General features: G+C 47.5%; 3 protein-coding genes and 3 pseudogenes across 6 annotated transcripts; 2 read left to right on the forward strand and 4 right to left on the reverse strand.

The window, feature by feature from the left end:
- Positions 1-323: 323 nt before the first annotated feature.
- Positions 324-76957, reverse strand: LHPP (phospholysine phosphohistidine inorganic pyrophosphate phosphatase). 4 transcript variants are annotated; one of them, XM_054637343.2, is made up of 7 exons: positions 76792-76954; positions 64517-64704; positions 62645-62798; positions 59856-59919; positions 58869-58961; positions 52931-53022; positions 324-1041 (listed from the first exon to the last, which is right to left on the reverse strand). In XM_054637343.2, the coding sequence occupies exons 1-7, from the start codon at positions 76917-76919 to the stop codon at positions 951-953; spliced, it is 810 nt and encodes a 269-aa protein (XP_054493318.1). In that variant the 5' UTR covers positions 76920-76954; the 3' UTR covers positions 324-950. The 4 variants fall into 4 exon arrangements, with proteins under 4 accessions (XP_054493318.1, XP_077038907.1, XP_077038906.1 ...); XM_077182792.1 differs by lacking the exon at positions 52931-53022 and having other exon boundaries at positions 76792-76955; XM_077182791.1 differs by lacking the exons at positions 52931-53022; positions 59856-59919 and having other exon boundaries at positions 76792-76957.
- A 2526-nt stretch (positions 76958-79483) lies between these two features.
- NKX1-2 (NK1 homeobox 2) lies at positions 79484-82429 on the forward strand. Its single transcript, XM_077183570.1, has 2 exons — positions 79484-79785; positions 80706-82429. The coding sequence occupies exons 1-2, from the start codon at positions 79554-79556 to the stop codon at positions 81272-81274; spliced, it is 801 nt and encodes a 266-aa protein (XP_077039685.1). The 5' UTR covers positions 79484-79553; the 3' UTR covers positions 81275-82429.
- Positions 82430-93485: 11056 nt separating this feature from the next.
- OAT (ornithine aminotransferase) lies at positions 93486-104374 on the forward strand. The gene is made up of 10 exons (XM_054637555.2): positions 93486-93641; positions 96733-96959; positions 97414-97638; positions 97765-97860; positions 98432-98559; positions 99839-99961; positions 100690-100818; positions 101469-101582; positions 102360-102504; positions 103554-104374. The coding sequence occupies exons 2-10, from the start codon at positions 96761-96763 to the stop codon at positions 103712-103714; spliced, it is 1320 nt and encodes a 439-aa protein (XP_054493530.2). The 5' UTR covers positions 93486-93641; positions 96733-96760; the 3' UTR covers positions 103715-104374.
- A 9446-nt stretch (positions 104375-113820) lies between these two features.
- LOC143694808 (E3 ubiquitin-protein ligase PHF7-like) lies at positions 113821-115456 on the reverse strand (annotated as a pseudogene).
- A 3116-nt stretch (positions 115457-118572) lies between these two features.
- On the reverse strand, positions 118573-120207 carry LOC129123485 (E3 ubiquitin-protein ligase PHF7-like; annotated as a pseudogene).
- Positions 120208-123700: 3493 nt separating this feature from the next.
- On the reverse strand, positions 123701-125335 carry LOC143694809 (E3 ubiquitin-protein ligase PHF7-like; annotated as a pseudogene).
- Between the last annotated feature and the right edge of the window lie 17194 nt (positions 125336-142529).

A 142529-nucleotide genomic window follows, 5' to 3' on the forward strand; every position in this document is an offset into this window, starting at 1 on the left:
TCCAATCTAAACCTGCCTTTTTGAGGCTATTCCCCCTTGTTCCATCACTACATGCCCTTGTGAAAAGTCCATTTTCAGCTGGAACTGTGTCTGACTCAGCCCCAACAGCTCAGGGACTGCACATCCAGGACTTTAATGGGGAGAGGCAGGAAACCCACACTCCCTCCTACACAGGCTGCTCACAAACCCCCCCACACAGAGGGAAGGCAAAGACCATCAGTCCCATGGCCTTTTCCAGCTTTTCCAGGCAGGGAAAAGAATTTCAGGTCCTGTAAACGCCTCTGCCAGTGCTGATCCAACAGAACACAACAAAACAGACCAGATCCAAAGGACAGGGTTTATTCCTGACAGGATGGTGCAGTTATTCCCTAATGTGTTACTGATTCCTGTGCCCCCTCCTGGGGCTGCCCCAGACAGGCTTGTCCTGGCAGAACCACAGCTCCTGCCTTGCCAAAGCATGTGGGGCTGTCCCTCTCCCCAGGGCTTTTGTGCCACCCAAGGCACACACAGGAGCTTGGTGGCCTCCAGTAGCCCCCAAGGACATCCCCTGTCCCACACAGGCACCCCAAAAGGCACAGGACATGGGGGTTAAACAGGTAAATCTATTCATGAGGGGATGCCCAGGCTCCCTGTTTCCCACCTCCCCAGTGTGAGCAAAGATAAAAAGGGGGAACAGCCCCCCAGCATCACCCAGAGGAGGCTGAGGCCCCTCACAGGCACCAAGGGCAGCACATTCAAGACTTGCCAGAGGACAGCAGGTTTGGTGTTCCCTTGGATGGGAGGTCAGTAGATCATTTTAGTACCATTATGTGAAATATTTCAGAAGGCAGGTGCCCACCACCCTGCAAAAGGCTTGGCTGGGTTCATTCAGGTGAGATGGAGGTGGGATAGGATGAAGTGGTTCCATGGAGGGGCTGCACGTGAGGGCTCATCCCTGCTCCTGCTGGGATTTACAGCTCCTGGAGGATGATGTCCACAGCCTCAGCCAGGTTGTTCACGTAGGCATCAGGCTTCACCTCGGGGTGGTTTTCATCGGACGGCCTAGAAGGAGACAGAGGGGCACAAATGAGCAAGGGCAGGATCCCCAACAGCCCCCATGTCCCTGGTGATCCTGCTGCCCACAGAGCCCAGGCAGTGCCAATGGAGCACCCCTGAGGTTCACAGAATTCACAGAATCACTGGGTTGGAAGAGACTTTCAAGATCATCGAGTCCAACCCATCCCCAACAGCTCAACTCAACCCTGGCACCCAGTGCCACATCCAGGCTTTGTTAAACACACCCAGGGATGGGGACTCCAGGACCTCCCTGGGCAGCCATTCCAGAGCTTTATCACCTTTCTGTGAAAAACTTTTTCCTGCTATCCAACCTGTATTTCCCTTGAGGCTGAGTGCTCTGGTTGTGTCAGTGCTGCTGGAGACAGAGCCCAGCCCCAGCTGAGCACAGGCACCTTTCAGGAGCTGTGAGAGTGATGAGGGCAGCCCTGAGTCTCCTTTGCTCCAGGCTGAGCACCCCCAGCTCCCTCAGGGCTCCTCACAGGGTTTGTGTTCCCAGCCCCTCTGGATGTGCTCAGTGTCCCAAGGTCCTTCCCAAGCTGAGGGCCCAGCACTCGAGGTGTGCCCCCAGCAGTGCCCAGGGCAGGGCACAGTGACCTCCCTGCTCCTCTGGCCACACCATTCCTGACTCACATTCCTCCCTCTTCTGTTTGTTTTTCCCCTTTCTCTCTTCCACACCCAGGTCTTTCTCACATGCCCAAGTGGATCTGGATCCTATGTCCTTTGTGCAAATGAGCTCAGCAAAACTTTGCAAAACCTCAATTGGAAGAGAATCCCCAATTAGTTAATTAACTAATCCAAGTCAATGCACTGCATTTTACATGGCACTTCTTCATCCAGGCAATAGCAGCACCAGACAGGGATTGCTGTAAGGACCTCACTGCAAGCCTGGGACCCTACAAAATTACAAATAATTATTCTCCCAGAGTTTTTATCTAGAAATAGGCAGAGAAAAGAACTATTCCCTTTCAACCTAGAGACACAGAAAGTCTTCACACCACTTCAGTGAAAAGGAAGGTTCTGCCAGGAATTTTGCAGGACCACCATCTCTTGCAAACCCAGCAGTGCTGGTTTGAAACTCCACCAGAAGAAGGTTCAGCCTCACCCTCCACCAAATCACCACCGCAAAGCAGAGTGACTTGAAGCCATTTTTTGCCAATACTTAATTAGCAGCACTGGCCTAATGAGGCACAGCTGCACAATCCCATTTTGCTGATTTAGCAGCGCTGCTTCTGGGGAGGGGGGCAGATGTGGGAGGCAGAAATTTTCCAAACCTCATGGTCCTGTTATGGCTCTTGGGCTGAGAAACTCAACAGCTGCTGAAGGGAAAACATATGCATTTTATACACTTAATGACCTTCCTTTGGGAGAGAGATGGGAGCCCAAATGTCCACCTCCCACCTCTCCTGCTCCCTGGGAAGGGCAAACCTTTATTTAGCACAGCCTCTCCGTGGGGAAGATGCATTTCCCACAGGATGCAGGGGAGGCACAGAGATGATGATTATTATTATTATTAACGATGTGCAGGATTTGGTGAGCACTTGTCTGTACAAGCACCAAATCACTTCTTCTGTCCCAGCACTGAAGCTCCCCAGGGCTGTTTCCTTCCTGCTCTTTCTCAGCCCTGCTCCTCACAAAGGCATGGCCTCTTTTGGAAGCCCCCACTGTGTGCTTGAGGCTCTGCTTGCTGCAAAGTTGGGCGATGAACTAGGAGAAATGAAATAGTTTTGTATTTTCAGCCGATATTCATCTTTCCTTGTGTCACCTGCAAAGCCATGCCCAGCACCAGGCTCCAGGAAACAAACTCTGCATCTTATTGAAAGGGTGGATGGGCCTTTCTTTAAATATCCCAATTCCTTCTTGTTACAGGGCTAGGGAGCAATGAGAATAATTATTATTATGTTTTTTTAGGTTTTTTCTCAACTGAAAAAGAGTTTGCTGATGGAGAAAAACCTTCACACATAAAGCAAGTAAAAATCCAGTGTGTATCCACCCTTTCAGTGGTAATTATTGCTCACTCCTGATTTAACCAAGGGGCTTTGATGAACACAAAAATAACTTTGGGCATACAGTAAAATATCAATTTTTTGTCACTAATCCTTAATTTGAGTGGAGAACTAAATAAAGCAACGAACAAAACTCTCTTTGCATTTTACACCCTGAAGAATGTTCCTTTCCTAGATTACACATTAGGAGAAAATTCTAAGAACTGCCTGAAATGAACGCTTCTACAAGAAATTTTCAATTACACAGCACTCTTTGATCTATTAAAAGGATTTTGTGATTAATATCTCTGCTGACTACACAGAAATCCATCTGTAACTCAGCTGCTAAATGCCACTCATCAAGGGAAAGTCCTGTACACACTTAATGTGTCCTGTGAAAAGGGAGTGTGTGTATGTGTATATATATATACAATATGAATATATAGAAATATTATATATATACAATATAAATAAATAAATATTTATATTAAAATATATGATATATATTTAATACATACAATATATTTATTTTTATTTATTTATATAAATATATATAACACACATATATTAATTTTTTTTTTTTTAACCATTTGCCCAAATACCATGGGATCACATCACACTCCTGGCTCCACTGAAGTTAACATTAAAACACAATAAATAAAGCTGTCTGAACTCTGCAGGAAAGCAGAGAGCTGGATTAAACACACTTCCCTGCTCTGCTGCCTTTTCCTAGGGCTGTCTGTGCATGGGGCTTTTGTCCCTGTCAGTGCCACCACAATCCCTGTTTCATGTGGCCCCTTCCTTTGTCTCACAGGCATTTTGTGGCTCACAAAAACAGCCAAGGGATGGCTTTGCTCCCCCCTCTGGCTCAGGGCTGCTCTTGAAGCATCCAAAGAAAGGGAACTGCAAGCAATAACCCCCAAACTCTGAGGCCAAGAAACAAAGCTCCAAATGCAGCAAAACAACTCAGGAGCCCAAGCCTGGGTGCCAGAAGAGAGGCAAAAGAGAGAGCTGTGCCATAAAACCTCTGGGCAAACCCAAATGCTGGAGGATGAGCCCTTATTCTTTTGTCCAGAGGGAGCAGAGACCATGGCTCTACACCTGCCTCTTCCCTGGGCAATTTGGGCTTTTCCCTAAGAGAAACACCAGCCACTGGGAGTTTTAAGATGCCCTGAGGTGAAGCAGTGCTCTGGAGCTCTGCCCTGATGTCCTGGGCATTGCTTTGATGGCTCAGAGCCTCCCTGGACAAGGGCACTGGGTGCAGGTGGAAGCTTGAGCCAAGAGCAGATTTTGGTCTCAGGGGTCCAGCTCAGCTTCTCTCTCAGTGACAACAACCCCATGGAACTGCAGGTCACAGAACTGACACTGAAGGTTACCTTTTACTACTTTCTTATTTCATATTCCAGAAATAAATAATAATAATAATTTTTTTAAAAATCTAAAAATATCTTTAATTTGCTAGGTCAGTTGAAGAAGTTAGCATTGAGCTAACTTTAGGACAGACTCCTTCTGATTTTTTTTCTCATATGGGACTCTGGTTACAGAGAAGAGCATAAATCAAAATGACAGAAAATTATATACTGCAGCTGAACATGGAGCTGTCAGCACTCTTGGCCAGTGCACAAACTTGCTTGTGAAAAATCAACTACAGCCTTGGGAAACAGTCTCTTCCATAGAGCAGGACTCCTTGGAGTGGCTGAGCACCACAGCCTGCAAGTGCACAGCATTTCCCAGCCAAACTGGCCATGGCACTGTGAAATGTGACACCTCTGCACTGCCTTTGCTGGCCACCTTGATGGCATACAAAGGGGTCAGGGAAAGGAGTGGCTTAGCACAGGATCCCTCTGAAAGCCAGGGTGGCCCTTCCTGGTCCTCATGGGCACACAGGGTGATGTTAGGAGAAGAAAAGCCACCCAAAAGGGCCAGTGCATGGAGCACACGAACAATATGAGCTGGTTTTAACATGATACAGCTCAGACAGTGGTCCTGAGGCTCCAGTTACTGGTGTCCATCAAATGCTCCTCAGGAGATGCCTGAACATCCTCCTCTCCCAGGGGTTATTTATCACTGTCAGGGCTGCAGCAGCTCTGTGGCCCCCCGTGCCCTGAACCAGACCTCAGCCCACACTAAACTGGTTAGTTCAGATCAGTGCTGCACCTGGAGACCTCAGGGAGGAGCAGGGTGCTGCAGGGAACTGGCTCTGCAATTTTAACTCTTCACCTGGGAAGAGAAGCTCCAGTTAACAGGGAAGCTCCAGCATCAGAGCTGCTGCCTGCCAGAAAGTGATGGCTTCCTCCTGCTGGAGCATGAAACCAAACTGTACAGGGCTGGTTTAAACAATCAGCTTCTGCAAGAAGAAGAAGGTTCACTTCCTGTGTGGGTCAGATTTCCACTGCTCTGACAGGCTGGATTCTCTGCCTAGACTCAGCTCTCAGGAATGGTCTTGAGTTGTCCCAGCTTCTGGGCAATTTTCTGGGATGGCTCCCCCAGCTGCACCTGAGCATCTCTGAGGGATGCAGGGATCTATGCTGGCTTGCCTGCTCCTTTCAGAACTGCTAGGAGTTTGAAGCAAATGCAGAGGAAAGGTGACCCCAAAGCCCAGGCTTTGAGTCAATTCTTTTGTTTCCCACAGCAGTTGGGATTCCAGGTGTGCTCTGGGGGTTGGAGAGGATTGGATGGTGCTGCCAGCCAGTTCCAATGGCACTGCCACAGGGAATCACTGCTGGGGAGGGAATTGCACCTGCACAACGTGGCATGGGACTGATTCTCTATGAGCTGGCAGCAAACCATCCCACCAGGAGCTAAGAGGGGATGTCTGAGCTCCAGGCCCTCCCAATGCTGTCCTAGGGACCCTCACACACAGCCTGGAACAGCCTCCTCAGCACCCCACTGGTGCCCTTCTGCAGCAAACCATGGGAACAGAAAGGAAACAGCTGGGTTACTGCATGGGCAAAGCATTTAACAGATCAAAGGCCAAGTGGATGTGATAGATCAGTAATGTCATGACTGACTCTCAAAATTAATGGACAAATATCATGTGTACAGGTTAAGAAAAGTTTTATAGATTTATAGTTATGTTGTACCCCCTCACATGGTTATCAAGGGCCAGCTGGAGTTGGGACACCTGGGAGGGCTGGCCTGTCACTGTGGTGACATCTCACCTCCAGTCAGGATCTGAGGAAGAGATCCCCACAACTGGACAGCAAAGAAGGGGTTCAGGGACAGAATTTGGGAGGAGTTAAAGGGAAAACCTCCATTGTGAGGGGGCTGAGCACATGGTGGGGAAAATCTTCTGCTCCTGGTGCTGCAACCTTTTTTCTTTATTCAGTCTTCTGCTGTATTTTTGATAAGGTTTAATAAACCTTCCTGAACTATGAAAAGTGAGGAGCTATTTCTCACATGGAGGTGGCTGACATTGGATAGTCGTGGTCACAGGGGTGGAAACAGCACTGGGATCCAGCTCAGCCTGCTGAAACCTGCCCTGAGAGTGAGAGCAGACAGGCATTGATCCACACCTGGTTGGTATCACAGGTTAAAATTAGCTCTTACACAGCCCTTCAGAAACTGGGGTAGGCAGGAAAACACCAAGCAGGGCCAAAGCAAAGCACCAAAGTGAACTTGAAAAAGACAAATGATCCCACATTGCAGTGCCACAGTCATTGGCAAACCTGATCCCAGCTCTGCACCACTTCTGTCACACAGCAAACCCCATCCCAAAAGTCACCCTCTGCTTGACCAAGGCATCTCTGGGTCACCCTTCAGACTCCCCACAACAGCACCAATTCCTGCTCCATAAAATGAGATAAAAAAAGCCTGAGACCATTTCTCCTGACAGCATATTCTTCAGGGGCTCTTAGCATGGCTGTAAAATATGCAAGACTGGGTTTAACAAGGTTTTCTTTATGAGGAATGCAGACACTGTAACCTTTGCTGGTTGCTTTGGAAAAATGCAATAATTAGACTTGGTGCCACGAGTGAAACTCTGTTTTTTTTGTTTTGTTTTTTTTTTTTTTGTGAAACATACAATTTAATCAGTTTGGCACTGAAAACCCAGATAAATCACAATGACTGACAGGTCCCTGATGGACAGCTGAGGCATGGTTGTAAAGCACATTTCCTGATCATACAATTAGAGAAAAACCTGCACCAAAGTCAGTAACAGCACCCAGGGCTGGAGCAGCTCCCAGAACTCCAGGAAATCCCATACCTGGACCCTCTCATGTCATGGACGGATTCCTGGGATAGGAAGAGAGGCTTTTGTGGTTAAAAAAACTGGATTTTGGAGAGCTGCAAGCAAAGCAAACCTGTGCCAGAGCAAACCAGCATCTTCCACTGCTCCTCTCCTGCCTCCCAGAATTTCACACGGCACTAATTGTGTTTAATTGTGACTCATTTAAATTCAAGCATCCACAAACGGGTGGAAATTACAGCCAAATTGTTTGCTAACACCTGAAGGAAGTCTGTGGGCTTGTGACTTAATTGTTCCCATTTCTGTTAAACTGCTGCAGCTTTAACTGAGCAGAATAAACCAGATTAAGTCCAACACTTCTCCAGGTAATACATCTCAACATGTGGACAGTACTAAGATTGAGGGCATAGGGAGTTATCCTTCTGCATGGTTTACCTAAAATTAAAATTAAATTAAATTACCAAATGCTAGAAATAACAGAATCATGGAATGGTTTGTGTTAGAAAGGACTTAAAGGTATCTCTGCCATGGGCAGGGACACCTTCCACTGTCCCAGGGTGCTCCCAGCCCCAATGTCCAACCTGGCCTTGGACATTTCCAGTCCAGGGGCAGCCACAGCTGCTCTGGGCACCCTGTGCCAGGGCCTGCCCACCCTCCCAGGGAACAATTCCATCCCAAAATCCCATCCAACCCTGCCCTCTGGCACTTGGAAGCTGTTCCCCCCCATTCTGTCACTCCATCCCACATCCAAATTCCCTCTCCAGGTCTCCTGCAGCCCCTTTAGGCACTGGAAAGCTGCCATCCCCCAGCATTTTGTTTTTCTGAATTTCAATACGCTTCTTGGGGTGAACACTTGTACTTTTCAAACATACATGTGCTGAGAATTTAATTGGAAGTGTTTAATTGGAATTTGTTAGTTTGTCATCAGTTGGCTGCATGGAGATGCTCTAACCAAAGCTCTCAGATACACAATTCCAGAAATAACTGCTCAGAAGAGGGTGCTGAGAGCACTGGTAGGGCTGGAAGAGGTGTGTGAGGAGTGCCTGGTGTCCCTGCTGCACTCTGCTCTACCAGGTTTTCCACCAGGTCTTTGTAAACTGCCAAGATCTGGAGCAGGACATCACTCTGGGAAACAAGGAACAGGTGGCAAATGGGGATTGTAACCACAGGTATGAAGAGGTTCAGGAAGAGCAAGTGGGACTTTGTCAAAATGAAGAAGTTAAATGACCAGAGGTGAGAGAACATCAGGAGCTGGAGGCTGGCAGGAGCCAAATTCCATGGGTTTCACATAAAAAGCTTGGGAGAGAGAGCACAAGTATTTCCCATAGTCCTCTCCACAGGCATGACATTTACTCGTGGTGATTGCAAATTAACCCTTGAGGAACCCCAGTTCCTGGCATCTCTGCAGGCTGCAGTGCACCCTGCACTCTGAGCACGCAGAGCTGAGGAAGCAGATGATGGCAGCTGCTTTCCTCCACCCATCCCTATTTATTTTCTCTCTCAGGAAACCCAGCACATGTGAACATGCCAGATTAAAAGCTCTGGAGAATAGAAGTCCTGAAAGTCTGTGCAGAGGATATATACACATCTACACAGTAAGAAACAGGCACAAAGGAAGGCAGGATGGTGATGGGAAGACGTGATGTGAAGTGCTGCTGCTGGGACAGAGGGTACTCCTGGCTAAATGCTCTCATGTCATTACACCAGAGCATGAGATTTTATCAGCGCTGACTTCTTTCCCTTACCTCCAAAACCCCTCATGGAAAGTGAAGCTGGTTTGAACAAATATTTAAACAAGCACAGCACTGGTGTTCCGGCAGCTGGGCAGCAATTTTCCTGTCAAAACTGCACAGCTCTCTCATCTTGCACAGCCAGAGCAGTTCAGCAGGGGCCAGGCATTAAAAGTGTGCATACCAGCATTATGGTGGAGGAGAGGGAGCAGCACACATGCCTGATCTGGTTTTGGACTGGTTCCCAGCCTGCTAATCCCAAAACAGCTGCACACGTGTCCTGGGAACAGCTGGCATGGCAGGGAGAGCTGGAACCTGCTGGGCACAGGATGGGGGACACCCAGTCAATCCCTTCTGCCTCAAGGGGCTCTGTCCCTTCTCCTCTGCCCATAATCCAGGGATCTTGTGGGCTCTGAGCTGCTGTGGTCCCATCAAGCCTGAATGCAAAGGTGAAGCCACCATGGCTCCAGGCTGGGTGGTGGAAGACACAGGTGGAAGGGAGTTACTGCATCAGGAACTGCCATCCTCAGCCCCATGGAAACCACTTCAATCCATCTCACACAGTGATGGAGTGCACTGCAATATCTGTTCAATGTCCTCTGTTAGGCCAACCAGAACAGCCAGAGGAAACACAAACATCCGAGAGCACAAAATGCTCCTGCTACTGCAGAGCTGAACATTCACCCTCAGCCACCTGAGGTTCCCCAGCAGGCTGGCCCAGACCCATTTCACCCAGAGCTGTCTGTCCAAAAACAACATGCTCTGCCCAGGGTGGTCACCTGGACCTCTCCAGGAGCCTCCTGCTCAGGACAGACAGGAAAGGGGAAAGGGGAAAGTACACACAGAACCACAGAACCACTTAGGCTGAACCTAACCAAGAACCACAGAATCACTAAGGCTGAACCTAAACAAGAACCACAGAATCACTTAGGCTGAAAAGGCCTCTGAGATCACTGAGTCCAACTGTTCCCCTAGCCCTGCCAAGGCCAGCACTGCCCTATGTCCCCAAGTAACACATCTACATGTTCTTAAAACCCCTCCAGGGATGGGAAGTCCACCACTGCCCTGGGCAGCCCCTTCCAAGGTGTAACCACTCTTTCCATGGAGAAATTCCTCCTGGTGTCCACCCTGCCCCTCCCCTGGCCCAGCCTGAGGCCATTCCCTCTCCTCCTGTCCCTGTCCCCTCCTGGCAGGAGCTGTGCAGAGCCACCAGGTCCCCCCTGAGCCTCCTTTGCTCCAGGCTGAGCCCCTTCCCAGCTCCCTCAGCTGCTCCTCCTGGGACTCATGCTCCAGACCCTTCACCAGCTTTCTTCCCCCTTCTTATTCATCCCATGTTCATCCCAGTTTCTTAGATAACAAGTCTGGATAGGAAATAACCTCTGGAAGAGATGATTCTTTTCCCTACTGACTCTCTTTAAACCAGATGACAAGCTCATACCCCAGAGCCAGTTCTTGGACAGCCAGAGTTAGGGTTAGGTGTAAAGAACCTAACTTTTCATAAAATACAGATAAAGCTTAGTGAGATAAGTCCAACCCCTTGTTGGAAATGAGCCATGAATGCCAGGCATGTTGTTGTCAGTGCAATGACCCCCTGGCTGGCCTGGGGTGCACTGGGGACCAGAAGCTCTCACTGCACATGTGGATGCACCAAGTGCTGCAGAGCAAGCACAGCACAGCTGTTTCCAATAAAAGCAAAGCCTCCCTCTCCCCCTCAAAAGTGAAACAAGCACATTTGCTTGTTTTCTGAGAAAATCTGAGAATTGCCCCTGCTCTGCCAAACTATCCAGTCTAACAGGGTGTTTGCAAGCACCCTGAGACTCAGCTCTGCCTGCTTGGATTAATTATTGATGACCTGCTTGGCTTTGCCAGATGACCTTAGTCAATTCAGTAGAAAATAATTTTAAACGCCCCTGAGAAAGAATTTGGACATAAATATTTTCTTTGTGCATACACACAAACAGATGTGCATCTTAAATGGAGCTGATGCATTAGCTATTAATCAGATTTAATATTACACAGGAGTGAGAAAGATTAATTTCAAGGGTTGAATGTAAAGCTCAGTGGTGCTCAGACATCTTACTCTGTTAGATACTTTTAAAGACCTTAGCCTAAGAGAATATTTCATTGCTTTCCTTTAATATATCACTTACAAAATCCCTGTGTGAAAGGTGTAAAATGAATGCTGGCTTCTACATTTGCAAAGCATCTCACGGAGATTTAAGTCACAGAACTCTGGCAGATGCAGATTCTAGCAAGAAAGGAGCTTTGCAGATTATAAAAGAAAGAAGCCTTAATTTAAGGTTTCAAATGCTGTTTGGAGAAGTTTGACTTAAAAACTCTTGGGCCAGATTGGCACTGATAATGCAACCCTCGAGACAAGACACTCCAAGTTACAGCTTTAAAAGACTCTTTCTCACCAAAGAAGAATTTGAGCTACCCTAAGGAGAATAATATTTGTCTCCAGATGCTGCTCACTAAATCAGCTTTAATGTTAAATGAGAATGAAACTATGAGCTATCTGTGCCACTCCCAGGAAACCCAAGCAGACAGACATGCAGCCAGTTCTCCTTCCAAAGGGCAGGAACAGCCAATTCACACACGTGTTGGGAACCAGCACCACCCTGCTCCAAAGCCCTTCTCACGTGGGAAGCCAGAAAAGCACCTACACAGGAAAATTAAGGCAAAATTTATATTTTTGTCTGCAAAATTGTTCAGCCTGGACAAGGCAACGGCATGGGGTCTGTCTGACTTCCCTTCCCAGAGCAGATTCCAGATAGGAATATTGCATCCAACCACACTCAAGGATGTCAGGAACACTCTAAATGTGCTCATGCTGCACTGATATAACAAAAGGGAATATGTATTTGGGCTAAACCCCAGGAGTTCTGCCTTGGCTTTGAGTCAGTACATGACTGATGCCCTCTGGAAGGGCTCAGAGACACCTGAGCATGCAGAGACACCCAAATAACTCAGCCCTGCTCCTCAGAAACTCCTGTCCCTTCTAAAACAGAAACTTTACTAAAGTTATTCCAAATTATGGCTCACTTGCTTATGCAACTCTGTAATTGAGATCTTCACAATCTTCTCTTTGGAACTCTGCATGGCCTGAATGTCTGCCTGCCTTCCCTTCCATGACCACAGTGCCAAGGAAATGAAACTTCATTTGCTTGGGAGATATATTTACCAATAGCTGGAAGTGTTTGAGAGGCTTGGAGCAACCTGGGATAGTGGAAGGTGTCCCTGCCCGTGGCAAGGGGTGGCACCGAGTGGGTTTTAAGGTCCCTTCCAATCCAAATTATTCCATGATTCTATGAAGTGATGGAGCTGGCCAGGTTTGCTTTTTGCTTCGTTTCACAGATGAAAAAACCCAGATTTGCTGAGCTGTTGAGCAGGTAATGAAGGAAACTTTGTGCCTGCAGCCTCCAGGATGCTGAATGGGGTCGCTGGGGCGTAAGACCCTAAACCCAGCAGAAAACAACACAGTTCTGTAGGGACCAGCACAGCCAGCCCACACTGGATCCCTTTCATTTTTTACCTGGCAATGGGGACCCCTTCCCTGCAGAGGAAGGCAGGATGTCCTCTGCAGATGAGGCTCACAATGTGGGAAGCTGCTCACAGGATGAGGACACGCCGCGCTCGCAGACCGCGCTTGGCCCGAGGATCCCAGGGCTCCTTGGAAGGGCTGCAGGAAATGTGCAGAACTGCTGCCCTGGAAACACCAGCGCTGCAGGGATGGCTCTGGGCTCCTCCTCCTGCTCCTGGCTCTCCTCCACCCCAGCAGGATGCAGGAGGGAGCCTGGGCTGAGGGAAGGCAGCGAGCACATTTTTCAAGGTGTCAAACCACAGCTAGGCTCGTGCTTAAGCATGGATTATGGAAAGTGCACTGAGCTAACAGTGTTAGTGCAGGGATTAAATCCCCACGCTCCTGGCAGCCAGCCCTTGGGCTGGACACAGAGAACAGGCCAAGGTCTGTACCTGCTTCCTTCCAGCTCTGACTTCCAGCTCCTCAGATGGAGCTGCTCGTGTGTCCCACTTGCTGTGTGCTCAGAGCAGGCTCAGAGCCAGCCCCCGGCTGAAGCCTTCCAAGAGTTTTGTCAAATACCAAGTCATGTCAACAGGGATTTTGCTGCATGTTGTTAAAGAGATAATCCCAAATTTGCAACAACTGAGTGATGAATATTTGGGTTTGGGATTGGTTTCAGTGCAGGGAGTTGCACAGGTTCAGTCTGTGTCCTGTGCTAACTTACACATCCTCCAGCATCATTTTCTCTGTCAGTCCCTTCCACCTTCATAAATACAATGGTTAATTCTGTGGCCACCTCCCAACATTTTTAAATTAGTTTTTGTGGGACTGAGAGGACATTTCCCACAGCAGTTTATTGCTGGCTGCTATCACACGTGCAAACCACAGCCTGGAACCACAAAATCATCCAGCAGGATGAGTTTGTACCACTCCTGGCACACTCAGAACAGCACCAGGCACCACTGCTGCTTCCAAACCCTGCCACATTCACCCTCATAGGGCTGAGGTGGTTTCTGAGTCAGCTCTTCATGAGCTCCAAGACCAGATCAGCTGTGCAAGGTGCCCAAGAGGGCTGGGAATGAAAGGGGTGCCCAGGGGCTTCCCCACCTCCAGGGCAGCTGACAAGGCTTTCCCATTTTTTAGGATCAGACTGAACTTGGGACATTTCTTAACCATGAAATCAATAAAAAAGACTCAACAGCTTTAGAACAGAGGAGGAAAAACCCCAAACAAACAAAAGCAGTGGCATGGTAACTGCTTCACCTTCTTGGTATCTGCAGTATTTGCTTTTATCTGAGCCTTGTGGTTGAGACCAGCTTCCTCCCTTTGCATCAGCTTCAAGTGAAGACTGATCCTTTGTAGAATGAACAGCCCATAATGAACAGCCCATAATACTGGTTTTAGCTGTGCTTCTGTAACCCAACCTGGCCTGAATGAAGTCTATTTACATACCATGCTCAATACCTTTGAGAAAATCTAATACTTCAAATACTTCAAAGGTCTACTTTGTACTGGAGGTGGGACAGCCAAGGCTGTGGTCTGCACATATTGCTAAATTCCAAAGGCATTTCAGGGTGGAGTTTGTGTCTATTTGTCTGTGGAGTTAAAAACAATCCAACAATAAGCCAGTCCCCTTCAAATTGCATTCAAAGCAGCACAGAGCAATCTGTGGAGGGCTGATCAATCCTCTGATGTTTTTTTCTCAGTCTAAAATGAAGCAGTGGCTTGGGGGTGTGTGCTATATAAAATATATAAAAATATAATAAAGAATTTTTTGAAACGAACCACCCAAGCCCTTGTGTGGAAAGGGCTTTAGCAGATCATAAAGGAAGAGACTTAATCAAGTAAAACATTAAAGGAAATGCTCTAACTTACAGCACCATACATTAATGCCCAGCAATGTAAAGAGTTGAACTGCCTGCTGCTTTCCCACCATAAATTACTACCTGCAGCTAATGGAAAACCTTCCACCAGACTTGTTTATGCACCTCACTCTCATTTCATACACTCACATGGATGGAAAAAACAGCAAGGCAGCCTGGAGTTGTCTGAAGGCCCAGCAAATGGGCATGTCCTGAGAAAGCAAGGAACATTTAAGAATACCACATGTGTTTGGTACAAGTTGCTTGAGCAGCTCATCACATATGCAATACTCTGCAGGTTTTATGATTGTTTATATTGAATTTAATAATTAGCTTTAATGTTAAACCATGCTGCCACTCACACACAGCTGTTTCCTCCTCAGGAAAGGGCACTTCCTTCTTTTGGGGGGGGGAAAAATATTCATAGAACCATGGAATGGTTTGGGTTGGAAGGGATCTTAAAGACCACCTAGTTCCATCCCAGAGAAAGGGGCAGGTGGCTTAAAGGAGGAACAAAAATTACCCATCAGAGGGATGCAGAAATGCAAGGTGACATTTGGACCTGGGTTTCCCTACTCTGCATCTGGGAGATGCTAGTTAGATACAAACCCAGAGCAACAAGCCAGAGTCCCAACCACTTTCCCAAAGGATTAATTAAGGAATCCTCCTCCCAGCCCCCATTCAGAAAATTCTGGCTGGAAACTAAAAGTACCAGCAACTGTTTACCCCATTAAAGCTGTGCAGTATGAAAGGACAGCCTCCTACAGCTTCCCACAACTTGGGGCAAGATAAACATCTTTGTTGTAAAGCAAGAGCCTCTCCAGTTTTATTGATGGAGACAGAAAGTGCCAGAGAATGGGAGCTGCTGAATCCAGCCTCTGATTAGCAATTAAGCTCTTGGAGAGGGGCAAGGCTCTGGGCACAACGTGCTCCCCAGTGATTCATAGCAAACCTTCTCACATAAATTAGCCATCCCTGTGATTTCACTGCTTGGGTGTGCTCGTGACAAAGGAGCCTCACAGGGCTCTGTGCAGCCATCAGATCCAGCCTTTCCAGCCTGAAAATCTGGGGGAGGCTCCAAGATGGACCCATGCCCCCCTCACCACGTGTGGACAAGCCCCAGGGTCACAGGGAGCCTCCAGGATGCCACAGTGCATTGGGCATGGTCCCCCTGGCTGGAACTGCCACCAACACCAAGAATGGGAGGGGAGACAGGCAGGGGCTGTGCATGGCTCTGTGGAGCTCCCTGAGGCCACAGCAACCTGGCCTAGTGGAAATTGTCCCTGCCCATGGCAGGGGGCTGGAAATAGATGAGCTTTAAGGTCCCTTGCAACCCAAACCATCCTGTGGCTCCTCGTGCACCCTGGGCTGGGGTCCAGCCTCATGCACCCACCTCCACAGCAATGCTGTGATCTACCCTGGCACATGGAGGAGAGATCAGACCAGGCATTTTCTCTACAAAAGGAGTTACATAAACTCCAAAGGCTGCTCACATGCACAGTCCATGTCCCTAATTGAAATCTGCAAGGAGGCTGGGCTGATGGATCCTCCTGACACAGTGTGCCCAGAGAGGTTTGCAGAACTCATCTGACACTGCTGAGGGCTTGGCTTCCCCACACACCTCCTTCCCCCACAAAAAACTACAACTGAAAAGTCCTCCTGGTCCTTGGAGGGAGCGCTGGTTTTTATCAGATGGTAACAATGAGTACATCATGAAATCATTTAATAGTTCTCATTAAATGCCTTGCTGGAGAGCAGCCCTGATTTATGGACACTATGCTGTGGGTATAAATAAAGCTGCAGTTTGCTTGTAACACAGCTGGTCCCGAAAATTAATGTTTTGTTTTCCATAACCTTTGTACTCCCCCCTTCCTCTGCTACTATGGCAAAGCTCAAGGCGCGTAACGCGATCGCTCTGGGGAAGAGCAGACACATCCAAGGGCTCTGCCCTGCCTTGGGATGCAGCTTCCCAAGGGCAGCCCTGCTCTCCAGCTCTCCCTTACACGTGGATGCACCTCCCTGTTTCAAAACACAGCCCTCAGGGGCAGCCCTGCCTCTTGAGCTGGAAGTGCTGCTGGAACAGCCGATCTCCCTGAGCCCAGGTCCAAGAAATGCTGATATATTTAGCACTGCTGCATAACTTTCCATCCTTAGAAGCCCAGTGTTCCTTTTTCTTTCTGTGGCCAGGGAATAGGACAAAAGCCACCCAAACCAGATGTACATCCGTCTCCAGAGCAGAGGAAATGTGAGGCTGCTGTGACACAGGACAGTGGCCAGAGACATTTTTTAATGCTTATATTAACCACGGCACCTAATCCTAAGCAAACACTTCATCAGCTGCACAGTGAGTTTTTTTAAAAAGACTTTTTAGCCCCAGCACAAGGTGTTCACTTAGAGTGTGACTGAGCACAGGGAAAACTGCACTTCCAGGCCAGGCAGATGTTGAGGAAGCTTAGGAAAGAGTCACTTTAAACAAGGACGGGGAGCAGGGCTTTGCAATCATATGGTTTGCAGCTGGAATTTACAGGCATGATAATTTTATAACCCTCTCCTTGCAGGTTTGAAGCAGTGCAATATTCTTTGCTGCTGCAGGGACAGGGCTGCAGGAAACATCGTCCTGCATCTGACAATTTAATGTGGCCCTGAGCCTGCAGCCTGTGCTGTAAAACAGGCAGTGGGAGCTGGCAGAGCCAGGGGAGTGCCAATGGGCACTTGAATTACACAGGCATTGAAACATGAAGTCTTAAACTTGACCAGTTTACTTGTGCTCACAGCCAGGCCTGTTATATCTGATTGATTTTATGAGTATACATGAGATTTTCTTCATAAAAGTCGCTTTCTAGTGACTTCATGTAGTTCTTTTCTGGTTGAAACCAAGAAAGCTCTTACTCAACCAAGCATTTTTCATGTGTACATAATACATGAGGCTGCAAACTGATTGCAAGAGGAGACTTTCAGGCAGGAGGACCTCAAAGCACTGAGACAGCTGAGAACAAAACAATGAGAAAATCACCTCTAACCATAGCAGGAAATGTGGGAAAGATTAACTTCTTTTTAAGAGTAATATTTTTACATTTCCACAGACACAGCCCCAGTGCATATTCCAGGCACTAACTGTACATGGACTCACAATCTGCCCAAAACCAAACCTCAGCTATCATCAAGCTTAGTTTAGCCACATATTTGGCCTCTAAACACAAAGAAATTAAGAGTTTTTCCTTGGGAGGCAATGCAGATTCTGGCAACAGCTATTGAGTTTCAAACATTTGAAAGTAATTGCTAATGCACAAAGAAGCTGGAATTGAGCAGAATTTTCCCCAGGTTGGAGATCAGTGCTGGTTTCCACTCCAGCAGCTATTGAAGTCACTCAGACTCAGTCCAACATGCCCTACACAGATGTCAGCACTATCCCCAAAACAGAGATACTCACAGACACCTACATGCATTTGGAAGTCCATTTCTCTGTAGAAGGAAAAAATTTATATTCCATTACCTTCCTTTAAAATGATACATAAAGCAGGAAGACAACTTGTTACAACAGGAAAAATGTATTAAACTAGTTTCTAGGGTGTATTTATTCGTAATATAAATTTTCACTGGGTGATGGATTTAGATGAATCTGACCCAAAGACTCTGGCTCTTTTCTTCTACCAGTTCATGTCTTGATAATGAATAAAGATTTAATTTTCTCTTGGAGTTTAGTTATGTAAAAATACATCAGTTTTGCAGAGTTCATTAACTCCAGGGTTTGTACTGAGCCACGGGGTCTCCATGGTTGATCTTGGGCTGCTGTAGGTTCCAATACAATTTTTCTTGCCATGAACCTTTGTTTAACTTTATTGCTCTTTGGGTTTATGAGACAGGCTGGGAAGGAACAGAGGACATGGAGAACCTACTGCTGCTTCTGACACTGGTGTGTGACCTTGGGTACATCACTTGGCCTTTCTTGGTTTCCACAACTGAAAAATGAGAATAACAACACCTTGCTTCTTAGCCTGAGCACCTCAGAACTTCCTTAGGGAAAAAACAGATATAGAAGAGTGAGGTGTTTCCAGGCCCTGCAAGACTAGGCAGGGAGAAGATTCAGAGTGATGGATGTATCTGTGGCCAAAAAGAGAATGAATCAGCCACAAACTGTTTGGGAGGATGCCCTGAGCAGCTGGGAGCCATAAATGGATTTTGGAATTGACTTCAAGAATTTCAGAGTCTGACCTTTTACATTGCAGGACCTCAGGTGTAAACCAGAAATAGCAGAATTTCTGTCTTCCCATCCCCTCTCACCAACATGGATTTTGCACCCCTTAGGGACAGACTGTGTCTTACCTAAGGTGTTAAACTCAGATTTGGTAGGAACCTGGAGGAAGACTGAAAGGCAGTGAAACAACCCTGCAAGGAACACGACCAGCAATAAGAGGAAGAAGAGTGAGACAAAATAAGGAGGAGTTGTTTGTGAGTCAGCATTGAGCCCCTCTGGGCTGCAGCAGCCATGGGGTGTGGGCACAGCAATTTCAGTGATAAATTTGTATATAAACTATGGGATAAACCCTGGTCTCTCTGAGCAGCTTCCTTTGACTTGAGTGGGAATTGCTTCCTTGCAGCTGAGAGCAGGATTTGTCCCTCTATGTGTAATGGTAAAAAAAAAGAGGAAGAGCCTTCTTAGATGATCATCACAGAAATGATCTTGGCCTTTCTAACACTGATACCAAGAATTCAACTGATAAGCCCCCCTCGTGATTGCATTTCTGCCAGAATAAATTTAGAAATTCAGGTTGTTGGCTCGTGTGCAAGAATGTTTGCACAAAGTTTCTACTGATTGTATACAAGAAAGCAATGGACCTGGAATGGATGGAAAGCTTCCTTCCATCCCTATCCATGGAATCACAGGATTGTTAAGACTGGAAAAGACCCAGTGCAAACCCCTGGCCCAGCAACACATCAGGTCCTTCCCCCTGGACAAGGGGGGTGGCAGCAGCTACTCCTCAGAGCAGGTCCTTACAGTCACTGCCCCAAGGAAGGGAGCTGCTGCCAGGAATTAAAGGCAGCCAGCCTTTCCTTGCTTACTGTAAATATTCTGCAGCCTCTTTCAATCCTCCACACTGGAAAATGCTCGCTGTTCCCAAGGCAGGGGCAATCCAAAGCTTCTTCAGCTTCCTTTTGGGGCTCTTCTGGGGTTCTCCAGCCTCCAAGGGACCATGGCCAGCAGTCTGACTGTCCCTGAGGGAGGTGGCTTTGGCTTTGGCCTCAAACAGGCTGAGCCACTTCTTGCCCAAACAAGAGAATCACAACAAGCATCCGCCTCAGGAAGAGTTAAAACGAAAGTCCCGCTAACGCCTAAGCGTTACAAATCTTTCCAGTTAAAATAAATTATTCAGGAGATGTCAGCCTCCCATCAGCACCATATGAGCTACATTTTTAATAGTTCTGTGCACTGAAGACATTCTGTCACAATATCAGTGAGACTGAGCTGTGAGACGAGGAAGACGAAAGACGAGCTGCTCTCTCCGCAGGGCCGTGGAGCACACGTCGCTCCAGGCAGAGTGGAGGGGACTCAGACAGACAGAAATAATGCTCTGACTTCAGCAATCGTGGCTGCAGCCTCTTAATTTCCCTCAAAAGCGTTGTCCTGATGGATAATTCACCCACCACCTTCCACTGTCTTGAGGTTTCATTTCTTGTGAATGAATCCACTCTGTGGCTCCACCAGATTTTTCCAAACATAAGCAGGAATCGACACCTGCCTTAAAGTCTCCTGTCTTAACAATGAAGAATCTTCTGCTCCATGTCTCCAGGTATAATAATAAAAGAAGGGAGCTTTTCTCTTTGCCTCAGATGTTAAAATAACCACCTATCAGCCCAATGACCCATAAATTAATTCATTTGTCCAAATCACAATCCACTTGGCCAAACTCTTCTATCTCCCTCCCATCTCTGTTCCAGAAGAGGGGAAAAGGACCACATTTCCCACAGGGAAGCTGTTTGGGGTACGTAACCCAAGAGCAGAGTCTCTTGTCCCATTTCAAGGGAAATGGGCTGTTGAGGAAGGACCCCAAATTCCCACCCTTCTTGCTTCTGAATAGGAAAACAATTTTGCCTGCAGTGCTGCAGCTTCAGCTGGTTCAGCTTTTAACTGAGCAAGGAGACACAACGAGCCACAGCAAGGCTCCTGCAAACCAAAGGAGAGAAAAGGGATGGGGATATGGGAGACCCACAGCCTGTTCCAGCAGCACTGGGAGGCACATCAAATCCCAGCTTCTGAGGAACAAACACCTCCTGTGTCTCCTCTCTTAAAATGAGAACAGCTGCTGACACAAGTGTAGCAGCACCTCAGTAGGTCTGGTCTGCTTTTAGGCTGGACCCAGCCAGGTTAATTAAGGATGTTTTACCAACTGGTTCTCCCCAGACAGACTTAGATTAAGAGATGGCTGTTGAGGCCAACAAGGCAGCATATGGAGGATGGAAGAAAGGACCAAGGTTTGGCAGGAGTTGAGGAAAAAAACGCAGCCTCCTGTTGATGGTTCCGATGCGTACAAGGTGTGAAATCCCTCTGGATGCCCTCACACACTGCCACTGCTCACCCAGCACCTCCTTGGGACTGGAAAGAATCCTACAAAGCACAAAAATGCTGTGGTCAGTCCTGAGCAGCCAGCAGAAAGAACCCGTACGTGCCCAGGCTGGAATGAAGAAAATCCAAATGCAAATATGCTGATGGATCACTTTCAGGAGTCAAGTCCCCTGGGGAGTGGCAGGATGAGCCAGCATGGTGGTTTCTGAGAGTCAGGCCTGTGCCCTGGAGAGCTGAGTGATGCCATCAAGCCCAGGGAGTGCAGGAAGGGCACTGAAGCCTGAAGGTACAACTGAACTACAAGCTTGGAGCAGCAATGCTCCTGCCTGTGTGAAAAGGAGAGTAACAGCCCCTGCAATAAAGCCAGAACTCCATCATTTCCCCATTTTGATTGATGCCTGCTCCCTCAGCTGTAAACAGCTTAACTCCACTCACCTGCAGCAGATGGGTTTCATCTGCCATGGCTTTGTACCTCATAAACTTGGATGCAAGGGGGAATGAGCTGGCCCTGTGGTCAGCAAGAGAATGCTTGGTAAAGGCCAATCCATCATCCAGCCTGGAGCCCACAGACACAGGAGTGGGCTGGAAGCCAGCTACTGTGTGGATGCACCCAACATTTGGTGGAACAAGGGTAAATAGAGAACAGGAAGAGGCAGGGATTGGAACAGTGCCTGTCCTCACAGCATACAGTGCACGTTCCTGCAAGACTGTGAGGAGGGACACCTGGGGAAATACTTTCCTTTGGATACCTGGGAGGGTGAGGAACCTTCATCCCATCAAGTGTGAGGTGAGCAGAGCACCAGGATGGAGAGGCAGAGCAAGGGTGGGAAAAGCCAGCTGCTATTTTTTGGGAGCAATGCTGCCCAAGGTATCAGGGAGGTCAATTCCCTTCCTCATCTCCTACTCATCCCATGGAAAAAATAGTTTATCTGACATTCACAAAAGAAACACTGATCTTTTCCAGAAGTACTGAGCAGGGGATTAGCACCAAGATGTACCACAATGAATTAATTCTGGGCCAGGTGCAGTACTGGTTACAGTTATGGTACCTCCAACAGGAATTGTGCTCTCCTAAATGGAATTTTTAACAAGGATAAAAACTGAGCCCCTGCAGAACTCATCTCCCTGAGAAAAGCACATTTCTGAGTGCCCTCTGGAAAGGTGCTCCTTGTCATATTGCTCTCCATCCACTCTAGCAGTCCCACTCATTCCCTGGGAGGCTGAAGACAGTTCCAGGTATTTCCAGACCTGGTCTGTGTTAACCAGAAGTTGACCATAGTGCAGCAGCCAGAGGTGCAAAAATGCAGTGACCTTGTGAATAGCAAAGACAGACCTCAGCCAGAGCAATTTGTGTTGTTTGGAGCCAGCCTGGCAGTGGCTGCATTAAGAATGCAGGGACTCCAATGTGGAACATGTGTTTGCTGAGAGTAATAAAGCCTGAGCAGGAAAGCTGGGGCTGTGCAGCCTCCTTCCCTCTCTTGGCAGCCTCAAAGTTGCTTCTGGTTTATGACTCTGGGGGTGAGAGCACGATCAGACAGGTGGGCTGGGAGGAGAGCAAGGGTTTGTCCTGCCATCTGTCCCCAGAAATTGTGTGTCAGGAATGACTGGCAGCAATGGGAGCAGCAGCATTTGGGAACATCAGCAAAGCTGGGGTCAGGTCCAAGCTGCTGCCTGCTCTGGCCAAGCCTTGCTTTTTATTTAAACTCCTAAAATCAGTTGCTGCTAACCCCCTGAGCAGCTTTTTTAGATTCTGTGAAACACTGATCTGCTCCAAACACCCCATGTGATGGCTGTGGCAGCGGGGGCCACTGAGGGTCCCTGGCAGAGAGGGCTCCCCAGGAACACCCAGACCTGGGTGACTGCTCTGCAACCCCAGGAGATTTTGGGGCAAAGCCAGCCTGGGAATGCCCCAGGGAATTAACCCCAGAAAAAGCCCTTGTGCTGGGGAGCAGGAGGATGCACAGGTTCAGGTCCTGCCCCATGCATGAGGCTGCCAATGTGGGAAGGGTTAAGGTAACCACAGTCCCAGGCTTGTTTACCCCAAGCATTAGAGAGGGATAGTTTGCTGTGAACACACTGATCAATATCTCCCAGCTGCCAGTTTAATCAGGATTAAGTGAGCAGCTATTAATTCTGCTCTTTTCCAACAACATTTAGCCACCATGTGAAAACATTTCTTCCATCGCAAACAAATTAACCTTGATATCATCTATCCAGACATCTTAAAGGGACTTAAAAAAGAAAACCCCAAATCAAAACATTAACAAGAAGGGCCAAGACCAATAATCTGGCTTTAATTAGAAGTTTTCCAGCTCACAGCTCCATGGAGGAGCAGCAGGGATGCTTGCTCAGAGCCAAGGTGTGCTTGCCTGGCACATGGAGCTGGGTGTTGAGACAAGGCTGGATGGACACCTGCAAATTCTTTTGGAGTCCTAAAACATTCTGGAGGAGCAGGGAGCAGCCACCAGGTCCCCAAAGCCCCTTCCAGAGCAATGTCAGAGCAGAGGCAGCTCCCTGGGACGTGGCCAGACACAGGTGCCCCCACGGCAGGACAGGTTTGACTCTAGGGTGCTAACAAAGCAAATCCCTGGAGTGCCCAGCCCTCACAGCAAACCCCAGGAAATATTTACCAGCCTGACTGGCACAGGCTGCAGCTCACCCACAGGCACTGGACATTTGTGTACGTGCAAAGTGCTTCTCCTGTGAGGCACATCCACCTTGGGTGAGGGGTGGCGTGCGGCCACGCATACAAACACAGCACAGCCATTCAGCCCTGGGACTGAACTCCCCAGGCTAAAGATGACAGATGCTTCCAGAGCCACCAGCAAACGGCCACAGCACAGCCACTCTGAAGAGCCAGCTTCTATTTTGTCTCCTTTTCCCTAAAAAGTCTCTTGTTCTCATCCACGGGGTGACTCATGGAGGAAGAGAACACAGCTTAGGAAGAAGGGAAGCAGGACACACAGAAGCCCAGCTCTGAGCTTTGTAAAAGCCCTTTCTCTCAGCTATTCTGCACATGGCAAAGGCACCAGAAGTTCTCTGAAAAAAAGGATGACAGACGGGGCTGGACTTTCTTTCCAAGCTTCCTCTGAAATCACACTTGGCACAGCAGCCCCGGCCTGTTGAAAGAGCATGGGAACGTGCGTGGCAAGAGCTGCTCTCAGGTTGGAGCTCTCTGGGCTTTTCTAAGCCATCTGGGCTCTGATTTAGCTTGCAAGTCTGCCAGTCCCAAATGAAAAGTCAGCTCCTGACCCAAGGGTTCAGCTCAGGGTCGACAGCTGAGGAGTGTCTGAAGCAGTCACTCTTTAATCCTCCTGGTTAACAGCAGCGGGGAAAGGCCTTTGCCAGGGCAGAGGAAAGCTCACCTGATCCTTTCCCATTTCCCAACTCCACTGCCTCATCTAGCTGGAAAAATTGTGCTGTTTCCCCTCTGCTGGCAAAGGAGGGAGAGACCCAGTGCAGGCAGAGCTCAGGAGCTGATGATTTTCACAGTGCTGGGTTACACAACCCTTCTTCCAGCCAGCAGAGCAAGGCAGTGCTTGAAAGGCTGGAGCTCTCCCTCCAACCCTGAACCTGAAATCCCACCTGGATTAAGTTTCCTGCTGCTATTCCCAGGTGAAAACCCCAATGGCCAGGTGAAAACCACCATGCCCAAGTGGTGAGCAGCCTTAGATCAAACAACTCCAGTGCAAGCTCCATCTGCTGCAAATCCTCATTCTTTATGAACTCCAAAGCTTTGGGAGATGCAGGGACCCCTGTCTCCCTCCTTCCCCAGGGGGACCCAGGGAGGTCCTTGAAGAAGGGACCAATTCCACCATGATTCACCAGCTGGTGTGAATTCTGCCCTCTTGGTGAATCATGCAAGCCACAAAGAGCCGGCCTTGGGGTGGGGAAGCACGTCACGAGTGGTGAGAAGCCTTTTGAGAGCAAACCTCAGAACTCTTTCATTGCAGAGCTCGGCTTCCTTCCTCACAAACCATCCCTGAACTGCAAAGTGACACCCAGCCCTGATTAATAGATGTGTGGCTCCGGGCCTCCACCCTGCCCACTGTGTCAGGAGCGGCGCTGATATGGATTTAACTGAGGAGCCTTTGTTCACAACGGGCCAGGCCGGGCCATATTTCATCCAGGAGAGCAGAGATTGGAGGGAGGCTGGCACATGGCAGGGCAGGTTCAGATAGCACTGAAGGTCAAGCCAGCTGCACTGTGCAGGGCTGGAAGCTTTCAGGATCATGGATAAAATCCTGCTCTCCAAGGACTGGGAATAATGCGGGTGACAGCCGTTACCCAGAGCTGCCCCTGGGAATGTTAAAATAAGGCTTTGCAGTGCTTCTTGAGAGATCTTAGAGAGTTTTACAAACATCAGGGGACCAAATCTCTCGGTGCTCCCAGGGTGCAACACAAACAGGCTGGGATAACCCACCGAGGCAGGTCTGGAAGTGCCAACGACTCCTGCATTTGTTTTACTGAAAGGGAAACTGAGGCCCCAGGGGGAATTGAGCCAACATTTCCTAATTTGAATGCCTGATGTTAGGCAACTCATCTGCATGATGAAATAATTTATAATTTTTACTACTACTTCTTTTTTTTTTTCTTCTTTTTTTTTTTAAATCAGATTAAAGTATTACAAGGTTGATCCCCTTCCAGACAGCTTGGTTGGCTTCATTGTGTTTCAACACTTGGATTTTTCCCACAAAACCACCACCACTATATTGCAGAAATTTGTCATAGGTCTGCACATGCTTACACAGAGAGCCTTGAAAATGGCAACACCAAATAAGTTTTTCCCACAAAAACAAAAATTCCCTTTGAATATTACAGCTGATAGATAAAATATATACTCACTACTCCATAATTAAAAAAGCCTCCACAATTTTATTGCATATTGCCCTTGATCATGTGGAAGCAAGGAAGAACAAAATCATTAGAAGCTGAATTATTCTCAAAGCCTATTATCATGGTATAATCTTATTAAAGAAAATTCATGCTGGTGTAGCCTCTTACCTTCACCACTTACAGAAGAGCCATGTGGCGTAGTTCTGAGTGCACAGAGATAATAAAATTACAGTGAATTATGTGGCCTGTGTATGGCCAAAGGAGCATAATTCCATCCCTTCGAGGAGGGCTGCTGATTTTTCTCAGGGAGGCGACACCAGCACTCCTCAGTTAGTGTGCATAAAAGGACTATTCATCATTATCTGCAGACAAGCAATTTTGGAGAAGATCTCGTGGCTGCCAGGGCAGAAAGGCACAGCTTGCTGCCACGGCTCGGCCAGCAGCCAGTGCTGCCTTCCTCAGCTTCCATGGCTGTGGGTGCCTGGACTGCCCTGCCAACAGCCCTGAGAGTGTCCCCTGGCACACTATGGGAGCTGTGGAATCAGATGATCTATCTGTGTGTTAGATGTTCCTTCCAACCCAAACCATGCAGTGAGGGAGGGCAGTGCCACTGCTCCGGCTTCCCCTCGCCCTGGCTGTGCCTGCAGCTGTCCCTGGGATAAAGCACCCAGGGCAGGGAAACCCAACCTGCACCGGGCTGATAACGGGGACAAAGGATGCCTCAAGAGCCCAGGCACAGCAGGAGGCCAGAATAACCTGTCAGCACTTGTGGGAGAGCTGGACTGGCCCTACAGCTCCACTCCCCACCAAAACTGGTGAGATGTGAGCTGGTCCAGCCCACCACAGCACCTGCACAGCTCCATCCACCTGAGCCAGATATCTGGGGACAGGATGGGTGGCACCGTGGGGTTTGGGGCCAGCTGCTGTCTTTCCTAACCAAGCTCTACAAAGGGAGTTTGGCTGCTCATGAGTTAGGGACACAGTACAGGACACATGAGGAGAGAGTTCTTGCGTTCATTGCCAGGCGTGAGAGGTTTGCTGTAAGAGGCTGGGATTATCCTGCTCACTTAACTTTATGTAAACTTTTCAGAACTAACATTTCATTTCACCCTTTTACTAAAAGAAACATTGGCTTGCATTCCTGTTTTGCAGATGATCACACTTGACACTCTTGGGAACGAGGAGCTCATTTAGTCTTGTGAGGTGCCTCTTGCTCTTTTGGGTCTGCACATGTGTCCAGGTTCAGTTTATCTCAGCTAAAGTGGATTTCCTTTGTTTTGTTTTTCTTTTCCTTTTTTATAATATCTAGTTTATGGATCTGTGCTTGGCTGCAGTTCTGTTAAACACTTGTAGATGTTACTCAGCTCCTCTGTTTTCAGTGGAACTCTAATGCATTTATTCTGCTTTAACAAAGCCTTAATCTTGCCCCCTCCTGAACCTGTGCAGGGTTCAGTGTTCACCATTACTCCCTGGAACAGCCAAAACACCAAATAAATTTGGCTGCTCCTGCTTGGTTCTCAGCACAAATTGCAATTAGTGAGCAAGGGCTTCACTCTAAATAATTTTTCTCCCATTGTCTGCCCCGAAGCTGGAGAGGAGCAAGAGATTGGAGGAGATTGAGCCTGGCAGCAGTGTAGTTGAAGGCACATCCCTGCTCCCTGCTGTGCTCCCTGAGGATGTGTGTTCAGAAAGCAGGAGGCTTTAGCCATGAGAGCCATGTATTATCACCCTTTGAATGGCCTGCATTGCTGGTCTCCTATAAAAACCCAGGGAAGGCTCTTTATCTGAAACCAGAATTGCATGAAAATTAGCTGAGGCTCATGAAGTGGCATCTGTGGTATCTTTTTTTTAACCCTGCTTTACCTCTCCTCATCCCAACATGTAAATCCTGTCACTAACGAGATGAATGGCACAGAAACCTCAGGAGCTTTTGGAGGAACACAGAGCTGGAGTTTTCTCAGTAAATCACATTCAGGTGCAGCTCTCAGGTGCCTGCTGACTTCCCCAGTTCTCCCCAGGGTTCCATGGCCATGTTTGCACACACACAGACACAGACCCACATGGATTTGAGGCTTCTCCATGTCCCAAAGCCCTGAATTTATCCTGAATTAGACTGAATCACCTCAGAATCACAGAAGCATTTTTAGGTTGAAAAAGACCTCAAAGAGTCCAGCCCCACCTGAAAATCTTTTAAACCCCTCCAGGGACGGTGACCCCCCCACTGCCCTGGGCAGCCTGTCCCATTCTTCTCCTTAACTTTATTTCAGGGTGTTGAGTTGTTTGGACATTTCAGGGTGTTGAGTTGTTTGGACATTGCAGGGTGTTGAGGACTTTGGACATTTCAGGGTGTTGAGGATTTTGGACATGGCCTCTTCTGTGTGCTGCCACAGGAGTGACATTTTCTCATGTTCATGAGTTCCCCTTACAGCATCTCCTGTCCCTCCAGCTCCTGGCAGCCTCTTTGGCACATCCTTAGCTTTACCCACTCAGTGCTACTCCTGCTCCCTGCTCAGGGGGTTGGGTATTTCTCTTTGCAGAGCTGAAGGCTGCACTTCAGCCCTCACTGGGCTCAAACCCTCTCTGCCTTGCTTGTGAACTCATACCACAGACTTAGACATCAGGCAAGTAGAACTCCTAAATCAACCTCCAAATTCTGGTGTAAAATCCCCTGCTCTATCAAGGCAGGGCACACCCAGGCCTGCACAGCCAAGGACTTGATAAACTGAGCAAACACCAGCTACTGACTGGCTTAACATGGCCAGTTAGGGCTCTCTAAAATGAGATTATCCTGGAACTGCAGAACTCACAGGAGTGCCACCGCCATGGCAGGGCTCAGCAGCTCTGGAGTGCTGCCAGGGGTTTGGGATGATCCCAGACCTTTCAGGCACTGATTTGGGCAGAGAGGGGTGACCAGAGCAGCCATGAAAGCAGAGCTGTGTGGGGAGAGCTGTGTGAGGGGAGCTGTGTGGGGAGCCCCAGTTACAGATGTGTCACTGGAGGTGCTGTGACCAAGACCAGAAGGGTTTGCACTGCCAGACTTGCTGCAACAAGGGCCACACCTCAGCCCTGAGCTGGTGTGAGGAGCTGCTGAGCTTGGCTGGTTTCTAGTGTGACCCAGATGAGATGTTCTGACTGGAGGAAGCCTTTGGTTCTGGTCTAGGTGTCACCTCACGAGCTGCCTGGTGACACCCTGACTCATAACCACAGGCTCTTCCTGAGCTCACACCTCCTGCTCCCCAGCCCTGCCCCTGAGCAGCTGCTGCTCTCACAGAGCCTCTTCCCTGCTCCTCGTGGCCAGCAGAGCACGAGGCATTCCCAGCTCTCCCCACACATCTGTCTGTCTGTCTTCTGGGGGAAAGCCAGGTTGGAGAGCAGATCCCTTCCACCAGCTTCTGTCCTGACCATGCTGGGGGCACCTGGAACACCTGCTGGGCTGTTCCTCAGAAATCAAGCCCTGACACCAAATTCACACAAACGATGCACCAGCCTGTCAATGCCTTAACTGCCCATGTCTCACTGGTAATTTTGGGATGCTGCTCCCCTTCAGAGGTGAGTTTGCATTTCCCCCGTGCCCTCCCAAGGAGCTCCAGGTGGTTTAGAACCAGGAAGGGTTACTGCAGACAGCTGAAGGTCATAGCTGGGAGAACAGGGATCACAGATATTCAAAAATACTTTTTTTGGTGGCTGGAGAGGCCTCGGAAGCAGTGAGTGCTTGACTTTGCAAACATGTCACTTCTGGTGGGAGCTGGGTGGAGACACCACCTCCAGCAAATGGCTTTCTCCTGCCCCAGGCAGCATCCAGAGAACAAGGAAGGGCTGTGTTTTGTCTTAAAGAAGTGCAGAAACAGGTACTGCCAAAAGAGTGGAAGAAATTAAATCCAGTGCTTTCCAGGGAGAACACTCTGTTTGCAATCCCTTCCTCATCTGGCACTAAAAATTTGGATTAAAGTAGGTCAGTTCCTCTAGAGCTGCAGAGGTGAGAGGCAGAGCTGAGAGCCCTTCCTGACCCCCTGCATTCTGACATTTCAGCTTGAGCTCTGCTTTTCTGAGCACAGCCTTCCCTGGGCATTGCTGCTGTACCAACACTGAGCACCTTCCCCTGTGGCTGCTGGCAGCAAAGTGTGCTCTTTAATCCCTGTCCATCTTTGCAAGGAAACAACAACCTCCTGGCCCTACTCTCTGTGCCCAGAACAAGGCAGAAAACGGTGCCTCTTGCTCAGCAATTAGATATGCAAAAGGTTCAGAATTGCAAATTCCCCTCTCGCCCACAGGGCACAGGGCTGGAGGGCACTGAGGAGTCAGGATCCAGAGCTGGAGGGGCAGCATGGAGGAACAATCCAGATCTGTATTCCCTCTGTTTCTGAGAGAACAAGAAAATGATGAATGGATGCATCCTTTGAAGCAACCCGAATTCCACTTGGATGAAGAATTTAATTAAGTGCTGCAGGCTTTAGACAACACATTAATATTTTCAACAGTTTGATCCCAAACAGCAATTAAAACTCTTTCTGATATGTGCTAATATGTGTTACACGTTTTTGTTTTAATTAGAACAAGATTGTAATCCATACTTCAGTTAAGTTCATTACACTTAGAATCTTAATGCAATCAAAAGATCAATCAGTCATTAGCTAAGTCCATTTTAATTAGCATTTACAGAAAACTTTCAACTGTGTGCCTGTCCTTCACAGTAGATGATGAGATGAAGAATCATCTCAAGCTCTGTATTTTGTGTCCCTAACTCATGACCAGCTAAACTCAGCTTGCAGAAGTTGCTTAGAGGCAGCAGCTCTAAGGAGGCCCCAAAACCCCAAAATGTCACCCATTGTTCCCTAAACAGCTCAGCTGGGCTGGCTCAGGCCAGGATGGCATGGTCAGACCTGGCCATGGAGGTGTTCTGGGGGTGTTTCATGGTTGTGTTCTGGGGCTGTTTGATGGTTGTGTTCTGGGGCTGTTTCATGGAGGTGCTGTGGGGGTGTTTCATGGAGGTGGTCAGAGGTTGTTTCATGGTTGTGTTCTGGGGTTGTTTCATGGTTGTGTTGGGGTTGTTTCATGGAGGTGTTCTGGGGTTGTTTCATGGAGGTGTTCTGGGACTGTTTCATGGTTGTGTTGGGGTTGTTTCATGGAGGTGTTCTGGGGTTGTTTCATGGTTGTGTTCTGGGGGTGTTTGATGGTTGTGTTCTGGGGTGTTTCATGAAGGTGCTCTGGTGGTGTTTCATGGAGGTGTTCTGGGGTTGTTTCATGGAGGTGTTCTGGGGTTGTTTCATGGAGGTGTTCTGGGGTGTTTGATGGTTGTGTTCTGGGGTTGTTTCATGGAGATGTTCTGGGGTGTTTGATGGTTGTGTTCTGGGAATGTTTCATGAAGGTGTTCTGGGGGTGTTTGTTTCATGTTTGTGTTCTGGGGGTGTTTCATGGAGGTGCTCTGGGGTGTTTCATGGTTGTGTTCTGGGGCTATTTCATGGTTGTGTTCTGGTGGAAATTGGAGCAGTAGGGCCAGTCCAGCTCCCCCACACCTGCTGACAGGTTGTTCTGGCCTTCTCTGTGCCTGGGCTCTGTCCTCACATGTCCCTGTATTCCTGACACCCCATCATGAACCAGCTGGCTCTGAGTCATCACCTGCCCTTCCCTGGCACAGCTACAGAGGAAACCTTCACATAAATCTCTGCAAAATCTGGAATGTCAAGGAGATTGCTCAAATCAGGCTGAACACAGCATCTTCTCAATGCCCAGCATTCCAGCCAGGAAATGTTTCAGCTGCCTTTGCTGAAACAAGGAGATGGATTTTCCAGACTTCCCCAAAATCAATGGGCCAAATTTGTGAAGCTCAGGATATACCTACATACATACATACACACACACACACACACATATATATATATATATATATATATATATACACACACACACATATATATATATACATACATATATATATACATACATATATATACACATACATATATATATATACATACATATATATATACATATATATATGTATATATGTATATATATATCTATGTATGTATTTGGGAACAATATGAAAACTAAACAAGGAAAAGTCAAATTGGAGCTGCTGTTGGACAACTTCCACATGGTTTTTGTAGCACTGATTTTATCTTTTCCCATCAGACTTTGCCCCATGTTCTGGACAAGCTCCCCACAACAGGGAGGGAAATGATCTCCCTGTCCCCAGCTCTCTGAAAACCAGAATGCAGGATTTTGTTGCAGGACTATAAATGGTGAATTGCATAGGGCAGGAGGAATTAATTATTTATTCCTTCATTGCTCAGTGCTGGCAAGGCCAAACCCTCCCTGTCTCCTGGGAGTGCATGTGAGAGCCAAGGGCTGTGGACTGATCCCTGAGTCCCCAGGTATTGCTGGGTGAGGTGTTTTATTGTGTAAAACCTTCCTGAAACTCCAAATGAGGAGGAATATGTTGGGACAGAGGGTTTGCCCCTGCACAGCAGCATTCTGGGAGCACACCCACCTGTCCCTTCCCAGCAAAATTACTGATTTTGTGTTTCTTGTTGACTTCAGGTGCCTGATAAATCTCCAAGTGTCACCTGGAGAGGTCCCTCCTGCCTCCCCTTTCACTGTTCCCAGCCTCCCAGCCCTTGTAAGCAGGGTAACACCTGAATGGCCCCAGGCACTGTGATCCCTTCCTGCAGAGCATCGGGTTGCTTTTCTTTCAGCTTCATTCCCTTAATCCCCTTCTCCCCACAACACCTGTTCCTCAGGCTCTGCTCACTCACTCCCAGGGCACAGGATAACAAATTGACTGCCACCTTTCATTATTTTTCCTGGGAAGGAATCTTTTCCCTGGCACTGTGGTACATCCCACCTGGAAAACACAGTCCAGCTTCACCCTGTCAAAGGGATTTAGCTGCTGGTGTTGGAAATTTTGCCAGCATCCTGGGCTAAGTTTGTGCCTTAAAAGCCAATCTGAATTGATTCCCTGCCTCAGCTCTCTGCAGAGGGGGTGCTTTAGGAGCAGCACTGATGGATTGCTCACCTGGAGGATGCTGCTCCCACCTGAGGTGGAGGCCAGGGCACACCTGGAGGCTCCCACCTGGCCCTGGCCCTGGTGGGCACCAGGCTGGCAGCCCCAGGGTGCACCAAGGCAGCAGCACCCACTGAAAGGTGCCCCCAGTGCCAGCACCACCTCCAGCACTGCCATGGGACCACAGGAGCACCCACTGGCCCAGCTGAGCCCTCTGTTTGCCACCCCAGAGCCCTCAGGAGGGCTTAATCCTGTTTTTAGGAGATCTAATCCATTAAACAAAGTCATTATGCAGATTTGCTTTTCTCCTGGAGCTCCAGCAGAGCTCTGTGTCGCATCTCTCTGTCACCCCCAAGGTTTTTGCAGTGGGCTTGCTCCAAGCACAGGACATATCAAAAATCTGCCTGGCACAGACCAACCACGCTGCAGTTTCACAGATTTTCCAGCAGGAACCCCAGCCATGGACACTGCCATGTGCCTGCCATGCTCTGCCTCCCTCAAACCTCAGCCCACAGCCCAAATCCAGCCTGAGGGAGCCAAAGCCCCCCCTTGAGCAGGTGAAGACTGAAGAGCACAGCCCAAAGGATAGGTGGTATCTATGGCCTAGTAAAGAAGGAAAGGTTATTTATTTTTTTTCTTTTTGAACTTACAAATAGAGCAGAAGACAAACCCAGTGGGAAGAAATTCCAGCTCTTTCCTTTTAATTGAAAATAGATCAATAAAATCCTCCTAAGTCTACTGGCTAATGCAAGCACTGGGAGGCAGCTGGAACACACTTCCCAAGGGCAGGGTATGTCACAATCATTGCATTTAAAAATCACAAGGGTCTTAAGTTTAAAAGTAAAAACTACACTGATGTTCCCTCTACCTGCTCTCACTCACTACTCCTGAGCTCCTTCTGCTAATGCAGGGAGCCTGATTTTGGAACAGTCCCAGAGAGATCAGAAATAATGGTGAGTCAGTGATGAAGTTTTAAAGGTGTGATGTGGCAGTGATTGGATTTCCCAGTGTGATGTCTCAGCTGCAGTCTGGCAGTGTGCTGGACCTGCTGCTTGTGGGAAATCCCACAGGTTGGACTCAGGAAGAGGGATTTCTTCATGTCTGGTAGATCAATGACCTCCAGCAACTATGAGGTCTCTTCACAGTTTATAAATAAATAAAGAAAAAGGAAGATTTAATCTCCCTACTATGCAGGGCACTGCATATGCAAATATAAAGTAACCTAAATTCAGACATCAAAACCTGCACCTGAAGGTCTATAATTAAGTTTTCTACACATTTTTCAGGTGAGATTGTGGCTGAATGGCCAAAAGTGAGCAAAAAGCCCCCAGTCCCTGCTGCTGGGTGGAGAGCTGGGCACCACGCTGGTGTGTGACATGGGACAGGTCACTCAACAGTGAGACAAAAGAAAAGCAATGCACAGCTCACTTCTCACAAGGAGCTGGCTTTTCTTACAGGAATATCTGCTCCAGAGCTGTTGGGAGATGGGACTGGGGGGGTGGAACTGTGGGAAAGCAGCCCTTGGATCCAGCAGAGGAACGAGCTGCCTTTGATGCCATCTGCTGGAATGGTGGCTCCAGGGCCTGGGACCTGCTGCTCTGCTGGAGAGCACAAAATCAGGGCTTGCCCCCATGCTGCAGGTGGGAGCAGCCTTGGAAGGGCTGCCAGGCCACAGTGATGCTCTGCAGGAGCCAGGGCTGCAGTGGGATTTCCAGCAGCAGAGGATTTCAGAGGATTCCCACTGCAGGTGTGCTGGTCCTGCCAGCCCAGAGATGTGCAGGGAGAGCTGGCAGGGAGGCAGAGCCCAAGGAATGCTGAGAGGTGGATCTGCAGGAGGTCATGGCACTCCTAGCAGTGCAGAGGAGTGTGACCGTGTTCACAGGGGTCTGAGGATGAGGGAAGAGACAAGGATCTCACTCCATGTTTCAGAAGGCTTGATTTTATCATATACATTATATTAAAACTATACTAAAAGAATAGAAGAAAGGATTTCATCAGAAGGATAGCTAAGAATGGAAAAAGAAGGAATGATAACAAAGGCTTGTGGCTTGGACAGAGAGTCCGAGCCAGCTGGGCTGTGATTGGCCATTAATTAGAAACACCCACATGAGCCCAATCCCAGATGCACCTGTTGCATTCCACAGCAGCAGATAATCATTGCTTACAATTTGTTCCTGAGGCCTCTCAGCTTCTCAGGAGGAAAAATACTAAGGAAAGGATTTTCCATAAGAGATGTCTGTGACAGAGGAGGGACACAGCAGCTCCTTGAAGGGGGAAGAGTTTCCTCCATTTGCAGCCAGAGCCCAGGGCAGGTACCAGACTGGAAGCACACGAGGCTGGGCTGCTGCCTGTCAGTGACAGGAGAAGCAGGACTGGGATGGTGTGGCAGAAATCCCAGGATTTTCCCATGAGGATGGGCCAATCTCCATCAAGTCACTGCACAGCAACACCCAAGTCATCCTCCTCCTGCCCCATGTGCCTTTCAGAGCACCAGGCCAGCTCATACAGGAAAAGCAAGGCTCAGATCTCTGCTTATCTCCCTTGTGCTGCTGCTGCTTCCCCTCTCACTGAACCAAAGTCACCAGGTTTTGCCTCATGCAGACCCTCTGCAGGGCAAACAGACAACACCTGGGTGCTTTTTGAGCCCTAGCTATTTGAGAAAGATGTTAAACGCCATATTTCCCATTCCTGGGGTGATAATTTACAGGAGCTTGTGCCTTTTCTTTAGGAACCACAGCAGGTAAGACCAAGACTGGCCCAGGGTTGTTTTTCTCCCTGTCCCAGTAATTATGATTTGCAGATAGGAAATTGCTGACGAGTGTCCCCTTGGATGGCAGACCCAGCAATCTGAGGATAAAGGACATTTCTCCCACACTGCCTCCCAAAACAAGCTTGACAACATAGTGGCAGCCACGTGGGCTGGCTCCTCCATCAGCCTGGCAGCTCCAGGAGCAGCAGCCCCTGCCGAGCCCTCCTGTGGCTCCACAACACTGCTGGGCCTTTGGAAAGCTCCTCTCTCATTCTGTTGTACAAAAGATCCAGCAGGCAAAGGCAGGGAAGGGATTGGCTGCCATGGGGAAGGAGTAAAGGTGGTGGCAGACAAAGTGTGGGCAGTGAGCAAAGAGCAAACTTGGATAAACCACAGGAATAAACTTTTCTCCTGTAGCTCCATGAGACTTCCCTGTTATTTGAAAGGACAGCTGGCCAAAGCAGATAGAGGAGAAGCCTGAACTACCAGCAGATCTTCATAACTCCATGCTGCCAGTATCTGCAGTCCAATAAACACACAGCCCAGCCAGCTGGCCCCTGCAGTGCTGTGCCAGGGGGTTGTTCTTTATCACTGTTTGTTGCTTGGACAAGCAGCAGAACCAAGAGTTTTCAAAGGGAATGAAAAACAAGCCTGAGAAAGTCACTTATCTGGAAATAAAAGCCCTTTAGAGCAAGATGGATGGTGAGGATCACATTTGGGATTTGTGTGTGACCCCAAGGACAGGACCCACCTCCAGAGCCCATTCTGCAGCATGTCACTTCTTCTGAAGGGGCATCACAGAGCACAGCACCCCTGGGAACCCAGCAGGGACCCCCATCCTGGGTCCCAACACCACACCCAGCTGCCTCCTGTGGCCTCCCAGCACAGAGCAAAGCACAAGAGGGAATCAAGGCACATTTTATAAATAAAGGAACAAATAAATAAAAACAGGAGTCTGAGGCAAGGAGATGGAGAAAGGGAAAAAAAAATTGAGGAAAATGACAGGATGAGTGAAGACTGGACACACCTGAGGTGTAATAAGGGGAGGGGGCTGACTGAGTAAAAGAAAAAAAGGCAAATTTAGTATATTCTGCTCACAGGGCCACACATAGCCCTGTTTAACAGGTTTTGTTGCCTCCAGCATTTCCTGGGCATCTGCCACGGAGATCTGGGCTGCCTCTCCATCCAAACAAATGGGATTGATTAAATCCTATCAGACTCTCAAGGATTTCTACAGGCAGGCTGTTCTGTACATTTGCAACGCGGCGCTCTGACCAAATTCCCCACAGAGCAATTGCTATGGAAAAACTGTTGTTTTACTGCCTTGTCAATCCTCTAGGAGGTTCCCATAAAGGCAGCAGCTCCTGGATTTACTTGGCAATCAGCCTCTTTCCCCAGGATGGCCACCTGGGAGCTCGTTCTGCTGTCAGGATGAGATGCTCTGGGAGGGGCTGAGGGATGGGCTTTGTCTCCAGCCACCCCTACAGGAGTGTGGAATTCTCCCTTTGGAAAACAGGGCTGCACATGGGCTGGGACAAGCACCACAGCTTTTTCTCTCTGCTTTTCCTTGAGTGCTGCTCTCTTGGATAGAGCCTACCTGGCTGTGTGTGTGGGTTTGGCTCAGAGCAGGGCCAGTGCTCTGATTCCAGCCCCTCCAGCACGGGCTGGGTTTGCTCTTCCCTCAGACATCTCCCTGCACCTTTCCCATTGCCCAGGTGAAGTCAGAGGGTGAGCACAGAGGGGCTCTGAGCAGATCCTGGCCTTCCCTGGGAAGCACTGCCTGGGATGTGCCCCCACAGCATCCAGCAGGGACTGGGTGGGGACAGCTCAGCCCCCAGCAAGGGGGGACCCTCCTCAGCAATGCCACCCTGTGCAGGGGGAGTGGTCTGGCAAGCAGGGCACAAGGGCACAATGCCAGCATCAGAGAGGGCACTGAGGGAGGCTTTTGATCTTCCTGATTTGCCCAGAGGCACAGAGAGATGGTTTCTGCTCCCAGGAGAAGGATATCATCCCTGGGTGTGTTTGACAAAGCCTGGATGTGGCACTGGGTGCCAGGGTTTAGTTGAGCTGTTGGGGCTGGGTTGGACTCCATGATCTTGAAGGTCTCTTCCAACCTGGTCATTCTGTGAATTCTGTGTATAGGAAGTCTGAGAGCAGGCAGGCAGTGTCAGGAGGAGCTGGAGCTGCTGGCACTGCTGATGAGCCTCTGCAGACCCTCCCTGAAGCCAGCAGGAACAGCCCAAGCTGGGGCTGGCACAGGGAACCCCATCAAGAGCCCTGAACAACCAAAATCCCCTCCCTGAGCAACCTTCAGCAGGGCAGGGACAGCCACTGGGACAACCCCAGGGAGCTGAGCTGCAAAGCTGCTCATCCATCCCATCAGATCCAGCAGCAGATCCAGGCAGCACCCCCAGTGTGGAATGACACCCTGCATCATTATTCAGCCTGGGTAAGGGTTGAATGTTTCTATGGCAAACTCCACTGCTCCCCTTTGACTGTCCTGTCCTGCTGGTGACAGGCTGTGCTTTGCAGGGACAAAGCTCCTGGGAATGGCCACACAAGGCTGTGGGAGGAGGGTGCAGCACTCTGGAGCTGAATGGTGCTCACTGCAGCTGGAACAGAGGGTCCAGGCCCTGATGGAAGCCAAGGGAGTCACTCCACCCCACCCTCCTCAGCCTCCCTATTCAGCATCTCCTGTAATGCACTCCCCAAAACCCCCCAAGAGCAACTTCTAGGACACCTCACGTTTACACAGCATGAAAATCCCCTCCCAAGACACAGCATGAACACTGTCACAGCATTTTGCAGCTGAAAACAATCCCAGGTCAGGATTTCAGGAACAGCCCTGCCTCTTGCGACTGTGGGCTGTGATGTTTTAAAAGTAAAAACGAAAAAAGAACAGGAAGATTTGGGAGGTGCAAGATGTTTTCCAGGAGTGATGGAGAGGCCCCCAGTGGCTTCAGACAGGGAGGGACCAGAGCCTGCTCATCTCTGCAGCCTGGCAGGGCTGCCACACACAGCTGGCAGCACTCCCTGGCCCACAGCTGCTGCAGCACCACCACAGCCACTGCCACAGCCCTGGCTGGCACCACTTCTGCCAGGGCTGCAGCAGGAAACCTGGGAGACAAACAGACCTCAGAAGTGGCTTTGGTTTCCTAACCCTTGGAGCTGCTGCTGGCCCCCAGGATCAGCAATCTGCCTAAGGAGGGTTAAATGTGGGGCAGAGCTGGCACTGAGGGCACTTGCTCTGCTCTGGACAAAGGGAGGTTCATTTTTTGCTGCTCCCCACCATTTCCACAAGCACATGCAAGAATTCCTTCCTTTGTCTCACTCAGGCCAACTCTTTTGTAACCTCCAGGTGACAAAGCACAGATGGTCCCTCGTAAACCACCAGCCCCACACCATCCAACAGCTCACCCCAAACTTTTCAGGGCTTGGACACCTGCAGAAATGTGATCAGGCATGGGGGGATGGCAGCACAGAGGCTGGGAGCACAGCACTGTGGGGACACTGCTTTGGCAGCAGGGACACTGCAGCCTCCTGGTACCCCCAGACACATCCCAGCCCTTCCTGTGCCCCTGATTGTCTGGGGGTCTCTCACTGCTCACAGTGACCCTGAGATGTGTTAAAGTCTCTTTTCCCAGCCTGGTGCTCAAAGGAGGAGTCAGAGCTCTTCAGTTCTCAGTCTCAAGGTTGTTTATTGTTCCTTATCTATAAAATTCTTTCTCCTGTCCAGCCAAGGTCTGCTCAGCAGGACAGTTCCAGGCACTCTGCCTGCCCCAGGGCAGTGTTATCTTTTTATACTAAAAACTACCTGTACAATATTTACAATTACTTTCCAATACCTATCACCTATGTTAGACAGTGAGCTTCTACTCTAAACCAATCTAAAAGTGCCAACATCACAGCAGAAGATGGAGGCCAAGAAGAAGAAGGAGAAGGAGAAGGGCTGGACATGCCCAGTTCCCTCCATCTTGCCCCCTGAACCCCCATTCTGGAAAACCCCAAAATCTACTTTTCCACCCTGTGATAAATTCACTGTCATTCTGCTTAAACTGCTGTGGCTTGCACATCTTCATCTAAGGTTGGTAACTTGCTCCATGGGTCATCATCAAACCCACAGGGGCATCCTGGGCTCTGTGCCAGGGCCTCTGAGCCACCTGCCAGGGGTCCTGGCCATCCTGGACAGCACAGCAATCCTGGTGACAAGGATTTTTTATTTATACAATTGTTTTGACAAGGCCCCCTCTGTGTGCTCCCGTGCAAAGTGCAGCAGGAAAAATCCCCCAGACAGGCAGCCTGAGCTAACTCTGCACTCCACCTCCAGCAGGGGCCAGTTCCTGACAGTGGTGTAGGAAAATGTGGGAGATTTTACATTAGAACTTGTGCCCTGAAGGAAAAATGCCTTTTGAATTTTATTAGGGAGAATCTGGCTTGTGTCTTAAAGCATGAAGGCCTGAAGTGCTGCTGAACCCCTTGGACTAAACCCCTGACTCAGAAGGAGGCAAAGGAAATTTTCCTTCTTCTTTGGACAATCATTTTCAGCTTTCAGGGTTTGTTGTTTGGGGGTTTGCGAGTGCTTGCAAAAACTCCAAAATCCCAAATGCATTAGATTTGAACAGGAAATCAAGACTCTGTGTTTCAGCTCCTGCTGCACTGGGAAGGCACTGACTTCTGTGGTAAGAAAAGAGTAAATATTCAGCCAGAAGGCAGCACAGCCCATAAAGCCACAAATGCAGACAGGCCTAAAAGTTATGAACTTATCACAAAAAAGACCAGAAACAATTATAAAAACCCAGCCCAGGTATTTTCCTCTCTTATTAAATGATGACAGCAAATGAAGTTTCCAGGTGCAGAGCTCTGCTCCTTTTCCTGCCTTTCCACAGATTCTGGATAACCTCTGTTCTTCACAAAGCCTCTTTTGTCCCAAAGGGATTTTCCTTCTTGTGCTGCTATTCCTGCCTCGAGCAGAGGTTTTCAGTTTTGATAAGACTGTGGGGGACAGGTGATACCCATGGCTTGGCACAGGGTAACTGCAGTCAGCTCTCCAGATATCCCCAAATACTGGGCACTCTGACCTTCCTTGCATGGGGAATTTCTGAACCTTGCCTCTCCTAACAGAGAATCATGGAATGGTTTGGACTGGAAAGGACCTTAAAAACCACCCAGTTCCAATCCCAGACACCAGCAGGGACACCTTCCACTAGACCAGGTTGCTCCAAACAAACCCCATTCAGCCTGGCCTTGGACATTTCCAGGGATGGGGGAAACATCCAGGGGAAAAAAAAAACCCAAATATTCAGGAAAGAAAAAGGGGCGGGTCCTGAAGAGGGGAAGGAAGGAGCTTTGGTCCCTTCCCACCCACAGCTGAAGCTGGCCAGGTCCTCCTCACCTGCAGAGCCCAGTGAAAGGAGAATGCTTGAGTGCCTCCCCTGTGCTCCCATCTGCATCCCCAGCTCCCAGGGCCTCCACGTGGTGACAGTGAAAATAACCAGAGCAGCCCAGGCAGATGAACTCCCAAGTATTCAGATTACCAAACTGCACCTCCGTAAATCTGTCAGATCCCCTGCTGTTGGAAAGGGTCTGGGGTGTTAAACAAATAGGCAATAAATTTCAGAGGATTTGGTAAAATTAGGATTGTCGTTACTTTTCCATTCCAAGAAGACTAATCTGGGTTCTAATTATCCCAGCTACATCCAGGCTTTTCAATAGCTCATGCACTGATAAATGAAGCGTTCACTCTCACAAATGCCTCTCCTTCCCCTGATGGATGCAATGTGTTCCAGATGGATGGAGAAACCTTTTTTTCCCCCCTCTTTTACACTTGCTAAGCTATTTCCAAACATCCAGAGCAGCACAGGTGTAAATCAGCAGAGCTCTCCCCATTTACTCCACTCCTTGGAGCAGCTGAGGATCCAGGCCCTTATTTCTAACCTTAAAAGCACAGATTACACATAGGTGATGGTCCCATAAACGAGTGAGGTAAGAAAAAACCCCACCACACAAACACAAAAGGCATTAATTGCACAAATCACTCTGGGCCTGCCAGCCCCTGCAAAAAGCCACTTTAATTAGGCTGATTGAAATGCAGACAGGGTTTTTTTTCCCCCCCCTTTCCACTGAGGTCTTTGTACCCATTTTGTATGAACAGGAGCTGGCCTCCCCATCCTCAGCCAAAACCTGTCCCCTCACTCCTCTCCCAGGAGCCAGGACAGGGGGAAGAGGAGCCCCAGAGGAGAGCAGCCCCTGTGGCTGATCACTGCTGCCTGATGGAGGGAGGCAGAGATGCCTTTGTGATCACAAAGGTCAGTGCTGCCCCGCAGAGGAGCGGATTCTCCCTCTGCCCCGCCACGCTGCGGTTCCCAGGCTTTCCTCAGGGCACTGGGATTTTCTGAGTGCCTGCCCAGGGCCAGCTGGGAGCCCATCTGCAGCAGGGCTGAGCCCACACGATGGCCCTGAGGCGGTCACGAGTGGCATTTCCAACATATGTTTGCACAAAATGCTCGCGTCCTTTCAGAGCGAGCACATGAGCACACAGCCCTGTGGCCAGTGCCAGCTCTGAGCTGAGCCTCTTGGCCCTGTGTGCACAGGGAAGGATTGCAAAGCTCTGCTCCAGAAATAAATGCATTTATTATGCTTGTGTTTAACGACCAGAAAGGCAACAGAAAAACAGAGATGACTGGAGAGGGGAAGGTGCTGTTCTATGAGTCCCCCACAAGTGTGCAATGGGGAAATGAGGATTCAGCACAGGGAAGGGGATGTGTTTCACCAAGCACTGCTCCTCAGAGTAAATGCACAATATGGCTCAATTCATGCTGTAATGGTCCTTTAACATGCAGTGTTTTTATCTGCATGTGATCTGACAGCTCGTGCTGCGTGCAGCAGCGCTGGCCAGCGCCGTGTGTCTGCCAGCGCCTCTGGCCACTGCCTCACAGCCCCAGAACCCACTCCCTCCTCCAGGCAAGGCCCATCTCCAACCCTCCCTTAAAACCACAGCACAGACATCTAGGGATGTGTTTTCAAAGAACTCTAAGAGCTTATGCACGTAAGAATACAGCTTTGTACAAAACTACTGCATCACGAAGCTCAGGGGCTGTTGAGAACAGAGCGATCAGTCATGCCAAAAACTGCAGGAAGGGACTTTTCAAAGCAGAAGTCCATTTGCTTGGGTAAAAAGGCAACTCCCCACCTCTCCACATAGTTTATGGATGACAGGGAAGTCGAGTGTTTGCTAGAACATCTCAACCAGCAAGGAAAAATAAAAGTGCTCCGTCTGCAAGAACGAGAGCTGGCTCGTCCAGTGTGTGCTCACTCTCACGTCTGTCAGCTCCACTAATGCTCACTGGAATGAAGGCTCTGTGCTGGAGCAGGACTGCCATTCACTCCTGGAGTGCCAGATTTATCCCAGCTGCTCAGGTTTAGGCCCCTGCCACTCACCCAGCTGCTCCACTTGGGCTGTGCCTCATCAGGAGTGCCAGGGATCAAAAGCTCAGAGGTTTCACAGCCTGGCTGCAAGCAGAGATCTGTCCCTGGGTCAGGCAGGCTTCAAGATTTCATGCAGAAAAAGGGTAAACCATGGAAAAAAACTGGTCAATCCCCTGGGAGCTTGACCTCCTTGTATTTGGTGTTGGCATGGAATTAAATTCCTGACCCTGCCTGGGTATCACTGCCTGCCCCAGGCTCAGGCAGTGCCAGTGCAGCACCTCTGCCACCACAGGCACGTCATTTCCCAGCACACAGCCAGTGTCACTGCTGTCATGATCTGAGAGTGCTAAAACCCCAAGAAGGAAGGGCTGGTGTGCCTGAACCCCGTTCTCAGTCCCTACCCAATAAATTGGTCTCCTATCAGATGTCTGTGTTGGCATGGTAAAACTCCTTTCCTCTTTTCATTATCAGAGCTGGGTGAAAATGCCCAGCAGCACACATGAAATCAGCTCTTGACACAGTGTTTACACAACAACAGCAGCTTTTCCAGCTTCACTGGGGACCCAGAGACCAAACAGTGCCCATGGTTGTGCTCCAGGCATCCCTGCTACAACAGCATCATAAATACATAATGAGAATTTAAAAGGCAGAAGGGAAACAGATAGAGGAGACTCCTCATATCACACTCAGCTTTCATCCTCTGCAAAGAGCTGCAGATTTCAGCACTGAGGGAAAGGTGCCCTCATTAGAGGGTGAGCACAGGAGCTGCCTGGCAGCATCCACAGGGAAAAGACACCAAGCTCCAGAGGAAAGCTGCCACCACATTTCATACACACTGTCACTTCTACAGAAGAAAAAGCAGCTCAGCACAGAAGCATGAGGAACTGTGTTCAAGCACAGAACAGCAGCAGCAAGGTCACCCATGCCATGTGAGCACAGATTTGGACCAAATCCCTGAAGGTTAGCCTGGGAAAAGCTGCTGCAAATATCAGAGAGGTGAAACCAAGGCAGTCAGTCAGCACCTGGGCATCTCAGATGCTTCCATGGCCACCTCCAGCAGTATCCAGGCACTTGAGAATCCAAATCGTGCACAGCTGTGGCCACCACACACCACTGGGTGGTTTCACAGCCAGAACCTTGAGAGCAGCACAGTAACTTTTAGCATACTTCAAAGGAAAGAAAAATGTCATCCTCACAGGACAGACTCAGCCTGAATGGACTTTAACATCTATCCTAAAGCTGTACACAGACAACACTCCCAAAACTCCTTTCCAACCTGCAGCTCCAATCCTGTTCCTCCCCCTTCAGGTCCTTCCTTCCCAGTTCCTCTCTCCCCTGATTCATGGCCACAGCAAATGTGCTGCTGGATTATCTGCTGACACATGCATTTAGCACTTCTCCACGGAAAGCAACGAGTTTGGAAGCTTTTCCAACTTCCCCTCTGGATGATGTCACCCTGGGTGGGTGCCAGGCTGGGTTTCAAGTAAAAATCCTTCACTTTGGGGTCAGACATCCTCCTATTTTTAGGCCTGGACTCTGTTGTGCAGCCAACAGCTGAGCTGGACAGTTCTTGTTATTCCACGAGGCTGCTGGCTGTGTCCTGCCCCACAGAGCCCTCTGGAAATTCCAGTGAGAAATTCCCAGTGTCCCTGCACTGGGAATGGGCATGGAGAAGGGCCCTGTGGCTGCAGCCTGGGAGCTCCCACCTGGCTCTGACAGCTCCATCAGCCCACCCTGCCTCCCCACATTCCTGTCAGTGCCACTGACCCACAGCCCCAGGTGCCACATCCACACAGTTTTTAAATCCCTCCAGGGATGGGGACTCCACCACTGTCCTGGGCAGCTGTGCCAGGGCTGCACAAACCTTTTTGTGAAGAATTTTTCCCCAAAATCCAATCTAATCCTCCCAAGGCACAGCTTGAGGTCATTTCCTCCTGTCCTGTTGTCAGCTGGGAGAAGAGGCTGACACTCACCTGGCTGCAGCCTCCTCCCAAGCAGTTACAGACCAAGAAGGTCCCCCCTGAGCTCCCTTTCCTCCAGGCTGAGCCCCCCCAGCTGCTCCTCATCAGGCTCATTGCACTAATTTCCCTAATTGCATCCCCTGATCAGCCAGTGCCTGTGCTGTGCTTTGGCCATTTAAGCAAGTGATGTTTCACTGTGCACACAAAGCAGAGAAGTAAGGAAAAGCCTTTGGGATGAGCTGCAGATCCACCCAAAGAGCAGCCAGGCTCTTCCCTGCTCCTCACAGACACACACAGCCTGTTTTGGGCTGGAGTTCAAAGGCCCAGAGGATGCAGACCCCAAGCAGCAGCACCAGCCCCCTGTGCTGAACCAGCTCCTCTCAGCAGGGCTGAGGTGGAGCCAACCCTGCTGTGACAGCCACTGGAAACCACAGACAAGCGACAATTGGGATGGTTTGGGGGCAAAGTGTGACTGTGAGTCACGTCCCAGGCTGTCTGCACCCAGCCAGAGCAGGGCAGAGCTGCCTGCACCCCAAAGCCTCCTCCTGTCACCCACCCTGCACTGGAGCTCCTGCTGCAGCACACCAGCACTCACACACAAACACACACACACAAACACAGACACACACCAGCACTCACAAACACACACCAGCACTCTCACACACAAACACACACACACCAGCACTCACACACACAAACACAGACACACACTCACAAACACACACCAGCACTCACAGACACACACACACTCACAGACACACACCAGCACTCACAAACACACAGACACAGACACACACCAGCACTCACAGACACACACACACAAACACAGACACACACCAGCACTCACAAACACACACACACACATTCACAAACACACTCACAAACACAGACTCACACCAGCACTCACAAACACACACACAAACACACACCAGCACTCACAAACGCACAAACACCAGCACTCAGAAAACACACACACACAAACCAGCACTCACACACAAACACACACTCACAAACACACACCAGCACTCACACACACTCACACACACACACACCAGCACTCACAAACACACACTCACAAACACAGACACACACCAGCACCAGCACTCACAAACACACACCAGCACTCACACACACACAAACACACACTCACAAACACAAACCAGCACTCACACACACAAACACACAAACACAAACCAGCACTCACAAACACACACACTCACAAACACAGACACACAGAGCCCAGGCTGCAGCACACCAGCACTCACAAACACAAACACTCACAAACACACACACAAACACACACCAGCACCAGCACTCACAAACACAGACTCACAAACACACACACAGCCCAGGCTGCAGCACCCCAGCACCCTCACCCATCCCAGGCTGCAGCAGACCCACAGCTGGCACTGCTGGCTGCTTTGTTTCTAACTCTGTCAGTCCCACCACACTCCCAGAGGGGTGAGAGCCAGCCCAGCAGAGGCTGCTGGAGGGCAGCAGCTCCTGTGCCTCGGGGCTGGCAGCCCCTGTCCCCTGCACCCCAATAAAATCTGTCTGCATCCCTTCTGCAGCTGCTGGAATCACAGAATTGACTGGTTTGGGTTGGAAGGGACCTTAAAGCCCATCCAGTTCCACCTTCTGAGACACCTTCCACTAGCCCAGGCTGCTCCAAGCCCTGTCCAACCTGGCCCTGGACACTTCCAGGGGTGGCAGGCAGCCACTCTGGGTTTGTTGGCTGAACCCACTCGTAGAGAAAAAAAATATAAATGTCACTGGCTAAGCCTGCAGGGAACTCTCCAGCATCCCTGGGCACACAGAGCAGCATTCAAACAGGAATGCTCAGGTGCTCTGTGCTTGCAGGGTGCCAGCACAAGGCACTGTTCTGGCACTGCTGCTCATGAGTGTGTTTACAGCACAAGCAAGGGCCCAAGCCAGATTAAACTTCAGATATTGAAGCATTTGCTTCAAGGGAGTTACATCAGCAGCTGACTTGGCCTGCCTCTCTCTTATTTGCTTCTCTCTGCCTTTGAAAACAATGCTCTGCCTTGGTTTTATCAATCAGAGCAGTCTGAGAGGACTCCCTGAAGCACCAAAGAGCCTGGAGGACATTTAGCTACAGGAAAAAGACCAGCAGAGAGGAGGAACCCGTGCTTAAAAAAAAGGAAATCTCTAGTGAAACCCCAATTGTGCAGCTGTCCCAGCTGTGCCCTTTCTACAGCACATTTCAGCACTCTCAGCTGCATTTTCACAGAAATACAGTGGTTTTCCTTTGGTATGGAATTCATCAATGCTGCCAAAGGCTGGACAAGCTGATGCAGCTCAGTGCTCTGCAAGGGACAAGTGTTGAGAAAGGCTCCTTCACTGGGGAATGTTCCACTGCAGCCTTGTGCAGGTGCTGAGAAAAGGGATAAAAACAGGGACAAAAGTAAGTGAGGACCATCCCCTGTGCTGTGCTGCTCAGGCCACAGGTGCTGGTGCTGGACACAGCCTGTGGAAGCCCTGGAAAAGCCCTGAACTGCCACCAGCACCAGCTCAGCTCAGGAACTGCAGCAGGAGGGAAAGGAAAACAACACTTTGGACAAGCAAGCAGCTGCCAAAGGCTCTGGTGCTGCTGAGGCAGGGCAGGAGCTGGGGAGGGAGGGAGGGAGGGTGGCTGCCAGCCCAGGCTGGAAGAGCACGTCCTGCCAAGACAGGCAGGCACCAGAGCAGAAGGGGATGAAAGAAGAAAGGCCATTAGCTTTGGGTGCTGTCAGAGAGGGCCTGGAAGTGCTTGAGTCCCATACACCAAACCAGCTGAGCCACGTGTCCCCCCCAGGTCCTGCTGCCTCTGGCTTCAAGGTGGCAGAAACTGGCACCAGCTCCTCCCCTTCCAGCCCTTTATCAGCTTCAGAAGAGGAGAAATAGAAACCTGAGCTGCCTCTGCTGCTGCCTGAGCTGGGAGGATGTGAGGCAAGAGGGGAAGCAAAATTGCAGCAGATGTGGTCAGTGCCAGGCTGCAGAGCGCACACTGCCTCCCTTGCCAGGGGCTGCCAGGGACAGGCAGAGAGCAGAACTGTCAGGGCCTGAGGAATGTTGCTTTTCCTCACTCACCTGATCCATTCCTCCTTTATTTCTCCTGCTCTCGTTGCAGATTGATATCTTTTCTGATACTCAGGGGGTATCCTGAGCACACACTGCTCCCTCGAGGTTTATTATGCTACCAATAAATAAATTATCTGCTAATAAACCCCCCTCAAACTCCCAATTCTCTTTCAGGCTGAAGATAATTAAATTCATGCATGAGTTAGTAATTTCTGTGACTGGACACTGGAATACCCTGGGAAGGTGGAAGGATGTGATCAGATGTGCACACTAAGGCACTGCAGGATTTACTCTGAGCTTCCTCTACAAAGCTGATTCAAGTATTATGGTAACCAAACTGTGGTCAAGCAATTGATAAAACCATGTGAAGATCCTCTCACAGACAGAGCAAACCATAATTTGAATATGCAGTAAAGGGTGATAAGGCTGTGCCTTGGCCCTGCCTGCAATCAGCCACCACAACCAACTCACTAACTCCAGCTTTAACAAACATTGCTTAAGACATTAACCAGCATGAATTGTAATACAGCTTTTCACAGTGCAAATATGGGTTGGAACTCTTTCCATTTAATACTTGACACAGGCTTAATGATCAGGATGTGAGGCCCTAGGAATGCCTCTGGTTGTGTTTCTGCACAAAGGGAGTGTCTGCCTGCTCATTCTCATGGCACACTGCTGGTACCCAAGAGGTGGGAAAGAACTCATAAAATTGCTCATCTTGGCTGGGTTGGTAACACAGGGAGCAGGAAAGGGAGGGTGGAGGGATGCTCCTTCCCTGCAGAGCAGCAAGAGGTGACTTTCTGCACAGAAATTGTCATGAGTGTCACTGAATTACACAGTGACAGCAGTGAATTTATCTATGTGTGGGATATTTTTTAAGAATAATTTTGTAATTTCATTTAATGACAGAACCTGCTTTTCCCAATCCTTAGTCAGTCCAAAAGACTTCTCTGCCCCAGCTTTTGTCTTGGTCACGTTTTGATTTCTCTCCTGGTAAGCCAATTTACTACAAATTCTCTGGGTTTTCTTTAACCAGGCAAGAGGAACAGATCACAAGCCACTTTATTAAGGAAGTCAGGGTAATTATTCTCAGAGGATAATTAAAAAGTAGGGACACATGAAGTAACCTGACCCAGTTGTGGAGAACAGTGGCAGAGCTGGCAGGAGATGGCAGCTCCCAGGGCCTCCATCCCTGGGCAATCCTTGATGTCTGTAATGAGGCAGCTCAGGGATGCTCACTGCTGTCAGCATCAGCCATGGCCACCAGATTAATCCCTAATCCAAGGAAGGAAAGCCCAGGAGGGCACTGAGAGGGGATGAATCCACACAAAGCCAGCCCAGAGCCCACAGGTGAGCAGGGGCAGTGGGCCATGAATATTCCTGGCTGCTGCCACACACCAGCAATGGAAAATCCATTATTTACAAATCAAAATCTCTAAATAACAAGGAGTAGAAGGGGGGAAGCAATTCTTACCCCCTGCCAAGATCCATCTGATGCACCTGGAAGCTGCTTCCAGAGGCACAGGGAGACACTTGGAAAAGCCTCAAAGTCATTTTTCTCTGCTCTAACTTGCAGCCTACAAAAAGGAATGAGGATATTACACAGCACTGCAGAATCAATAGTTATTGTGGGAATCATGGGTTTGATGTCAAGGCCAATTAGCTGCAAGTGGAATTAGCACATGCCCTGAGCTGGAAGACAAGAACATGCTCTTCCCTAGATGGGAAAGATGTTGGCCAGGTGTGCACAGAAATTCTGGAACTGGCACCACATTTCCCAATGCTGACAAATCTCAGAGCCCTCAGGAGCCTGCAGCAATGGCCTGGTCTGTCCTGGGCACAGGACAAACAGACAGGAGAAGCCTGCAGCCCAGACTGACCCTTTACAAATTGAATTCACACCCAGGAAAGGCCAGCACAGCTATTCACCCTGTGTCAGGTCACCCCACACACCAATCTTATCCACTCACCTCCCCAACTTTTGCCCTGATTTGTGCCAGCAGAAGTTTTATTCTGTTTCATTATTTATAGCTTTTCTTGGACTGATCTGTGCCTGCTTTGGCTACTGAGAAAGAGTTCAGCACTTGAGATGGAGGGGGAAACAGGAAAACTGTGTCACATTAAAGGAAATAGGCTGCACAGATTTTAATTGACTTTAAAGATCCAAGAGAAGCAAGACAAAAGAGCCAACTTGCAGGACTCCATGCAAGGTGGTACAAAACTGAATGTTTAACCCATGTTTTGAATCTCATGCTGGCAGCAGCCCACAGTGGAGAGACTTTGCAGAGGCCAGGGGGGTGAGAGCCTGGGGAGGAGGCAACCCCAGGGCACATCCCTGCATAGCCTGGGTGGGCACTGGGTGGGCAGCAGACCTGGAGAACCACAGAACTGTAGAATCAGAGAGCATCCTGAGCTGGAAAGTGACCCAGGGATCACCAGTCCACTCCTGGCCCTGCACAGACACCCCAGCAATCCCACCCTGTCCCTGGCAGTGCTGTCCATACTCCTGGAGCTGTGGCAGCCTCGGGGCTGTGCCCATTCCCTGGGGAGCCTGGGCAGTGCCAGCACCTCTGGGGGAAGAACCTTTTCCTAAATTGTCCATGTAAACTGCACTGAGCCCTGAAAGCAGGAGAGCTGCCCCAAGCACCCTTGTGCACCTTGGGACATCCTTTGGGTGAGGAAGGAGGGGGACAACCCCAACCCAAACCTTTCAGTGATGCTCTTATTGAAACCTGTGGCAATCCCCCCACACCAGCACCCCACCAACACCTGCAGCAAAACCCTGACAGCTCCGTGCTTTAAAAGGCTTTTGGACAAACAGCCCAGGATGGTGGGGAAGCCCCAGGCTGTGGCTCACAGTGATGTGCATGAGCCAACGATGCCATCCAGAGGTGCTCGGGTGCAGCACAGAACTCTCTGTCACCAAAGGCTAAAGGCAAAGACAGCACCTTTGTATATCTTATATATCAGATTTTAAACTGACCTCAGCACCAAATCAGCACATTTTATTTCTTTTTTATTTATCCTGCCTGTCGCTTGCTTATTTTCTCTCTCTCCTCATTGAGTGCCTTGATTTTCTAAGTGTACTAAATAAGTCATTCTGAAAAACACAGACACACCTCTGACCTCTCCTGGCAAGCAGGAGTTACTTCATTTTACTCCCAGCTGCTGAGAGCAGGCCTGGCACGACACAGGGAATTGAGAGAGGCACTGATCTGTGTTTGACTGCTCTGCAACAGTGCCTGAGTGAGAAAGCACCAACCCCACACTGGAACAGGAAACACCATCCTTGCTCCCCATCCAGGACAGCCAGCTACTCCCTTTCAGCTGTGAATCCAGGACTCAACCTTGACACAAGAAAATGCCTCTCTAGCATATGATGACATATCTTAATGTGTGTTTGTGTGCACAGAGTTTGTGCCAGCTGCCTGAGCAGGGTGGATGCAACATCACCACTTCATGGCACATTTCATGATAGGCAAAGCATGGAACAGGAGAGGTCTGGTCAGCAGAAAAGACCTAATTCACCTTTGTGTGCAAAGATATCTTCTTTGCTGGCACCTGGATCTGTGTGGCAACAAAATGGGGATTTGCAAAGTAATCCCATTAATAGAAGCATAAAATCAACCACTGAATCCTTATTTTCTCCATTAGGAACCTCATGGGATTAGAGCCATAGAAAGTCCTGAGTTGGAAGGTACCTGCATGGATCATCAAGTCCAGCTCCTGGGACCACAAAGATTACAGAGAAATAATCCCCAAATCAGAAACTATATAATTAATTTTTTAATCTTTGGGATTTCCCAAGCTTTATTCAGATACATATCTCATTTTCAGATGTACTATCCTAAAATGATATAAAATACAATACACTTGTACCTGACTTTTTTTCTTCAGAAACCATCACTTACTGGTCCATTAGAATTAAGGCACAGGGTATTATTTTAACACCTTACACAAACTAAAAAGGAAAATTGAGGAACAGATTGATTTGAAAACAAGCAGAATAACTTTTCATATAGTTTAGGCAAGCATAATAGTCATGTGCTGTATCCCTCCCCAAAGGAGCATCCTTCTTTCACAGTCTCAGTATTTGAAAGTGAAGAAAAACTGAAAATACAAATGACATCAGATGGCAAAGGTTGTGGCTGAACCATACCACAAGGAGGCATGGTTCTGGGGAAGGGGAGATGATTAAAATGAGATTTTGGTGCTGGGATCAGAATGTCAAATGGAGGGACAGATCTCTGCACTGCATTTGGAGCCACCTTGAGCTGCCCTCAAACCCAACCTGCTCAGCACTGGTCATGTCCTGTTTAGAGGTGCACTCTGTGCCCCCTCAGCAGCTGGCCTTGTGACAGCTCAGTGAGAGCACAGATCATGGGCACAGCTGCACAAGGACAAGCTTGCTTTTGGAGCCATGGGTGACCCTACAGGACCCTGCACTCTGGCAAGGCGAGAGCTGGGGAAGCAGCTCTTGTGTTTCAGACACCTCAGTGCTGAATGTGTGTCTGGAGGGAAGGGCAGGCATATGGAGCCCTTCCTAAAGCTGTGAGAGAGGAATGACCCACAGGGATGGCTGAGTCAACAGTCTAATTTTATAATCCCAACCCTGCCATGGCTTTCAGACATGTCTTATATCAAGTGTACAACACTTTCAAGCAGCAGCAGGAAAAAAAATAAGCAAACCCCAGGAAATACACCAGTTCTATGTGCTGTGATGAAAAAAATACAGCAGGAATTTAGCAGAAAGTATTTCTTCAAAAGATCAAAGACAGTCTGTCCTCCCCTTCCTGCCGCTTTCACACAGCGTTTTCCTACAAGAAAATATCAGCATCCACCCAAGTCTGTGCTGCTTGGGCAGACAACAAAAGCAAACCTACATTGAGAGCAAGGGGAAAGGATGGAGAAAAGGCAAGGACAAAGCCTGGCCTTGAGGCTCTGCTCTGGAGGAGCAGGGTGAGCACTGACCTGTACTTGCCCGTCCGCACCTGCAGCGCTCTCATCCCGCACTGCTGGGCTCCCCCGACATCATTCACAATGTCATCCCCGATCATGATGGCCTGTCAGGGCAGTGAAATACAGGAAAAGTTCATTTCTGCCATCTGTCACCCTCCCCTGACATAACAAACAGCCTGATCTGAGGTCTAATGCTGCCACTGGACAAATTAAACACGATAATATTGTCACCGTATTGATTAAAAGTCATCCTGCCCTGAGGGAAATTCATGCCAGAGCTCCTCCAGCAGTGAACTGGCACTGCACACACCTGTACAGTTTGTAATCAATCACAGAAATCAAAGGGATTTGGGGCACAGTTGAAAGAAAATGGTGAGTTTTATGAAGTTAGGCCTCTTCTCTTCCTAACAATCCATTCCTGCTACGCTCCAAGCAGCTTAAATTAAGCTTAACTTCTTAAATCTGGTGTTCTACAGGCTGGTCAAAAGCTTAAGCTTGTAATCACTGAGAGCCTGATCCCAACCTGTTCTCAGGTTGATACAGAAATTCAGGAAATCACTGCAAAATGGAATTTATTCATTTTTGCACAGAAGGACACAATGTGTACAGGCCTAGCACTGTTTGTGTTACCATCAGTTTCAGTGTATGCCAATATTAATCAACAAAAGTGAGTGGATTACCAAAAAAGTAACTGGTTGTGCTAAGATTTGTCTGGTGCTCGATAAAAAGAGTGCACAGAGCACCTTGCTGCCTCTGTTAAAGATATTTATTGGATCAGAGTGCATCAGCCAAGGGGTCCTTTCTGTTGACTTTCACATCACCAAAGTTTCAAGCGCTTATCATCCTGCATTACAAATTACTGTATTTATTCTATTCTTCAAATTTAAAATGACTGGGGGAATGTCATTTTATAGTTTCAACAAAACCCAGCATATACACAAAACAGCAATTTTCCATTAATGATCCAAAAAATCAGCTTTACATCTCCCAAAGGTGTTCTGGATTATTCTGCAGAGAACAGAGGCAGCACTTAAACTGGGGAGGCACAGATTTAGAAGTGTGTAAAGTGGTTTATCAATCAGATTTTTTCACCTTTTCCGTTAAAGTTGAATTTCGTCTAATACAGAGTTAGCTGCATCTTTAATTATTTTATTTTCATCTTTTAAATCAGCCTTTTGCTTCATAAATTTAACTGCCTGGCTTTCACAACCATGGTACCTTCCAGCTCCAGACATTCCTGCCTGAATTTCCATCCCTTCCCCAGCTCTGTTTTGCTTGAAGAATAAAAATACTAAACCTGCAGAGCTATTTTTATGAATTCTCTAATTGCAACAGGATCTTCTCCCACGTATTACATTGCCTGTAAAGGAAATCTCAGGATATACCTAAATTTTCTGAGAGGATTCATAAACCAAACTGAGCTACAAACATGTAAATTTGGGGACAGCTTCTCCTGTAGATAGTTCACCTTTCCTTAGTGCTCTTCCAAACCAGCAATTCAGCATGAAATGAGAGAAAATGATGGGTTAAGATTTAAGTGATTAGGAAATAAAGCATTTAAATGTGGATAAGGAATAGAGAATAATTCCACTGCTGCATGGAGAGCTGCAAGAACCTGGCAACACCATTGCCAGCCAAGCACCATTACCAATGCCCCCCCAGGCTGCTCCAGGATATTTAATCACTCTCAACCACTGGCTTTAAGAGATTGTAATTCCTTTTTCTTACAGAATTCCTTCCAACACCTCCCTGAGGCTGAGGGGGATCAGACCTGCACCGCCTCATGCCCTCGCTCAGCCCAAATCCCAACATTTGGGAGGTAAAGGCAATTTCAGTCCTAATAACCCTGAAAAGAATTTCCGGTGACAAAAAAGGGCAGAGCAGGGCAGCCTCTCCAGCCAAGCCCTCTCCTGCTCAGCAGGGCTGTATCTGACCCCATCCAGGGAAGTTTTCCTGCAAGACTCTGGCAGCTCTGGAAGTGCAGCTGCAGCGGAGCAGCGATGCCTGTCCAGGCCAGCTTGTGGCACACGCATACAAAAATGTGCTCCAGCCCCCAGGGATTTCACAGATTTACTATCAGTGAAGGGCAATAATCACTAAAGGAGGAGCAATTATTCCAAAATCATTTAGGATTTAAAAAATCATTGGCAAGAAGATAGAGGTCAGAAGGTGCGCTGCCAAGGGAAATAAAAAAACTCTACCTGTCAAACCTGGGTTTAACTTCCTCTCTGACTGCAATATGGTAAGAAGAGAGAGAAAGATATAAAACTGAAAGGTCACATAGCCACTGAAAGCTGGAATTGAAAGATCTCCATTCGTGTTCACATTTTACACAGGGATCACACCATTAATCGGTTCAATCCTTCTGCAAAGTTACTTTTTTTTAGATTGGCTACAAATTAACTAAAAAGAAGGAGAAAAAAATGCAGTGAGTCTCTGGGTATAATTCCAATTTCCCTAAGATGCTGAGAAGTGGTGTGTGGCTGCACAGACACAGCAAATAAAGCACATGTGCCAAAGCTGAGGGAAAACACTGCTCTCAAAGGGCTCCACCAGACTCAGCCCAGAGGGGCAGGGAGAACAGAGGAGATCAACACAACCCCCAGGAATTTGGGCTGGAAATGCAAAATATAATCCCCACAGTCAGCAGTGCCACTGGTGCTGCCTGTGCCACAGACCCTGAGCAGCCAAAACCAATAAATCTTTTAGAGATGCTGTTGGGGTGGTGAGTGGGAGCCTCGGGTAGGTTTTGTCCACAAACAGAGTTTCAGCATTCATTACTGGTCGCAGGAAAATGTCTGATCAGAAAAGGAATTACAGAGTCAGGAAATGAAGGAGGTAGAAAGATGAGAATACCCTGATTTAGCCAGCCCTCAGATGGGGGATTTTGGAGGCTGGAGCTCATGCAGGATGCAAAGAGAGATGCACAGAAGGCAGTGTGCTAACTCCACCAGAATATTTAGCACAGAGAATGCTTCTAGAGTCAGGCATATTTATGCCTGAACAGAATTTTTGCTAGAGATTTAATAACCTTAAGTTAAATGTGCTAGGACCATGAGGAAATAAAGCTTACACACCACACCTTGATGCACCAAACCCCTTTACACCAGAAATACAACACATTTACTTTTCTCCCTGTTCTCCTCACCCAAGGAACACTATCCCAGGCTGCAGGTTCCCACATTACTGTTAATTTTGTTTCTGTCTCAGAACCCCAAAAGTGCAGGGCCAGACATTCCCACTGAGATTTCAGCTGGATTGAAGCCTCAAACTTCCCTTGGGCGCTTGTATTTTGGGATGGAAGATGCTGCCCCGTTGGGCTGGTGGGCAAGGAGGGGATGCTGGCCCAGGAGCAGGTGCCCTGTGCCAGCCCTGGGTCACCTCTCTCTGCTCTCATGCACCACTGACTCCCACCCGAGGCTTGCAGGTGGCAGCAATGGGAATTGCTTAACTACCAGGAGTTTATGGACTCCAGTATGACCTGCCATAACTCCCATTAAAGCAGGATAATTTGCTACAGAGAGAACTTTTTATGATTGTATAAAACTATCAGAACCTTAACATTATTTAGGTTTTATTGTAAAGCTGTAAAAATCATCCACTGTTAACAGCTGCCTTAAAACACATGAATTAGGCATTTCAGTAACCTTTAAGATGTGTTATTCTTTGTCATAGCACTGAATTGTAAGATAGGTCTGGTTACCTCTAAGAGGTTTAAATTTCCAATCTATTAAAGTAATACTGGCAATCTGTTATTTCTAGGCCATTGAGGAAAGGTTAAAATGAAAATTGGACTTCAGGGAGTTCCTCTTATTCTAAGTGCAGGCTGAAAACATCTCAGCAGCAGAAGGCAGAGTCAGGGTCTCAGTAAGAAGCAGTTATCAAGGGAAATGACTGGTGATAACTTTATTGATTAAAGCAGCTTGAGGAATTTCAGAATTGCCACTGTCTCAAATTACTGTGGTGAGACAGCTTTATTAAAAAGGTATTTTTCATTAAGAGCCAAGTAAAAGAAAATTGTAGCATGTTTTCAAAAGCACAGCTCATCTAAAATGGTTTAATGATGGTATGGATTAAATGCATTCCACAGGTGGAATAAATTATCAGAATAAACATTTTGTAAAAGCAAAGGAAAGTAAAACCAGCCCCTGTCATGTTCCTACAAATGCAGAATTCATCCAGGAGAAAGATTAAAATGTAATGCAGTGCATTACAGGAACTTACTGAAGGGACTATACTGAGATTTTAAACTGAAAATAATGAGGTTTTATTACTGTGTACCACAAACTAACCTAACCTGCAAATCCTTCTCCAAAAGTACATTAAAGTCACAAGGTCAAGCACTCAAACGTTAGGAAAAGATGCCAGAATTAGGGCAGTTTGCTTGTTTGGAATTTGTTCCTCCTACACATGTGTGAATCATGATGCAGGCTTTACCTCCAGCAGTGTGGATGATTGTTTCCATGGTGGAAAGCATGGAGTGACTGGTGCCTTCATCCAGTGGTGGCTGCTGCACTCCTCCTTGCTTAGGAGCACACTCCCTTCACTTCCAAACTCTCTAAATATAAAATACTATACCTACAAACTAGATATATCGGTACAACAGATTTATGGCATTTACCACTAGAAACAATGATGAAAAGCCAAAACTCTGCTCGTTAGGCACGAGCAGCAGACAAGGCAAACAGCAGAGAAGGAGGAAATAATCTCTTCTGGGGACTATTCCTGCTTTTTTGTACCCCAAACAAACACTCCTGAAGCTGATGGGAACCCCTCCCCAGGGCTCACCCTATGGGAGCAGCTTTGCCAGCCTGGTGATGCATCACATCAGGTTTGTTTCCTGGGGCAAGGAGCAGAGACAGGAGTTCTGCACCTGGGGTATTCCAGGGACAGCCCAGACTGGGCTATCTAATGCCTGGGAAGGTATGGACAGACTGGAGGGAGCACAGAAAAAAGGAGGGGGATTGAATGGAGGGAAGCAGCAGAACTAAACCACAGTTTTAGCAAAAAAAACCTCCTGCAATGATAGCAAGTCTAGACATAACTGGATGAAGAAAATGTCCAGGATGTTATTTTGGTCATTAACTAGAGTAAAACTAGAAATAAGGAGATGCAGTTGAAAAGGGAAATATCCTGATAAATCTCAGGAAAAGCTGCCTTCCCCAAGACCCACTGGGCTGAACACCATCCCCAGGGCACTGACAGTTCTTTGGCTCTCTGAAAACTACTGTGGACAAAACATTAATAACTGTGGAGCAGGGAACATTCCTGCATGGGGAAGGAGATGGATTAGATGGCCCACTAGGTCTTTTCCATCTCCCCACTCTGTAATAAAGCAAAACCCAAGCACATACTGAATTACAGGGCCATAATTTTATCTCCAGGCTCCAGGGACCTACAAGCCACCCCAAACTTCCCTCCTGTTGTTTATAATGTCACCCAAACCCCCCTGATGGAATTATTGTGCTGTAATTCACTGCTGTTTGTGAGGCTTCTCATACTCATCCTTATGTCCTGTGTGACAGAACAACAAATCAATAAAGAGGAGATGGGAACAACTACAGAGAGGGGAAAATGGGCTGTGCTGAGGAAGCACAGCATGTTTCTGCAAAGCCAGGAATACAGGAGGGGGTTTTGGGGTCAGCCAGCGCATCCTAGTCACCAAAATTATAAAATATTTTTTCTTCTGCTTTTTTCTCTTACTAAAAAAAGGTAGTCAGTGTGACAGCACAGGAAATAAAGGACATTTTGGGATCAATTCCATCACCCTGCAGCCACCAAGCAGACTGCCAGGCATGAGGGCACCTCTTTGCCTCTCCAGGCATTGAGTCCTGGTCCCATTCTCCATCAGCCTCTTCTGTAACTTTTCAAAGCTACAGCAAAGCAGGAAAAAAGCAAAAGTGGGCACAAATATCTGGCACAGCCCCTGGGCATGGCACCTCAACCTTACCTGCTCTGCTGGAACTCCCAGTTCTGCCAGGGCTGACTCAAAAAACCTTTTTGATGGTTTCCCCACCACCTCAGCCTGGATATCACAAGCATACTGGGGGGAAAAAAAGAGAGAGAAACACAAAAAATGCTGATTGGCAAAGGATTTGTTCAACTCCATAACTCCAGTCATAAAACCTTTGTGATTATTGATTTTTACCCTTAAATAACACAATGGATTAGCAGGTGAAGGTGAAGATCAGAGAATTTGGAGAACAGAAGTGTTTAAAGTTTTCTGGCAGGAGAGAAAATGCTCTTGAAACACCTCAAGGTACAAATCTTTCACATTCTCCATCATTGAGTAATCTTCAAACTCAGTTCCAGTACTGCTCATTTTGTTAGGAACATCACTCTTAGAGACATAACAAATATTCTTTATATAAAACTATCAAAAGTACTTGAGAGCCTTTAAAAGATATAAAGGATTTCTTCAACCACCTGGCATAATTTTAATGGTTCAAGTGAAAAATCAAATGTCACATCCAGGTTTTGAAAAGTTACACTTGAAAAAGTAGATTTTACAAGTTACATTTTCCTGCAACTAAGTATCAGTGCTATGCTGAAAAAAATAGTTTCTTGCTTGTTCCTAGACAAAAGCCTAACAGATAACATGGACCTTCAGGTTTTCCTGGCTATCTTGCACACAATATTCCCCTTTTTTCTTGTCTGACTCCTCCTTTCAAGGGCCTCACTTGCAATAAAGGTACCACAAAGAAAAAAGTTCATGGTTTAAGTAAAACAAATTAAAAAAAAAAAAAAACCAAAACAAAACCAACAAAGGCAGAAAAGCAATTAATCCACCCATCTTTAGAATGCAGCAAATGAGTTTCAATGTGTGGAAACTCCCTCCACCAAGGTGAGTAATTACAGAAGATGACCCATATTGATGCCAGTTACTCTTTTAACAAGGTGCACAGGGTGAGTAAGCACAATTCCAGCTATAAAATACCTCCAATGCCTTCATATATGCTCCAACATCAAGTTTCAGCCCATCAGTTTCTTTATAGTAGCGTCTGGAAATGAAAGTGATAAAGTTCCCATGAAATGAAAATGCTGGCAGTTAAAGACAAAGAAACCACATTTTATTATTTCTGGGCCTTTATGGATGTCCATATGGCTGCATAAAAAGTCAAGTAATCAGAAAATCCCAGGCCTTGGTTTAATACCAGGAGTTAAGGGAAGGACAGGCTCAGGACCGCGCAATGCTCAGGGAAAGGATCCCAGATGCCCACCTGGGAACAACTTCACTGCTTGAAAGGGATTTCAGGGTGCTTAGCCCAGGATGGGCTGGGCTGTGCATCACTGCACAGTGACACAGAGCCCTGGCAGGTCAAAGATGAGGGCTGGCCCCAGCCAGCAGCTGTGACCCCTCCTCAGTGTGCCTGCAAGGAGAGCCCAGACAGGACCATCACTGCTGCCTCAGCCTCCCACACCAGGAAATCCTGTTTATCACAACTAAAAGCCCTCCAAGCTGAATTTTGATCCTTTTTAAAATGCTCCCATGGCCATGAAGCTGATGGAATTAGAAGGTGTCTTTAGAGAGTGTAGCCATGATATTTTCTGAAAAATCCTTTCCTTAGGATTTTTTTCTCCTGAGAAGCTGAGAGGCCTCGGGAACAAAATGTAACCAATGGTTATCTGCTGCTGTGGTGTGCAACAGGTGCATCTGGGATTGGTCTCATGTGGTTGTTTTTAATTAATGGCCAATCACAGTCCAGCTGTCTGGACTGTCTCCATCAGTCACAAGCCTTTGTTATCATTCTTTCTTTTTCTATTCTTAGCCAGCCTTCTGATGAAATAATTTCTTCTACTCTTTTAGTATAGTTTTAATATAATATATATCATAAAATAATAAATCAGCCTTCTGAAACATGGAGTCAGATCCTCGTCTCTTCCCTCATCCTGAGACCCCTGTGAACACCACCACAAGAGAGTTTTTCTGGAACAGCAGTTCACATTCATGCAGGTCTTCCAAGCTCTGGGCAGAGCAAAGACAGGTTTCTGTATGACAGGAAAAAAGCTAGGATGAGCAGTCAGCTGAGATTTTATGCCTTATCCTTCTGCCATTTTCGATTATTCAGCATAGCCTTCCTTTAAAATGACCACTTGACCTTTGCTGGAACAGCCATTAACCTTCCATAGTCTGGCGTAAACAGCTTAATTTTCTGACAGTGCCATGACAGAAGAAATTACAAAGCCAATTCCCACTCTCAGCCCAAAACAGATGCTAAATGTAAATCACTCCATTTCCAGGAGCAGGGCATTCTGCTTCAGTGACTCTGACACTTTTGTTTTCTATGGAATGCACTAAAACTTCTACCAAAACCAGCCTTACTGGCCCAGGGCAGGCACCTTGCTAAGGCCCACCCAGCTGTGCTGGTTCTGCAGGCTGAAAATGAAGCTGGGTTTTGTAGATGGCCCTTGGCATCCATGAGGCTTCTCCAGTCAGGAGAACAATTCTCATAATTCAGAATCTCCCTCCTTTGAGTCAGAGAACTCACCAGAGAACTTGTATTCACATTAGCTCAACAATCAGCCATTAAAATACAATATGCTCTTGGTGAAAACTGAGCTCTGAATATCCCAAAGTCTTTATTTTTTAATAAAAAGTAATATTTCAAAGAAGTAATAAAAAGAGCTGTTTCTGTCAATGAATGACCAAATAAGTACTTTTACATGCACAAGGTACAAAGATTTTTTCCATTGATGACAATACAGTTCCTAAGAAAAGGTTGATTCTACATTTAATTTGAAATATGGTATTACATAACACCAAATTTGATTATTTCATGTACATTAGCCAGTCTCCTGTTGGCTCAACATTTTCTCCTTATCCTTCTGAGAAACAGTAAGGATTTTTCAGCCCTGTTGGAGGATTAGAGTGTCAGGTAGGGCAGCACAATGAATTTAACTGCTCCTTCCCACTGATAAGTTCTGCCCAGCTGGATCAATAACCCACAAACTAAGAAGGGTTTTCATGCCCATTACAGTCTATTGAACCACTGAGCAAAGTTGTCACTGCACTTTCCACAAGATAAACATGCACAGTCTCTTTTAAACCCATGCATCACACAACAGATAAGAATAACTCCTGTTGCTCCTGTTGGGATTTGTCATTATTCAGCGCAGGAATTAATAACGTCGTGTTTAAAAATCTCAGAATTAATTATTTTCAGGAAAACATTCCAACTCCCTGACTGAATTTTTTCCTGTGTGTGAAAACAGGAGGTCAAAATTTACTGTTAATGGACAGAGAATAGTTAAAAATGCTGTCTCTGACATTAAAACTACAAAAAAAATTGATCTGCCACTTCAAAAGCACCAAACTGCATCACAAACCTACACCAACAGCTCTTTATCCAAGCATGGCCTGTGGAAAGTTTGGGTTTCCTTCACTGTGAAAAATCATTTATATTCAGTTCAGAGAGGAACACATGGCTACAGGCAGCAGTTAAACCAACAGTTCTCACCTCTGAGATACTAAATTCTCACTCACTTGGGGGTCACACACATCAAAATCCAAACTCTCCATGATTCCTATGAGGCTTTGAGGCTCTCTTGAAGTACCACAAGTCCTCTTCATTGACAGGCACCTGATCAGATCAGGCTCTCAGCCCAGACACACAGACTAAAAACTGAAAAGTTGGTACTGGGAGTGCCCACACCGATTTCTGGCCTCCATTAAAGATATTATTAAAAAATGCAGAGACTTGATGAAAAAACCAGAGCTTAACTCACCCTTTTCCAAGGGAGAGCAAAACAGGCTTCTCCATCCCAATCAGAAGTCGGAAAGCCTCGTTCAGGTTTGCGTAGGTGAAGTTTTCTGCTGCATCTCCAAGAACCACACAGTTTGGGTTTGTCTTATCAATCTCAGCAAATTCAGGGACAAGATCTACAGAAGGAGGAAAAAACAAAAAAATGAAAAAAATCACAAATTCCTCACTGTGGATTCTTTGCTTCTTTTTTCTGCTAAGGCCAGGATTAAATGCATGGGACAGTATTTCTTGTTGGCACTCAGATGTTTATTAGTTCTTATCTATGTTACAGTCTCACAAACCCTGAGTTCTACAGCACTTCACTCCAACAAACTAAAACTGGAGCTGTATCTCTCTCTAAGGCCTCTTAAGGATAAACTGTCTCATTAAGAAATGACACCTAAATTATTTTTACTTTTAACCTTATAACTAATTACCCATACCCGCAATGCAGACTTTTTTATCCAATTACACAAAACCACCCAAACCCGTGGAGAAGAAGGTGAAGAAGGAGCAGCCTCTACCCTAAAACCTCCATCTTGCTTTAGACATGTTACTATATTCTAAAGCCTTAAACTCCAAGTTTCCCACCATGTGATATTACACACTTCTATTCAAACTCCACACCCACAATCCTGCCACTGTCATATTTTATGAAAAATCCCTTTGCCAGGATTTCTTCACCTGGGAAGCTGGGAAGCTTCAGCTTCTCCATGTTTTGCTCCTCTGGAATGTGATTTGGAGAATTGTTTACCCAGCATGTGAGTTGTTTTTAATTAATGGCCAATCACAGCCAGCTGTGTCGGACTGATGTCATGGGTTTTTTATTATCATTCTTGTTTAGCTTTCTGATGTCTCCTTTCTCGTTCTTTAGTATAGTTTTAGTTTTTAATATAATATCATATCATAAAATATAAATCAGCCTTCTGAGAACTTGGAGTCAATCCTCATCTCTCACCTCATCCTGGGACCCACCACAACAATTAATAAAACCCCAATTGGTGACCACCAACAATTGGTGTCCCCGAGTGAGTGACACCACAACACAACCCCAGTTTTATCATTCCATTTTGGAAGCCTTCTCCACAGCCTCAGGTCAAATGCAGTCTTCTCTTGAGGGTCAGTGCCTGCCAGCACAGAAAGCCTGAAATTCTCAGCACCCAGGGTTCCAACACCTCATCGATTTCAGATCCCATGGAAGCAACTGTGGTGGTGTTTGCAGGGGTCCCAGGACGAGGGAAGAGATCAGAACCTTGACTCCATGTTTCAGAAGGCTGATTTATTATTTTATGATATATATTATATTATGTTTTATGTGGTTATGTTATGGTTATGTTATGGTTATGTTATGGTTATGTTATGGTTATGTTATGGTTATGTTGCATGGTGTTGCGTTATATTATATTAAAATAAAATGATATATTAAGACTATACTAAAAGAAAAGAGAAAGGAGACATCAGAAGGCCAGCAAAGGAAAAGAATGGAATGGAATCTTGTGACTGCTCACAGCCTTGACACAGGTGGCTGTCATTGGTCATCAAGTAATAAACAGTTTCACATGTTGGGTAAACAATTCTCCAAATCACGTTCCAAAGCAGCAAAACATGGAGAAGCTGAAGCTTCTCAGGAGAAAATATCCTGGCAAGAGCATTTTTCATAAAATATGTCTGTGACAAGCAACAAACCCCCAGATTCGTGCTTCCCTTCGCTCACGACAACGCACGAAAAAATAAATAAATCTCGGTCTGAACCAACTCTTCAGACACCTACTCATGCATCCCAAAACAAAGAGGACAACAGAGCGCTCCCCTCCCTCCCTCCGTGTGTCCCCAGGGTGTCCCCAGGGTGTCCCACCGTGGTGCACCAGCAGGTGTGGCCTCAGGCCGCGCTCCCTCAGGAGGTGGCAGGCGGCCGGCGCCGGCGCTGTCACCTGGGCCACCGAGATGTCGAAGCCCAGGGCCCGCAGCTTCCTCACAAAACTCTGCCGCGTCGCCTGGGTTTCGTTGGTGCACAGCTGCAGCTTCAGCCCTGAGGCTTTGATCCTGTGGAGGGAGGGAAGGCAGCAGAGGGGGTAAGCAGGTGAAGGAAATGAGACAAGAGTCAGGCTCAAGGGAAATACAGGTTGGATATTAGGGAAAAGTTTTTCACAGAAAGGGGGATAAAGTTCTGGAATGGCTGCCCAGGGAGGTGGTGGAGTCCCCATCCCTGGATGTGTTTAGGAACTTTTTGGCTTTCCTGGTTGCCCAGAGCCACAGAGAGATGATTTCTTGTTGAGAGTTTATTGCAGATTGAGGAGTTTTTGCAAGACAATGGCCATATTCAGCTGAGGCACAATCCAGCCTGCTTGTAATAATGGACAGTGGACACGTTCACAAACAATGAATAATGGACATATTCCGAAATAGGGTTGGTATATCCTTGAAAGAGATACAAGAAGAGTCATCAGGACTCAGCAAGTTTGTCAGTGAGCTTGGGAAAGTAAGAAAAAAGTGAGTCATGGGTGGGCCAGACAGCCACAGCAAGACATGTGAAAAATTAGGTGATCCAATCAGCATTCTAATTTAGACACATAAACAGCTAGGATTAACCAATCATGTATTAGCTAGAGACGCGTAGAGACTTTTTTTTTTTTAGTAGAGACTTATCATAAATATAGTTTTTTTAAGGATAATAAATTTGGCTTCACTGGATCATATTGGTTATGGTGTGGTGTCCCTGAACCTCCACACCCCACAATTTCTACTCCCAGGAGAAGGATATCATCCCTGGATGTGTTTAACAAAGCCTGGATGTGGCAGTGGGTACCAGGGTTGAGTTGAGGTGTTTGGGATGGGTTGGACTTGATGATCTTGAAGGTCTCTTCCAACCTGCTCATTCTGTGAATTCTGCTAAGAAGATGAAGATGATATTCCAAACCAGGAGCAGGATCCTCTGCTGTGACCAGATGCACCCAAATTCCTGACTCTGAGCACTGCAGCTGCCAGTTAGCTCAGTGATGTTTTATCAACACTGGGGTGGATCCAGCCACATTTTTCATTAAATCTCTCATAAAACACCTGTGCTGTTACTTGGTGGATAATCCCAAAAAATCTGTCACTTTAACTGATTCATTAATAAATGTTTACAGGTAATTGGCTTCTCAGGGGGAGAAAACACAGCCACAAGTGTCCAGAGCCAAGGACATGGCTCCTGTAGACTGGCACTCTGCAGAAGTTGTGTTGCTGCCCCATTCCTGCAGCATCCAAGGCCAGGCTGGGCAGGGCTTGGAGCAGCCTGGGACAGTGGAAGGAGTCCCTGCCATGGCAGGGGGTGGAATGGGGTCTTTAAGGTCCCTTCCAGCCCAAACCATTCTGTGATTCTGTGAATCCCCTGCAAGCTCTCTGCCTCTGAGCAGCTTTGTGTCCCAAGCTGGGGACCTGCTGTGCATGTCCCCAAAAAGCCTCTTCCCCAAGGAGGAGCTGCCAGCTGTTTGGAGAGCCAACGTACTTCAAAGTGGCCACAGGAAATCAGAAGCACTGAAAATGTACCACAATTAATAAAAAATAAACATTTGCCTAAGGGACTTTCACTCAGCTCCTCTAATACATGAAAATGCCTACTTTGTCAGTTTTCATGTGAATTTGTGCAAAATCATCTTTGAGGACCTAAGCACATACAGATTCAATACTTAGGTAAGTCTGGAACCAGGCTTATAAATTCTTATAAAATATTATGACTTTTTTTTGTAATAAAACAAAAAAAAAGACTTTTCTATTAAGGAAGTCCTTGCACTGATTCTCAAGACAACAAAACATGCTGGGTCCATTTTGCAGGGAAGATGATCTCAATTGGTTGGTGCAAACACCAAAGCCACCTCCAGACAACAGATCTGATGATGAACTTTCCATCAAAGGATTCTTGGAAATTTGGTCCTGACCCAGAGAGCCCCTTCTGCTCATCAAAACTACACACCAGTGTCTTCTTTAATAATGCTGGTGATTCATTTCTTTCTTATTATTTGTCTTTCCTAATCATAGATATGTGAATTATCAATTACACTTAGTGGTTAATTGCCCTTCATAAAGCTAGCTTTTCTCTTTTAAATTAGGCAGTTAATATATTGTAACTAATAGCATCCACTTGTACATTATAAATATATCTTCATTGATTGGAGCACTGAATGTGAGATTCACTCTCAAGTTAATGAAGCAACTGAGTGAAGAAGTGCAGGTGGTACCCAGGGAATAATTATTGTTAATGAATTATGATGTGACCTTCTCAGAACAATGAACAATTGGTGTGACAGTGGGATGACAATATTCCACATCTGTTATTTGAGACACGGTTTCAGCTGGAGTTACAAAGCAAAGCAGTGTAATTTGGATACACAACAAACTTTAATAGAGTGTGCTATGGGTGAAAAAAATTATTCTAAATGCACCCTCTTAGGGAAAAAAAAAATCCATGATTCACAACTGACTGGAAGCAAACTCCTTTTGAATTAGAATCTGCTTTTTCTCTTCCTAAAGGTCAGTGTAATGAGTCCAGGGACAACACCAGCCACAGAGCTGCACAGACAAACCAGCACCCTCACAGGTCAGCTCAGTGAAAGCACAGATTCAGCTTTCCTGTATTACAAACTTCACTTTTTTTCTCAGCATTTTGGATGGAAACCAGAGTGAGACTTCTGAAAGGACTGAGCAGAGCAGGAGGAGTCTGGGCACATCCCAGACTGCTTCATGCCTTCAGGGCCACCAGCAATTACCACCCCAACAAATGAGCTCAGGAAATGCTCAGCATCAGGTCTACAAAGAGTTAGGCCAAGCTGGGCAAAAAAACAGGAGTCCTCTGGTGACACATGAAAAGGACTTTTAAAAATATCCTGGAACACTAAATGAAACAAAAATCCACAAAACTCTAGAGAAGACTTATTTCTACAAAAGTATCTTTCCAATGAAAAGTCACCTTTTTCTTCCCAATTAGCATGAAAAGAGCCCTGTAAACTCTGCCAAATCCTGCACAGAGCAGTCACACTCACCTGCACATTCAGTATCACACACACTGGGATGATCCACCCCTGGATGTTCAGCACAGGGATGGTGAGCAGAGCCTGCAGGCCAGCAAACAACTGTTAACTCACAGCTTCAATAATTAGGGAGAGCTTTTACCAACAGCTCTGCATGGGGGAAAACCTGCCTCAGATCATGTTCACAGCAACACTCTCATTCAGTTTCCCTAGCCTGACAGGTTTTGAATGTGGAGAGACTAAAAGAAGTGGCTCGGTCTGTGTCTCGCAGGTGTGATGCTGTGCTCAGTGAGCCTACAGGGCTGCAAAGCTTCCAGGGAAACCTCCAGCCTCTGAACCGACCCACTGCTCACACTCCCAGCAAAGCAAGGCACTGCAATTCCCACTGCTGGCAAGTGTGGGGATGTCAGGAGAAGAATAAAGAACAAGATTTGTAATGTGATGTCTTAGGAGATAAAGAGCAAGGGATTAGGTACCTGCAAGAGCAGAAGAATGAGGCAGCAGGAGATGAAATACACGACACACATTTTATCTAGATCTCAGAGTATTACAGATTTATCAGCAGGTCCATTACAGAAGCACAGGCACACCCAGGAAACCCAGTCAATCAGGCCTTCAGCTGACTTCCACACCTCATGGCTGTGATAAAGATCCCACTCAAACAGCAGGAAAATCAATGCTGATTAGGGCATTGCATGGCCCAGGTACCTGTGGGCATCCCCAGGCTGCCTCTCCCTCACTGTTTGGGGCCAGCAGCAGGCTCAGCATCAGACAAATCCACTTTTTCCACCAAATCCACCAATTTCCATCATCACTGCTCACACCACTCCTAATGCCCAAGAGCAGGAGCAGGGGAGCTTCACCTGAGCGAGGCAGAGCAGCTCCTGACCCTCCAGGCTGTGACAAAGGCCAAACTCAGCTAAAGTGGCAAAAGAATTGTCAGAGCCCTTCTTGGAGGGGATGGCAGAACAGAGGTGGCAGCAGGGAGCAGATGGAGAGGCCACTGTCCCCTCCAGCTGTGTGTCACTGCTGCCAGTGCCTGCTCTGCCAGGGAGCTGCCACAGCACGCAGGCACTGAAGGAAAAAGTCACAAAAAAAAAAAAAACAACTTCCAAGCCCCAAATTAAAAGTGGAGAGGTGAGCACTGAGCTACCACACAAACCCTTCCAAGCCCCAAATTAAAAGTGAGCACTGAGCTCCCACACCAGCCTTACCAGAGGAGGGATTTAAGCCCGCTCCAGATCCAAATAACCACTTGGCCACCCAAATGATCCCCAAATGTACACCTGGGGCACCCACCCCGCCCTGAGCACCTGCCCAGGGGAGAAGTGGATGTGAGGGGTTTAACTGCAGCCCTGAGCAGCTCTGTGAACTGACCTTTACCTCATTGTGCTGGAGCAGGACACGGGGCTGAGTGACAATGTCCCCCAGTGCAATTACCATGCGTCAGATGAGCCGGTCCCTTACAAATCACCTCGAACTTTACACATCTGCTGGCTGTCAGCATCTGCCAGGCTCACTCACCCGAAAATAATGAAAAAAAACTCTCATTATTGCTCCATAACAGGTAAAGTGTTAGGACAATTATTGGACATCCTCGCTGACCTTGTGCAGACTTAGCCAGCCGCCCTTGCCAACCTTTATGGGCAGCCTTTGGGCACATAAAACACAAAATCTGTTCTTTCAGGTGATGTAAAGGTTGTGACACCAGTAGGAAAAGCAATGGTCCTGGAATTCAGACTGGGAGTCATCAAACTTAAATTCACATTATCCTGCACATGGCTGGAGCATCTAAAAAAAAAGGTATAAGGGTAAACTTCAGATTTCCCATCTTTTCCCACTGTCTTTTGCAGTGAAGATTTTTTCTAAGATGGGAATAGGAAAGTGCAGCCCACAGCCAGAGGCCCTGTGCAGATGGGCAGGCACTGGGGCAGAAAGTAAAACCCTGGAACAGGCAACAAACCTGAGCTTGGAGACTGTCCAACAACAACTTCAAAGGGGTTTGGAAATGTGCTACAAGAGATTTCCAGAATTGGCTTTTTATCCTGCTTTTGGTTTTTCAGAGTGCTTTGGGTTCGTTTTGTTTTTTTTTTTAATTTAAAAGAAAGCATGCTGAGCACTTTTGCTATTTGACTCTTTTGCACCAGTGGACAAATGTGAGAGTGCTTCAGTGTAAACCTCCCAGCACTCTGATACCTTGTCTGAAACACAGGGAATCAACAGCACCTGCAGCCAAACCACAAAGGAAAAGCAGGACTTGTGCAGCAACACCATCCTCCCACCTGGGCAGGGGTAATGTCAGTGCCCTCTGCAAGGGTGCTGGAGGCTCCAGCTAAAACCTCTCCTGATCTTGCAGGTTTTTCCCAGGAGAACCTCCCTGGGAGCACCACACACACACCTGAGGATCCAAAAGGGTTTTGTGGCTCAGCACTGGCTCATAGCAATAACCCCTTGTGGGGTCCAGCTGTGGAAATGCCTGGTGGGAGCAGAGCGCATTTGCTCTGCTTAAAAGGTGTCTTTTTGGCAAAAATGTGCTGTATTTTCTCTGCAAATCTGTATTCCTGCCATTCCAGCAAAGTCATCATTTCAGAAGCCTGAAGGAGGCCATTAAGTGCCTTTGCCCATCCTTACATGGTTCAAGCCTCTCCTAATTCCATGGAAACACTGAATTCCTTGGTATTTTTTAACCTGGTGGGTGCAATGGAATCAGAGGACTGTGGATTAAACTCCAGAGTTTCCCTTCTCTCTCCCAGTGGCCAAAACTTTCCATTTCTCTGATTTCTGCCATCACAGCACATCCAAACTGCTTCAATCTTGCTGTCACATCTTCTCTGATGCCACTTTTGCCCCCTGACCTCTTGTTTCCCTTTCACTGATGTCCTGTCATGGGTCCTGAGTACAGCCAGGCTCATTAAAGCCCTGGTTCTCTGGGGATCCAACTTTCTGCTCCACGTAGCCCTGACAAATCCTTACACGTGGCACTTTTTGGCCCCAGTCCCCCCTGCATTCCTGAGACTCATCCCTACATCTGCCATCTCCCATCTCCCCAGCACAATTTCCTCTGCAGCCCCAGATGGCTCACCTCTCTCTAAATATAGAAGGGGATCATTTGGAGGCAATCCAAAGGAGGGATTGCAAAAGGGATTAAAAAAAATAGGAGGGCATTAGCTTTGCACATGAATAAAAGCAGATTAATAGGCACACATGAAGGAGCCACAAGAAGAGGCCAGTGTTACTTAAGGGTGGGCAAGGGTGACAAAAGGAAGGGTACAGTTATAAGAGAAAAAACTCTGGAAACACCACTCTGAGGTAGTGTTTGACAGTAAAAACTGAAAAAAAAATCACTAGCTCAAAGCAAAATTTAAATACCCATCAATGCCTTAATTTAGGTGTTTTGATAATTTAGAATTTTTCAAAGGTGGAAAGAAATCCTGGAAGTTTTAACTGGAAATCCTGGAAGTTTTAACACTGAAACAAACACTAAGTCCATCTTTTCCTGAATTCTCTATAAAGGCCATTGAATGCAGCTGGATACCAGAATTACTGCACAAATTATCCAACACCATAAATCATAATCCACCTCCCTGAACAGCAGGGAAGACAATATATTTGTAGGCAGCAATATGCCACAGCAGTGAAATCCAGAATTCAGTATTTAATAAAAATAACACATGCTTCTGAAAGGATCTTGCAGAAAGGAAGCACAAAGCAGAACACAAGAAAAATCTCTCTAGTCCATTAAGTTCAGTAACAAGATGCATTTAAGGCTGCAGATTACCAAATCAGCTTAATGTATTACACCTAAAAGACTTTAACCACACTGCAAGTGGTTCAATAAGTAAACTCTGGCAGACCTTAAGTAGCTGGTAAATCTCCACTTTGGGAACTGCCAAGAAAAAAAATCAGATTTTTGGGATTCAGTTAGCATGAACAGGTCTGGGATATATTTAATTGCATTGAGCAAAATGTTTTTATGGACAACAGAGTGAATGATACCCCAATAGCTTTTATTCTGTACAAAAAGGAGGGCACATGATCTTTAAGGTTGCTTCCAACCCAAACTATTCTATGATTCTATGAAGCTGCTAATTACTCCATTAAAAATTCACTCAAAACCAAGTTATCTTTGACAGGGTTGAATTCTCACTTTGTACACAAAAAGCACCTGTTTGTAAAGAAGGAATTCTGTTTCTGAGACCCTGAAGGTTAAGGATGTGTAAACTCCAAAAATGCAAGCACTTACTCATGCAATTTGTGCACAAAGCAGGTGAGCACCCACAACTTCAGGGACACCAATCTTTATAAAGAAATAATGAACACTGCTGATTAGGACAGCAAGTATGGGTTAGGAACAGCCACTGCTGCCAGAAAACTGAGACCACAGCTAATGTTACAGACTGGAGTGCAGCTGAGCATCAATTCCTGGATCCCCTTCTGGCCCTGCCAGGGAACAGCCACATGGCAATACAGAATGCTCCATTTTTGGTGTGTCTGCAGCTTCAGGAGGGCAGTGACACCTGGGGCACCGGGTTCCTTTGGGCAGAAAGTGCAAAGAGAGTCAAGTACAAAAATTAACAGATATTTACACAAGGGTCTGTATACTTTATTTGAAGGTCTCTTTCCAGGAGGAACAACTCCTTTTCTATCAAATGTCCCGAAGGCACAGCAAGCCTGGGAACTCTGAACATCTGCACAGCCCGTGCTAAGCCACATTCTCTGCTGTGACAACAAAGATTTCCTACTCCTCATGGCACACAGACTTCCAAAAGGCTCTTTGTGAGCTCCCAACTCCTCTGAACCCCCACACCCTGAATTGTTTTACAGTCCCAGTTCCATTTGTTCTCCTCACAATCTCCTTCTTGTTAGACTCTCCAGGTATTTTATTTTAGCAGGAGCGTCCAGCTGCTCCCCAGCCTCCCTGCTCCCCAGATTTCCGCTGTCCCTTTTCAAGGGCTCTGTGGAAAGCTGTGCTAACAGATGCACCACCCCAGCCCAACAACAGGATGTTGTAAACCTCCAGCTCCTGTGTGCTTTTCATATGGATATGCTAATGGACACACTATCAGCACACGGCCGTAAATGCAAATGCCAGAGCACAGGCTGAGCATCTTTTATGGGTGTTTAACCACCTTCTGTCTTGTAAGGGAGCAGCTCCCTGCTATTTGTAAGATAAAAAGCAGCTAGCTCACCTCGTGTCAATGCTGTGTAAATCGATTAGGACAATAACAGCACGGCACTGAGGCTCTGCTAGGGCTGGCTCCAGGAGAAGCCTTTAAGTCACCGATGGCCCTTCTGATCTCACCCATGGGCTTTCTGATCCGCTCCAAAGCATCTGCCAGGGAACTGCGCACCCCGGGAAGAGAGGGGTGGGGTTTATGTAACTTTTTCAAAACAACGACAAAGATACGCCAGAGCGAGTTAAACCATCGAGAAACATTGTGTCTTAAAAGTTTTAAAGGGATAAATTATCTCATCGAGCCACTTTTGGCTTTTTTAGCCATCCACTGCTGAAATATCCCCACCTGAAGATAACAACAACAGTCCCTGGAGAATTTAGAGACATTGCTGGCTCCAGGGGTGCCAATACCCTTTGGCACACAGGTGCCTGGCTGCCACAGTCTGGATGAGTAGCAAGGAGCCAGATTCACCTTATCCCTTGAGCACAGGACACAAGCTCTGCTCAACAAACACTCCTGTGGCTCACTTTCTCAGCCTCCAACTCATCAATCCCCTCTCAGTGCACACTGAGCCCTTCAGTATTTCACAGGTGAGATTTATCAGGGCTGCAGGTACACCAGCAATAAACAAAGCAATCCCAGCTGTTAACACTTCGTGTATCACCACGGGTTATACCAATTATTGATGCCTTGCTCAGGAATGGTCTCTACAGCAGTGAATGTCACCTTGCTCAGGGTGTTCCAGTGTCCATCAGCTTCTCTGGCCATGTTTCTGCTCCATCTCCCTGTACTGTTGGCTAAAAACAAACAAACAAGAGGGAAGCAGCCATCACAAATAGAACCCAGGCCAAATTCTGCCAGCACAAATTAGGCTGCTGCTCTCACAAACACTAACTCACATAACTGCACAGCAGAATTCAGCTGAAAACAAGAGAAATAATGCAGAAAATGTAGTTTTAGGAGGCCAGGACAGCTTCCGTCACATGAAGCCAATGACAAATTAGTATGTTTATTTATCATTTTTATTGGAGTGTACTATATGTTGTTACACTAAGTTAATTGCTGTAATGGGGAGGTGATGTAGCACGACAGTCTGAAAAGAACAGGTCAGCTGTCCTGTTATAAGAGCCCTTATCTGTACTCTGACTTATCAAAATGGGATTTAAGGTTTCTGTTGGGCATATATATGCACTAAAAGATGTTATAAAGCTCCTTTAGCAGAGGACCACAGCAATTTGACATAGTTATAAGGTTCCTTGCTATCTGCAATTATGGCTCTTTAATTGATTTTAAAAAAAGGAATTAATTACAAAGAGCTCTTTTTAGCTTTGATCCATCTGCTTGAAACCACCCAGCTGTACTGTGACACAGACACAAATATTAATGAGCAACTGGCAATGGGATAATGAGTCAATAAAGAGTTTAAATGGTGTGAGCCAGAACAATTACTAACCTAATAAGCAGATAAATAAGGCTACTTGACTTTACCCAAGGAAAATGATTATTCTTCACCACTTATATTGAATGACCTGAACAAAGTGGTTTGGTGGGGGTTTTTTTCCCTTCCTGGCCCTTTTCCATTCTGCTGTTGCCAGTTCCTACAGCTATGAACACTGCTCACCAAATCCTGCCCAAATGAGATCAGCTTTCCCTGCACAGCATTCCAGAGCCTTTTGCTGGATTGCATCTCCAAACCCTCCTCAAAGACCCCTGCAGCCCTTCCAGACAGGTCAGATTAGCTGCTGAGGGCTTCCTGTGACTAACAGGCAAAAAGGGCTGAGACATTCCCAGGATTTCCAGAGAAAATTTTCCTACATTTAGCCCAAGGCCAGAGTTTTACTGCTGTTTCATCAGCATATTTCTGACATTACTGTAAGCTAGACTGCAGTTTAAGTTGCCTCCATGCAGGAGGTTTCAGCAAATGCAGTGACAAAGGTTATTAAATAACAGCCTGAAACTCAACAAAAGATGAAGTTTAAAATTTAGGAGCAAAAAAACAACGTCAAAAGCATCTGGTGAACCACAACACAGGTAATACTGAACGTGTCCTGGTTTCTAAAGGAATGTTCTGATCTCTAACAGTATTTATGCAGTTGTTGTTATTCATGCTTGGTTTGGCTGTGCCTGGAGGCCTTGGCTATGGTCTGGGCTGTCCCCTGCACATGCACAATACCCTGAAAGAACCACAGGCCACAGGATTTCAATAGACATAACTTCTCCCTCTGCCTAGTTTTCATTGAATTTCCTGGGAATGCTGCTCTCCCCTTGGATGTCCTGGCACCTGCAGCTTCTTCTGGCCAGGTAAGCACCAAAAACTGGCCAAGAGCCTCAATAAGGCTTAAACTTGCTTCAAATATTGCTCTCTGACAGCACTGGGAATTCTGATCCATCTGATAACATCTTCTATGCATCCTACATGTTTTTCAAGAAATATGAACAAACACATAATTATGGGGAAAAAAAAAGCAAACAGCAAAGAGTTCTGTTATTAACGCCAAATTTGGATCTTCTCCAGTTCTGCCTTTCCATGGTGGTTCCACCAACATTTAGGCACATATTTAACTAACCTCATATCAGTAATTTTACTGAATTCAATATTTCTTCCTGCTCAATAATGCACTTGTCCCAAGTGTGTCTGTGCTGAGTGGCCCCAGAGGGCAGAAGCTGCAGAGGTGCTCACCAAGCAGTGCTGTCAGCGTTTCACAGAATTTAGACATTTGAAACATTACAAGTGGGGTACATGCAGCACCACAGAATCACAGAATGGTTTGGGTTGGAAGGAACACTGAAGTTCCAATCTCCTGAAATGGACAAGGACACATTCCACTACCCCAGCTTGCTCCAGGTCCCATCCAGCACTTGCCAGGTGAAACAGATCAGGATTTTCCACAGTGGGTAAATGAAACATCACAGAGAGCCAAAAGGCTCTTCTGGAAATCCACAGCCACACAATCAATATCTGTCTTTAAACAAAGCTGTCCCTGTGACCACTGCTCTCCCCTGGCCCCATCCTGCTCCTCTGGTCAAGCAGGGCTGATATAGACACACTGGCAAGTCAACCTAATTAGTTAAAGTTAGTTAAGTTAAAGTTACTTAGCTCGTGTTACCAGGACAGCATCACCCAGCTAAAAGTGAAGGAATTCCCTACTTGTGGGCACTGGGAGTAACTCACCAAGACCACACTTTGCTTTTGAGTCACTTCCAAGCTGGGCAATCATTAACCCCAGCACAGAAACTCTCCACTGCAGGATTGCAAGCTCCCTGCAAGAAGTTCCAGCTAATTTGACAGCAGAGTTAATCAATTTACAGACACACCAGCGTGGGCAATATCTGAAAAACCATTACCAGGGGACAGTGGTGGATCTCCTACACACTGCCAGCTCCTGCCACACGAGCGGTGACACCAGCACACACAGAACACGGGGGACAGTGCCAGCTCCTGCCACACAAGCAGTGACACCAGCACACACAGAACACGGGGGACAGTGTTCTGCACAGTGCCAGCTCCTGCCACACGTGCGGTGACACCAGCACACACAGAACCAGTGCCAGATGTCCTGCACAGTACCAGCTCCTGCCACACGTGCGGTGACACCAGCACACACAGAACCAGTGCCAGATGTCCTGCACGGTGCCAGTGCGGTGACACCAGCACACACAGAATCAGTGCCAGATGTCCTGCACAGTGCCAGTGCGGTGACACCAGCACACACAGGAGGTTGTGCCCGCCGCACCGCCCGGACTGTCCTCGCCATCAGCCCAGGCTCTGCGGGCTCCCTTCCCTAAAACGACCCCCAAAAGCACCGAGCTGCCCCCGAAAGCTCCCGATTCCCGTGCGGCACTCACACAGCACAGCGGGGGCTGGACTCGCACCATCCCCAGGCGGTGACCGCGCTGTGTCCCCGGCCCCGCGCTCTGTCCCCTCTGCCCGGCCGCCCCCCACCCACCTGCGCACGGCCTCGACCGAGCCCGCGATGGGGACGCCGCCGCCGGCGCCGCTGTCGTAGAGAACCCCGCTGACATCGAGCAGCAGCCCCCGCACGGCCCGGGCCCAGCCCCGGCCCCGCTCCGCCATGGCCGCTCCCGCCGCGGCGCTGCCGGGAAATGCAGTCCCGGCTCCGCTCCGCCCCGAGCCCGCCCCGCCGCGGGGCGCAGCGCGCTGGAGCTGCCGCTGCCACAGCGCTGGAAGCGGTCACGGCCGGCCTGGATGTGGGGCAACCTGCCCTAGTGGGTGGCATCACCACCCATGGCAGTGCAGTGAAATTGGATGGTTTTTAACGCCCCTTCCAACCCAAACCTGTCCTAGCGGGTGGCATCACCACTCATGGAAGTGCAGTGAAATTGGATGAGTTTTAACGCCCCTTCCAACCCAAACCCGTCCCAGTGGGTGGCATCACCACCCAAGGCAGTGGAGTGAAATTGGATGGTTTTTAACGCCCCTTCCAACCCAAAACATTCTGTGGTTCATATGACAATCAAGAAAAAAAAAACCAACCACTGAGTCATCGTGTAAAGAATTTTACAATCGCAGATAAGATGTTATCAGCTGTGTTCCAGCTTTACGGATAGTATTGTTTTCTCCCAAATATCTTCTCGTTGCTAATGTCATCAATAGCATGGCACGACTCCCAGAATGTATAAGGAGCTGTGGTGGAATTATAGTCCATTTTGTTTTAAGGAAAGCAGAGGAGCCTTGGCAGCATTGATTTGCATCACCGCTTCTGGAATAGCCTCTGGCTTCTCCCTAAAGATAATATCTAAACTGTGAAATTCATTAAATAGACTCAGAAATGGATCAGGTTATTTAAAACAACATTACTAATGGCACAATATCTCAGCTGTCTGCAGCGATAGTGAACATTGTCTTGGATAGTGTTATCAGTGCAGGACACCCGCTATGAATATTGATCCACAGCTTGTTACAGCCATCACTTGCCATCAGGACAGGTCAGGGTTGAAACCCACCTAGCATCAAAGCAATTTAAAGACAGCACTTGGGCTGAATTTTAATGCCTGAGCTGGGAAACGGAACAACTTCAGAGTGCTGGAACTAATCCATGAGTATGTGCCCTTCCACATGCATGTGTGTTTGTAGGTTGTTGTGTACATACATGTGAAACTGATGAGATTTGAAAACATCTTGTAGCTCACAGATTCATTTCAATGCTGCAATTTACATTCTCAGCTCCTGCAGACCCAACAACTCAAAGAGAAGTATTTGTAGTCTCACATATACCAGATTTTTTTTCCCAGTTCACCACCTCTCACATCTCCAAAACCAAGCTTTAGCCACCTGTAGCTTGTGAGTGTGAACTCCTCAAGTCTGAGCTCCCTTCTCTTCTACATTCTCGTGGTTTTCTACCCCAGAGGCCAGTACCAAATGGGCTTTTAGATAATTAACAGTAACAATTACTTTTAATCACATCACCCTTGCACATCATCATCTCATCTTATTGCTTTCCTCTTATCTTAAGGCCTATGCCAAGAATTATTTGTGAGCCAAATTCTGCTGAGGCTGAGACAGCGATGAAGAGGAGGAGGAGGAGGGCAGTGCTCTGCATCTCTCCATTGGAATAGAAGCAGGTGGAGCAGCAGATTCCTAGTGAGGGTTGCCTTCCCTGGCTGAAGGGTGCCTTTCCCCAATCTATCTGATGATTTATGGCACCAACAAATGCTGAAATGCCAAGGAGAGTGAAAAGCATCCCCCCGAACAGATACAGATGTGCAAAAATACACTGCAAGTGTGTTTTCAATAAGCAGGACTGGCTAGAAGTGGTCCCGGGGCTGGTGCAGAGTGGGGAGGCCTGGCCTGCTGTCACCTCCCCTGTCCCAGTTATAGTGTGAACAGGCAACCAAGTGTTTTCCCCCGAGACAAGGAGGGTTGGTTAGGGGCTTGCTCAGTGGGTAGGAGCTCCTCCAGCACAGGCAGGCATCAGTTTCCCCTGCCTACTAACTGGGAACAGTGTGAACACCATGGGAGAGCTCCAGGAGTGGCCCAGAGTCTGAACTACACTGATCCCACCTGCTCCCAAACAAAAAGCTGCTCCTTTCTCCCCGAGGACCAGACAGTAGCTTCATATCTCAAACAGCGGCTGCTGGCACAGGGAGCACTTGGAGCTTGGATTCTGCTCAGTGCAGGAGAGAGATGCAGGAGCCATCCCTCCTCTCTGGGTGCCTCTGAACACACGGCTCACCCTGCTGGAGCGGCACTGACCGGGACAGCTGCAGGTGGCTCAGCGGAGGGCGAGGGGACAGGTGCAGCCGGTGGCTCTCCGGGCCCCGGGGGACACCAGCTGCCGTCGGGCTGCCGCGTGCGGCCGCATCCCCGCTCCGGCGGAGGTCCCCGCTCCGGTGCCAGGGGCTCCTGGCCGCCCCCTCTGCACGTCCCCCCGCCCACCCCGGGGCAGGTAACGGGAAAGCCCCGCCGCCGAGAGGCTGCGCTGGAGGGAGGCGCCCGCTGCGCCCCCGCGGAGGCAGCGCGGCGGGGAGGGGGCGCGGGGGCGGCGTGCCAATGGCTGCGCTGCCCCCTCCTCTGCCCCCACCCCGCCGCCGGCCCCTCCGCCTCCCCGGCCGACCCTCCTCCCCGCCGCTCACTCCGCGCCGCCAGCGCCGAGCGTGCGGCTCCGGAGCGGCCCGGCCCGGCCCCGCGCTCCGCCGGCTCCGCGCTGGGAGCCAGCAGGTCTCCGGGAAGCGCGGAGGGTGGGGTGGGATGCCGGAATGCCCGGACCGCGGGGCCAAGGCGGCCCCCATCCATCATAAAATCTCCTTCTCCATCTTAGACATCCTGGATCCCCAGAAATTCAGCAGAAGACGCGAACCGGCCTCGGGGAGCTGGGGCAGCGCCCCCCGCTCGGGCGAGCGGGAGAAAAGTTTGGGAAGAGTTGAAATAGGAAAGGACGCTGCTGCTCCCGGCAGCGGGAGGAATAAACTAGAGGCACATGGTAGGAACGCGCTCGCGTTTCTCCGGCCGGCGCTGGCGGGGCGCGCAGGTGGAGGCGCCGGCACACGGGGACCCTCGGCCCCGCGGGACGCGCTCCCCGCGCGGGGTCCCGCAGGAGCGAGGGAAGGGGGGCTGGAACTGCGTTTTAAGTCTGGATGATGCGAAGGGAGAAGTTCTCGATATCCGCGCGCCCCGCCCGGCTCCCGGCGTGCGGAGCATCCCCTGCGGCCGGAGCAGGAGGGCGCACATCAGGGCGCGCCGCCGCCCCGCCCTGGCGCCGGACGGGCCGCGGCTCTTAGCGAGGCACCGCACGGGTTTCTTCCCTCCAGCGAGGGCGGCCCCCGGGCGCTCCGTTCCCCGGGGCGGCAGCGGTCGGATGCCCCGGCCCGCGGGACGGCCGGCTGGGTAATTGCTCAGCCCGTCCCCACCGGAGGATGCCTTAGCTCCCGGTGATCGATATCCTATTACCGACTCCCGCCTATCTCCTCCCCGCAGCTTGCAGGTGCCCACTTCAAACCTCCTTCCCCCGGCCTGATCCTAATATTGTTCGATTAAAACTTACCTTTAATAGATGACATCTATCGATCTGGCCCTCGCAAATCTGAAACTCCATTAGCGCAGGGATGGGGAGGGGGGGGAGGGGATTTATTTCGCTTCAGAAGGGGACTTTAATAACTTCTTTTTTAATTGGTAAGAAATCCATATCGACGGCTCCCCCCTCCCCACCGCGGATGCGGTGGCACAGCGGGGGACGCGGGGGGCGGGGGGTCTCGCACGACGGGCGGAATTTTTCTCCCCTTTATTTTATTTTTAACGATTGCCCTTATGCTGGGGGGAGGGAGGGATGTGGGAGCAGAAGCGCGGGGTTCGGAACGGGAGGAGGGTGCGCTATCGCCTGACGATCCCCGCGGTCTCACCTAGATGCGCACGCCCCGGCGGAGAGCGGCGCCGAGGACGCGGGGCAGGAGCGCGACGAGGAGGAGCCGAGCGCGGACGGGAGCGGCACCGCGATCCCGCCCGGGCCGGAGGAGCCGGGCTCGCCGCGGAGCGCCCGGCGGCGGCGGGCAGAGCCGGGCTGCGGGAAGCCGCGGCGGGCGCGCACCGCCTTCACCTACGAGCAGCTGGTGGCCCTGGAGAACAAGTTCCGAGCCACGCGGTACCTGTCGGTCTGCGAGCGCCTCAGCCTGGCGCTGTCCCTCAGCCTCACCGAGACGCAGGTGAAGATCTGGTTCCAGAACCGCCGCACCAAGTGGAAGAAGCAGCACCCGGGCGCCGACGGGGCGGCCCCCGCAGCATCCCCCGCGGCGGCGGCGAGCGGCGGCAGCCCCAGCCCGCCGGGCCCCGCCGCTCTGCCCTTCCAGACTTTCCCTTCCTACGCCGCCGCCAACGCGCTGGTGCCGCCGGCCGCCCCCTTCCCGCTGGGCGCCGGCCCCTTCGCGCCCTTCCTGGGCCCCGCGTACCTCGGCCCCTTCTACGCCCCGCACCTCTGAGGCCGCAGCGGCGGGGCAGCCCCGGGAGCCAGGAGCGCACCTCAGCCCTTCTCACCCAGCGGGGAAAACACCGTCATCGCTTCTGCTGCTTGCGTGGCCATTGAAGTGTAAGAAAGTTGATTTTTCCTAGGCGTCGCGGCAGCATGCTTAACTTTGACACACAGAGAAAAAACCACTCCACTGTAACCACTGGATTTTATTAGCACCTTTGAGATGTAATTATAGGTGTTGGAGATGGGAAAAGTAACCCTCTTTACACATGCCTGACACTAATTCCCTGCAGATTCTTCTCCAAGTTCATTGTTAAGATGCTCCTCGTTGCTGTTCGGCTTGCCAGCACACGTCTGAAGCCTCGGGGGCTCGGGAGCTGTGGCACTCGTTAGCACTGCTGCGATCCCGATGCTGATGAGGGTGCAGGCGGCCGTGTCGAATCCCAGGGATGCTCGGCAGTGAAGACGTCCCCAGGCTCTGACTGTGCTCCTGGGACTCTGCTGAGCCCTGTTTGACCCACGTTTCGTTATCGTTTCTGAAAACTGCCAGTCACGTTCTTGACACCCTACCTGGAGGAGAGCTTTGTTTGGGAAGGTGCAGGAAAATGCAGCTCTGTGTCACTGGAAGACAAGAAGGAAAAATCTGCCTGGTCAGTGGGAAAGTGTTCAACTGCTGCTCATGTCCATGGCCTCTCTGCCTTTCTCTGCAGTTCAGTCCCAATGACTTCACAGGTTTTGGATAAGAAATCTAAAGATCATTCTTTTTGCAGAGACCAGTTGTTCTTGTAATAACACAGCATTAGTGCCAAATGAGGCAGAAAAGAAAACATAAATCAGAGAAAATGATTACATTATTCATTTCTTTAAAAATGGGGCATTTGTGGTAGAAAGTAAGTAAAACACAGAATTTCCAGCATGCTGAGACCTACTTTCCATAACAGAGAAACACATGCTTTTTCTGGTTTTGCTTTTTGGAGCATTTGTTAGAAGGAAAATCACATTTCATCTTCATCGTTACAAGCATCGGAATGAAAAGGAATTTTAGCTGGGGGCTCATCTGTCCCTGAATGGATGGGAAGTAATTGGTTTAAAAAAATCTGTCTCATGCAGTTTTACAAATTATTACAACACAGTACTCCAGACTGTATCCTCTCTGTCTCTGACAATGCTTTAAAGTACACACTGGCTTTCCAACCAAAAAACTTAGCTCATAAATCCTATCTAGCTCTTGTGTTGGTCTAAATAAAAAGGGTTTTTAAATTGTTCCCTGTTTAATTGTTTTTAATTTTACTGGGATGAGGCACTGTCTGCTTTGTGGACTATTTGCCCACCTGGTGTGGGTCTTGATGGTCCCTGTGTTGCATGTCAGTGACTGAGGGTGACACCTCATCCTCTGGGCTGGCTGTGAGGAGATGGGTGATGGGATAACCCTCTTGCCAAAGTCACCCTCCTGACTTCCAGCTTTGCAGGGATCAAGGGTGTGAGAGCCACAAGCCTGAGCTTGGGCCAGCTGAAATGACCTGAGGCTGCCTTTCCACAGCGAGAGGAGGTGCCCAGTGTCTCCTCAGTGCTTTGCAGAGCTATTAACAGAGCACGAAGTTCACCTCAGGTCACAGGCTTGGAAGTCATGGCTGCTGTGTGGATGCCTTTACTTGGAGGTTAATTAAAGTAACTTTTAAGCCCTAATTAAGGTTAGAGTTACAAAAGACGGGGGCATTTCAGCTGCTTGGGGTGCATCCAGAGCTGCCTGCCTTTCTGGCCAGGCAACCAGCAGTCCCAAATGCCTGAGCCATCACTGCTGACAAACTGTGTCCACTTCTGGCCGCTCATGGGCAGTTAAGAGCTCAAGTCCTGCAGGGTGGGGAAGATATTCCTGCAGGCTGGCCTAGTCCATCTTCTCTGCCTCAAGTTGGGACTAATTAGACCTAAATCCTCTTGACTATTCATGGCCTCCTACTTGTGATTGTCATCACTGTCCATGCAAAAAAACAGGTCTTGATGTCACTTTGCTGTCACTCTAAGAGGTTCCCAGAGCATGACAGGGTTGGTTACCCACAGTGTCCCCACATTCCTGGTACAAGACAGGCTTGTGCCCTGGTATGGTCATATGGTTACTTCTGCTCCTTGAAAAGTGTAAATCACAAAAAAACCAGGGCATGATACAAGTCAAAATAAATAGTACAAATTGTCTCTTCTTTCAAGATGTGGTTTTTGCTTTTCATAAACCTTTCAAGGCTCTGCTTTGCCAGCAATTTTATCCTTGCCAAAACTGCATTAACTTTAGAGGAAATATTGATTCCTATGCAAGATGCTCTAGCCTTTCTTTTGCTATCACTCTGTTTAGTCATTTCTAGCCCAGATTCCCAAAAGATGTTTCACAGTTACTTCCAGAGAATGTAGCAGTCATGGTCCCCACTTTGCATGACCTGCACCTCTGTATGGCACTGGAAGGGGGACACACATCAGTGGGAATGCAGATTTTTGGCTCTGATCCCAGGCCACCAAAGTCTTCCTGGCTGAACCCTTCCAAGCCCTTTGGACAGAGCCTTCCCTCCCTGCTTTGTTGAGCAGGGGCTGCTTGGGTGGATGATTCTTGTTAGGGATGTGGTGACTGGGCACTTATTCCAAGCAGTCCTGGGAACAGCAATTGCAGTCAAACTTTGTGTTGCCCAGATGAGGCCATTTGCACTGGTAACACTTCTAGAAATGCCCCACTGAGTATCCATTATCTCTAACAATTCTGAATAAAGATTTGTGCAATATTTTCAGGCACAGACAGAAACTGACTTTACTCACAGCTGAATATAGATGTTAAAAGGAATCACGAGTAAGTCCTAAGTGTAAAAAGCAAAAATGCATCTATATTAAATTAAAAGAGCTTTGAATTCAAATGCTCCAGAGAGAACAGGAAAGTTAGGAGCCTCCCTCATGCCTGGGCAACCTGATCTAGTGGGTGGCATCTCTGCCCATGGCAGGGAGTTGGAACTTGGTGATCTTTAAGACCCCTTCCAACCCAAACAATTCTGTGATTCGGCACCTGCCAGTGTCTGCAGTGAGCAGGCAGCAGCAGCTGGAGGCAAACTGACCAAACTGCTGCCAATTCTGAGTCCAAGAACCACAAAATCACTTTGGAAACAGACTTCATTTAACCTGATAATGAAACAAGTACAGGGAGGCACACTGTGACATCACAGTTAGGGAAATGTTAGAAATGTCAATTTAACCAGAATTTCAGAACCGTACTTAGGAAAAAATATCCACAATAACTTATACAGTTGAGCTTGCAAACTTGGAAGAATACAATGAAAAATTAAATAAATTGAGGAACAAAAGATAAAATATATTATTGGCATGTCATTGACCAAGCATTTTTCTTGAAGGAAATCAATAGGATTTGTTGTGTAATACATGACTGGAAAATTAAACTAAAGTCTACTTCCTTCCTAGCAATCTCTCTCTTGTTCTCTCTCTCATTATTATTAGAACATGTGTAATAAGATTTGTGCTACCTACACAGAGGTTCTTGAGGTGAGAACAGACTCCCCTGTTTTCCACCTGTGGATTTTTCCTCACTGAGATCAAGTAGGACCATGAGAGGCAGAGATGACCAAGACAAGGAGCAGAGAGAGCTCAGAGGTCTCCTACTCCCCCTGTTTCTGGCAGAACAGGAGTTCCTTCAGAAGAGATGTGGTCACTGATTTTTGTGGTCACTGTGGAGCATGTGAGTCTCACCTGCTGGTGGCAGCAGAGGTTGAGAGGTGCATGGCAGCGTTCTCTGGTGACTCAGGAACAAATGAGAAGTGTTGCTGTGCTCCCAAACACCTCTCAGGAATGGGAGCAAAGTCTGATTTTCAGCAGATTTATAACTCACAGGCAGACGAGATGTCTAGCAAAATATTTGGTGGGTGAGATCCTCCTGAAGAAAAATTGATAATTATCTTCTTGCATCACTAGGCCTGAACCATTTTTGTTTTCCAGTATGACCCTGTATCAGCTGAAGTCCCCTTGATCTTTACAGCACTTTGTTGTCATGGCAAACTCACGTTGTGGGCCCCATTTCTGGTAGTGCACTTAGAAAAAGTTTCTGGGAAGATAATGATGTGTACAACTAATTTATGAGCTGCCTGTTACAGGTTTGCTTATCCTCTTAGCTGGCATCTTTACCATGTTGTTCACAGGAGCTCTTCTGTGGTGGCTGTGACTCATGCAGCCTGTAGCAACACTACCACTGCTTTCTACTGTAGCACTAATATTAAACTCCATTTCTCTTAGATTTTTCCCTTCAAACACTGAAGAGTTCCCAAGCTGGCTTCTTTCTCAAGCTGATAATTGCTTTTCCTGTGTTCTTTGTAATGCCACAGGAAAAATGTAATTAAAAATGTGGCATTCCATGGGGCTTAGGCACGCTGCAACACTGCAGAGGGATTTTAGCAGCATTCAAGATCTGTGCTTTTCCACTGAGCAGCCTCTGACAGATTGAAAACACGTTGGGTAATACCAGATCTATGTACAAGATCAATGCAAATAAAAGATTTTTCTCCTTTCTACACATGCTGACTTATTATGGTAGCTTTGATAATAAACATCTGCTACTGTTTAAAGTAAGACACTGTAAACATTCATTTAAAAAAAGAGATAATATATGAAAATACATCAACTTTGCAAAATGGGAGCCTTCAAAGCTCTCAGGTTTTGTATCTGTGGGTCTTTAAGAACCTGACACAACAAACTAAGAGTTGGGTCAGTTGAAACCTTGTCCTTTCAGCTCTGTGGTCAGTTCTGTGATGATGTCCCAAAATCTGATACCTCCTGTGGTGTTTGTGGGTACCAACTGGACTGACAGCTCCCCTTATCATCCAGTCCCTTCCATGGAATTACCCTGCAAAGCACAAGCATTGCTGAATTCAGGATTTTGCTGCATTTCACTGGAATTGCTCCAGAAGAACAACTGATGAGTCCTAGTACAGTTTGGGTGGGAAAGGACCTTAAAGACCACCTAGTTCCAACACCCCTGTCATGGGCAGGGAACTCTGTTAGACAAGCTGCAGAGAGAAAAGAATGAATTAAATTCTTTACCAGTTTATCTGTCCCTTCTAAGGAACAGGCACTCGATAGCTGAAGAGTAGACAATTTCTGTCAAGGTCTTTCTGAAGATTCCTTCCTTTTCTATGCTTTCCATGCTTCCATATCTCAAGGTGTGTGATTTTTGAAAACAATTATGATGAAAGAAATTGTCTTGAAACAACAGATTGAAAGCAAATTCCTTTGTCCTAAGATGTATCGAGAAAACTTTTAATTTTCTCAATTATCTAATATTCTAGAAAAATCTAAGGATTTTTTAAAGTCCTGCCTGGGGAAGTGCAGGAAGTCTGGGGTAATGACGAGTGACAGGTGATGCAATCGGTCACCCTGCTGATCTTTCACCTCAGTGATGCCCAGCTAAAGCCTGACCTGCATTATGTAACCTGTCCAGTGTCTGAGCACAGCAGCCCTGAGGTCAGAGCTCAGTGCTCACCATTTAGCAAGGTTGGCAATCCTGGTGGCAGCAATGTCACACTCTGCCACAGCAGGGCCGGTGGGGATGTGTCACGCTGGAATTCTGAGAAGTTTCCCAGCTCCTGAGAAAAAGCATATCCAGATGTTCAGTGCTCAGTCCCGAGATTAACCAAATTGACAAGGTATTTATTCTTATTACCCAGTTAGAAGTATTTATGTTTGTTTTCTGTGTGCTCTCAGAGCTGCCATCTGGGGCAGATTTTCAAAGTCAGGAGAGCATGTAAAGGAGTTTTCCAGAAATCATTGTCCTGATAAAATCCAAGAATGAAGATTGTGAGTTAGGAAGCACAAGGTCCTCAGGATCCAAATCAAAATGCATTCATTCAAGGAAGAAGCAAGGTCACATCCAAGGCACTTGAAACCTGAAATTTAAACCAAGTCTCACTCCAATTTTCCTTGGATTGTATTTTAACATTTGTGAGTTCTATGCTATAAAACGCCATTTATAAAGCTCTTTTAATCTGTCTTGGGAAAGCCAAAAAAAAGATTGTTTTTCCCAAGCTCTCTCCAATTTGTCTTTTTGCTGGTATGATATCCAAGGAATGTGATGCTCATCAGAAATGTGTGTAGAAAGGCTCATTAAATTAATTACAAGTCCGAGAAATGAAGGAGTTTATAATTCATCTTTAGGTTTTGCACAGAAATAAAACATCTCACCTCATTTGTGGAAGGCTCTGGATGTAGGTATTGCTGAGTTGCAGAGGAAAATGACAGTGTAAGTTCAAACATGGGGAACACTGCCTGAGAGAAGACAGCAATTTAAATTCCTTTGTTTCTGTAATTCAGTTATCCATGCTGTCATCTAACAGAGTATCATGGAAATCTTTGTAAAATAAGCCAACATACAAATCAGGGAGGATAAGTATGAACTGTAGCTCAAGGTTTATATTGCAAAAGGAATATCAGCTCTAAGGGTTGTTTGTGGTGCTTTACGCTGGGTTAACTAACACCCATCCAATAAAACAGCATTATTTTGAGGGGGCTGTGCTATGCTTTGCCAAACTATCTTGAAAGATATGAACTAAAAGAGAAATCTCTAAGTGGACTAGAGAGGCAGATCTGCTTTGCATGCATTACAGTTTGTTGCTGCCCTGCTCTGACACACTGCACTGTGAAATATTCTAGCTGTGCTGCAGGAAAGGCTAAGCTTTCTTGTCCTGCAAGATATGTCTTAATGCAGAGTTCTACTGTCAGTAAACAAGCAGCATAACACAATCATGGGCCATGGAAAGCCATTTTTCTATGTAAGGCACTATGGACAATCCAATAATCCCACCCTGCCTAAGAGCATTTTCCAAACACTCCTGGAGTCTCTCAGGCTGGGGCTCTGCCCACTGTCCTGGGGGTCTGTTCAGGGCTCAGCCACCCTCTGGGGAAGGAACCTTCTGCTGACCCCCAGAGCAAACCTCCCCTGACACAGCCCAGCCAGCCCCTCACTCCATCCCTGGTTACAGAGAGCAGGGGTTAGTACTCCTCCTCTGCCCATCGTGAGGGAGCTGTAGGGTGCTATGAGGTCTCCCCTCAGTCCCTTCTTCTCCAGACTGAACAAACCAAGTGACCTCAGCTGCCACGTGTATGGGTTCCCCTCCAGACCCTTCACCATCTTCATAGCTTCCTTTGGTCACTTTCCAGTAGCTTGATATCCTTCACTGTCAGACTGGGACTGAAGGTTGAGTTCCCCAGCAATGTTAGCTGCAAAGTTTGCCTTCAAACCTGCCTTTGGCTCAGAAAAGTGCCTATTTTTCATTTTTGCTGAGTGGCAGCAGAGTTTCAACAGCCGGAGAAAGAATGAAGCCTGTCCTTGTGGCTTTGCTATGGGTGGGAAGAGAGGTGGAACTGTCCTTGTGCCAGCTCTGCAGATGTGTGCTGGTTTTAGATAATGATGAACTTGCACCTTGAACTCCTGGCTTGGTGAACTCCATGTCCAGCCTGAGCTCAGAGGTGAGGAACTGTCCCATGCCACTGAGGAATTGAACACTGGTGCCATGGGGCAAAACATCAGCTCTTGAGGAATGCTGGATGTTTCCTGCAGCGTTCCTAAGGCAGTGTTAAACTCGAGTGAGGGTCCTGCAATCCTGCCTTGGCACCAGTGCTTGAGCTGCTCCCACGAGCAGCATGTGAATGCCTGGCACACGCTGAGCCTGGGCAGCCAAACCAACACACAATAATTCCCTGGTATTGACTCTGCCTCAAAACAACCACAATAAGTGGGATGCAATTCCTCAGTCTCCTCACATGCCTAATTCCCAACAACTTCAATGAGCATTTCTGCCAGAGACAGGGCTGTGGAATTACTCCTAACAACTGGCATGACTTAACTTGTTCCTTCTTATAACTTTATGGTTTACTTACATGTCAAATTGTATTTTCTGGATTAGCAGAATGAATATAATAACCCTCTTTCTTCAAGTAGGTCAGAGTTTTCCTCTTTTCTGCAGGGCAAATTACTGTAAAATGTGAACATTTCATGGATTCACTTTTCCATATTTTGGTTACTGTCATGTGTAGTCTTTTAGGTATCTACAGGTAACTAAATAGTACACATTAAGCTTCTCCTTTCCATTTTTTATTCATATAAAATACTTCATCTAGCTGAGAGCAATTCCTCCAAGATCTACAGTAATAGCTGCTACTGTGCACAATGTGAATGGTTTAAAATTCCAGTCTGATAGTGTTTAAAGAAGAAAGTGGATATTTTCTGTGTCTTGATAATAAATACCAAAAACAAAGAAGGAAAGAAAGCGAGCCATGACGCTGATCCTACATAAAGCTAATCAGGTTTAAATTAAACAGAGCTTTAAAGGCACTTTCTGTCAGGTCTTGATTAACCAGATACCAGTTTGAGAGTCATTTCATATTTATAATTTTTAAATTGCAGAAAAAGTTCATATCAGCTAAAACGCCACATTTACATATAGTATCTGTGCATTCCACATTATGTCTTTATTTCTTCTTTCAGATCTTCAGAATCCAAGAGCAAGCAAGCCTTTTCTTGTTTATTTATTTGTTTTTGAACCTCTGCCTTCCAGACAGGAATCTGCTGTTTTCCTGCATGTCTGGCTTCTGAATTCACCTCTCTGGGCAGTTTGCCTCCAGCCCCATGAGGCAGAGCTGAACCCAAGATTCAGCACTTCAATTGATCTTGGTTGCCTTTAGTTTGCATTCTTTACATTTTCAGATGTGCATTTCCCTTATGATGGGTGCTACTTAATCCTTTGGACAAGTTTTGTTCTTTCTATATTTTTCTGCTTATTGTGAAAAGAACATGGTTGGATGAATCTAAACCAATTTGGAGGTGAGCTTAAGAATAAGAGCATTTAAAGGCAGGTAAAAGGCAGCTCTTGATTTGAGTCTGAAAGATGAAAGGGATGTAGCTCTCAGCATGTTATTTTTGTGGCTAAATAGGTAGAAGGCATCATTAGCATTACCTGAGATAACAGATCTATGTTAATGAAATGCCATGCTAATGAAATGTCAAAGTAAAAAACAATGTAACCTTAAACCAGCATTTCTTACCTGGGAAAATCCCATTGATCTCATGGATTGTAAATCCTGGATCCTATAAGGCTATTTAAGAAACGTGAATAGGCAACAAATAAAATTATGTGATTTTTTTCCCTCACACCAGAGATTGTAGAATCATGGTTTGATTGGAAGGGACATTAAAGATCACCCAGTTCCAAACTCCCCTGCCATGGGCACCATCCCAGGCTGCTCCAAGCCCTGTCCAGCCTGGCCTTGGGCACTGCCAGGATCCAGGGGCAGCCACAGCTGCTCTGGGCACCCTGTGCCAGGGCCTCACCACACTCAATATGGAGGAACTTCTTCCTAATATCCAATCTGGAGCTACTCTCTGGCATTAGGAAGTCACTCCAGGTCCTTGTCCAAAGTCTCTCTCCATCTTTCTTGTCAGCTCCTCCAGGCACTGGAAGGCCTCAGTGAGGTCACCCCAAAACTTCTCCAGGCTGAACAATCCCAATTGTCTCGCTCCATCCCTCTGATCCCTTGGCTCCATCCCTCTGATCCCTTGGCTCCATCCCTTGGTGGCCTCCTCTGGACTTGTTCCAGCAGGTTCTTGTTCTTCCCATGCTGGGGACCCCAAAGCTGGATGCAGAACTCCGGGTGGGATCTCACCAGAGTGGAGTAGAGAGGCAGAATGAACAGGGACAATGTGTAATACTCAAAGCAGAGAGGTAATTGCTTATTTTCAGCCTTAAAATGTTAGGCTTTTCACAAAAAGTCATAACTTCAACTAGAAATAAAGGGTTTCAATAGCTCCTAGACAGTAACTGCCTCTGGACTTAAGGAACTGGGCACAGAACTACTGTGTATTCATTCAGCAGTCATGACTCTGAAATGTATTTTGCAATTTAGCACCTAAGGCACAACCTTTTGGTGCTTTATGAACTCATCTTTGGCAGCAGATGCAGGGCACTGTTTGCTGGCAGAATTGGGCTAGTGGGAGACACAAACATATTAGCAAATTGAGCCTTACTCTCTGTGTGTTTATAGAGAGCTCAACATCATCTGCTCTCCTCCCAGCCCTCGCTGCATCAGGCTGACTGCACATTGGGAAAATTTCCTCCGAGGGCGTTGTTCTCCAAAGGCATCAGCGGTGCTGCTCCCTGACATCCAAGGTTTGAGCAATTTGGTTAGAAGATATGACAAGGTTCAGGAATATTTTCAAATTGCTTGCTTTAGTGAGGGGAAGCTATGCAAATTCTCTGTATGTCAACTAGGATATCGTGTTTTCTTTGTGGAAGAAATAAATTGTTTCCCAGCATTGATAAATTTGTCAGGGCAATTTATGGACAAAGAGCAAGAGGCACTAAGAAGTTACCACTGCTAAGACTCAGGGGATTTTTGGTTTGCTTTTTTTTTTGTTTGTTTTGGGGGTTGGTTTTTTGTTGCTCTTCTTAGTGAGGTGGATATGATAAAAAGTGAAATATGGTTTGTTTTCTTCTGTACTCTGCTCTTGTGAGATCCCACCTGGAGTGCTGGAGCAGGCCCAGAGGAGGGCACAGCAGTGATTACAAGGATGGAACACCTATGAGCAAAGGTTGAGAGAATTTGAATTGTTCAGCCTGGAGAAGAGAAGACTCCAACGAGACCTCAGAGCTCCTACCAGTGCCTAAAGGAGCTCTAAAAGAGCTGGAGAAGTTCTTGGCACAAGGGCATGGAGGGACAGGGCACCGGGAACGGCTTCTCACTGCCAGAGGGCAGGGATAGATGGGATATTGGGAAGGAATTGTTCCCTGTGAGGGTGGGCAGCCCCTGGCACAGGGTGCCCAGAGCAGCTGTGGCTGCCCCTGGATCCCTGGAAATGTCCAAGGCCGGGCTGGACAGGGCTTGGAGCAGCCTGAGATAGTGGAAGATATCCCTGCCCATGATAGCAGATGGAACTGGATGAATTTTAAGGCCCTTTCCAACCCAAACCAGTCTATGATTTTTTTTTTTGGTAAAACCAGAATGTATTTATGAAGCAACCTCACAGTTCCCCTTAAACGCCCAGATCTTCTGGTTACAAAATGCTCTCCAGTTGTAATTTAGCCCGGGGAAAGGTCAGGGTTGTGCTGGCTCGCTCCAGCCTGTCCCTGCTCACCTGCTGGTCCCAGCTCAAAGCTCCTGCTCAGAGCACTCCGGGCCCTCCTGGACCTCACTCCCTCCACGTTCCCTCCCTCTCTCCCAAGGCAGCAGAGCCTGAAGTTTGGGGTTCCATCAATGCCCTTCCATGATGAGAAGGGCAGGGCATGGGGACACTGGAGGGACCGTGACAGACTGGGGAGGAAATTGGTGTGTGTAGGCAAAAACACCTGGCACAGGAGCTCCATGAGCAATTCCTTAGCAACCTCTGTGAATCCCTGGCTGTTGTTCCGAATTATTTTCTGTTAGACATATATTAAAAGATTGGGAAAAAGCTCATGTTCATCTCTTGGGAAGAGAAAGGTCAGAGTTGAGCACACACAGAGCACTTGTCATCACATCCCTGGGGAACCTGTAGCCATCAGTGGAGGAACCACCACCATCCCACACACTTCCTATTCCCAGGAATGTTTTCCCAATTCCTCTCCTTTTTTTCCGTCAGCGCTCGCCCTTTTCTACAGTGACTTACTTCCTCGAGGACACAAGTGCGGGAGAGCGGTGACAGCGGCGGGAGGGCGCGGGGACGGAGGAGTTCCGTGTGTGGGCTTCTGGGGCTACAAAGATTGCTCCCAAGGCCAGAGAGGAGACGAGCCGCCAGCCTGAGGGACGGGGATGCCGGTGTGGGGGATGAGGGAACGTAGTGACGGAAGGGGGGACAGGATGAGCCGGTCCGAGGGCCGGGGTGCCGGTGTGAGGGACACGGGAAGGGGGAATGGAGCCCTCGCTCAGAGGGCCGGGGCGCCGGTGTGAGGGACACGGGAAGGCGGTGAGGGAAGGGGGAATGGAGCCCTCGCTCAGAGGGCCGGGGTGCCGGTGTGAGGGACACGGGAAGGCGGTGAAGGAAGGGGGAATGGAGCCCTCGCTCAGAGGGCCGGGGTGCCGGTGTGAGGGCCAAGGCCACCGCCCCTGAGGGCCAGGGATGGGCGGGGCGCTGCCTCGCGCGCGCCCGCCAATGGGGAGCCCCCGCGCCAAGGGGAGGTGCCGCAGCGCGGGGGCGGTGGCTGCCAATCAGTTCCGATAGCCAATCGGTGGGCGCGATTCAGGTGATGTCAGGCGGGAGGGGCGGGGCGAGGAGCGGTGACAGTGGCCCGCGGCCGCATCCGCCTCTTATCCGCGGGCCCCGGCATCGGCAGCACCTCCGGCACCGGCAGCACCTCCGGCACCTCCGGCAGCACCAGGTACGGCCCGTCCGGCCCTCGGGGGCCATTTCTGCCTCTCTCCGGGCCACCGTGCCCCGGTTCTGTCCCGCCGCAGCCGGCCCCGTCGGCAAGGCCCCGGCAGCGCTGTCACTGCGCGGCGAGCGGGGGTGGTGACAGTCCCTCCCCGCCTCTGTGCCTGTGCCAGCCCCGCTCCGCGATGCCACATCCCTGCCTCTGCACTGCCTTTGACCGTGGCCTTGGCGGGGAGATGGTCAGCGAGATCTTGTATTTCACCGCTGGGTTTATTGCTTTTCCTTATTTTTTTTTCCCATTTGTTTTGCTGGAGAAAAGAAGGCTCAGAGGGGACTTTATCCTTTCTATAGCTCCCTAAAAGGGGACTGTAGCAGGCAGGGATCGGGCTCTTCTCCCAGGTGACAAGTGACAGGATGAGAGGAAACGGGCTCAAGCTGTGCCTCAGGAGGTTCAGGTTGGACATCAGGAGGAAATTCTTCCCTGGAAGGCTGATTTGACATTGGAAGGGGCAGCCCATGGAGATTTGGAGTCCCCATCCCTGGACGTGTCCAAGGAAGGGCTGGATGTGGCACTCAGGGCTCTGGGCTGGGGACAAGGTGGGGATCAGGCACAGGTTGGACTCGGTGATCTCAGAGGTCTTTTCCAGCCTCAGTGATTGTGCAGTTCTTGTCTGCCAGCCTAAGTCCTGGAGGTCCTGAGCTGTTCCTGCTGTGGTGCTGGTCTGCACAGGCAGCTTGGCATGTCCACACTGATGTCCCCCTGCCTGTCCCCTTGAGGGTTCACCCCTTTGACTCAGCTGGTAGAGGCTGCAGTGTGGTACCAATTCCTGTCTGCTCTATCAGCCTGAACCTGAGTGTTTTCATGTGTTTGACAACACCCCCCAGTTACCTTAGGGTGTTTTTCAATGTCAGGTTCATACAACCATTCGATTTACCTGTGCAGTCTGCAGGATCCTGTCTGGATAATCTTGCTCAATAGCTGAGCAAAGCTGTTCAAGTGTTTTACAGCTGTGTTTTGAGTGGTTTTCTGTTCTGATGCAAGACCTATTCCAGTTGGTGTAATTTCCTGGTTTCTGATTCCTGTACTGCCTGCTCCAGTGCACGATCATATTTCTCACACTTGGTAATGAGTTTAATTTTATTTCATTTTGTTTGCTTGGGTTTTTCTCCTTATTATGCCCCTCCTCTTTCTTGAAATTTCTGTTCACCTTGTCCTGCTCATCATCAACCCCAAATTTCCCCCCTCCTTTTAACTCCAGATTCATCTGGAATTCTCAGCTTTACTCAGCTCTTCTCCATGTAATCTTCCACACTTGGCTAAAGTGATGTGGCCTCACTAGCACAGTGTGCAGGGCAATTCCCTTCATGGAGGAAAAAGCCCTTTAAAAAAATCTGATGAATATTTTCCAATATGCAAGAAGTAAAGCAAGAACCTCAAACTGGGGATCTGTGATCCTTCATGCAGAGAGGTATCTCTGATACAGGGCAGATAAGAGTTTAACTTCTTTGTACCTTTCATTTCAGGAATGTCTGGAAAATCTCCAAAATCTAGGAGCTTGGGATAGGATTAGGTGCTCTGCCATGGAGGTGTGCCAGGGGCCAGGATGTCACAGACCAATTACAGTTTAGGGGTTGAGCAGGTTGAAATTTTGAGTCATCAAAATTTTTTCTTGCACAGAGAAGTATTTGTCTTTTTTGTTTGCGAAATCCTTGAATAACAATCTTGAAAAGTATTAACACAAAGGGCTAATCTTTAACAGCTGGAGACATGCCCAGAGTTGTGCAGCATTCATCTCTTGCTGGAATGGAGAATGCTGACTCTTCCTCAATGCTTGGATTTTGGTAGATGGAGAAAAGTCTTTTGGCTTTGGTTAGAAGTGAGGAGCAGAAATGTAATACCTGAGGAGCCTGCTGAAAGAAATGCCTCTCTGTTCAAGGCAGCACATTCAGGGTGTGGACTTTTTTCCAAAATAAATTAGGGATAAATCCATGACTTACTACTTCTGTCTTCTGCAAGCAGCCTGAAATAACAGCACCCTTGTGTGAGCCATCCTTGCATCCTGCTGTTGGTATTGAGGGGAGGTTTTCAGTCTGCCTGAGTTAGGTGGTGCAGCAGTGTCCAGGCTGCTCAGCTCTTCACTCTGCTGTGCAGTGTCACAGGGAGCTGCATTTGATAAGCAGAGCACCTGTTGTGATCTGTGATCCTGCTCTGGGGATTAAACCTTTTGCCAGTTTGTCGGTGGGATGTTCTGTGAGACCAGAAACCCGAGCTTTGGGAACTCTTGGCTCTCTGCTGTTCCCTGCTGTGGGAAGAGCTTCCTCAAACAGCTTTTCAAGTGCCAGCTCACATCCTCTTTCTGAGAAGTATCTTTATATTGGCTGAGGAGCAGGCACAGAGAAGAAATCAAAGTGCATTTTCCTCATGAAATCCTACCCTCAGGTTATCCCTAAATGGTGAAAATAAGAGGTTATGTATTCAGGGGAAATTGCTGGGAAAATACAGAGTGCTCTAACAATCATTAATATCTGACATATTCTTACTTTACATCTGTTTTTTGATCATAGAATCCCAGAATGGTTTGGGTTGAAAAGGAACTTAAAGCTCATCCAGTGACATGGGCAGGGACACCTTCCATATCCCCATCCAACCTGGCCATGGACACTTCCAGGGACAGCCAATATTGTGGAAGTTTGTGACATGATTTGTCTGATGAAAATCTAGTAGAAAATGGGCATTTCAATAGAACAAGAAATTTGATGAACTTAACTTTCTTCCTGTAGTTTATATTAGTAAATCAGAATTTAAGGCGCAGTGAAAAAGGAACACTTACAGGAAAAATGATGTAACTACTTCACAGACTTGCTGAGTCACACAGTTTAATTTTCCTTCTGTTTCTGTAAGTGTAGAGAATAGAAAAAATGACTTGTTTGATGTTAATCCCACATTCATTTATACTTCATATAAGCTTTCTTGGCTGAATTGCAAAATAGTTGAGGAACCTGTAATCCTGGCAGTAAAACCACTTCAATCATTCAGACATTTCTTCTGAAGAGTTCTTAGTGCTAATTATTAACTTTCTTTATTTTTTCCCCTCCAGACCTGTATCAGAATCCCTCAAGTCCATCATGCTTTCCAAGCTAACCCGCTGCCAGCACCTTGCTGTTCTCTGCCGAGGTCTTCATTCCTCACTGAGCTCTGCTACCTCAGTTGCTCCCAAAAAAACCATTCCAAGGCCTCTCTCCTCGGATTTCATCTTCGAACGTGAGGCCAAATATGGTGCTCACAACTACCACCCACTGCCTGTTGCTCTGGAAAGAGGAAAAGGTATTTTATTTAGGTTTTTCCTGGAGGTTGTAGGTGTTGTGGGTCTGTGGAGGTGAATGAGAACATGGCAGAATGATTTTGACCTGATTGATTTCTGAATCTTCGTTGGGTTTTTTTTGGGTGGGATCAAATTGTTGATTAGAGAGCTGGATCATTATGCATTAGGGCACCTGAAAAAATTGTGGTGTCTCTAAAATGTTTTAAAGTGTTGATAATTTCCAAAATCACTCAGCAAGAAAATTTTTAGGCCACCTAATTTCTTCTGTTACCTTGTATGGGGAGGTTTAATGTGAGCAGGAGAAGGTGTGTTGAAACCCTATCTAAGCCCTTGTGGGCTGTTCATATATTATCACTTAGTTTAAATTTACTCTGGTCTTTAATTATGTATGAGGAGCCTTTTTTGGTCTTGTGTCTTTTTTTATTTTGTGTGCTGACCACAGGTTTGTTTTCCCAGGTGTTTACGTGTGGGATGTTGAAGGTAGGAAGTATTTTGATTTTCTGAGTGCTTACAGTGCAGTCAACCAAGGCCACTGTCACCCAAAGATTGTGGATGCTCTGAAATCCCAGTCTGAAAAACTGACCCTGACATCCAGAGCATTCTACAATGACGTCCTTGGGGAATATGAGGAGCTGGTCACCAAAATGTTCAATTACAACAAAGTTCTTCCAATGAACACAGGTAAAGAAATATTTTGTTTCCATTTCAGTCCTTGTCTCTGAGATTCACTGGCTGTGTAACATTTTCTGCTGCACTGATGGCCTGTTTCATGTGCAAGAGTGATAACGGTGCTGCTTTATGCTTTAGGAGTGGAAGCTGGAGAAACTGCCTGCAAACTGGCTCGGAAATGGGCCTACACTGTGAAAGGAATTCCAAAATACAAAGCTAAAATCATTTTTGCAGGTATGTTAAGTGTGTGTTATGAGTTGAGGACTTGAGGATCTGGACACTGGGTTACTGGGAGGCAGCCTGAAGTCACAGGGAAAGAAAGAACATCCAGTCCTCCATGCTCTTTTAATCACTTACAGTGCAGGACTTTTTATTCCTGAGTTGTTGTTCCTGCATAACTTTTTTGTGGATTAACTCCTCAGATTGGTGCCACACTTCTCACAGATTGCTCAAGAGGTTAAGCTGCCCTCTTGGCTTCACCTACCAGGGCTTTTGTCCTGTATTTTCCAGGTCTTCTAGAAATTGGCATTATCAGAGTTATTTTCAATTTTCCAGACTACTAACAAAACTTAAGGAAATTATTTTGTATAGTTGTCAGGTCTTAGAGTATAATTTTCTTTTGGTTTTTGATATAGCAACAGAGTGTATTTATGCCATCAATGCAAAATGCTAACCATTAGGAGGGGGATCTTAATATCTTGTTAGATAACCCTTAAAATGCATCACCAAGGGGAAAGTGTGATGTCCTTTAAAGTGTTCTGGCTCTTGGTCAGTTTTGTACCAATTTCCCCCTTTTTTTTTCCAGCTGGCAACTTCTGGGGCAGGACAATGTCTGCCATCTCCAGTTCTACTGACCCATCCAGCTATGATGGCTTTGGGCCCTTCATGCCAGGATTTGAACTGATCCCATACAATGACCTCCCTGCTCTTGAGGTATTTGACAGTTTTTTGTTCTTTTATATGGAATCATTTTACAATGTCTCTCTGGTAAATAGCAAGGAAAATCAGAAGTTTATACTTTGAAACATGTGCTTTGACATTATGATATCTGTAAATAGATATATATAAGGAATGTGTCTATTATAATTATGGATAGGAAATATGGGTAAATTCTACTTTGGTTTTGATTTTCAGTTATGCTTTATGATGTGAAAGAAAAACAGCATAATCTATTTAATTTCCCACCCACCTGGTCTAGTGGAAATGTCCCATGGCAAGAAGTGGGATGGGATGAGCTTTAAGGTCCCTTCCCACCCAAACCATCCTGTGATTCTATGACTAGAATTCACTGCAGTTGCAAATATTCATTTCCAGTTTCACAGTGTCCTTAAAACCATGCCAGGCTGCTGTTTCACTTTCACAAGCTCCTGAAATGCCAGTGATTCCCAGTATTTGCCTGTGTTTTCTGAGGTTAATCCTGTCAAGCAGCTGGGGAGGGGTGACCTTGATTAGGTACCATTTCTGTGAGTAAAAACCTCAGTACCTGTTGGGGCTGCTTCATACAAGTGAGTGGGCTTTGGAGATTGAGGGATTATAGAACAGAGCAGCTTTTCTCCTTGGACTTGGCTTAGGGGACACAAAGGTCTCTCTGTGGGCTACAGCTGCAGTGTGGAAAGGCTTGTTCAGGTCTAAACCTACAGCAGGCTGCCCATGGTGAAAGGTCTGCAAGTGTTTAATGCCTTTATTAGAGCTGAATTCATTCTGCTCATGGGGCAAAGCTGAGAAAAGCTGCAGTAAATTCAAGCTAGGAATCATTAGATCTCTTGTGCCTCGTGGACTTCTAAACCTTTTTGAACTTGATAGTGGATAATGTACCTGTGGACTTTGCTTTAAGGTAAAATTGTCTGGAGGGGCTCAATTCTTTTTTTTGTTTAAGGGAAGAGTTGAGCAATTGTTTGTATTGTATGGGGTAATATGAACCTGAGGGTATTTCTGAGGTGATTTATGACCTGATAAACTGCTTGTCTGGGTTTGCAGTTTGCAAGGCTTGTACTTCCCAAGCCAGCAGAGCAGCTGATTTCACACTTCCAACAGTGACACAGCATTGGAACTGAAGAGGCACTCAGAGAGAGCTGTCTGAGCAATGCTGTTCTCATCCTTGGAGGAAGAACACCAGGGCTGGAATCAGCTTCTGCTACATGTATTTTCTCTATTTGACCTGAGTAAAAGCTTTTTCTTTTTGTCTCTCCTCTCCCTGTGCCCAATGTTGCAGCGGGCCCTCCAAGACCCCAACGTGGCAGCTTTCATGGTGGAGCCAATTCAAGGGGAAGCAGGTGTGATTGTTCCTGACAAAGGCTATCTCACAGGAGTGAGGGACCTCTGCACAAAACACAATGTGAGAATTCACTGTAGCATTAAACATGCAACACTTAACACTATATGCTGTGTTTACTGGTGTAATTTGTAAGGTCACCCTTCTATGCAAGGTGTACAACTTTGTATGCAATTCAGTATTTCCCTTTTCTTTCAGTGGAATAATGCAGGGATACCTCTTGTGTTTCCTGGCAATATCTCACTAAAGAGTACTTCTTAGCAGTGCACATTTTTCACTATTTCTTACTATTGTTACTGATTTAAGTTTCTAGTTAATATTCTTCAACTGGATTTATTTTAGATTAATTTAACTTCTGATTTCTTTTCCACAATATAAGTTTCCAATTACCATGGCTATCCAAGACCTTGGTTGCTGATGTGCATAACTGCTACCAAGAATCAGTAACAATATAATATACAATATAATTATCAGTATAATTATCAATTACAATAATCAGTAACAATATAATAACCCAATAATGGGTCACAGAATGAAACACTGAGGAGAATGGTTATCAGTGATCTCTGATTTAAAAATCAGTGGTCTCTCTGTTCCAGTAGAATTCAGATTCCTAATTTGTAAGTGCTACTCATAATTATTTTCATATTTTCAAAGAAAGACATTGACATATTATTAATAAAGTTGTCTTCATTATTGCTGTGATACCTCAAAAAATTGTATTAGAATTGGGTTAGGAATGACAGTGAAAGTAATTCCCTGTTCTGTTTGGATTTTTCTTCTCTTTAAAGGTTCTGTTTATTGCTGATGAAATACAGACTGGTTTAGCCAGAACAGGGAAAATGCTGGCTGTTGACCATGAAAATGTGAGACCTGATATAATTCTTCTTGGAAAGGCCCTTTCTGGTGGCTTATACCCTGTGAGTACTAAAGAAATACCAATAATTTAAAGTAACATAAAATTCCCCAAACATTTGTTGAATAATCTTTTTTTTCTTAGTCATCAACACTGAAAATCTGCCAGTTGGAAGAACAATAAATGTGATGTTTGTTGTACTTGGAAATTGTTGTTTGCAAGACTAACTATGATTTATGACCAGACAGTCCAGCTTGAGAGAGACATAATAAAATAATGGAATACCAAATACTACCTTTATAGCTGAACAACTGGCATTATTTCATTTGTCTGGCATGCCTGCATGGCTGATTTTATCCTCTTGGAGTGACTTAAATTCCTGCTGATTAGGCTGGAAATTACAATGCCTTGAACTATTTTGGCCAACTGACAGGATTTCTGAGTTGTTAAACCAAGTATTGAAGCTTAAACTCTTGAAATAATATTCAGTTTGGAGAAATTCCCCTCACTGGGATTGAAAGTTGTGTTACCACTATAGCTAAGTGTATTTAAGGGATTAATTATGGGATTGTCAGATCTGCTGTTCTGCTGGGAATGTAAATGTAATTTATCAGCAGAGGCTGAAAACTTCCTGAGCTCTGAGGGAAGGTTTGCTTTAGATATATTAAAGTTTCCTGTTGCAAGTATGTGAATTTGCTGTCCTTGCCATTTTAGGTCTCAGCAGTGCTGTGTGATGATGAAGTCATGCTGACCATTAAACCTGGTGAACATGGATCCACATATGGAGGAAATCCATTAGCCTGCCGTGTGGCCATGGCAGCACTGGAGGTTTGTGTGTGGGGCTGGAGGTCTGGAATCCAAATTAAAAAGGGTCTTATGATCTTTGCTTAAAATAAATGGTATTATTTTTCATGCTGCGAGTAGAAATCTAGCTTTAAATAAGTTTGGAAAATTGGTAGTGGTTATCTGTAGATCATAAAACAAATTCTAAATTTTTTATTGGAAATGTGGCCCACTTCCTGTGTTCTTATGATCTTAATGTCTTAAATGTCAAAATAAAATTCATCTAGAGGAAGTTTCAAGGCAATTATGTAAATTTGGCCAAATACCCTCATTAATTTCATGAAGGCATTTTGAAATTGGCTTATTTTACTATATCAGCAGAAGCTGCTGCTCTGTGAGCTTGAGAACAGGTATGGATCTCAAATAAAAACTGCAATGTCTTGTCCAGAAGCTGCAATTCCATTATTTTGTGGTTGCTTAATTGACTACATTGATGCAGGTCACACAGAAAACCTCATCACTACCCAGTCCTCAGACTTGGAGAGATTCAGAGCCTTCAGAGGTTTGCTGTTTACTTGCAAATAACAGCAAACAAAGAGCAGTTTATTTAAAATAAAATTTGAAAGACATTATTGTTTCTTGTAGACACGAATGAGTAAAGGCTCAATACCAACCTGCTGGGGCTTGCAGCCTGTGCAGGGACACTGTGGCTGCAACAGCTTTTGTGAATCAGCAGGTCCAGTGTCATCACCCATCCTTCCCCATGGTAAACAAAACAAATGCAGTGCCCTTCAGCTGATTGTAGATCTGACTTCTCTTTAGGTAATTGAAGAAGAAAATCTGGCAAAAAATGCAGAAATAATGGGTAATCTGCTAAGAAGTGAGCTCATGAAGACTCCATCTAATATTGTGACTGCTGTAAGAGGAAAAGGGCTCTTAAATGCAATTGTAATTCGGGAAACCAAAGGTAAGGAAATAAAACCAACTGCACAAACACAGCATGGAGAAGTATTTTTCAACTTAGATTGTAGGTAGGGGATGGCATGTAGACATGATGTTTGTGTTCAGAACATGGCTGTAGTACTGCAGTACCACTGAAAATTAATTTAAGTTACTGTGTGCTGTTAAAAATAGGGTTTTTTAATTAAGAAAGCTTAAATTGTAGCTGGGGGATGGCATGGAGACATGATGTTTGTGTTTAGAATGTGACTATAGTACTGTAGTACCACTGAGAATTGATTTAAGTTACTGTGTGCTGTTAAAAATAGAGTTTTTTAATTAAGAAAGGCTGAACAATTATTTTTAAATTATTTGAACTCTTCTGATTTGATAATGTTCAAACCTGATGGTGAATCTGCCTCCCAACAAATACCTTTATCTCTCCTCTTTGGGAAAAATCTGTCTACAGCTGGTACACCAGTTCCTGCCAGATTATGGGAGCATGGGCTGGGATGAGTTGTTTTCAGAAGAGTTAGAAGAGTACAATGAATACAGGAGGATATAAAGGAGAAAAAAAATAATGATGGAGAACAAGATTCTAGGGAGAAATTATAGCACACTAATATTGAATTATATCAGAAATCTGAATATCAAAGTGCTTGATCAAGGGTGGTGTCATTTTCCACAATGATGCGCTAAAATCCAGGTTACATAAACATAACCTTATCTGAAGTCCTGTCCACACGTTCCCTTACCTCCTCCTCACATGCTTCCCCTTTTAAAATTCATTTTAAAGTCTGACTGAGTGCCAGACAAGCAGCGAGCTGTGAAGGAGCAGAACTGTGTGTGCTGAGGCAAAGGACGTGTCTGGAGCAGTGTCACTGTGTGCAGATTCCAGAGAGTGACACCCGCACCGTCCCTCTGCCCGCTGGCACACAGCGCCAGGTGCTGCAGGTGTGACACCTCCTGTGCTGTGCTGGGAACGTCCTCAAGGTCCTCCTGATGTTCTCCTGCTGATGTTCTCCTGCTGATGTTCTCCTGCTGATGTTGTCCCTCTCTCTCTCCCTGCCGTTGCAGACTATGATGCCTGGAAGGTGTGTCTGCGGCTCCGCGACAATGGGCTGCTGGCCAAGCCCACGCACGGCGACATCATCCGCCTGGCCCCGCCCCTCGTCATCAAGGAGGATGAGATCAGAGAGTCCATCGAAATCATCCACAAAACCATCCTGTCCTTCTGAAAGCATGGTTCTTACAGCCTGGCTGCTGACTGGTCCAAGAGGGTGTGTTGAAATGTGTGTGATGAAGGCCTGCTCTTGAAGCAAGCATCTCTCATTCCTTTTATCTAAGAGGACTTGACTATTAAAACATAGCTGTATCTTTAAATTATAATGGCTCTGTAGAAAATACAGAATGATTTTAAAGAATTTCCAGTCTTGAAACACTTGGAAATAAAGTTCTGTATGTACTGAACAACTAAGTTGGAATATTTGAGGAGATACCTATAGAAATCTGCTTAATTGTTATAAGTCTTGCCCAAAGTTTAAAGTGTGATTTATATATATATATATTTTAGGTTGCCTTGCACTCTCATATCACTCTCCAAAACATGGCATTTGGCAATTTTTGCCTCTCAGCAAGATGTCTGTAGGATGGAAGCACTTATCATTGTGGGTGAATTTTTGTTTTTCATGTGCAGCTTGGAAAAAATGTCTAATGCTGAAGGTTTGACAAACTGGGTGTTATGCTGGTGGACTTGAGAAGCATCGAGCTGTGTTCTGTGTGTACAATATTTTGATTGTATGACAAGAGATGCTGTTTTCAAGCCTGGCCTCAGTGTTTGGCTTTGCAATTTTGTAAAATAAATCTGAACATTTAGATCTGTTTTTACTATTACGAAACTTTCTGTCATCTGGATGTTTGTATTAAAACACATTTTGCATTAAAAAAAAAATACGTGACATGCAATGAAAATACTCTGAGTCTTCAGAAAGAGCAAACCTCATAGAAATTTGGAGAAATTTAAATTCTTCTTAGCTGGTCACGCCCCCGGCCCCGCCTACACCCCGAACGCTCCAGAAGCCCCAGGGATCCGGCGCGGTGAATTTCTCGTGTGTTCCAATAGGATTGATTTCTGCAGGGCTTCCCCGTCTCCTTTGTGGGCACTGGGTTGTGGCAGAGTGGTTTTCCATGTTAGGAATAAGATAAAAAATTCAGGGAGGTGTTGCCGAGGAAGTTTGATGTTTTTGAACGCTGGGCTTATGGGCAAGGAGGGAAATACCTGAGAGAAACCACGGCGTAAACAGCACTTGCTGGAGACCTTTCAAAGCCCCAACAGGTAAAGCTCCAAAATTCTTGGCAGCACAAAAGTTGACTTTTTTTAGAGTTACAAGGCTGGCAAGGATGAAGGACATGCTCAAGTTTGTTCCTGCCCCAGCTCTGCCACTGTTTGCCTAATTGCCAGAAGGCGCTGTAGGGCAGAAGGTTCCAGTCTGTGTGTTGGTGCTTCCCTGTCCCCACTGTCAGCAATGTGTGTGCCACACTGCCATTGTGCCCCTCAGGCCACAGAGCATCAGATTTTCCTTCTGTGCAACAGCCATCCACATACCTAAAGTTTGTGTTTGTTCTTGTTTCAGTTCTTACCCCTTTTCTCTCTTTTTTTTTCCTCCAGAGGTGCCGTTTTCTAGAGCCCTTGATGTTCTGTAATTCCCTGCTCCCCCACTGCAATCAAGTTCTCATGGTTTGGGTGCTGTCCTGTAGCTCATGCCCACATTGTGGAGGATTTTTTTTTTTGTTGAAACTGTTTTGAAGCACAGCTTTGAAGCTGTTCCCCCTCGTTTATTTTATTTGTGTAATAAACAAGAATTGTATGTAAAGCTCTGTGACTTGCTTTACTCATTTGTACTCTCTGAGAATATTTCTCTGTCTGCTGATGATCAATTTGAGCTCAACCCACTTTCTGGTTGCAGTTTTAATAGGCTGAGACTTTTCAGAAGTTGAGAATTTTTTCTTTTTCTCCAGCATGCCATTGTTGAATCTCTGAGCTCTTAATTTGTTTTTTAGTTGCTTCATGAGTCCAATTTTTTTGCAAGCTTATGAAAATTCCCAAGACAAGTCATCCTAAATTGCCCTTATTTAATGATGGGGTAATTGAGTTTTCTCTTTTAACCTGAAAGCTCTTTGGCTCTCTTAAGTAATCAAGGTCCAGGGTGTGTGTCTGGAACCAGAGCTAGAGCAGACAGAGGGTTTTGATGGTTTGGTTTATTACAGTTCAATGCCAGAACAAGTACACAATTACATGTATTTCTTCAGAAGTGAAGACATACAGGACGTGTCTTTCAAGAAACTAAGCCTGTCACCAGCTAACCTCCACTTCAGAAACAATAAAAACCATGTTGGCAGAAGTTTGTGAGCTAGGAGGTGGAGCTGGAGGGTCAAAGGGAATGTCAAAGCTCCTTTTTCTGTGCAAAGTGATAAAATGATAGGCTATCAGAAAGCTTTTGGAATGATGTGTCTGTTTTGGGGGTTTGCTTTATTATGGAAAGTGGTTTTTGTGCCTTCTGGCAATCCTAAACTGGGATTTGGCCAGTTGTCAGTGGCACCGCCTGAACCTCTCAAACTCAAATTCTGCTGCTTGCATAACTAATGTGTTTGTAAAACCTGCCTGTGCTTTTGTTGTCTGGGATCTTAATTAGCCTTAGAAAATTTCTTCAGGGCTTTTATTCCCAAAAAAATGCAGACAACCAAAGTGCCTTTACCCGCTGAGTGCCAGAAATCAGTGCTCTGGGGTTTGTACTTGTTCCGCTGATTGCTCAAGTGGAGGTAGCTCAGCCAAAGGCTGCTGTTGAGCAAATTTTAACTTGAAGGAGGCAAAACTGAAAATAATTTACAAATTAGTGTAATACACACACTGGAATGTGCAGAGAAAACGTATGTTTCATGAAATGAGTTTGGGTTTTGCATCATAATTGTAGGCGGTGAAAAACTGAGAAATGCAGTCTCAGAGAATTCCCTTTCTGAACCTTTCTACTGTATTTTTTTTTAAGTTTGCATTACGTAGAGATGCAAGTATGGAAATGGCATTACTTTTTTTCTGCTGTAACTGAAATTTATTTTTAAAATGGCACTTGAAAGAGCTCTGTATTGCCTATCCAGAGGGCTTAGTTTTCTTTAGCAAGAGCTGTACAGCAATAAAACTTTATAAAGGCACAAATATGTATCTGCAAAATGTTGCTATAAGAATTTGGCTGAAAAGGCCTAATCTGTCTCCATCATATCACTTGCACATATTTTTGAGAAGTAGCTTGTGATGTTTCTTTAAATCAGGTATATGAAATGCTTTTCTAAATGAATAGTGACCCTGCCTTCAGTGCTGGGCAAACACACGAGGTAATCCAAGCACCTCAGAGCCAAACCAGCATTCCTGAGACACCCAGGGCAGCCCTTGGCTTCACTGGGGGCTTTGTTTGTGGAAATAATGCTCAATTGTGCTGGCACCTGTGCACTTTGGCAAGGGAAAAGCGTGTGGGTTTTGGCATGAAATTGTTAAATATATATACTGGCATAAAAAGAAAAAATTACACTGTTTGTGGGTAAATGTAAACCAAGATATAAGGGAACCATGTGAAACATTGAGAGGCAAGAGTCACACAGTGAACAGGGGGAGATGGGAAAACATACAATGCAGGGTTTATCTTTTTTTCCTCCTTCCTGTTGGCAATCTTAGGAATCATGCTTATGAACATTGTCCTTGACCTGGGTTCTTTTCAGCTACAAAACCCATGAACTTGTGTCATCAGGCAGTATTTTCTAAAGTTAAGTAATCTATTTTGGTAATTTTTAATAGGACCCAAGTGCCTGGTGGTCATGACCGGGTAAAGAGCTGCACATCTTGAACCTGTTAGAATTTTCCATGATGAAACTATCTCTGTTTTGTCTTCCAGCAACAATGTTGGGAGGATGAGCTAAGTAGAAAAGCAGGCGTTAGTTATTTCTTTGTTATTTTTAATTTTTTGTTTTGTTTTGTTTTGTCTGTAGCTGCTTCTTCAACTTTTCCACCCTTCCAGCAGCAGGTGGAGCCAGAAGCTTGGCTTTGAGCTAAGAGTTTACTGCTGGGTGGAGAATTTTTGGAGTTTGTGAACTCCTGGGGGCTTGCTTTTGGGCTTTACTAACTCCAAGGTGTGACACAAGCTTCAGTCTCGGCTCTGGGTGCTCCCTCAGTGCATAACTTGTGCTGTGCACTCCTGTGGCTGACATTGAGTGAAGGGGATTGTTAGAAGAGTTCCTGTACCTCCAGTGTGACAAACACCCAGCAATTCTGACTGATAAAGATGTGGGGACAGCTGAGAGGGGGGAAAAAAGAGGCTTTTCTTCTCACTTCACTGAAGTAATGAGAAGGTGGAGATTTGAGACAAAATTTTAAACTTGTGAACTGCTTTCCCTAGACGTCCCTGTCGTGTTTCCATCCTAAGTGGAAGGCTTAATCAGCTGGAGTTGCTGTGTTTTTGCAGTGAAAAGAAGTGTTTTGCAGAACATACCCTCAGCAGGAAAAGCAAGGGAAAAAACATTACCGGATTAAAATCCCCTTGTAGTACCCTGGTGGGAAGCTCATGAAGCTTCGGTGTTGAGGATCACTTGTAAGGGGACCTGAGGGTCACCAAATGCTTGAAAGTGGTAAGATTTCATGGAATCATTAAGGTTGTAAAAGACCTCTAAGACCATCAAGTCCAACCTTTCTGCTTTGCCTGTCAAACAAGGGAGTTACAGCAGTCAGATTGCTCATGGCTCAAGGAAGAGCAGCTGACTTAGGCACAGGTTGGAGTGCTCCTTTGTTTTTAATTTCCAGTTGAAGTTGTTGAGCTTTGGGTTTCATCCTTGAGGCAGCCCAGTGTGGTGAATGTACTGTGGTGCAGATAAGAGGTGACCATCAGAAATCCTCTTCAGCTGTTGTTGCCCTCAAAGCTTTCTGTCCCTCTGCTCGGGCTTGCTTGGAGAAATCCGAGCAGAGATGGTGCTGTCTGGAAAATCCCCAGGCTGTTATCGGCACTAGTCCAAACAAATACGGGTAGAAAGCAACTCCTACTCGTTCCTGTCTAAAATCCTAGTAATCTGCTATGATTTAGGCTGCAGAGAAAGCCCCTCAAGAGCAGTGACCCTTGGCACAATGTGCAATCCAAACAAAGGCCTGGACCTTGGATGAACTCCCAGACCTTCTCCAGGTCTGACACATGGGAGACCTAATCCTCAAATTAATACAGTCATTTGGAGAAGCTGTGAAATGAGAAAGGGGAGTAATTATCCTCTAAACACTCAGTTCCCTGTCTGCCATAGGTATTTCCAGCAGGCACTGAGGCTGCCCTGCCTCAGACGAGCTGTGCTGGAGCCTAGTTTGGTGTAAGGAATAAAACCATGGCTCAAATTGGCTGTCCTGGGAGGAATGACAGTGGTGTATGTTCCATCTGGCTCTTGCTGGCAAGATGACCAATGCCTGGTCAGTGAAGTATTTGGCAGATAGGGCTGTGCTGAAGGAGCTGACATGGATGTGGTGGAAGTTTTCAAATCATTTTCCTTCAGAAGTCATCCTAAGACCATCGAGGGAGAAGATGCCCAGGAGTGCTTCCCGACATGCATCGGTGTCGGGACAAGAGCATCTATTTTCCAGTATTCCTTAGTAGTTTTTTATCTTTAACAGTCAGAAATCATTCAATACAAATTACTTGGTCTTTTGAAAGCATTTCTAAATAATGTGTTAGTAGAACAGAAACATTAATTTTTACCCTGATGGAGGCAGGAAAGCTGAAGAAATCACAAAGCCCATGAAAGCTTCAGTGATTATCCTGTGCTCCTCACCTTCTGCCACCAGTGCTGCGGCAGCTCCTGCCTTCTCTGAGGATAAAAACTCCCCTTTTTGAACGATGAGGGTGAGTCCCACAGGGACTGGCCAGCTTTGTCACCACAGGTGTCAGCAGCAGCAACCATAGAGACTCAGGGAAAAAAAAAATCCACACTTATAAATGGATTACAAACTTTGGTCAGGACTTAGATTTAGCAGAGCATTCCTAGTTGTACTGCATTATAGATGCATAACTGTACGTTCCTTTGTGTGTGTGGGGGGGAAGCCTTGTTGGAGCAGGTGGTTTGAGAAGTATCCTTTATTTGTCTTTTGCATGGACAGGAAGCTGTTGTGGTTCGAATTCATTTTATTGATTCCTTGTTAAGTTTGTTCTGCTGTACCCCCACGTCCTCCCTGAGTTGTTTTACCCTCCCTCAAAGCTGTCCCTCATGCCATTCCCCACCCCTTGTTCCAGCTCTTTCCCTGCCTGTCAAGGCAACCCAGCCCCTTTTGTTCCTGAACCTTCCCTGCCACTCTCACCTCGGGCCAATCCCTGTCTGCAACACCCCTTTGGAATTCCCCTACACCTCCAAGCCCCACTGGCCCTTGTGAGCCATCCTCTCCACCCTCCTACCCCAATTGGCCCCAGACACTGGATGGAATCCCCTCGCTCCTCCTCTGAGGGTTCCCTATTGGTTTGCTGTTTGTATCCACCCCCTGACTTGTAGCTGTATAAAACCTGTTGCACAAGGGAGTTGGGGGTTTTGCTTTCATTCTGCTCGTGTCGGCTGGGTTGAATCTGTTATTGTGGATCTTCAAGACGGAGAAGCTCCACTTTCCTTCTCTGCCCGGTCCCAGTTGTGGCTCGTGTCTGGCACTGTAGAGCAAGTAGCAAGCGGCTCTAAAGGTTGTGCCCCTGGTAAATCCCATACCGAGGCAGTTCCCCACTGCTGGCACAGCCTCGGAGCTCTGAGAGCCAGCCCAGGTTCTGGTGGGATGCATTAGGAAGCCACTGGAGAAGTGCTTGTTCTGTTCCTACTTGGGCTTTCAGATAAAAAAGCTCTAGAATAGTGAGTTTTGGCTGCTCAGTCTGGCCTAAGGAGCAGGGCAGTGTTTACCAGTCAGTAATGCTGGTATGCTCAGTTCCTCTGAGCAGTTTGTGTTTCTTCAGCTGCTCTGGGGAGGGAAGGGAGTGGTGAGCCAGGTCAGTCCTGGGGAACTGGTGCCTGAGGAGCTGCAGTGACCTGTAGACAGTCAACCAGCTCCGTGCAGGACAGATGCCCCTGCCCTGCTGCTGCACCCAGCACCTTTCCCTTCTGCAGAACAGGGATAAGCCACATGTATTTCTTCTACCACCACATTTGATGGACTAGAAGTTCTTGAGACATCAATGAGTGTCATATGGAGGGGCTTGACAGCTGGCTTGCAAGCAAAGCTGAGTTAATAGAAAGTATTGAATTTTGAGTGTTATCTATAGCAAGGAAGAAGACAAGGCTGTCACCATTGAAACAGGAAAAATATATGAAAATTTTGAAAGCTAGACTACATGCATAAGTAGATGTGTATACATGCCTTATTAAATTTCTGTAAAGCTTTTTCCAATTATATCGATGCTAATTGTTTTGCACCAATTAATATAATAAGTTATTGTGACGTAGTTAGTGATTTAAGATCACGCTTAAGATTATATAAGCTGGAGAACATGCAGAATAAAAAACTTTTTTCTTCTTAAACCCTGATCACGTGTATATGTCATGTCCAACCTAACAGTAAGAGTGCCCCTTCCTCTGGGGCTGCCCTGTGCCTGGCATGACAGGACCCTGATTCCTCCTCTGTTCTCTAAGCAATGCCATCCTGGAGTAGGCCCTGAGTAAGGGATGTCCCATGCACATAAAGGGTTGCAAACTTCTACATAGCAGAGTATTGTAAAGGAAAAGTCAGAAAGGACAGGGAAAATCAGGGTGTTTGTGCCTCTCTGCACGAGGCTGGCTTTTTCTAGAGGAGGCTCTGCATGTGCATGGACTAGAGTCATGTAACTGGGACATGTTGTATTGTCTGGACTGCAGTAAATGCCAGGCAGTTGCTGTACAAACACAGCCGTGGCCTTGCTGATACAGTCCTTGATTTCCCCTTCTCATCTACAAGAATAGTTCCTTCGCATCAAGGCCGAAGGCAGTGTGAGAAAGGGACTGGCATTTGCATCCAGTGCAGTCTCAGCTGAAGAGCTTGGGTTTGAGCTCCCAGCTTTGAAGTTAGCCTTGGAAAGCATAAAAATGAAAACAAGATTGAAGCCAAGTGGGGTTGGGTGTTCCTGTGCAGGCGTTGGGTTAAGAGCAGACCCTACCTACATCATTACAGTCATCAGGTGATAACAGAGCGGCCTCTCCAAGCACAGCTGCTTCTAGCTAGTGAAGGAGCTGCTGAAAGAAAGTAAATTTGGACAACCATGCTCTTTGTGGCCCTGTGGAGATGAGCTGTGGTCATGTAACAGGGCTGAGGACTGGTACCACTGTTTATGTCCGCAGGTGTGAGGTACAGCTTGTCATGAGGCAACCTGGATGCACTTCATCCTTGACAGGGAGAGCCCCTTGTGCTTTCAGGCTCCTCATGGGGAGTGGGAGGCCAGGGAACAAACACAGGGTGCTCAGACCTGGATGGGGGATGGCTTTTTCTGAGCTGAAAGTGACCACTTTGCAAGTGACACAACATGGGTTTGAGAAGGAACATTTTGGTTTAATCTAGTCCTCTGCCCATGCTGTTCGTCAGCAGACTGGTGGGTGGTTACATGCTCAATCAAGAGCAAGAAAATTAAAATGAAGAAAAACCAGTTTGTTGGGGAAGGTGAAACAGGAAAGCCTTATAAATGTGATTGCCTGGCAAGAGATTCTGAGAATATGGAAACTATAAGCGAGATTGAAATGAAAGCAAGCTTTGAGATACCTTAAGTTACTGAACAACTGGAAAACAATGGTATGGCTGTGCTGGCAGTGTGGGTGCAGGAGCTGTGAGGGAGCCCCAAGCCCTGTGTGGGTTCTGCCCCAGTGTGTGAGAGGTTGCTGGCAACCGTGGGCTCCTCCCTTGTGTGTTCACTGAGGTGGAGAGGGCTTGGAAATGAACGCAGGGGCTCCAAGGTGAGGGTGGACAGCCCTTACCTGTAGGCCCCGAAGTACTGGGTGACACTGGCTGGCTGGGGCACAGGGCAGGTGGAAGGTTGTCACCATGGTATTTTCTGAAAAATATCTTTGCCAGGATTGCTTCTCCTGGGAAGATGAGAAGCCTTAGCTTCTCTGGGTTTTGCTGCTCTGCAATGTGATTTGGAGAATGGTTTACCCAACATGTGAATTGTTTTTAATTTATGACCAGTCCCAGTCCAGCTATGTCAGACTCTCTGGTCAGTCACGGGTTTTTGTTACTCGCTCTTTGCTAGCCTCCTGATGTTTCCCTAATCTTTCTCTAGTATGGTTCTAGTATGTAATTTCTTTTAATATAAAAAGTGGCGGTGGTGCTGCTGGTCCCTGGGACATGGTGGGTGCTGGGAGCTGGCCAGGGCTTGCTGGCAAGGCAGAGGCTGAGGGTGCATCTGGGCTCAGGGGTGTGAACATGGCTCAGGAGCTGAGCACTGCCCTGCAGGGCCACTGACAGCAGCTTCTCAGGGCCAGCAAAGCCTGAAGAGCACGGCCATGGTGCTAGGTGGGCGGCCAGGAAGGGAAGAGGCACACTGGAAATGTGCTGCCAACCCTGGGGACGTAGATCCGTGCTCATTACATGAAGAGAAGCTTGGAGGAAGTTTAAAGAAAATGATGGAGAAGACATGTAGGTTCTAGTGTAAAAAACCTTTATTTCTTGTCTATTCATATCTATCTATCTATCTATCTATCTATCTATCTATCTATCTATCTATCTATCTATCTATCTATGTCTATATCTACCTCTATCTATTTCTGTATCTGTGTCTTTGATGGGTAAGGGAGATGGGGGCTTAGGGTGGGCTGCCAGTTTGTCCTGCTGTGTGTTTGTGGGCGGCTGTAGGGCTTTTTTGCCCGCCGTTGTTGCTGCCAGATGCGTCTCGTACGAATCGGTCCAGCCTGGGAGCGGTTGTCCATGGAGGATGCGTGGAAGATCCATGGAGGCCTGTATGGAGGTCGCGGCCGTGCTGCTGCACTGTTGGCAGCCAAAGTGCTCTCAGACGGCCCCGGCACTGCCTGTGTGGAAGTGCTGGGGCTGCTTTCATCAGCACTGTGGGCTGGGCCGGTGTCAATCCTGCGTCGTTTTGTGGGTGGGCCGTACAATAGCAGCGAGTCACTGTCTTTGTTTGGGTGGCCACGTTTGCGGGTCTGCCGAGGGCAAGAGGAAGAGCTGCCGGTCTTGGCAGGACCCTTGCCCTGGGAGAGCTGTGGTGCTGCCTGGCAGGGAGTGCTGGGTTTGCAGGTGTCAGCACTGGGGGCTGGCCCATCCTGGAGGATTCTGCAGCGTTCTGCAGGAGGGCTGTACGTTGTCCCTGACTGGATCTCTTCCTCAGAGTCGCACTGCTTTAAGGCCTGCCGAGGGCTGGTGGAGCAGCTGCTCTTGAGGAGCAGCGTGCCCTGGGACGGTGTCAGCAGTTCCGTGCTAGGGCCCACAAGCTCAGATTTGCCAGTGGAACCTGCAAAGAGGGGCAGCAGCAGGCTTGTCAGGACAGCCCCCAGGCTGCAGGCAGGAGAGGCCGCTGTGGTATCCAGCGCCCTCCTGGAGCCAAGCCATGGGCCAAAGGCCCTGCTGCCAGGCCCATCGCGGTCCCTGTCTGCATTGTATGGCACCGAATGCCTACCAGTGTCTGTGGCAGCACAGGTGCTGCACTCCCAGGAGCAGGTGGTGTTCCCCAAAGAGGAGCAGAGTTGGTGGATGCCCTCAGCAGCACAAGAGCTGCAGAGCCGCAGTTGCCAGGGTCTGGAGGAGCAAGGAGGTGGTGAGGACAAAGTGTCAGAGCAGGGGAATGGCTGGCAGAGAGAGCCCTTGTGTGTAATGCTAGATGGCTGAGGCTGTGGGGAGACAGATGCCCTTCAGATGGCTGCATTGCTGCTTTGGCAGCTTACCCGTGTGCCTGCGTGTGCTCCCTGCCTCCTGGACAAAGGCACGTTGCGGCATCGCAGCGGCCGTGCCTCTGATGGGAGGGTGCGGCCTCTGGGTCAGTCTGCCATGATGGGGGTCTGCCAGAGAAGGAAGGGAAAGAGCTGAGGCCACATCAGGCAGATCGCGACAGTCCCTGCTCTTTTGCCTGTCCCATTTCCAGCAACTCGTTGGAGCTGAGGGCAAGAGGGACAGGCCAGAAGGCGGCCAGGCCTGGCAGGGCAGTCCCTAGGCTGGCAGTGTGCCTGTGCCTGCTGCCTTGGGAGCTGGGAGGAGAAAAGCCAACCTCTTAGAGAGTCGTATCCCCATGGTGAGCATTTCCATCATGAAGGGCTCTTGGTTCAGGCAGCATGGGCATCGGAAGTCAATGCCAGCATGCAGAGCCAGTCTCTGGATGCAGTGGCGGTGGAAGCGGGCGTCTTGGCACGCTGGGCACCCCATGGTTTTGTAGGAGATGTTGTGTCCCACAGTGTCCAGGCAGATGCTGCAGGTGTTGTCCTGGCTTGGACGTGGCCGCAGTGCCTGCTGAGGGCGGTGCTCCCAGCAGAAGGACCTGTGAGGGGATGGAGGGAGATGGGTGAGGGAGGGCTGAAGTGCAGAGTCCTTGGGCTGTGCTGGCAGTGTGGGTGCAGGAGCTGTGAGGGAGCCCCAAGCCCTGTGTGGGTTGTGCCCCAGTGTGTGAGAGGTTGCTGGGAACCGTGGGCTCCTCCCTTGCATGCTTTTTGGGGTGGAAAGGGCTTGGAGATGAGCGCAGGGGCTGTGAGGTGAGGGTGGGCAGCCCACCTGTAGGCCCCGAAGTACTGGGTGACACATTGGCCGTCTGGGGCACAGGGCAGGTGGAAGGTGCGGTCACAGCCCGTCTGGCAGCAGGTGATGGTGGCCCCCATCTTGCAGCAGATGAAGCAGCTCTGGAAAGAGCACAGCAGCGCCATGAGTGTCAGGACTGGAGCTTTGTGTGGTGTGTGTGCATCTTCAGGCAGGGAGCGGGATGTGGGCAGAGGCAGCTCAGAGCCCCCAGAGGCACCTGCACACGAGGCCCCTGCATGTGCGGGGCCTGGGGCTTCTTTGGTGGGGAGCAGGAGGAGCTGCCCAAGGCTCTCGTGGTACAGAGCTGCCTGCTCCTGCTGCCAGGTGGTCCTGACCTTCTGGGCTGCTTCTCTGATGATGCGCCTGGTGTCCCCAACGAGAAAGCGTCCAGTGTCCTCTTGTGGGTAAAGCCCAGTGGCGAGGATCTGCAAGGCAGGGAAGGCCGGGAGCTTGTTAGGTCCGGAAGGCAGGGCCCTTGTGGGCAGAAAGCTGGAGGGAGCCCCAAGAGAATTCACCTGGCAGTAGGTGTGGACACAGAGCTTGAACTTGAGTCTCTTGTCCCCACAGATGTCGGTGTCCTGGGTCTGGTGGCACAGCATGCAGGCTGCAGGGACAGAGCAAGCGGCCCGGGCATGAGCAGGTCTGTGGGGCTGGGCAAGTGTCCGTGCAGGATCAGCCCCAGGGCCCTGCTGGCTCTGTGCCGTGCTGGCTGAAGGGCAGAGCAGGTCAGGCGTGGCTGCCCCAGCAGGTGCCCAGAGCCCAGGCCGGTTGTGGAGCTCGTGCCTCAGCCTGGCATGGTTCTTGTCTCCTCACTGACTACCCCAGAGCCCCCTGTGCCAGAGCCAGGGAGCTGTGAGGAGGGAAGCTTCTGCTGTCACCTTTTTCCTTGGGAACAGTTTGTGGTCGTGCCCTTTTGCATCCAGAAGAGGTTGATGGCGAGTGGCCGGAGCGTCTCTTGCGCTGCCCTGCTGGCATTTCTCCTCCTGAGACTTGTCCTCTAAGCCTGAGTGAAGGGACAGATGCGTGTGAGCTGTGTCAGAGGCAGCAGAAGCCTCTGACTCACCCTGATGCCTGAGCAGCCTTGGGTGAACTGCTTCTCCACAATCTGTGTTTGACTCTGAGGGTGGTGTTGATGTGCAGCCGCCTTTGGTGGCTTAGGCCAGGGTGATGATGTCACTGGGGCCACTGTGACATAGCCAGCACTGATGTGTGGTGATGGGTGATGGTGATGCCATGCCCATCCCGGATGGTGATGTTGCCGTAGTGGCTTCTTTGGAGGGGATGGAATGAACTTCTGCTGGGACTGAATCAAGTTGCAGACCAGGATGTGTTCAATGTCCTTATCAGCATTGTCAGCTCCCATGAGATAAAAACCTGCCCAGTGCTGGTGTCTGAAAAACCTCAGAAGAGTTTTCATACTCTTGGAGGTCAACTGTTGCCCTCATTGTTGGGTACTCTGTCTTTGATGCGATTTTGTCTGGTGGACACGTATGTGTGGAGCTTGGTCTCATTGTCCCAGCAGTCCCAGGAGACCTGAAGGCAGTGGCTTTGTTCCCTCTTTGGGCAGCTGGGCTTTGCAGGGGCAGCTGCATCTGTGTGCCCAGCTGGCACCCATATCCTGGCCAGAGCTTGTGTGAGAAGAGAGGTTTATTGGCATGAAGGGGTAATGCCACTATAGACACCTGATGGGAGAGACATGCACAGAAACCCCTCCACCAGCTTCTTTTTGTCATTCTTCACCCCACTGCTGTTTGATGTGGAGCTAGAAAAATGCAAACCTTGAGTTTCTTTCATGTTGGTTTTCTTAGTGCCACTTAGAAACTTTAGTCCAACAGATAATATGCTTTAAATAAAATCTATCAACAATAAACAAGCACAACTATCTTACAGTCTAACAAATCATAGTAAAACAATTCATATTACATATACTAAATACTAACTCAAATCTCTATAATTTCTGATGTATTTTAAGCAAATAATTAAAATCTAATAACACCCATAAACACTCTCACAAAAATTTTTAAAATCACACTGTATTTTCAAAGTAAATTCATAATTATTATTAGAAATCATAAAAGAAAAAAACCAATCATCCATCATTTCATCAGACAAAAACTCCTCACAATATGGGAAGAAGACCTACAATGCCAGTACTTCATGGGAATGGGGATAAGCTTTCTTCCTTTGCTACGTAATCTGATTTTCCCCTGAAATCCTGAATTTGTGACCTGTTTTCTGCTGCTGAGCTATTCACTGGTCTGCTGAAAGTGGGGGCTATCCCATGCAGTGGTGTGATTTATATGCCACCTTGCAGTCATGCCTTTCTAAGTCTGGCAGTACAGAGCCAGATTTGGATGTGACCATTTTTTTTCTTGCACAGATTAATGAAAAACGGTTCTGAGTCTGTCTGACACAGTTTCATGGCTGGAAAAAAAAGAAATGGTGAAGTTTGAGCTTCTCAGGGCCAGCAAAGCCTGAACAGCATGGCCATGGTGCTAGGTGGGCGGCCAGGAAGGGAAGATGCACACTGGAAATGTGCTGCCAACCCTGGGGACGTAGATCCGTGCTCATTGCACTAAGAGAAGCTTGGAGGAAGTCTGAAGAAAATGATGGAGAAGACATGTAGGTTCTAGTGTAAAAAACCTTTATTTCTTGTCTATTCATCTCTATCTATCTATCTATCTATCTATCTATCTATCTATCTATCTGTCTATCTATCTATCTATTTATCTATCTGTCTATGTATTTATTTCTATATCTACCTCTATCTATTTCTGTATTTGTTTCTGTGTGTTTGATGGGTAAGGGAGATGGGGGCTTAGGGTGGGCTGCCAGTTTGTCCTGCTGTGTGTTTGTGGACGGCTGTAGGGCTTTTTTGCCCGCCGTTGTTGCTGCCAGATGTGTCTCGTACGAATCGGTCCAGCCTGGGAGCGGTTGTCCATGGAGGATGCGTGGAAGATCCATGGAGGCCTGTATGGAGGTCGCGGCCGTGCTGCTGCACTGTTGGCAGCCAAAGTGCCCTCAGAGAGCCCCGGCACTGCCTGTGTGGAAGTGCTGGGGCTGCCATCATCAGCACTGTGGGCTGGGCCGGTGTCAATCCTGCATCGTTTTGTGGGTGGGCCGTACAATAGCAGCGAGTCACTGTCTTTGTTTGGGTAGCCACGTTTGCGGGTCTGCCGAGGGCAAGAGGAAGAGCTGCCGGTCTTGGCAGGACCCTTGCCCTGGGAGAGCTGTGGTGCTGCCTGGCAGGGAGTGCTGGGTTTGCAGGTGTCAGCACTGGGGGCTGGCCCATCCTGGAGGATTCTGCAGCGTTCTGCAGGAGGGCTGTACGTTGTCCCTGACTGGATCTCTTCCTCAGAGTCGCACTGCTTTAAGGCCCGCTGAGGGCTGGTGGAGCAGCTGCTCTTGAGGAGCAGCGTGCCCTGGGACGGTGTCAGCAGTTCCGTGCTAGGGCCCACAAGCTCAGATTTGCCAGTGGAACCTGCAAAGAGGGGCAGCAGCAGGCTTGTCAGGACAGCCCCCAGGCTGTAGGCAGGAGAGGCCGCTGTGGTATCCAGCGCCCTCCTGGAGCCAAGCCACGGGCCAAAGGCCTGGCTGCCAGGCCCATCGCGGTCCCTGTCTGCGTTGTATGGCACCGAATGCCTACCAGTGTCTGTGGCAGCACAGGTGCTGCACTCCCAGGAGCAGGTGGTGTTCCCCAAAGAGGAGCAGAGTTGGTGGATGCCCTCAGCAGCACAGGAGCTGCAGAGCCACAGTTGCCAGGGTCTGGAGAGCAAGGAGGTGGTGAGGACAAAGTGTCAGAGCAGGGGAATGGCTGGCAGAGAGAGCCCTTGTGTGTAATGCTAGATGGCTGAGGCTGTGGGGAGAGAGATGCCCTTCAGATGCCTGCATTGCTGCTTTGGCAGCTTACCCGTGTGCCTGCGTGTGCTCCCTGCCTCCTGGACAAAGGCACGTTGCGGCATCGCAGCGGCCGTGCCTCTGATGGGAGGGTGCGGCCTCTGGGTCACTCTGCCATGATGGGGGTCTGCCAGAGAAGGAAGGGAAAGAGCTGAGGCCACATCAGGCAGATTGCGACAGTCCCTGCTCTTTTGCCTGTCCCATTTCCAGCAACTCGTTGGAGCTGAGGGCAAGAGGGACAGGCCAGAAGGCGGCCAGGCCTGGCGGGGCAGTCCCTAGGCTGGCAGTGTGCCTGTGCCTGCTGCCTTGTGAGCTGGGAGGAGAAAAGCCAACCTCTTAGAGAGTCGTATCCCCATGGTGAGCATTTCCATCATGAAGGGCTCTTGGTTCAGGCAGCACGGGCATCGGAAGTCAATGCCAGCATGCAGAGCCAGTCTCTGGATGCAGTGGCGGTGGAAGCGGGCGTCTTGGCACGCTGGGCACCCCATGGTTTTGTAGGAGATGTTGTGTCCCACAGTGTCCAGGCAGATGCTGCAGGTGTTGTCCTGGCTTGGACGTGGCCGCAGTGCCTGCTGAGGGCGGTGCTCCCAGCAGAAGGACCTGTGAGGGGATGGAGGGAGATGGGTGAGGGAGGGCTGAAGTGCAGAGTCCTTGGGCTGTGCTGGCAGTGTGGGTGTAGGAGCTGTGAGGGAGCCCCAAGCCCTGTGTGGGTTGTGCCCCAGTGTGTGAGAGGTTGCTGGCAACCGTGGGCTCCTCCCTTGCATGCTTTTTGGGGTGGAAAGGGCTTGGAGATGAACGCAGGGGCTGTGAGGTGAGGGTGGGCAGCCCACCTGTAGGCCCCGAAGTACTGGGTGACACATTGGCCGTCTGGGGCACAGGGCAGGTGGAAGGTGCGGTCACAGCCCGTCTGGCAGCAGGTGATGGTGGCCCCCATCTTGCAGCAGATGAAGCAGCTCTGGAAAGAGCACAGCAGCGCCATGAGTGTCAGGACTGGAGCTTTGTGTGGTGTGTTTGCATCTGCAGGCAGGGAGCTGGATGTGGGCAGAGGCAGCTCAGAGCCCTTGGAGGCACCTGCACACGAGGCCCCTGCATGTGCGGGGCCTGGGGCTTCTTTGGTGGGGAGCAGGAGGAGCTGCCCAAGGCTCTCGTGGTGCAGAGCTGCCTGCTCCTGCTGCCAGGTGGTCCTGACCTTCTGGGCTGCTTCTCTGATGATGCGCCTGGTGTCCCCAACGAGAAAGCGTCCAGTGTCCTCTTGTGGGTAAAGCCCAGTGGCGAGGATCTGCAAGGCAGGGAAGGCCGGGAGCTTGTTAGGTCCGGAAGGCAGGGCCCTTGTGGGCAGAAAGCTGGAGGGAGCCCCAAGAGAATTCACCTGGCAGTAGGTGTGGACACAGAGCTTGAACTTGAGTCTCCTGTCCCCACAGATGTCGGTGTCCTGGGTCTGGTGGCACAGCATGCAGGCTGCAGGGACAGAGCAAGCGGCCCGGGCATGAGCAGGTCTGTGGGGCTGGGCAAGTGTCCGTGCAGGATCAGCCCCAGGGCCCTGCTGGCTCTGTGCCGTGCTGGCTGAAGGGCAGAGCAGGTCAGGCGTGGCTGCCCCAGCAGGTGCCCAGAGCCCAGGCCGGTTGGGGAGCTCGTGGCTCAGCCTTGGCATGGTTCTTGTCTCCTCAGTGACTACCCCAGAACCCCCTGTGCCAGAGCCAGGGAGCTGTGAGGAGGGAAGCTTCTGCTGTCACCTTTTTCCTTGGGAACAGTTTGTGGTCGTGCCCTTTTGCATCCAGAAGAGGTTGATGGCGAGTGGCCGGAGCGTCTCTTGCGCTGCCCTGCTGGCATTTCTCCTCCTGAGACTTGTCCTCCAAGCCTGAGTGAAGGGATAGATGCGTGTGAGCTGTGTCAGAGGCAGCAGAAGCCTCTGACTCACCCTGATGCCTGAGCAGCCTTGGGTGAACTGCTTCTCCACAATGTGTCTTTGACTCTGAGGGTGGTGTTGATGTGCAGCCGCCTTTGGTGGCTTAGGCCAGGGTGATGATGTCACCGGGGCCACTGTGACATGGCCAGCACTGATGTGTGTGGTGATAGGTGATGGTGATGCCATGCCCATCCCGGATGGTGATGTTGCCGTAGTGGCTTCTATGGAGGGGATGGAATGAACTTCTGCTGGGACTGAATTTTGTGTTTGTGACCAATGTGGGTGACACAGGGCTGTGTGAGTCATGGCTGAGCATGATTGGTGAGGCCTGTCCTGCTGCTGATCCCCAGCAGCAGGGAGCAGGCTGGTGGCTGCAGCTGCTGGCAGGGGCCACAGATGGGCCAGCAGATCCCCCAGATGCCAGGGAGAGCCCTCAGCTGACACCAAGTCTGCTGCGCTGCACAACTGCAACTCGGTGCTGCTGCTCTTGGAGCGGCAACTCCTGGGGCAGCTGGTTGTGAGCCAGTGTGGCCTTTTCATGTGCTATAGGATTTGTTGTGATTTGTTTTGCTGATTAAAACCTCTCATGCCACAAGTCTTTGTCCTGTCATCTCCTGTGTCAACTCTGATATCCTAAATCAAGTTGCAGACCAGGATGTGTTCGATGTCCTTATCAGCATTCTCAGCTGCAATGAGATAAAAACCTGCCCAGTGCTGGTGTCTGAAAAACCTCAGAAGAGTTTTCATACTCTTGGAGGTCAACTGTTGCCCTCATTGTTGGGTAGTCTGGCTTTGATGCGATTTTGTCTGGTGGACATGTATGTGTGGAGCTTGGTCTCATTGTCCCAGCAGTCCCAGGAGACCTGAAGGCAGTGGCTTTGTTCCCTCTTTGGGCAGCTGGGCTGTGCAGGGGCAGCTGCATCTGTGTGCCCAGCTGGCACCCATATCCTGGCCAGAGCTTGTGTGAGAAGAGAGGTTTATTGGCATGAAGGGGTAATGCCACCATAGACACCTGATGGGAGAGACATGCACAGAACCCCTCCACCAGCTTCTTTTTGTCATTCTTCACCCCACTGCTGTTTGATGTGGAGCTAGAAAAATGCAAACCTTGAGTTTCTTTCATGTTGGTTTTCTTAGTGCCACTTAGAAACTTTAGTCCAACATCTAGTATGCTTTAAATAAAACCTATCAACAATAAACAAGCACAACTATCTTACAGTCTAACAAATCATAGTAAAACAATTCATATTACATATACTAAAGACTAACTCAAATCTCTATAATTTCTGATCTATTTTAAGCAAATAATAAAATCTAATAACACCCATAAACACTCTCACAAAAATTTTAAAACTCACACAGTATTTACAAAGTAAATTCATAATTACTCTTAGAAATCATAAAAGAAAAATAACAATCATCCATCCCTTCATCAGACAAAAACTCCTCACAATATGGGAAGAAGACCTACAATGCCAGTACTTGCATGGGAATGGGGATAAGCTTTCTTCCTTTGCTATATAATCTGATTTTCCCCTGAAATCCTGAATTTGTGACCTGTTTTCTGCTGCTGAGCTATTCACTGGTCGGCTGAAAGTGGGGGCTTTCCCATGCAGTGGTGTGATTTATATGCCACCTTGCAGTCATGCCTTTCTAAGTCTGGCAGTACAGAGCCAGATTTGGATGTGACCATTTTTTTTCTTGCACAGATTAATAAAAAACAGTTCTGAGTCTTTCTGACACAGTTTCATGGCTGGAAAAAAAGAAATGGTGAAGGTTGAGCTTCTCAGGGCCAGCAAAGCCTGAACAGGATGGCCATGGTGCTAGGTGGGCGGCCAGGAAGGGAAGATGCACACTGGAAAAGTGCTGCCAACCCTGGGGAAGTAGATCCGTGCTCATTGCACTAAGAGAAGCTTGGAGGAATTCTGAAGAAAATGATGGAGAAGACATGTAGGTTCTAGTGTAAAAAACCTTTATTTCTTGTCTATTCATCTCTATCTATCTATCTATCTATCTATCTAATCTATCTATCTATCTATCTATCTATCTATCTATCTATCAATCAATGTATTTATGTCTATATCTACCTCTATCTATTTCTGTATTTGTTTCTGTGTGTTTGTTGGGTAAGGGAGATGGGGGCTTAGGGTGGGCTGCCAGTTTGTCCTGCTGTGTTTTTGTGGGCGGCTGTAGGGCTTTTTTGCCCGCCGTTGCTGCTGCCAGATGTGTCTCGTACGAATCGGTCCAGCCTGGGAGCGGTTGTCCATGGAGGATGCGTGGAAGATCCATGGAGGCCTGTATGGAGGTCGCGGCCGTGCTGCTGCACTGTTGGCAGCCAAAGTGCCCTCAGACAGCCCCGGCACTGCCTGTGTGGAAGTGCTGGGGCTGCTTTCATCAGCACTGTGGGCTGGGCCGGTGTCAATCCTGCGTCGTTTTGTGGGTGGGCCGTACAATAGCAGCGAGTCACTGTCTTTGTTTGGGTGGCCACGTTTGCGGGTCTGCCGAGGGCAAGAGGAAGAGCTGCCGGTCTTGGCAGGACCCTTGCCCTGGGAGAGCTGTGGTGCTGCCTGGCAGGGAGTGCTGGGTTTGCAGGTGTCAGCACTGGGGGCTGGCCCATCCTGGAGGATTCTGCAGCGTTGTGCAGGAGGGCTGTACGTTGTCCCTGACTGGATCTCTTCCTCAGAGTCGCACTGCTTTAAGGCCTGCCGAGGGCTGGTGGAGCAGCTGCTCTTGAGGAGCAGCGTGCCCTGGGACGGTGTCAGCAGTTCCGTGCTAGGGCTCACAAGCTCAGATTTGCCAGTGGAACCTGCAAAGAGGGGCAGCAGCAGGCTTGTCAGGACAGCCCCCAGGCTGCAGGCAGGAGAGGCCGCTGTGGTATCCAGCGCCCTCCTGGAGCCAAGCCACGGGCCAAAGGCCCTGCTGCCAGGCCCATCGCGGTCCCTGTCTGCGTTGTATGGCACCGAATGCCTACCAGTGTCGGTGGCAGCACAGGTGCTGCACTCCCAGGAGCAGGTGGTGTTCCCCAAAGAGGAGCAGAGTTGGTGGATGCCCTCAGCAGCACAGGAGCTGCAGAGCCACAGTTGCCAGGGTCTGGAGAGCAAGGAGGTGGTGAGGACAAAGTGTCAGAGCAGGGGAATGGCTGGCAGAGAGAGCCCTTGTGTGTAATGCTACATCGCTGAGGCTTTGGGGAGACAGATGCCCTTCAGATGCCTGCATTGCTGCTTTGGCAGCTTACCCGTGTGCCTGCGTGTGCTCCCTGCCTCCTGGACAAAGGCACGTTGCGGCATCGCAGCGGCCGTGCCTCTGATGGGAGGGTGCGGCCTCTGGGTCACTCTGCCATGATGGGGGTCTGCCAGAGAAGGAAGGGAAAGAGCTGAGGCCACATCAGGCAGATTGCGACAGTCCCTGCTCTTTTGCCTGTCCCATTTCCAGCAACTTGTTGGAGCTGAGGGCAAGAGGGACAGGCCAGAAGGCGGCCAGGCCTGGCGGAGCAGTCCCTAGGCTGGCAGTGTGCCTGTGCCTGCTGCCTTGTGAGCTGGGAGGAGAAAAGCCAACCTCTTAGAGAGTCGTATCCCCATGGTGAGCATTTCCATCATGAAGGGCTCTTGGTTCAGGCAGCACGGGCATCGGAAGTCAATGCCAGCATGCAGAGCCAGTCTCTGGATGCAGTGGCGGTGGAAGCGGGCGTCTTGGCACGCTGGGCACCCCATGGTTTTGTAGGAGATGTTGTGTCCCACAGTGTCCAGGCAGATGCTGCAGGTGTTGTCCTGGCTTGGACGTGGCTGCAGTGCCTGCTGAGGGCGGTGCTCCCAGCAGAAGGACCTGTGAGGGGATGGAGGGAGATGGGTGAGGGAGGGCTGAAGTGCAGAGTCCTTGGGCTGTGCTGGCAGTGTGGGTGCAGGAGCTGTGAGGGAGCCCCAAGCCCTGTGTGGGTTGTGCCCCAGTGTGTGAGAGGTTGCTGGGAACCGTGGGCTCCTCCCTTGCATGCGTTTTGGGGTGGAAAGGGCTTGGAGATGAGCGCAGGGGCTGTGAGGTGAGGGTGGGCAGCCCACCTGTAGGCCCCGAAGTACTGGGTGACACATTGGCCGTCTGGGGCACAGGGCAGGTGGAAGGTGCGGTCACAGCCCGTCTGGCAGCAGGTGATGGTGGCCCCCATCTTGCAGCAGATGAAGCAGCTCTGGAAAGAGCACAGCAGCGCCATGAGTGTCAGGACTGGAGCTTTGTGTGGTGTGTTTGCATCTGCAGGCAGGGAGCGGGATGTGGGCAGAGGCAGCTCAGAGCCCCCAGAGGCACCTGCACACGAGGCCCCTGCATGTGCGGGGCCTGGGGCTTCTTGGTGGGGAGCAGGAGGAGCTGCCCAAGGCTCCCGTGGTGCAGAGCTGCCTGCTCCTGCTGCCAGGTGGTCCTGACCTTCTGGGCTGCTTCTCTGATGATGCGCCTGGTGTCCCCAACGAGAAAGCGTCCAGTGTCCTCTTGTGGGTAAAGCCCAGTGGCGAGGATCTGCAAGGCAGGGAAGGCCGGGAGCTTGTTAGGTCCGGAAGGCAGGGCCCTTGTGGGCAGAAAGCTGGAGGGAGCCCCAAGAGAATTCACCTGGCAGTAGGTGTGGACACAGAGCTTGAACTTGAGTCTCCTGTCCCCACAGATGTCGGTGTCCTGGGTCTGGTGGCACAGCATGCAGGCTGCAGGGACAGAGCAAGCGGCCCGGGCATGAGCAGGTCTGTGGGGCTGGGCAAGTGTCCGTGCAGGATCAGCCCCAGGGCCCTGCTGGCTCTGTGCCGTGCTGGCTGAAGGGCAGAGCAGGTCAGGCGTGGCTGCCCCAGCAGGTGCCCAGAGCCCAGGCCGGTTGGGGAGCTCGTGGCTCAGCCTTGGCATGGTTCTTGTCTCCTCAGTGACTACCCCAGAACCCCCTGTGCCAGAGCCAGGGAGCTGTGAGGAGGGAAGCTTCTGCTGTCACCTTTTTCCTTGGGAACAGTTTGTGGTCGTGCCCTTTTGCATCCAGAAGAGGTTGATGGCGAGTGGCTGGAGCGTCTCTTGCGCTGCCCTGCTGGCATTTCTCCTCCTGACACTTGTCCTCCAAGCCTGAGTGAAGGGACAGATGCGTGTGAGCTGTGTCAGAGGCAGCAGAAGCCTCTGACTCACCCTGATGCCTGAGCAGCCTTGGGTGAACTGCTTCTCCACAATGTGTCTTTGACTCTGAGGGTGGTGTTGATGTGCAGCCGCCTTTGGTGGCTTAGGCCAGGGTGATGATGTCACCGGGGCCACTGTGACATGGCCAGCACTGATGTGTGTGGTGATAGGTGATGGTGATGCCATGCCCATCCCGGATGGTGATGTTGCCGTAGTGGCTTCTTTGGAGGGGATGGAATGAACTTCTGCTGGGACTGAATTTTGTATTTGTGACCAATGTGGGTGACACAGGGCTGTGTGAGTCATGGCTGAGCATGATTGGTGAGGCCTGTCCTGCTGCTGATCCCCAGCAGCAGGGAGCAGGCCGGTGGCAGCAGCTGCTGGCAGGGGCCACAGATGGGCCAGCAGATCCCCCAGATGCCAGGGAGAGCCCACAGCTGACACCAAGTCTGCTGGGCTGCACAACTGCAACTCGGTGCTGCTGCTCTTGGAGCGGCAACTCCTGGGGCAGCTGGTTGTGAGCCAGTGTGGCCTTTTCATGTGCTATAGGATTTGTTGTGATTTGTTTTGCTGATTAAAACCTCTCATGCCACAAGTCTTTGTCCTGTCATCTCCTGTGTGAAGTCTCATATCCTAAAGCAAGTTGCAGACCAGGATGTGTTCAATGTCCTTATCAGCATTCTCAGCTGCCATGAGATAAAAACCTGCCCAGTGCTGGTGTCTGAAAAACCTCAGAAGAGTTTTCATACTCTTGGAGGTCAACTGTTGCCCTCATTGTTGGGTACTCTGTCTTTGATGCGATTTTGTCTGGTGGACACGTATGTGTGGAGCTTGGTCTCATTGTCCCAGCAGTCCCAGGAGACCTGAAGGCAGTGGCTTTGTTCCCTCTTTGGGCAGCTGGGCTGTGCAGGGGCAGCTGCATCTGTGTGCCCAGCTGGCACCCATATCCTGGCCAGAGCTTGTGTGAGAAGAGAGGTTTATTGGCATGAAGGGGTAATGCCACCATAGACACCTGATGGGAGAGACATGCACAGAAACCCTCCACCAGCTTCTTTTCTTCACCCCACTGCTGTTTGATGTGGAGCTAGAAAAATGCAAACCTTGGGTTTCTTTCATGTTGGTTTTCTTAGTGCCACTTAAAAACTTTAGTCCAACATCTAGTATGCTTTAAATAAAACCTATCAACAATAAACAAGCACAACTATCTTACAGTCTAACAAATCATAGTAAAACAATTCATATTACATATACTAAAGACTAACTCAAATCTCTATAATTTCTGATGTATTTTAAGCAAATAATAAAATCTAATTACACCCATAAACACTCTCACAAAAATTTTAAAACTCAAACTGTATTTACAAAGTAAATTCATAATTACTCTTAGAAATCATAAAAGAAAAATAACAATCATCCATCCCTTCATCATACAAAAACTCCTCACAATATGGGAAGAAGACCTACAATGCCAGTACTTGCATGGGAATGGGGATAAGCTTTCTTCCTTTGCTATATAATCTGATTTTCCCCTGAAATCCTGAATTTGTGACCTGTTTTCTGCTGCTGAGCTATTCACTGGTCTGCTGAAAGTGGGGGCTTTCCCATGCAGTGGTGTGATTTATATGCCACCTTGCAGTCATGCCTTTCTAAGTCTGGCAGTACAGAGCCAGATTTGGATGTGACCAGTTTTTTTCTTGCACAGATTAATAAAAAACGGTTCTGAGTCTGTCTGACACAGTTTGATGGCTGGAAAAAAAGAAATGGTGAAGGTTGAGGCGTTGTTGGCAGGAATTGTTTTAAAATTTGCTTTTCACAGACGATGTTATGGGCATGATTAAATAGTTTAGTCATAGGTAATAACAATGGGAACAGTGATCCTTCATGTTATATCCAATTACATCATTCCTCCCAATGACATTCTGTGCAATTCCCAATGTTTTCCTTTAGGAAATACAGAGCATAAATAAAACATTTTGCTGTGTAGCAAATGGCAACAGCAAATTTTGTAAGATGTAAGAAAGAATGTTTTTTGTAAGAAATTTTGGAGTGAATGTTGTGCTGTTCATCTGTATTTATTCTTTCTCCAGGACAACTGGACTTTCCCAGGATGTTTTTCCTTCCCCATCTCTTTCTGTGGCTCATCCATTACATTCTCTAAACCTCACTTAAAAGAAGATTTCATTCATTACAACTTCATCACCTTTAATTTCTAAAAGGTCTCATTATACCCTTAATTTCTAAAAGGTCTCATTATACCCTTAAATACCTTGGCAGAGGTACCTCAGACATTCCTGAGGTTATCTGGGAATAGTTTGGGGTGTGTTTTTCGTGTCTGGGTAGCATCTAGGGACTGCTTTTACAGATGAATTAATGGCAGGTTTTTGTCTGGGCACAGCAGGGATGGTGCAGTTCTGCTTGGGAGATCCCAAAATTCTGAGTGAACATGGCTGGCATTGAATTTCCTACCTTCAGACCCAGCAGTGCCAGCTTTTCTCAAGGGCAAAAGGAACATGTTTCTGTATGTTTCATTTCTGCTCTTCCAAATTTATGAAAGACATGAGGTGAAAGAATATCCCAGGCTTTTTTGTTATCTTAGGAAGTTGTTCTGTTTGAAGCCACCTGATGACATGCCATTAAGCAGTGAACTGTTGGACACGGTTTTCCTGAGCCAGGCAGAGGACATCAGAAGCAGTCCATTAGACTGACTCACATTCCATTGCCTGGCACACTCCCCAGGTCAAACTTCTCCTCTTTTAAACAAATTACTCCAAATATGATTAGAATTACTTGCCCTTATTTGGAAAGTTTACCCCAACATAAAGCTCAAAGGCTTTGAAACAAAGCTTTTTCTTCAGCGTAGGAAAAACGTGCCCTTTATTATAGATGTACAAAGCCCAGCAGATTTTTTTTTTCCTGAGCTAGAGGTGTGTGTAAATCATAGGGTTGGGATAGAATGGCAGGGAGGGGATTATGGTTTCTTGGGTCTCTATAGGGAAATCTGCTTTTTTTCCCATCGTCTGCTCATCCCAGCTGGTTTCTATCACCTCCAGTGGTTTGCAAGGATTATTTATTTCTGCTACTTGTAAACCATTTTTCCTTCATGCAAATCTTCCCTCAAAATGACCTTTTCTCTTTTCTTTATATACAGATTACTCAGCCCAGCATCCTCTCAGGCCTAGGATGCACTGTGACTGAGCCCTCTGTTACCATTTCCCAGATCTCATGTGTCTTCATTTCCTTTCCTGGGGGGAGCCTTACGATAAAAATGCATTATCTGGAGTGGGGTGTTGTAAATGTGTTTTAAGAAATGAGATTAACAGGGAAACTCAGTGCTACCTGGTGCTAAACATGCTCTTCCTGGATCTCACAGAATCCTTGAGTGGTTTGTGTGCTGCAGCTGCCTTGCCCAAACTCTCTCTGCATCCTGCTTCCCAAAGAGACAATCTGGGCTGTCCCAGCAGCCCCAGTCCCAGTAACCAGCTGTACCCCACCCTGCCCTCAGCCACACTCACATAACTCAGTAATGGCACACATTTATAACATTCCTGCTCAATGCCTGGGCTTGCAGGTTCTGACTCAACACAGCAACTCCTTTCTCACCAGCTGCCTGGGAGTAGTTGGTATTTTCAGACCTACAGGGCAAAAAAGAGATTGATGTGCTCCTGTCAGCCTTGCCCTTGCTGAAGATGGGCTGCAAATGCTGCTGAGGCAATGTGAGTCAATCTGCAGATAATATGTCCATGATAAATTAATTGCAATTTAAAGTTTGTTGGTTTTCCTTTATGAATCCCAAAGAAAGCAAGAGGCACTGTATATAGCACAGGTGGTATATTGCCAGGTGAGGTAACAGAATAAACAAAGCTTGGAAGGACTCAGATCTGGGTGAAGGAAAAAGAAAACCTCTCTCTTGGAGCTGAGGTGAGGGGTACCGAGAGGGTCATTCAAACGTGATGATTTTTTCATTGCCTATATTGTTGTCTCTGGGGACATGAGCTTCTCCTCAGGGATTTTGGGGGGAAACCATGCTGAGTTTTGTTTCTTTGGGGGAAGAGTTTTCAGTTAATTTTGAGATTTTTGGTTAATGTACTAATGAGTGTGGTGGGATTAGTGTTGGTTAATTTCTAGTGTATTTACTTTTTGTGAGGTAGGATTAGGAGAAAGGTAAAGTAGGTTTAAAACTTTAAAGGGTATAAAGAAAGTTTTATGAACAATAACTAAGAGTAATAAAAATTAGAACAAAACTTTTAGAACACTTTGCTTTATAACTTTTTTCTTACTGATAATGTAAAGAAACAAAACTTAAAATTTTAGTTAGTAAACTACTTCTAGAATTATTTTTTTTTTTTTTAGTTAGGGAGAGGAATTCTTTTTGTTACTGGTATGGAGACTTTTCTGTAAGAAAAAACCAGTTCTTTTGTTATTTCAGTTAATAATAAATGCACTTTTACCCTCACGCCCAGATTATCACCCATTCTGTGCATTATCTGAGTGCTCTGATGCTGTAGTGTCTTGGAGCCCAGTCTGTTTGGCTTCTTCTAAAATGTGCCCAAAGCACCCAAACAACACCCCCACATGTCAGTGCCTGTGTGTGGGCAGAGCTGGGCCATGTCTCCCTGGGATCACCTCCTGCCTGAGGAACAGGAGAGGCTTCTCACACCCAGCAGGCTCTCTCTGCACATGGCCCTGCCAGGAGTCAGCTTTCCCTCAGAGCCACAATTCCTGCTGAGCCTGGGAGCCAGCAGAAGCTCAGATAAACGTGATTAAGGCGCTCTTAATTCAGGGGCAGGTTCTCCCTCCCTATAACCTCAGAGCAGAGGTGAATGTTGCAGTGATACTGCACATCCCATGGCTTCTGTCCTCCCTTAAAACACCTGACTGGTGGGACACCTCACAAAGAGTAACCTTTCATTTTCCAGTAGGCATTTTCAACCAGACTAGAAATTTAATTTATTACATTCATGAACTCTTGAATAGGATTCTTGAATAGGACTCTTGAATCCCACCCTGTGCCTGAGAGCAATGTCCAAACCCTCCTGGAGCAGTGGCAGCCTTGGGGCCGTGACCATTCCCTGGGGAGCCTGTTTTTGGAATACAGGACATATTTTACAATGCTGGAGGTCTGTTCAGAACCAGGATATGAAATTGGTATCCCCAGATAAGAAGCAGAAAACAGGAGGCCACATGAGGGGTGAAAATGCTCCTTCAATGAGGCTTTGCCTTCTGTGAGTAAAGAAGAGAGCTGATGGTGCATTTGATAAAAATCCTCATTGGCTCCTTTTTCATTGCTGACCTCAACGAGCAGTAGGAACATGGAATGTTGCAGCCTCCCAGAAACTGGAACCCCACAAGTTTTTTAGCTGGCACTTTCCTCTTGAAAGGTTCAGCTTATGATGTCAAGTTGGATGTGAACAGCAGCCCAGGTTTTATGAGGATGTGTCAGGTTGAAGGCAGTGGAGTTGCACTGTGCACCTGTTGGTGAGGCAGGAGCAGGCATGTATAAACAGGGATATTATCAGGAGCAGCAAAGCTGGCTGGAGAAACACATCCAAGCTGGCAAGTGCTGAGTTTTAGTACTGGAAACTATAAATTTTACTGCTACATTTTGTTTTAAATTTTGTTTTCATGAGGAAACAAAAGTGCACCCAATGACCACCCCATCTAGTCCCAGGGTGACAAAATTCTAAAATATTAGTCTCTTGAATTCTTTTAGGAATTTCTCTGCAAATGTTCATGCTCTCCCTCTCAGCCTGCCCCTAAGGGGGAGGGGAGTGCTGCTGCCCTTTTACAATTAGGTTGTTAGAGGTACAGAGGAGCTGAACTGCTTCTTGTCACACATAAAGTCTGCTCCAGAGCATGGAGACTTGGCTTTGATTTGCAAGGCCCAGCCCTCTGCACTAACCAGGGCACAGTATTTCCTTGTTCTTCTGCCTTCTGAAAGGGCCACTGAGGGTTTGGCTAAGAGCCCTTTTTAATAAATGGGGGCAAAAAGAGGAAAGAGAATGAACACTTTGGCTTATCAAGTGTTGTTTGCTGAAACTGAGCACTGGATTGTGGCTCCCAGATCAGACAGAGGTTGGCTCTGTTGTGTGTTTGTATGTTGTCTAACACAGTGGATAATTAGTCCCAGTTGGGATAGTTTGGATGTACAAATTATGCAAATGTATTTACTACAAATAATAAAAACACTTTAAAAAAATGGGCAAACTCTCTCCTGCTGTCTAAAATGGTTTTTCATTTGAGTCTCAGCATTTACAGTTAAAATTCAAATCATTCATTCCATAAAGCAGCCTTTGCCTTCAGGTTTCCTAATCATCTCCTCTGGGAAAGTAATAAAATACATTTTTCCAATTATTTCCATTACAGTTCTTCTAGATAAAAGAGGGCTTATTCCCAGTCTTGATCTATCAATTGTTGCTTAATCCCTTCAAAACCCACTCTCATTCTGCTCAGGGCTGGCACAGCTGTGTAATCAGTAGTGAACAGAATTGTTGCTCATGGGTGATGAGGCCAGTTAAAAATGAGCAGTCAAGAAGAGACTTAGATGTTAATAATGCTTGGTTTGATCCAGTGACCTGATGATGGGATCAGGTTTAGGCCAGTGACACAAGTTTTGAAAGCCCTTGTCCAAAGCCCCTCTCGAGCTGTCTTGGAGCTCCTCTAGGCACTGGAAGGGCTCTGTGGTGCCCCTGGATCCTTTTCCAGGTGAACACTTCCCAGCCTGCCCTTGTAGCAGAGATGCTTCATCCTTTGGAGCATCTTCATGGCCTTCTCTGGTCTCTTCTAGCTGGTCATTGTAAATAAAGAGAATTACCACAGAATCAAAATCATTTCCTTAAGATTTCTAGGAAACATGCAGCCAGCTAAAAAGCAACTGAGACTTTTTTTTTCTTTTTTCCTGATTTTTTTCTGACCAGTGCTGGAGCTGTATGTCTCTAGTTTGACTGGAAAAGAAACATCATGGATAACAATCAGGGGACTTACAAATAACATTTTATCAGGAATAATGTTTTTATTATTACAGGACATTGTGCCTCACACAGTGTGGTTTATTTAGTCCAAATAATGACTGACATTCCAGTGTCCTCCTGCAGTGTCAGTAATTATTTGGACTAAATACTGGTGTCATTTCACAGGACTCTTCTCTTGGCTGAATGCATGATGGTCATTTCCATGAAAGCTTTAGTGAATGGGTATATCATTAGGAACAGTTAAAGAATGTCTACAGTCAATTAATACCAAGTTCCTAATGGAAAATATTCCCACTGGAGGCCATGACACTAAGAAGTGAATAAAAAGTAATATTAAGTAAATAACAGCAACAAAGGAGAGATTCATTTTGAAGAGCTTCTGAAGAATTAGTCACAGAAATTTCTTTAATAAGTTTCAGTCAGTTCCCAGACCATCAAAGAACAACATGATGCCTTTCACACTGCAATCTTCTCACAAGTTTATTTATAACTTCCCATCTACTTTTTCTCCAGGGCTCATATTTTCCCATTTTTCCAGGAGTACTGACAGCAGCCTCTTCTAAACTCTCAACATCAAAATAACAAGGATACAAATAAGGCACATCAGTCTCATGACCCCTCAGATCAGGGAGCAGAAATGCTGGAGAGCTCTTCTTTAAAAGCTGCAGAGTATTGTAAATGCAGGCAACCTGATGAGGGGAGACAATGATGCATCTGACTTTATCTTATCAGAAGACTAATTTATTACTTTATCATACCATATTATATTAAAGAATACTGTACTATACTATACTAAAGAACACAGCAAGGATACTTCCTGAATGCTAAAAAGACAATAATGAAAACTCATGACTCTTTCCAGACTCCCAACACAGCTTGGCCCCAATTAGCCAATGAGTGAAAACAGCTCACACTGGAATCCAATCAAGAATCACCTGTGGGTAAACAAGCTCCAAACACATTCCACACATGCTCAACACAGGAGAAGCAAATGAGATAAGAATTGGTTTTCTTTTTTCTGAAAGATCCTCATATCACTGCTCGTGAGATGGAGCTCTCCTAACACACCCCAGGGAAGGAGAGGAGTTTGGTCCTGGTGTAGCCACAAAAACCAGTGATGGCTTCACCTGCCACCCTCTCTCCTTGGGAGCTTCCCAGGAAAACCTGGACAAGGCTTGGAACAGCCTGGTCTAGTGGAAGGTGTCCCTGCCCATGGCAGAGGGTGGAAATGAGATGAGCTTTGAAATTTTATGACTTTCTGATGTGGCCCCACCAAATATCACTGCCAAAACCAAGGGGATTTGTCCTTGTATTGTATTTTTGGGTTCCCAGGTGAAGGAAGGAATGATCGATCTGACTCTGTGTTCTCAGAGGGCTAATCTATTCTTTTATGATACTATATTGTATTAAGAATACTAAACTAAACTATACTAAAGAAAGGATAGTTACAGAAGGCTAAAAAGATAAAAATGAAAACTCGTGACTCTTTTCAGAGTCCTAACACAGCTTGGCCCTGATTGGCCAAACAGTGAAAACAACTCAGAGCAGAATCCAATGAAAAAGTCACCTGTGGGTAAACAATCTCCAAACACATTCCAAAGGAGCAAAACACAGGAGAAGCAAATCAGAGAATATTGTTTTCCTTTTTATCTGAGGCTTCTCAGCTTCCCAGGAGAAGAATCCTGGGCAAAGGGATTTTTCCAGAAAAATATGCCTGTGGCATCCTTGCTGCTTGTTTTGGACTGTGACTGGCACAGTTTAACTGCTGTGGAAATCACACTCTCATCCCTAGTCCCTCGCACACAGAGCTTATAAGGAGGCTGTTGTTGTCACCTAAACAGAAGCACAGTTTGCACTAAAGTCACTTTTGAAGCCAGCTCTGCTTTCTCCACACATGGCACAACGATGTTGTTTTCAATCTAAAAGACTTCTACTACCCTTCAGGGAGAGGAGCAATAAGCAACACAGCAAAAGTCAATTCTTTCAGGGAAGACACGTGTTAGGATTTGTGTCTGCTCGCTGACAGCCTCCCTTGACATGAATGCAAAGAGCCTGCCAGGCCTGCTGGTGAATGAGGGGATGCCTTAGAGATTTAAGACTGCAAAGTACCAAAATAAAGACATAACAATTCCACAGTACACACACACCACAATGCTCTCAAAGGGTAATTTCACAGCAATCTGTAGGAATCCATAAATATCCTGCTGTCACATGTTGTTTGTTAGCAAAATCTACAAAGTTTCAGAATAATTAAAGGATAAGTTACATATATCTGCCCAGTGACTCAATAAAGTCACTTTCAAAGCTGTTTTGACATAACATTCACCTTATTTACAAAGAAATTGTTTTGCTGAAACAGTTGGGAAACTGCTTTTAATGTGTCCTGTCTTTATATCTATTCCTAATTGAGACACTAATAGAAATCCTCCTTATCCAAAATTCCCAGTGTGTTGAACAAGCTACAGGGAACATTTTGGGAGAGCTCTCTCAGGGCTCTGTCAGTGAATACACTCAGTGCTTTAAGTTCCATACTTCTTCCTAGTTCTCCCTGATACTTCCCCATAAGAAAAAAGTCTTCTAGGAGCCACTTTCCTAAGATTCAAGTACAAATCTGAAGCATCACTGAATGCCACTGCTGTGAGCCATGAAAACCCTGTCCCTTAATAAGAAATACTGAGAAAAGAAGGTAGAGTTGTCCAGAGAAACACTCACATGACCAGAAGATCAAGAGTGGAATAAGGTGACTCTTTGGTTTTGTCTGTTCTGCAGAGGTTTTCATGCAGGATTAGGGGGGGATGCTGAATTTCCCAATCCCTTGGAAGAAGGCATCATCCAGGCTCACTGTTGTGTCTTCTTTGAAGGAGAGATCTGGCAAGAAGAGCAGGGGCAGAGCAAGGCTCTGAGGCTGGCATGACATTTTTGAGGAACTTCAAGTGATTTCTTGGATGTTTTGTGGAGTATAAATTAATACATCGTAATTGAGATTGCAAAGAGAGCCATATAAAAAAAGCCCAGAATACTGGGCTGAGGAACCCAGCCTAACATTGTGATAACATTGTGATGCTCAGAGCACTGCTGCTGTTGTGTTTGCATATTCATCAGGAGGCACATTTGCCTGATCAGCAGCGATCAATAACCCATTACCTTTGGAAAGCCAGCAGAGGACACGGAGCAGCCTTTGAGGTGATGCAGGAACATGATTTCTGTCCAAAAACCCCAATTGTTTCCTGGTTCTAACAGATAGCACTGACCAGCCTGGGTCTGAGGTGCTGGTGGGGCACAGGAGCTGTGAGAGGTTCATTTCTGCAAATCCTCCCCAGTCCTGGTGGGTGTGGGTTGTATAAACTGATGTTTTAAGAGGGATCATTATGCTGTGTTTCAGAACAATAAAGGCAGCACACTGAAGGCAATCACAGCAATGTTCCTGTGCTGTGCATCTCAACTCAGGGGAAGAGATTCCAAGCTCATGCATTATTCATCTGCAATAACTATCTTTTAAATTTTAAGAGGTAACAACAATCAGTGCTCATTCACCGCTGCCATCACTACCCTTAACAAGGACCAGCCCTGTAATTTCAGTGCACAAGAATATTCCTGGAATCTCTCTCCTTCTCAGGCTCTTAGAAAAATGAAGTAAATAGTGAAAAAATCGGGCTGGTTATGCATATCCTTTCCCTGGAACTTTCTCAGCATCATGACTGCTTCCAGTGGTGGAATCTGCTGACAACTTTGTGTGCTGAAGTGCTGCAGTGAGAGAATTTTAAGTCAAAATTGTAGAAATAAAAACTCCCTTCCATTTGTGATGCATGATGGACATTTCTCTGTTTTTCTTTCTGCTAGGTGCATTGTACAGGCTGGTTTCTGAGGATAAACACAATTATGTGTGGAAATAATAGGAAATGGATTTAGGCCATGTGCTTTTGTTGCTTAGTTTAATGATTTTGAGATACATGTCACATTGTTAATGGCTGCATTTCCTTTTTGGAATGTATTTTATCAGCTGGATCCATTGCTTCTGGCACAGATATGAGTGTTACACCAAAAACGTTGAGAAAGATCAGGAGGAATCACGTCCAGGGGCTTTGAGACATCCATTAACCCAATATCAAACTGGTGAGAAGTAATTTTTTGTCTTTCCTAACTGGAATAAAGAAAATTGAGTACAACACCACTTGGAGAGTTGATAATCCTGGGTGAGGCAGCCTTGGCAGGCTGGACTCACTCTGTTGAGGTGTTGTTTATTTGATTTTAATTTTGAATATGAATGAGACACTTTGGTTTGCAGAGCTGTTTTCTTTATGTGAGGATAAGTGAGATGCTGCTGGGATCCAGCATTTTCCCCTTATGCTTTCAAATCTTTCACAAAGACTCAGACATAATCATTGTCCCCCAGTTATATAAGCAAGTGTCCCTCAGTTCATCAAGCACAGAGAAATATTACCTGTGCCACTGCCATTGTTAAAATGGATTGCAAGAGGAAGGCATAAAATAAGATTTTGACAGCAAGAGAGACAAAGAGATGAAAAAGAAAATGTGATTTTCTCCAGAACATGCAGATTATTTTCTAAATCCTAAAGAGTGACTATTTCTGGAGAATACAAATCAGGCAGCACAAAGGAAGAAAAATAAATTGGATGCACAGCCAGGTAAATGTGGTTAACTGAGTACTTTAGCTGAGTGCAGGTGCCTCTTGTTCTCTAAATGCTGTGTTCATCCACCCTTTTCCATGCACACCTGCAGTCAGAGGTGAGGGCTTAAGGCTGCTGCCATTTGCACCTGTGGCACCTTCAAAGTCATCCCAGTTTGATTATGGACACTGCAGGGTTTTTCTTCATCTTTTTATCAGTGACATTGGCTTGAATTAGAACAATTTTCCGCGAGCCACAGAGTGAAGAGGCTGCTCCAATGGGCTGCTGATGTGCAGCTGGAGAGTTGGATGGGGCCAGTGGCGGCCAGTGAAGCTCAGCAGGGATAGAATCAGAACCATTTAGGCTGGAAGAAGCTTTTAAAAATCATGAAGTCCAGCCATTAACCCAGCATTGCCAAATCTACCACTCCTTCCATCCCCTTAGCATTCAGTGCGGTCTGTGAGCAACAAAGTTATGAACCATTCTGAGCATTGACCACTGCTGAAGAAGAGATTAATATGATTTTCATTCTGTTAAATACGAAATTCCAAGGAATCTAACCAGCTGAAAGGCTGTTTTATTTTCAAGTATTTATTTTCACCTTTCTCTCTGCTAATGCTTCATCACAGGAGTTTTGGTGACTCAGGGAGGGTAAGCTCATCTGCAGCTTGGTGAAGAAGTGGTTCTGCTCTGAAATGCAGCTGTACGGGCTGAACAGCTCACACATGGATTTGGGGGCTGTAATGAGGAGCAGAAGAGGAGTTTCTGTTCCTCCAGACAGGGACATGATAAAGTCTTCCCCAAGGTGCAGAAAGGAATGTCCTTGAGTCCTGCTGGGACCACCCATGGTCACAGCTCAGCATCTCAGCAAGGCAGGTGACTCACTGCCTTGAGGAGCACATTTGGAGGGGCATTAAGGGGTAAAAGCTTATGATCACTGAATCCAACTGAATCTCTTCAAGAGAATTAATATCTCTTAATGAATTAATATTGAAGATGCAGTTCTAAAGCTGTGGATTAATTTTCCATCAGAGTTCCAGTGCAAGAGCAGGTAAACCCACACTCCATGCTCTGCATCTGCTTGAACATATCCCTCCTGGATTTTCCTCCAGAAAGCTTTGAAGGAAACTCTTGGCAGCACTCTTGCAGTGTTTGTAAAGCACTGCTTATGGTCTGCCTTACTTTTTTGGTAACTCTCTGAAGGTCTTTGCAGCACACCCTTGCAGAGAGTGGAGGGTTGGAAGGGACCTTAGAGATCATCTCATTCCACCCCCTGTCACAGGCAGGGGCATCTCCCACAATCTCAGCTTGTTCCAAGCTCCATCCAACCTGGCCTGGAACACTTCCAGGGATGGGGAGTCCACCTGATTTGCAGTGTCTTGCTCAGTATTTCATGTGAATAAAGATTGTACAGAGTAGTTACAAGCAGGTGGACTCCTGACCCTAATAAAGTCAATATACCCCCTCACTCAGGCTGTGCAGGATCATTTTTGCTGTGAAGATGATACTGCTTGTGGTGTGCTTCTGTAACTTGGCAAAATGAAAATGCTTTCAGTTGTAGTTAAGAGCCTTGATGCCAATGCCATTGGGGGAAAAGGAAGTCACAGTCTCACACATTTGCTGGTGGAAAGCTCTGCCAAGTGATATATTTCCTGTCCCTTTGGGTTCATGGCTTTGGAGTCCTTTTAGGGTGCCAGCTGACATGATGATATAGGTTCACCTTGTTTCCTACATGTCCCCAGAATAAATGTTCAAGAAAATGGAATTTAATAGATCAGGGAAAGATTAATGTAGCAGTAAATGGGCAGAGGCAGAGGAATGTCTTTGCGAGCTGCTGTTCTCTCATCTTGACTCTCTCATCAATAGTTTTCAATCTGCTGTGCTGAGAGGGATATCACTTCTAATGCCCTAAGGTCACTAAAACCTCGCATGAAATCTGTAATCCCTGAGCTGACAGCACAGCAAATGATTTCTCTATTGGTCTTTATAACTGTAATTGCCACTGAACAGAATCTTTATATATTTCTCACTCTAAATTATGTGACTGATGACACGGATGGTCTCTGTACAAAGATAAACCTGATGGTTTCTGATGGTGTGAAGCTGATGAACAGTGCTATCTGTTGGCTTTTATGTCTTTCAAAAACAATTTCTTGCCAGATGGTCTTCTGAGATTGTACAATCTTCTCCTCTATAGCTGAAGTAACATTGACATTGTAGCATAAACCTTAATTTCCTAGGTATTGTAACCCATAACCACATAATGTAAAAAAAAAAAAAAAACTAAGAAAAAAATCCCTAAAAAAGAATTTTCCCTGTTGTAGTATAAACCAGAAAAAATTGCAATGCTGAAGAGTTGTGCAGCTTTGTAAAGCTACTGATTCGTGGAGTATACATGGCTTAGGGCATAATTAACAAGATACTGAGATTTTTATTAATTAATGTCTTCGGTTCACGTGTGCTCATTCCTGTCTGCTGAAGAGCTGTGGTGTCTAACAGCTGCTAATTGATTTATTTTAGGTCATGGAGACTCCAGGGATGGGGCAGCCACAGCTTCTCTGGCCAACCTGTCCCAGGGCCTGGCCACCCCCACAGGGAATAATTTCTTCCCAATATCTAATCTAAATCTCTCCTCCTTTGGTTTAAAGCCATTCTCCCTTGTCCCGTCACTATCTGCCCAACTTTCCCCCTCTTCACTGCATATTTTGGCTTGGCAGTGCTCCTGGTGTCATGAGTGCAGCTGCTTTTTTAGCAGAGGAGCAGAAATGTTCATTTTAATTAGGAGCAGGTGGGGAATTGGCGTTTCCTGTGTGCCCTGAGTGCTGAGCTCAGCAGCAGCAGGACAGCTTTCCTTTATGGGTAAAAAATGGCAGCCTTTGAACTGCTCCTCAAGTAGCAGAACTTCAATGTTGTCAAAAGACTTTTTTCCCCTGTCTTTTCTTTGTTCCCAGCATTGTTTTCCCATATTTTTCAAACAGATGAGAAAGCAGTGGGCTGGACTCTGGGCTGGTTGAGCTGCTACCTGTGACTCAATAAAGATTTATTGATTTATTGCTGCTGAGAATCTGGTTTTATACAATACTTATTAACAACTAAACCCCACCAAAATTGCTGAGTCTGATCCTGCAGATCCTTGGTTGCTGCAGTGAAACAAAGTAGTTTCATTGTCAATAGCTTTATGCACTCTTCTGTCTAAGATGTGTCCCACAGTTTTATGAAAACTCTGTCTTTAAATTATCTTCCATTGAGGATCAGCCTGTTGTAGCCCCTGGTAATCAGAACAAACCAAATGAATACATTTCCTACAAAGCAACACTCGGAATGTTTTAGATAAAAAGTGATTTGGGGTGGAAGGCAGGTCATTTTCCAAAGGAGACAGCCACCAGTACAGAGCAGCACTGAGCTAACAGAAAATATGGTTGTTTTTAGAGCAAATACCATCTGTCATAAAGCCATGGGAAAACTCTCAGCAATATCATAAATGTGACCGTGGATGAACTTGGAGGATCTCTCCAGAATCTTCCCAACATGAGGAGAAAAACCATTCCAGGGAAATCTCTCATCTCGAACCCATGTGGAAATTATGCAAGGAAGTATTAATTTCTGGAAAAATGTTCAAAGCAGTTGAAAAGTGAGAAAGGAAAGCAGCATATGGGGATGAGGCAACTCAAACACCAAACAGGAACAGAGGTAGCTCCACAGTCAACAGCACGACTGACACAGCAACCAGCCAGGAAGCCAGATGCTGTGGCTATAGAAAATGCCTTCCACACTTGGCATTTGACTCCTCTAGCTGCCAAGGACAATGGAAAAAATCCACATGTGGGAAGTCACACCACAGGATCCAGAAGGCAATTGCATATGAAGAGAGCTGTGTTTGGAAAAGGCATGGCTGCTCCATTTTTTTGGGGAAGGAAGAGGGCAGAGGAGCTTTTGTGCAGGGGAAATGACACTCCAGTGTTTGTTCTTGTCAGTCCTGGTCAGGGGGATGTGTTTGGGTGCTCAGGTGACAACCCCAGTGCAAGGCTGGACACATGGCAGGTTGTCACTGGCGGTGGCACTTGAGGTGCACGGAGCAAAAATCAGCTGAAGGCAGTTGTTGGGGTTTTTTTTTGAGGAATGAAAACACAGAATTTCCTGGAAGAGTCCCACTTCCCTGTCCTGTGTGCAGGCAGACACCCAAAGCTTGCTTTTACAGGGGGGGAGGCTGGGGGTGTCAGAGCCATTGAAAGTTCAGCAGGGTTTAGGCAGAGGATTGGGCTACACCTGTGTAAACTGAGCTTTTTGTCTTAATCTTCAGCAAGCTTCATGTGTGTGCTCTAGCTGCCACAAGAAGGTCAGGCAAGAATCCCTTATTTTCTGAGATAAAACGATAATTAACTCTTTAAAAGTATATATTCCCAAAGAAAGGGTGGTCTGAAGTTTGGAGGAGTCTGTTTTCCAAAGATGCAGGACAGCCCTTTTTATGTTCGCACACATGCTCCCATCTGCCTGCATTTTTTAATTTTTTTTTTTAATGAAAGAGGAAGCCCAAACAAAACTTTGATGACTTTTCCTGCCTAAAAGAAAAACTCATTTGAAGAAAAAGATGGTGATTTGCAGTGATTCTGTTCCCTCTGTGGGTTAGAGGCTGGACAGCTGAGCCCAGTGGGGGTCACATCCTTTGTCTGTCTGTCCAGCAGCACCACCTGAGCTTGGGCAGCATCACTCCAGGTGGTTCCTGGAGAAAGACTGAGAGACAACTCATCTAAAATAAACCCATCCTGTTGGCTCATTGTCTCTGGT

The sequence above is a fragment of the Agelaius phoeniceus genome, chromosome 9, assembly GCF_051311805.1.
Source record: "Agelaius phoeniceus isolate bAgePho1 chromosome 9, bAgePho1.hap1, whole genome shotgun sequence".
In the NCBI taxonomy this organism is placed as follows: domain Eukaryota; kingdom Metazoa; phylum Chordata; class Aves; order Passeriformes; family Icteridae; genus Agelaius; species Agelaius phoeniceus.

Coding starts and splice junctions, on each gene's coding strand:
- NKX1-2 (XM_077183570.1), top strand. CDS start 79,554: ATGCCGGAATGCCCGGACCGCGGGGCCAAGGCGGCCCCCATCCATCAT. Junction 79,786..80,705: donor GAATAAACTAGAGGCACATG/GTAGGAACGCGC, acceptor GGTCTCACCTAG/ATGCGCACGCCCCGGCGGAG.
- LHPP (XM_054637343.2), bottom strand. CDS start 76,919: ATGGCGGAGCGGGGCCGGGGCTGGGCCCGGGCCGTGCGGGGGCTGCTG. Junction 64,705..76,791: donor TCGGTCGAGGCCGTGCGCAG/GTGGGTGGGGGG, acceptor CTCCCTCCACAG/GATCAAAGCCTCAGGGCTGA. Junction 53,023..58,868: donor TGGGAGTTCCAGCAGAGCAG/GTAAGGTTGAGG, acceptor CTGCCCTGACAG/GCCATCATGATCGGGGATGA.
- OAT (XM_054637555.2), top strand. CDS start 96,761: ATGCTTTCCAAGCTAACCCGCTGCCAGCACCTTGCTGTTCTCTGCCGA. Junction 97,639..97,764: donor AGTTCTTCCAATGAACACAG/GTAAAGAAATAT, acceptor TTTATGCTTTAG/GAGTGGAAGCTGGAGAAACT. Junction 97,861..98,431: donor AGCTAAAATCATTTTTGCAG/GTATGTTAAGTG, acceptor TTTTTTTTCCAG/CTGGCAACTTCTGGGGCAGG.